General features: G+C 46.2%; 1 protein-coding gene, 1 long non-coding RNA gene and 1 other non-coding gene across 5 annotated transcripts; all 3 read left to right on the top strand.

Annotated features, from left to right (window-relative positions):
* Positions 1-8855: 8855 nt before the first annotated feature.
* LOC108352696 (uncharacterized) lies at positions 8856-19924 on the top strand. 2 transcript variants are annotated; one of them, XR_010057427.1, is made up of 3 exons: positions 8856-8897; positions 18815-19020; positions 19321-19924. It is a non-coding gene; the product is annotated as an uncharacterized LOC108352696 (long non-coding RNA). The 2 variants fall into 2 exon arrangements; XR_010057426.1 differs by lacking the exon at positions 8856-8897 and having other exon boundaries at positions 16450-19020.
* Positions 19925-27423: 7499 nt separating this feature from the next.
* On the top strand, positions 27424-119962 carry Lrrc8c (leucine rich repeat containing 8 VRAC subunit C). Of its 2 annotated transcripts, NM_001037179.1 has the most exons (4): positions 28669-28869; positions 53663-53733; positions 87614-87755; positions 113586-116026. In NM_001037179.1, the coding sequence occupies exons 3-4, from the start codon at positions 87618-87620 to the stop codon at positions 115857-115859; spliced, it is 2412 nt and encodes an 803-aa protein (NP_001032256.1). In that variant the 5' UTR covers positions 28669-28869; positions 53663-53733; positions 87614-87617; the 3' UTR covers positions 115860-116026. The 2 variants fall into 2 exon arrangements, with proteins under 2 accessions (XP_006250604.1, NP_001032256.1); XM_006250542.5 differs by lacking the exon at positions 53663-53733 and having other exon boundaries at positions 27424-28869; positions 113586-119962.
* Positions 31824-31955, top strand: LOC120096783 (small nucleolar RNA SNORA36 family). Its single transcript, XR_005493621.1, has one exon. It is a non-coding gene; the product is annotated as a small nucleolar RNA SNORA36 family (small nucleolar RNA).
* Positions 119963-144179: the final 24217 nt, after the last annotated feature.

Genomic DNA, 144179 nt, shown 5'->3' with positions numbered 1-144179 from the left:
AATAACATCCTGTTGCCTTGGGTTTAAAACCCTCTCTACGATAACTCCTTTGATTTGGCTCTTATTGGAACAATCTGCCCGATGCCATTTCTGTGCAACCTTCAGAACAAGATACGATCTTTTCTGAGTCAGCCAAGTGGAGTGGACCTTTCCAAGCGTCAAGAAACATCTGGCCTCTGTCTCCAGGGCCTGAAAAACAACAGGACTCTAACTTGAGTGCTGTGTAGGATACTAACTCTTGTAAAGGGCATGAAATCTTTTTTGAGGAATTAGAAGGTGGCTAAAATCCTGATAAATGTCAAACAGGATCTCCCCATCCTGCGTATCATTTTCCAAAGAGCACCCCCAAAGGCTGAGTTAGCTGAGCGGTTTAATGAGAACATAAACTGTTCCAAACACTGGTCAGATTGAATACACCTTGTACCATCTGTGTAGTCAGGTAGTTATTTAACCGTGATAATTCTTGGATATATAAAATAGAGGCGATACCAGCATCTTCCCTGACAATCATATTCCCTTGAAGGCCAGCACCGAGGACTCATGCTCATCTTTTGATGTTTCTGCTGCTAATAAGAGAGGTGGAACCACAAGAACACCGGGTTGGGGACCAGAAGCCCAGAGTGTGCATCCCAGAGTTGTCACTTAGTGTGGGATGCTAGGAGAGTCGTACGCTTCCCCGCTCAGCTGGAAACTAAAAGAGCTATCTCACAGATAACACCATGGGACTCAAGGAAGAAGATTGCCTAAATTTCCTTGGCCAGTGCTAAACTCTGCGAAAGATGGTTATTGGCCATCTTTCTGTGTTTGCGATCTCTGGAAATTTCCACGTTACAATTCTGACTCAAGTGTGAATGTTTGTGCTGGGAGGCAGGGCTTTGAAAGAGGTGAGTTAAGCTTGGGGGAGTCATAAGGAGGGGTCTGTGGCTTGAAACTAGCATCCCCAATAAACAATGACAGCCCTCACTAGCGGGAATCCAGGAGACAGGAGGAACTGAACTTGCTGGCACCTTGAACTTGTACTAGCTTCCCAGCCTCTGGAGTGGTCAGAGACAAATGTCAAGAGTACCACTTTCTATCACGGATGATGATGATGATGAAGAAGAAGGAGGAGGAGGAGGAGGAGGAGGAGGAGGAGGAGGAGGAGGAGGAGGAGGAGGAGGAGGAGGAGGAGGAGAGGAGGAGGAGAAGAGGAGGAGGAGAAGAGGAGAGAAGAGGAGAAGGAGGAGGAGGAAGAGGAGGAAAAAGAAGAGGAGGAGAGGAGGAGGAGGAAGAAGAGGAAGAGGAGGAGGAGGAAGATTTGGATGTATACATACTTTTTTTTTTTTGAGACAAAGCCTCACTATGTAGCCCTAGCCAGCTTAGAACCCAATTGTAGACCAGGCTGACCTCAACCTCAAAGAGACCCACTGCCTCGACTTTTTAAGAGCTGGGATTGAAGCTGTGCCCACCATGCCCAGCTTGCTCTTTATGTTGTAATCCAGTACTGAGCCTCTCCTTTATCTTTAAATGTGCGATGCTTATGAAGCCCTTTAACTACCAGACCTTGCATCAGGCAAGCCACAGCACAACTAAAGTGGTCAGAGTCGGAGCTGCCCCTCCCCTGCTCACCTCTCCCAGAGTCTGGTGTCAGCAGCCATTGTTCTTATTGTCTTGGAGACAAGGCCTCAGTTTTGTCCCTGATGGTCGCAGTTGATGACACAAAGGATAAAGCTGTGACCCTGAAAAGGATCCCCACCAAGTGAAGGACTCCTATGCAAACTTCTGTGCCCTTCTCCTGGTGTCCTTCTTCCTCCTCCCTTGCTCTCCCCAGCACAGGTTCCAAACACTACAACCCAGTTAGCAATGTCAGGAGGGTCAAAGCCAGGAGCCTGGTTCTGGGGAATGGCTTAGCCACCTATGCTCCCAGGGAAGAAAGAGACACATTCATTTCGGCCATTCACGCTGGAAAAAGGAAGAAGGGGTTCTTCCCTTTCGTTTAGTTTGAGACCCTTGCCTGTGGGATGATACTGACCGAGTTCAGATGACTCTCAGACACTCCCTCAACTAACTGATCATAACGGGGAATAACTCCCACACCCCTACAGGGAAAGAGAATCTTTTTTCCTTCACTACACTACAGCTCTGATGTGCCACAGTGAGTCTCAGGATTACATTCTATGAATCTCAGAAGAGACTTTGACCTTGGACTTTTAAATAAGCCCAGAGGGAGTGGCACTATTAAAAGGTGTGACTTTGTTGGAGTGGGTGTGGCCATGTTTGAGGAAATTAGGGGACAGGCTTTGAGGTTTCAAGAAACTCAAGCTAGGCCTGGAGACTCACTGTCCCTTCCTGCTGCCTGCAGATCCAGATGTAGAACTCTCGGCAACCTCTCCAGCACCGTGTCTGCCTGTGTCCTGCCATGCTTCCTGCTGTGATGATAATGGACTAAATTTTTGAGCTGTAGGCCAACCCCCAGCTAAAATGCTTTCCTTTGTAAGAGTTGTCATGGTCATGGTGTCTCTTCACAGCAGAAGGAACCCTTAGACAAGTTCCCATTTGGATTCGGACAACCCCTGGCTGCTAATGGTTGGTGTCTGATTTTACTAGTTTTGAGGCTTCAAGAAACTCTGGGCCACAGCTTGGGGGCCTACAGAGGGGGTGACAGTATCTCTTCCGGGAGGCTCTGAGGATCAGGTGAGTGATCACGAGTGAGAGCATTGGCCCTGTGCTCGGTGGTTAATGGAAGCTCAATATCGTGTCATGGTCACTGCCTGCTGCCTGCCTGCCTGCCGCCTGCCTGCCTGCCTGCCTGCCTGCCTGCCTGCCTGCCTGCCTGCCTGCCTGCCTGCCTGCCTGCCTGCCTGCCTGCCTGCCTGCTGCCTGCCTGCCTGCTGCCTGCCTGCCTGCCTGCCTGCCTGCTGCCTGCCTGCCTGCTGCCTGCCTGCCTGCCTGCCTGCCTGCCTGCCTGCCTGCCTGCCTGCCTGCCTGCCTGCCTGCCTGCTGCCTGCCTGCCTGCTGCCTGCCTGCCTGCCTGCCTGCCTGCCTGCCTGCCTGCCTGCTGCCTGCCTGCCTGCCTGCCTCCCTGCTGCCTGCCTGCCTGCCTGCCTGCCTGCCTGCCTGCCTGCTGCCTGCCTGCCTATCATCTATGTACCTGTCTATTTATCTGTCTGTGTATCTGCCTGCCTATCATCTATGTACCTATCTGCCTGCCTGCCTGCCTGCCTGCCTGCCTGCCTGCCTGCCTGCTGCCTGCCTGCCTGCCTGCCTGCCTGCCTGCCTGCTGCCTGCTGCCTGCCTGCCTGCCTGCCTGCCTGCCTGCCTGCCTGCCTGCCTGCCTGCCTGCCTGCTGCCTGCCTGCTGCCTGCTGCCTGCCTGCCTGCTGCCTGCCTGCCTGCCTGCCTGCCTGCCTGCCTGCCTGCCTGCCTGCTGCCTGCCTGCCTGCCTGCCTGCCTGCCTGCTGCCTGCCTGCCTGCCTGCCTGCCTGCCTGCCTGCCTGCCTGCTGCCTGCCTGCCTGCCTATCATCTATGTACCTATCTGCCTGCCTGCCTGCCTGCTGCCTGCCTGCTGCCTGCCTGCCTGCCTGCCTGCTGCCTGCCTGCCTGCCTGCTGCCTGCCTGCCTGCCTGCCTGCCTGCCTGCCTGCCTGCCTGCCTGCCTGCTGCCTGCCTGTGCCTGCTGCCTGCCTGCCTGCCTGCCTGCCTGCCTGCCTGCCTGCCTGCCTGCCTGCCTATCATCTATGTACCTATCTATTTATCTGTCTGTGTATCTGCCTGCCTATCTATCTACCTACCTATTTATCTGTCTGTCCATCTGTCTGTCTGTCTGTCTACCAATCTATGTACCTATCTATTTATCTGTCTATCTGCTTGCCTATCTATCTACCTACCTATTTGTCTGTCCATCTGTCCGTCCGTCCGTCTGTCTAAGTGTGTGTATGTGTGTGTGTGTTTTAGTACCCAGATGAGAAACACTCTAGTGTGTAAAAAAAATGAATACCACCCTTGCACTTGCACTTTACACACACACACACACACACACACACACACCCCTCATGACTGCCCGTGTTGATAACGTAGTTTTTCCTCACAATAACTATCAAGAATGCAAGCAGAGCCTGCACACCCAAGTCCCCACAGGGCGTGCCTGCCTCTTTACCAGGAAGCCACCAGCCACCTTGCTTGTCTGTCCTAGGGAGAACGTTCATCGAGACGGAGTGACAAAGGACACCGCCTCAGTCTCCTGCCAGAATAAAGCGTGGACGTCGAGTCCCCGGCAAATCAGAACATTGATTACATGCATCTCACCAATCGCAGTGCTGTGCCCCGGGCTGGCCAAAACACTGTGATTCCTCTTGTCTGCAAATGACGCATGGCCAGGATTTCCTCCCAGGAGGCCATGTAAGAGGGCCGTGCATGTGTGTGAGAGGAAGCAGCAGCAGCTTGAGGTCCTGGGGAGGCCAGTGGTGCTCAGGTTCCATTGTTTATTGCGGCTGTGTCATACGGCATCAAAGTCTGTGACAGTCTGATTCTGTGGATCCCAGTAATGGCTGCTTAGCATTGCTTTTGTTCTGTTTCCAGTTTGACTCAGATGTTTAGCAGCCCCAAGTTGGCACAAACACCCCCAGGGATGAAAAGAAAATACCTCCATTAGACTGCCCTTGACTCCTGTGCAAACCATAGGAAGTCTCCTAAGGTCCTGGGCCACCCATACGTCTGCCTGGCTGAGCTCAGTGAGGTTACCGTGACCCTTTTATACTCAACAATTCACCAGGTGATTCCCTGAATCCGAAGTTTTGTTAGAAGACACACTTCAAGAAGAACCAAGCAGACATAGAAAGCAAGAGGGCGCTGTGTTCCACAGCCTCGCCCGGTGGTCTTGGGGAGAAAACCCTCCTGGTGATAAGAATTCAGTCCATGCCAACTCTGAGCAGTTTGTGTCTGAATAGACTTGGGGTGGACACAAGACACTGGTAACGCCAGTTAGTAGTCATACTAGCTGGTAGGTACTAGAATCTATCGATCAGGTTGCCAGAGCAACAGAAAGCCCGTTTGCTAAAGGACCCCCCTGTCAGCAGTTGTCTGGCCCGCCCTTTCATTCTATTCAGATAGGAATCATGAATAGATCAGGAGAGGCTCCCCAACACTGTCCTGGGTAGCTTTGCAACCCTCACCCTCCGCTTATGACGAAAAGAACAGTGGCGGACAAATCCAAGCAGCAGACGGTCCCCTCTAGTCTGAGTGTGGCACTGCTGGTGGCATTGGCTACCAGGGCCTTCCTTCACTCCCACACTTACAAGAGCCCCAGCCTTGTGCAGGCACAGAAAGTGAGACTCCTTCGGCTCTCCTGGCTCTCCTTGGGGCTGGTGTTAGATGTCACCTCAGGCTAAGCTTCAGGTGCCCCAGGGCCTTGGCCTGAAGGGCTGGTAGCTCTCTGGAACTCTTCTGACCTAGGAGTGCAGTTTTTCTTCTCTGCCTCTTTGTGGCCCTCTATTCTTCTTCATCCCTGGCTTCCCTCTTTTGCCTACTCTTTACCTTTGCCATTGCTCCTTGCTTTTCTATGCACGGCCCCCCCTCACCCCGGAGCTTTTCATCTACTTCTGCTTGCTACCCAAGCTGTCACCGCTGCCAACATTTGCCACTGCTGCCTCTCCTGCAGCGGCTGTTCCGATTGTCAGAACTTCTGCCTGCATGATTGTGGCTCCCAGGATTACCACCGTTACCGCTACTGCTTTCTTGATCCCAGACCTCCCACTCTACAGCAACAGAGACGGGTAAGAGCACTGGAGAGAAGCTTTCCTACTGCCGATGCCACAACACCACAAGACGGGGTTTCCCAGCAGACCTCCGCGCAAGTGAAGGATTGCGTCTGTTCTGGACATGGCATTGCTTCCTTCCCACGGGTTATAATTCCTCTGCTAGACAAACAGGGCAGTGCCCCGCTCTGGGCCAGGTAAAATTGATGCCTGGCTTATGTCTGGAACATGCCGGAACAAGCCGGGGCTGCACTTCAGGAACTGTGCCTGAGCCGCCGCTGCGGTGGTCACGTGACCTCCTCAGAGCATCCGTGGGGTGCTTGAAACAGCCAGAGCTGGGAGCCAAGCAGACGGGCTTAACTGACAGTCCACTCAAGGTCTCCTGGGCTTCAAAGAGGGGTTTGGTAGCTCTGAATTAGTGAGTCCTAGCACCCCATCTCCAACATCGTTGCTAATTTACAGGGGGAAAATGATCGTAAAAGAGATTGCTTGAAATAATGACTTATCACAAACATTAACAAAGATTAAATAGCATTGGCCGTTGCTTTAACTGCACTTCCTGTACCCCAGGAAGGACAGATTATTCTAATTTGGCTCATCCTCAGGACCCCAGAGTCTGAGTTCATCAGCCACAGATCTTCACTGGCCCTCAATAAAGAGGGCTTTTAATTGGGATTTTTCTTAGCATATAGGTTATGGGTTAAATCATTGGCCACATTAAAAATCTCAGCCGGCTTCTTCTGCTGTTAGTTTATACTTTGGTCAGTTTGAGCAAGAGTTCTAACACTTTAATCCCTGGTCTTCATCCTAATCACACCTTGTTCTAAAGTATCTCAGAATTAACTGATCAACGTAAGTAGCAAGGATTCTCTTATCAGAAAAGCCCAAAGGTCTTAGCCACTAAGAACAATACCAAACATAATCTTTATAATAACATGCTTCCCCGCGAAGACTTAAAACCCACCAGGATTTTCCACTTCGGCTTTCTCCTTTAGTTGTGGGGAGTTGTCTTAACCAAGGAGGGTTGTTGATTGAGCAGCTACTGAGAACCAACGCTTTGGGTTATACACGCCGAGATAGTACTTTGGGAGGTAAGCCAGGCCATTGCATGGAGGGTAGGCAGAAGGAAGCTCAGCCGGGAGACCGCAGAGAAGGTACGAGATATGAACCGAGCAGCATGCAGCCCCGTGACCTAGATAAGGGAGCAGATGTGGGACCTGAAGGGGAGAGCTTGGGTAACAACAAATTCTAGCTGAGTTAGCTTTTCGTTTTTTCTGCTCTGGTTTAAAGATGAAGTGTCCCCCCCATGGGCTCATAGAGCCTTGATGGAAAACACACCCCTGGGGACAGACATTGATGCTTTATTGTCCCACTCTGTGGGTCTGCCTCACTGCCTCTGGGGTGTGTGAATGCTGCTCGCTCAGGCAGATGAAGCGCAGGACTGTATTTCATCCTCCAGGTGCCTGGTTCTCAGAACTCCAGCACCTGCTGGGGGCGGGAGAAAGCAGAATAAGATGGGGGGCCCAGCCCAGGTGAGCAGTAGAGCAGGCTGAGACTGAGGCTGGGGTTCCCAAACTCCCAGATACCCAGACTCCACTGGGAACTGCACCGAGTTGAGAAGGGGCAAGCGTCCGTCCGTGGGAGGGCGTGGGCGGGCAATGAGCCTCAGCGGAGGGGAAGGAGAATCTGGCTTAGTTTAGGGTGAGTGAGGTTAAGTGTCAGGTGTCCAGAGGCATCTTCTTCGGAAGACACACGGTGATTGAGAGAGTCCTTGCTTATCCAAACTGTTTATTCGTAGTGGAAAATGGATGCATACCAGGTACTCAGGGTGGTCCAGAGGTTAAATACCTTTTGCAGGAGGGAAAGTCCAGGAAGGGAAGATAATTGGTCAAACCCCTGGCCCATCAAGATACCTCATTAGCATGGAAACCTCTGGGCTGTACACTACGTGACCAGTTGCCATGGTCTTCTTAGTTGGGTGCCGTGGTCACGTACTCCAGGACCGGAAGAGAGCAGATCCAAATGCCTACCGTTCTCAATTATGAGATTTTCTGGAGTTTCTTAATCTGTGCGACCTGTCCGGTTCTCCTGTCTGGAGACACAGTTCCACTTGCCCCACACCCACTTCATGTGCGCGCTTTACTTCCTGAGTGTGGAGATAATGTGACAAGCCATCTTCTTCCTTATCCTGCCCTCCATACTGCCGTGCCTTCCTACCATGATGGACTGTATCCCTCAGAGCCATAGAGCAAAATAAATCCTCTCTCTTCCGCTGCTTTCGTCAGAGTATTTAATTATATTAGTCGGGGTTAGGATGGATAAAATCTATCACCACGATTCCACCCCCAAAGTTGGCCTCAAGTCCCCTCTAACCATGAGCCAAAAGTGAAACCCTTCATTAAACTGCTTTTGTCAGCTTTTCTGCTGCAATGACGAGGATTAACATGGCGGGAAGGTGATTCTCCTAAGCCCACAGAGTTTGGGAAGTCACTTACCTTAAAAACACACCACATGGGTTAAAACAAGGATAAATCCAAACACCATTAGGGAATGCCAATACCTTTCAACTGTTCAGCACCCACTAAGGTCAGAACACATTCGCAGTGGCTTCTCAAGACCCTCCAGGCTTTTCCCAGATTACAGAGAAAGTTCTGGCTCTATTCAGGAGGATGAAGTATCCACCAGGCTCTGTCAAAGCTGTTCAGCAAAGACCAGATAATCTCATGGTTTGCTGTGAAGGGATAGCAGGGGTTGTTCCCAGGATACCTGGTCCTCCTGTGTGAAATCTCTGGGTGCTATTTATCCTCTGTAGCCAGCATTACTAGACTAACAACATTGCCTGGAACTTTTTGTTTCACTTTGATTTTAGAAGTCATTTTAGGGTTTTACGGGTGGAGTAGCATGAAACCAGTGCTGCATACTGAACCATTTCCCTTGTCATCTCGAGCATTAGTCATCCAAGGTTTGTAACGCCCTTTCATTTTGAAGCACTCAGAAGTCCCCTAGTGTGACACACCTCCACCTTCACCTCTGTGCAAGAGATGGACAAGCAGCATTGTGATGTGAGCATTAAGCACTGTCACAATGCGCCCATCTGAGGGCTATGCAAATCTGGGCCATTTGAGAGCTGACAGCAACGCAGTCTTGGTGATGAAACCTTCCCCAGGTAAAAAAAAATTAACTGCCATGAAATGGGGGTGATTCCACCCATATTGAGATGGACTTCTAGGTGTCCCCTGTCTGTTTTAGTTGCCCATCAGGTGGCTAAAGCCTTCAGGACTAAGTATTGGTCTATTAAGAGCTATTTGTTTGGCTCCTGCTTGTAGACCTGCTGCCCGACCCCCCTGTCTGTGTGTTTGAGCCGAGCATCACAGTAGCAGAAGGCACTTGGCGGGGGCACTTTTATGTCTTAGAGAACAGGAAACAAGGAAAGAGGTAATGCCAGAAGCATTTAGCATAGGATCTAGCAACAGGCTCTAGTGACTGACTGACTTCTTCCATGAAGGCCCCAACTCCTACCTCTCATCACATCTTAAAAATTACGCCTTCATATTATAAATCCACATTGATTAGTGTCTTAGTTAGGGTTTTATTGCTGTGAACAGACACCATGACTAATGCAAGTTTATAAAGGACATGCCATTGGGGCTGGCTTACAGGTTCGGAGGTTCAGTCCAGTATCATTAAGGCAGGATCATGGCAGCATCCAGGCAGGCATGGTGCAGGAGGAGCTGAGAGATCTACATCTTCATCTGAAGGAAGCCAGGAACAGACTGAGCATCCTCAGGCAGCTAGGAGGAGGGTCTCCAAGCCCACCCCCACAGTGACACACTTCCTTCAACAAGGCCACACCTTCTAATAGTCCCACTCCCTGGGCTGAGCATACGAAACGATCACAATTAGGTCCCAGACCTTATGGTCAAATTATCTCTTGAAATAACACCGCTGACATATCTTAGATGTGCCTCCCAGTCTTCTAGGCCTTTCTTAATCCATCCAAAGTGACAGTCACAACCATCACAGATCCACCATGTGTCACCTGGCACCCAAACACATCACTTTTACCCCTAAAATCCCCCCCCCCGGGACCTCAAATAGGGACACAACCATGCCACACAGCATTCAGTGCATATACACAAGTCTACCAAAGTCTTAACATCCCAACACGGTTCACAAGCCCAAGCCCAAAGTCTTCTCTAGGACCTGAGGCAAGCTCTTAGTTATGAGCTACTAAAATAAGAAAATAAATAAAACCAAGGGCTGGAGAGATGGCTCTGTAGTTTAGAGCTGAGCTGCCCTCCTGGAGGACCTGGGATCAGTTCCAAGCATCCCCATGTCAACTCACAGCCATGTGTACCTCCAGCTAGGTAATCTGACTCTCTGTCCTGGCTCCTGAGAGTGTTTAGATGCACAAGTGCTGCACAGACATACAGGCAGACAAAACACTAAACAACAACAATGACCTCCAACACACAGCGGCAGAGTAAGACATTAGCATTTCTGAAGGGAGAGACGGTCTGTGCTGATGGCTGTCAGTACAGAGCTTGCTGTACAAGCATAAAGGCCTGAGTCTGAATGCAGCACCCAAATAGGGAAGGAAGGAAGGAAGGAAGGAAGGAAGGAAGGAAGGAAGGAAGGAAGCAGAGTGCAGAGTCACATCCTTATAACTCCAGCACTGAGAGATAGACAGGAGATCCCTCAGGCTTGTTGGCCAGATGGCCTTGCCAAATTTGTGAGTTCCAAGTTCAGTGAGAAACCCTGTCTTGAAAAAAAATAAGGTGGAGAGCTATGGAGGAAGATATTTGACATTAACTTCTGGTTTGCACACACACACACAAACACTCACACACTCACATACACACATTCACACACACACACTCACACTATCACAAACACACACACAAACACTCACATGCACACATTCACACACACACTCACACTATCACAAACACACACACACACTCACACACTCACATACACACATTCACACACACACTCACACTATCACAAACACACACACACAAACACTCACATGCACACATTCACACACACACTCACACTATCACAAACACACACACACTCACATACACACATTCACACACACACACTCACACTATCACAAACATACACACACACCTCACACACACACTCACAAACACACACATACTCACACACATACACACACCTCACACACACACTCACAAACACATACACACACATACACACTCACATACACAAATACACACACACTCACGCTCTCATACTCACACACACATTCGCACACACATACTCACACACACGCCCCACACACGCCCCACACACACTCACGCACACTCATACACACTCACACACACACACTCATACACACTCACACACACACACACACACAACTGGATCAAACTGAGGCAAGCATTGAACCCTGCACTCTGTCTTATATTTGGGGCGTGTGGTATCACCATGTGTTTCAGGGTGTGTGGTATTACCACGTATGCGAGTGGCACTGGCATCGGGCAGCCCCATCTCTGTGGTGCTTCCAGTAACATCCACACAGCTGCTTTCCTGAGTGTCTCAGGGTTTCCGCTGCTGTGAGGAGACACCATGACCAAGGCAACTCTTACAAAGGCTTGCTATTTCACATCCTGGCATCTCTACATACTGGAGTCTTCATTTCAGCTTAGGCCTCACCCCAGTGGCTTCACATCTTGCCCTTTTAGGGACTCCATGCAGGAAGCCAACACTCCTATACCGCCTAGCCTCGCAACACTCCCTTTAAAATGTTAGTGGAATCCCACATGATCCTGTAACTACAACATTCTGCATTCCTGCAAAGCTTGCATCACACGAACAATGCCATAGTCAGCTGCCAGTTTAGACAGTAACTACCCCTAATCCTTAGATGACAGCAGCCTCTGAGGGCCTGGAAAACACTTCATTGGACAGGCTTGTAGTAGCAAGGAGCCTCGAAGGTACTCTCTTCTCAAAGTCAAGGTGATGCACAATTTAATGTCATGAATACTGCAATGGTTCGATTCAGATCAGTGCTGAAGCTCCAGTCTACAGCTGTACAACACGTTGCACCTGATCTGCTCTGAAATGCTTCAAAATAACTTTCCCATTGTCCCACTACACACAAACGTTTGGGACTTATCTCTCTTTAACAGCAGTAAACACTTCCTCGGGCACATCCTCCTGTCTCTCTTTCAAAACAATGCCTTCTCAAGCCAGACTGTACATTTTTTAAAAATTCTTTTCTGCCTCTTGGTGGTCCTGATTATAAAAGAAGTAGCATTAGAAATTCCAAAGCCGGGAGCTGGAGAGATGGCTCAGCGGTTAAGAGCACTGATTACTTTTCCAGAGGTCCAGAGTTCAATTCCCAGCAACCGCATGGTGGCTCACAGCCATCTGTAATGAGATCCGATGCCCTCTTCTGGTGTGTCTGAAGACAGTGACAGTGTACTTATATGGAATAAATAAATACATCTTTTTAAAAAAGAAAGAAATCCAAAGCCTGAGTACTTGCTGCCTTGAAAGTTCCTCTTTTAGGACTGGAAATGTAGCTCAGCTGATAAGAGTGCTTGCCCAGCACACAGGAAGCCCTGGGCTTGATCCCCAGCATAACATACATAAGCATGGTGACTCTTGCCTGTAATCTTAGCACTTGAAAGTTATGGATAGGAGGATTAGAAGTTCAGGGTCCTCTTCAGCTCAGTTCAAGGGCAGCCTGAGATACACAAAACTCTGTCTCAAAACTAAAAAGAAAGCACTCTTTTATGCCAGCCCTTGGGAGGCAGAGGCAGGCAAATCTCTGTAAGTCCAAGGCCAGCCTGGTCTATACAAAGAAAACATCGAGATCGAGAGAGAGAGAGAGAGAGAGAGAGAGAGAGAGAGAGAGAGAGAGAGAGGAAAATGAAAATGAAGGAAAAGAAAATTCCTCTATCTAATTTTTGAGCCCATCAACTTTAAACTGGGACCCATTCAAAGTCTCAGGACTTGAGACATAGATACAATATAACCAGACTCTTTGCCAGAAACATAACATGAGCAGGCTCTAGTCCATTCCCCAATGGAATCCTCCTCAATAGAACCCCAGAATAGCTTTTGTCTTTTTTTTAACTTTAAAGATTAAACTGAAGGCCAGCTCTCTGCCATTGATCTATCTCCCCAGCCCTCGTTTTACTTTGTATCGGGAGACATGGTCTCACTGAGATGCCCGGGCTACTCTTGAACCCACTCTAAAGCCCATTGTCCCAGCTAGTTTTAGGTCAATTGGACACAAGCTTTAGTCATCTGAAAGACGGGAACCTCAGCTGAGTAAATGCCTCCATAAAATCCAGTTATAGGGCATTTAATCTTAATTAGTGATTGATGGGGGAGAGCCCAGCCCATCGTGGGTGGTACCATTCCTGGAATGGTGATCCTGGGTTCTATAAGAAAGCAAGCTGAGCAAGCCAGTGGAAGCAACCCAGTTAATAGCATTCCCACATTGCTTCTGCATCAGTTCCTGCCTGCAGGTTCCTGTCCTGCTTGAGTTCCTGTCCTGGCTTCCTTCAGTGATGGACTACAGTGTTGACATGTAAGCCAAATAAACCCTTTCCTCCCCAGCTTGCTTTCTGGTCATGCAACATGTTTCACTGCAACAATAGAAACTCTAAGAATCAACCGGGATTGATTCCAGGTGTTGCTGTCACAGACTTGACCATGTTTTGGGGAGGATCATGAAAGGACCTTGGAACTTTGGGCTAGAAGAGCCATTGGTTGTTGAGAGCTCAGCGAGCTGTTCTGTGGGAGCTCAGAAGATAAGAATGTTGAGAGCTCTGCAGACAACGGAGGTCTGGCTTGTGAAGTTTCAAAAGGAAGCAAGGACTCTACCAGGCTATTTGTGTGAAGAATCTGTGTCGTCTGGTCAGCTGGGGCTGAAAAAAATCAGCTGTGATTGAGAAGAAATCAGCATCACTGAGGTGAAATCTTCTGGGAAGTGTTTTTTGTTTTTTTTTTTTCATCTGTGTTCCAGAGATGGCCAATGTTGTACCAAACTTCGTAGTATAAAAGTCACCCAAGTGGACTGGTTTTGAAGGCATGAAATCATAGAAAGCAGCTAAGGCTTGACACTGTGAGAGGCCAAGAAAGAACATTGGTGAAGGTGCAGTTTTAGTAGAGTTGAAATCCAAGAATTAAAGGGGCCATGCAGAGAAGTTGAGGCTCTGTACCATGAAGAGAGCCAGGACAGGCTCCTGTTAAAACTACAGCCCATGGGGCTGGGGATTTAGCTCAGTGGTAGAGCGCTTACCTAAGAAGCGCAAGGCCCTGGGTTCGGTCCCCAGCTCCGAAAAAAAGAACCAAAAAAAAAAAAAAAAAAAAAAAAAAAAAACTACAGCCCAGTTGCAGCGAAAGGCCCCAGTATTTTGGAAATGCCAATACCGTGGGACCACCACCCAGTCAGAGTCTAGAAGACAAGCTGTGTATGAAGATGGTGGGGCCAGAGGAGTGACTCAAGCCTGCTGGTGGAGCCCATCTGATCCTAAGTGAATCCCAGATAATTACCCAGTTTGGTTTGGTTTTATGCAGATTTTGACCATGCCCTGGTTCTTCCCTCTTGAAGTAAAAAAAAAGTATTTAATGTATTTTTTGATTTTACAGGACCCCACAATTGAGAGAGGAATTGGAGAGACTGAATTTTAAAAAAAGATTTTACGTTAAAAAATACTTTGGATTTTTTAAAAAAAACTGGTTTTAAATTGCTTGAATTTGTAAAGACTTTTAAAGTTCATAAAATGTTTTATAATGTGTTGTTGATGCTCATGTGTGATCTCCAGGATGAACAAAAAAGGAAAAACTGTGGCTTAACAGTGTTACGCTAGTGTGTCAAGTTGACAAGGGGCCAGTTGTCCGGCTAGATTTATGTCAACTTGACACAAGCTACAGTCATCTGAGAGGAGAGAACCTCAATTAAGAAAATGTTCCCATAAGATCCAGCTACAGGGCGTTTTGTTATTTAATGATTGATTGGGAGGACCCAGCCCATCGGGGGTGGTGCCATCCCTGGGCTGTGGTCCTGGTTCTATAAGAAAGCAGGCAAAAAAAAGTCTGGGGAGCAAAGCAGTAAGCAGCACCTTCCATGGCTTCTGCGTCAGCTCCTGACTCCAGGTTCCTGCCCTGTGTGAGTTCCAGTCCTGGCTTCCTTTGGTGATGAACAGCAGTGTGGAAGTGTGAGCTGGATAAACCCTTTCCTCCCCAGCTTGCTCTTGACCACGGCATTGTACTGCAGCAGTAGAAACCCTAAGAAACCCAGGTAGGGTTTGAACCTTGTGTCATTCCCGTCTCGGCTTCCTGAGTAGTTGGGATTCCAGATGGAGCTATCAGGCTAAGAGGAAAGTCATTACTTTCCATGGTCTATCAGCTTTCTGGCCTTCTGAGCACCCAGGTAAGATCGCCTACAGCCTTCTGAGGTCACCCATTTCTCCAAACTCTTCTGAATTCCTCCCACAACCCCAATGCCCAAGGATTGTGCGGACAGGCTCACTCAGCAGCGACCACACTTCTCCGGCCCTGGTTTTATTAGTCAGATGTTTTCACCACGGTGACCAAAACATTTGTGAAAACAGAGTCAAAGAATTCTTTCTCTCCCAGTTTCAGGGCAAGCCTCAGTCTGCCATGATGAGGGCATGAGAGAGGAGAGCAGTTCATAGCAGCCTTGAAGCAAGACAAGTGGGTTACACAGTAAGAGGTCAGGGCAAAACACAATTGCCAGGAACATTGCCCTACTCACCGCCTTTCTCCACATCCATCAAGGGAGAGACCTGTTCCTTCCTCATGCTGGAGCCCTCAAGACCTATCATTTGTGAAAACACACTCAACAGACACACTTGGGGACCTGGGTTGCTAATCTGCCTTATCAATCTCCTTAATCCAATCATTTGACAATCAAAATTAGCCACCATACAACCGTACTATGTTTATTGGAGGTTATTCAAAGATTATTTGGGTGTATCTTATGCTGAGAGTTTTGGAATGCAGACGTAGCTCGGTTTGTGGAGTACTTGTCTAGTGTGTGCAAAGTCCTGGGTGCTGTTCTCAGTACTGCACAAGTCTGGGGTGCTGGTGAACGACTGTCTGCAAGCCCAGCCCTGGAAGGGTGGAGGGGGAAGGACCAGAAGATCATCAGTTGCTGTGGTGAAACACTGACAGAAACATCCAGTTAGTCGAGGAAAGGGTTTCTATGGCTTATCAATCCAGGCACAGTTCATCATTAGGGAAACCAGCGCAGGAACCCAGAGGCTACAACTGTTTAGGGCCACTGCTCTCACTCATTCTCTGACTCACTTGCTTGATCCTGCGTTCCTGCCGTGCTCCACGCCCTCCCCCGGCACATGACGAGATTCGTCTTATTTGGACTCTGGTCTTTTTCTTTTTAAGTATTTCTTTTGGAAACAACCCCAACACAGAAACAAACACACACACACACCGCCGCCGCCAGTCTAATGTTAACTGTACTTTCTCTTTATTAGAATTAACTTTTAAAATTGTTGTTCTGCCACCGATTACTGTATTACTATATTATTAATAACCATCTCTAATGTCTGGATTCCAGTGCAGTGACACAGGCTGCCACACATTCCCTGCCACAGCTGAGAGCCACCCTCACTTACCTCCCACAACGGACCACTGACACCTCTAAGCCAAACAAAGCCTTAATGAAGCCCCTGGCACCTCCGATGGGTGGAGGTGAAAGTCTCACCAGGTAAACTGTAGGCTTGGCCCCAGCTGGACGCCAGTCTGCATAGGTGTGGCTCTCAACAGAAGGCCAAGTGTCCTTGAAAAGGGCTTGTTATAAGTCACAGAAGATGCCCTGTGCCTTCAGGAACTGAGGACAAAGCCCATAATCTAAAGAACCTGCCATATCCCTAATCACTTGTAATGAGCGGTTTGGGAGTTACAAGGCAGGAAACATAAATGAACATCAAAATGTGTATTTCTTAGACCATGGTGTGGTGGTTGTATCATGTGATAGCTGCTTACCTATCACTGGCTCACCTGAACAATGATTCTAGTCTCTCTCCCAGAGCCCTACCTTAGGATCCCTCATTAAGAAGTTTGCCTCCGGGGCTGGGGATTTAGCTCAGTGGTAGAGCGCTTACCTAGGAAGCGCAAGGCCCTGGGTCCCCAGCTCCGGAAAAAAAAGAACCAAAAAAAAAAAAAAAAAAAAAGAAGTTTGCCTCCAAGGGTTGGGGATTTAGCTCAGCGGTAGAGCGCTTGCCTAGCACACACACACACATGCACACATACACGCAAGCACACACAAGCACACTCGCACACACATACATGCACATGCACACACACACATGTAAGCACACACACATGTACAGACACACACGCACTGTGTTTTAAAAAGAAAATAAAACTTAAAAGAACTACTGAAAAGTCACACCACTAATAGTCAACGGGTTCGCTTCTAAAACACCTATTTTCTTTCTTACAGGATTGAGAGGTTGCATCTAACCTTGAAGTCAGAGGTGTCTTGGTTCACATCTAGCTCCCTCCGGGCTGTGAGACCTTTGGTTAGCTAGAAGAGTTTAATGGGGTTTGACTCTGTCACTCAGAGACGCTAACACTATTTCATGGGTGGCCATGGTGGTTTTAAATAAGCCAATGCACGTGAAGCCTCTATTGAGTCCGCAGTATGTATCCCGCACATACTAGTGCAAAATCATTTCCAAGGAAAGTTCACAACATGGACTGGCTGAACAATTCTCTTGTAAAAGGATTTGATCTAGAAGTGGTTTTCTTCATTCTTATCCCCCACCCCGCATGTCTGTGTGTGTATGTGTGCGTGTGTGTGTGTGTGTGTGTGTGTGTGTCTATATGTGTGTGGTGTGTGTGCATGTGGTATGTGTGCTCATGGTAGTGTGCTCTATATGTTGTAGTGTATGTATGTGTGTATGCTCTGTGTGTATGTATTATGTGTGCTGTTTGTGTCTATATGTGTGTGTGCTGTGTGTGTTCATGGTGTGTGCACTCTATATGTATGTAGTGTGTGTGTATATATGCTATATAAGTATTATGTGCATGTATGTATGTAGTATGTGTGCTGTGTGTGTACGTATCTGTGTGTGTATGTAATGTGTGAGTGTCTGTGTGTGTGGTGTGTGTGTCTGAGTGTGTGCATGTGGTATATGTGCTCTATAAGTATGTAGTATGTACATGTATATGTGCATGTATGCATGTAGTATGTTGCTGTGCATGTCTGAATGTGTGTATACTGTAAGTGTATGTATGTATGGTGTGTGTAGGTGTGTGTAGGTGTGTGTGTGTGTGTGTGTGTGTGTGTGTGTGTGTGTGTGTGTGTAGGTACTCCTTCCACTGTGGGCTTCAGGAATCCAGCTCAGGCTTACGCAGCACTTTTACCAGCTGAGCTGTCTCCTGCCCTGGATCTAAAGTTTTAAAGTCTCTTATTTTTAGGTCATTGGGCCCATTGCTTTTAGGTCACTTGTCTGGTGCACATTCAGCTGCCATTACCACGTGACCTCCCAGGGAACTTCCTGTCCTTCCTGCTGTTTTAGTGGTTTGCTGGTGCAAAGTCAGGGATTTCAAAGCTGTAGCTCAAGGTGGAGTTTTATCATGCAGCCGGAATTCGCTTTCCTGGTTGCAACAATGTTAACAACTGAAATTCAAAATAGGATGTTTTCTATTCAGTTCCTTCTCAGACTCTTTCTCTACACAGAAAAAACGTGGGTAGCAGATACATTGAGTGGAGAGAAGATTCTGAGTAAAACCCTACTGGTGGTTTTGACTGAGAACTTAAAACTTTACTTTCGTTATTACCAGACAGGATCAACTGTCATTGAAAGCAAGACAAAACAAGAATAGCGGTTCACCCTGAAGAGTAATTCCAGCATTGAAGAAAATCAGATGTTATAGCCATACATGTACAAAATAATTTTAGTGTAACTTTTAAAGTAAGATTAAGATTTCTGAAAGTTATTAAGTTAATATACCAAGTATCAGGTGTCATCGTGTCTCTTTCATACTTAGTTATTATATTATAACTATATTATATTATATTAATAACTATAAATTATTTGCTAGCTCCAGGATTCTGACTTCAGAGCCTACGCTGGAGTTATACTGAAGGACTTGGAATAAACTGAAGTTGGAAATCACATTAGGATTTCATAGAAGGTCCTAGGCTAAGTATTGATAACAGACATGAAGATAAGGATACAGTCCCTGCACAGGACAGCCCTAGACTTGATGGTGTGAGAAGACAAAGAAGACGTATATTTTCCAGGAAGGTGAGGCACCTGCCAGAAAGTGATTAATTATGCCTTGGAAGAACAATAACAGTTTAGGGAATCTTTTTTCCTGTAGCCAACAATAAAATGATACAACATTACCGTTCCCTCACCATCTACAAGATACACCCTAACCTCACCTTATCCCTCAAGAGTGGTCTGGGAAAGGGCTGAAGTTCAAAGGTGAAGAAGCTAAGGACCACATACCTAGTCACACGGGATTTGAGGCCAGATGTGCATAGTTCCTTAGCCTTGTCCAGTCCAGAAACACCCATTCTGCTTCTCTATTACAATCTGCAGGTAAGATAAAAAGACAAGACAGAATCCCAGGCCTACCTACCAACCAGCAGCCTCTTCTCTCGCTGAGCTGGAATCCCAGTTTGAAGACGGGGACTTCCAATTTCATGTGTTTGCCAGATTCCCTCATCCGTGACTTGTGAACACCCGAGAGTCAAAGAAAGAGTCCTCATGCTTTTTCTGAGACCTTCTGGACCCAGCACTCACATGCTGACTGGCTGATCGCTGACCTGCCCCGTGTTTTTATGAGGAGCTTGATAAGTATGTGGTTGTGAGTTAAGGTAACTGGAGTGAAAAGGCTAGACTTGGTGTCTGTAAGCTAGCCAAAGGGGAGTTATGACCATAGCAGTATGGTGTTATGGCTTTTAGACTAGTAACTCCCCATGTTTAACGTGCATCATCAACCCTCTGCATACAGTTGCAGAATCGTCCTGTCCACCCTGTTGGATCATCACAGAGGAGCTCAGATAGCAGCTCTGGAGCCATTTGATGGAGACATACACAGCTCATTTCCCAACTTCAACACAGTGGCTATTTTGCTTCTCAGAGTAGCAAAGAGTAATAATTTCAACAATTGACCTCATGCTTCGAGTGCTAACAAACTAAAGTGCTTGGTTCCTCTCCTTGACGCTTCACACACTTACAGAACTCTCCCAGCACCCTGCAGGACTGTAGCTAGATGACTGATGGGGATGTGTAAGAAGGAGAGCAGTCCACCCTTGAACCTACAGAGGGAGGGCAGAGACATAAGCCCATGGCACCTTCACCAACTATCTAGGGTTTGCTGTATGCTTGGTAGTGGGCCGATCTATCTCAGCTTACAGTCAGGATGCTAATGAGAGCAGAGAATGCCGAAGCACCCTGGGGAGATGTTTGGAGGACTGGACACTGGGTGGGAGGTTTTCAACCTTAGGAGTTGCTTTTCTGAGATGTGTGCCTACCTTTTTGCTGTTCTGGTGATCCAAACCCAAGGCCTTGAGACACGAGCGAGCCCTGAGCTATACCCACACCCCAGTCGCTGAGGTAGAACATTTGAGTTTAGACCTAACTCGAGTTACAAGTATTTTTTTTTTATTAACTTGAGTATTTCTTATATACATTTCAAGTGTTATTCCCTTTCCCGGTTTCCGGGCAAACATCCCCCTCCCCCCTCCCCTTCCTTATGGGTGTTCCCCTCCCAACCCTCCCCCCATTGCCGCCCTCCCCCCATAGTCTAGTTCACTGGGGGTTCAGTCTTAGCAGGACCCAGGGCTTCCCCTTCCACTGGTGCTCTTACTAGGATATTCATTGCTACCTATGGGGTCAGAGTCCAGGGTCAGTCCATGTATAGTATTTAGGTAGTGGCTTAGTCCCTGGAAGCTCTGGTTGCTTGACATTGTTGTACTTTTGGGGTCTCGAGCCCCTTCAAGCTCTACCAGTTCTTTCTCTGATCCCTTCAACGGGGGACCTATTCTCAGTTCAGAGGTTTGCTACTGGCATTCGCCTCTGTATTTGCTGTATTCTGGCTGTGTCTCTCAGGAGCGATCTACATCCGGCTCCTGTCGGTCTGCACTTCTTTGCTTCATCCATCTTGTCTAATTGGGTGGCTGTATATGTATGGGCCACATGTGGGGCAGGCTCCGAATGGGTGTTCCTTCAGTCTCTGTTTTAATCTTTGCCTCTCCCTTCCCTGCCAAGGGTATTCTTTTTCCTCATTTAAAGAAGGAGTGAAGCATTCATTTTGATCATCCGTCTTGAGTTTCGTTTGTTCTAGGGATCTAGGGTAATTCAAGCATTTGGGCTAAAAGCCACTTATCAATGAGTGCATACCATGTATGTCTTTCTGTGATTGGGTTAGCTCACTCAGGATGATATTTTCCAGTTCCAACCATTTGCCTACGAATTTCATAAACTCGTTGTTTTTGATAGCTGAGTAATATTCCATTGTGTAGATGTACCACATTTTCTGTATCCATTCCTCTGTTGAAGGGCATCTGGGTTCTTTCCATTTTCTGGCTATTATAAATAAGGCTGCGATGAACATAGTGGAGCACGTGTCTCTTTTATATGTTGAGGCATCTTTTGGATATATGCCCAAGAGAGGTATAGCTGGATCCTCAGGCAGTTCAATGTCCAATTTTCTGAGGAACCTCCAGACTGATTTCCAGAATGGTTTTACCAGTCTGCAATCCCACCAACAATGGAGGAGTGTTCCTCTTTCTCCACATCCTCGCCAGCATCTGCTGTCACCTGAGTTTTTGATCTTAGCCATTCTCACTGGTGTGAGGTGAAATCTCAGGGTTGTTTTGATTTGCATTTCCCTTATGACTAAAGATGTTGAACATTTCTTTAGGTGTTTCTCAGCCATTCGGCATTCCTCAGCTGTGAATTCTTTGTTTAGCTCTGAACCCCATTTTTTAATAGGGTTATTTGTTTCCCTGCGGTCTAACTTCTTGAGTTCTTTGTATATTTTGGATATAAGGCCTCTATCTGTTGTAGGATTGGTAAAGATCTTTTCCCAATCTGTTGGTTGCCGTTTTGTCCTAACTACCGTGTCCTTTGCCTTACAGAAGCTTTGCAGTTTTATGAGATCCCATGTGTCGATTCTTGATCTTAGAGCATAAGCCATTGGTGTTTTGTTCAGGAAATTTTTTCCAGTGCCCATGTGTTCCAGATGCTTCCCTAGTTTTTCTTCTATTAGTTTGAGTGTGTCTGGTTTGATGTGGAGGTCCTTGATCCACTTGGACTTAAGCTTTGTACAGGGTGATAAGGATGGATCGATCTGCATTCTTCTACATGTTGCCCTCCAGTTGAACCAGCACCATTTGCTGAAAATGCTATCTTTTTTCCATTGGATGGTTTTGGCTCCTTTGTCAAAAATCAAGTGACCATAGGTGTGTGGGTTCATTTCTGGGTCTTCAATTCTATTCCATTGGTCTATCTGTCTGTCTCTGTACCAATACCATGCAGTTTTTATCACTATTGCTCTGTAATACTGCTTGAGTTCAGGGATAGTGATTCCCCCTGAAGTCCTTTTATTGTTGCTTTAGCTATCCTGGGTTTTTTGTTATTCCAGATGAATTTGCAAATTGTTCTGTCTAACTCTTTGAAGAATTGGATTGGTATTTTGATGGGGATTGCATTGAATCTGTAGATTGCTTTTGGTAAAATGGCCATTTTTACTATATTAATCCTGCCAATCCATGAGCATGGGAGATCTTTCCATCTTCTGAGGTCTTCTTCAATTTCTTTCCTCAGTGTCTTGAAGTTCTTATTGTACAGATCTTTTACTTGCTTGGTTAAAGTCACACCGAGGTACTTTATATTATTTGGGTCTATTATGAAGGGTGTCGTTTCTCTAATTTCTTTCTCGGCTTGTTTCTCTTTTGTATAGAGGAAGGCAACTGATTTATTTGAGTTAATTTTATACCCAGCCACTTTGCTGAAGTTGTTTATCAGCTTTAGTAGTTCTCTGGTGGAACTTTTGGGATCACTTAAATATACTATCATGTCATCTGCAAATAGTGATATTTTGACTTCTTCTTTTCCGATCTGTATCCCCTTGATCTCCTTTTGTTGTCTGATTGCTCTGGCTAGAACTTCAAGAACTATATTGAATAAGTAGGGAGAGAGTGGGCAGCCTTGTCTAGTCCCTGATTTTAGTGGGATTGCTTCAAGTTTCTCTCCATTTAGTTTAATGTTAGCAACTGGTTTGCTGTATATGGCTTTTAATATGTTTAGGTATGGGCCTTGAATTCCTATTCTTTCCAGGACTTTTATCATGAAGGGGTGTTGAATTTTGTCAAATGCTTTCTCAGCATCTAATGAAATGATCATGTGGTTCTGTTCTTTCAGTTTGTTTATATAATGGATCACGTTGATGGTTTTCCGTATATTAAACCATCCCTGCATGCCTGGGATGAAGCCTACTTGATCATGGTGGATGATTGTTTTGATGTGCTCTTGGATTCGGTTTGCCAGAATTTTATTGAGTATTTTTGCGTCGATATTCATAAGGGAAATTGGTCTGAAGTTCTCTTTCTTTGTTGTGTCTTTGTGTGGTTTAGGTATAAGAGTAATTGTGGCTTCGTAGAAGGAATTCGGTAGGGCTCCATCTGTTTCAATTTTGTGGAATAGTTTGGATAATATTGGTATGAGGTCTTCTATGAAGGTTTGATAGAATTCTGCACTAAACCCGTCTGGACTTGGGCTCTTTTTTGTTGGGAGACCTTTAATGACTGCTTCTATTTCCTTAGGAGTTATGGGGTTGTTTAACTGGTTTATCTGTTCCTGATTTAACTTCGATACCTGGTATCTGTCTAGGAAATTGTCCATTTCCTGAAGATTTTCAAGTTTTGTTGAATATAGGTTTTTATAGTAAGATCTGATGATTTTTTGAATTTCCTCTGAATCTGTTGTTATGTCTCCCTTTTCATTTCTGATTTTGTTAATTTGGACGCACTCTCTGTGTCCTCTCGTTAGTCTGGCTAAGGGTTTATCTATCTTGTTGATTTTCTCAAAGAACCAACTTTTGGTTCTGTTGATTCTTTCTATGGTCCTTTTTGTTTCTACTTGGTTGATTTCAGCTCTGAGTTTCATTATTTCCTGCCTTCTACTCCTCCTGGGTGTATTTGCTTCTTTTTGTTCTAGAGCTTTTAGGTGTGCTGTCAAGCTGCTGACATATGCTCTTTCCTGTTTCTTTCTGCAGGCACTCAGCGCTATGAGTTTTCCTCTTAGCACAGCTTTCATTGTGTCCCATAAGTTTGGGTATGTTGTATCTTCATTTTCATTAAATTCTAAAAAGTTTTTAATTTCTTTCTTTATTTCTTCCTTGACCAGGTTATCATTGAGTAGAGCATTGTTCAATTTCCACGTATATGTGGGCATTCTTCCCTTATTGTTATTGAAGACCAGTTTTAGGCCGTGTTGGTCCGATAGCACGCATGGGATTATTTCTATCTTTCTGTACCTGTTGAGGCCCGTTTTTTGACCAATTATATGGTCAATTTTGGAGAAAGTACCATGAGGAGCTGAGAAGAAGGTATATCCTTTTGCTTTAGGATAGAATGTTCTATAAATATCCGTTAAGTCCATTTGGCTCATGACTTCTCTTAGTCTGTCGACATCACTGTTTAATTTCTGTTTCCATGATCTGTCCATTGATGAGAGTGGGGTGTTGAAATCTCCCACTATTATTGTGTGAGGTGCAATGTGTGTTTTGAGCTTTAGTAAGGTTTCTTTTACGTATATAGGTGCCCTTGTATTTGGGGCATAGATATTTAGGATTGAGAGTTCATCTTGGTGGATTTTTCCTTTGATGAATATGAAGTATCCTTCCTTATCTTTTTTGATGACTTTTAGTTGGAAATTGATTTTATTTGATATTAGAATGGCTACTCCAGCTTGCTTCTTCTGACCATTTGCTTGGAAAGTTGTTTTCCAGCCTTTCACTCTGAGGTAGTGTCTGTCTTTGTCTCTGAGGTGTGTTTCCTGTAGGCAGCAGAATGCAGGGTCCTCGTTGCGTATCCAGATTGTTAATCTATTTCTTTTTATTGGGGAGTTGAGGCCATTGATATTGAGAGATATTAAGGAATAGTGATTATTGCTTCCCGTTATATTCATATTTGGATGTGAGGTTATGTTTGTGTGCTTTCATTCTCTTTGTTTTGTTGCCAAGACGATTAGTTTCTTGCTTCTTCTAGGGTATGGCTTGCCTCCTTATGTTGGGCTTTACCATTTATTATCCTTTGTAGTGCCTGGATTTGTAGAAAGATATTGTGTAAATTTGGTTTTGTCATGGAATATCTTGGTTTCTCCATCTATGTTAATTGAGAGTTTTGCTGGATACAGTAACCTGGGCTGGCATTTGTGTTCTCTTAGGGTCTGTATGACATCAGTCCAGGATCTTCTGGCCTTCATAGTTTCTGGCGAGAAGTCTGGTGTGATTCTGATAGGTCTCCCTTTATATGTTACTTGACCTTTTTCCCTTACTGCTTTTAATATTCTTTCTTTATTTTGTGCGTTTGGTGTTTTGACAATTATGTGACGGGAGGTGTTTCTTTTCTGGTCCAATCTATTTGGAGTTCTGTAGGCTTCTTGTATGTCTATGGGTATCTCTTTTTTTAGGTTAGGGAAGTTTTCTTCTATGATTTTGTTGAAGATATTTACTGGTCCTTTGAGCTGGGAGTCTTCACTCTCTTCTATACCTATTATCCTTAGGTTTGATCTTCTCATTGAGTCCTGGATTTCCTGTATGTTTTGGACCAGTAGCTTTTTCCGCTTTACATTATCTTTGACAGTTGAGTCAATGATTTCTATGGAATCTTCTGCTCCTGAGATTCTCTCTTCCATCTCTTGTATTCTGTTGGTGAAGCTTGTATCTACAGCTCCTTGTCTCTTCTTTTGGTTTTCTTTTTTTTTTTTTTTTTTTTTTTTTTTTTTGGTTCTTTTTTTCGGAGCTGGGGACCGAACCCAGGGCCTTGCGCTTCCTAGGTAAGCGCTCTACCACTGAGCTAAATCCCCAGCCCCTTCTTTTGGTTTTCTATATCCAGGGTTGTTTCCATGTGTTCTTTCTTGATTGCTTCTATTTCCATTTTTAATTCCTTCAACTGTTTGATTGTGTTTTCCTGGAATTCCTTCAGGGATTTTTGTGTCTCCTCTCTATGGGCTTCTACTTGTTTATTTATGTTTTCCTGGAATTCTTTCAGGGATTTTTGTGTCTCCTCTCTATGGGCTTCTACTTGTTTATTTATGTTTTCCTGGAATTCTTTCAGGGATTTTTGCGATTCTTTCAGGCATTTTTGCGATTCCTCTCTGTAGGCTTCTACTTGTTCTCTAAGGGAGTTCTTCACGTCTTTCTTGAAGTCCTCCAGCATCATGATCAAAAATGATTTTGGAACTAGATCTTGCTTTTCTGGTGTGTTTGGATATTCCATGTTTGTTTTGATGGGAGAATTGGGCTCCGATGGTGCCATGTAGTCTTGGTTTCTGTTGCTTGGGTTCCTGCGCTTGCCTCTCGCCATCAGATTATCTCTAGTGTTACTTTGTTCTGCTATTTCTGACAGTGGCTAGACTGTCCTATAAGCCTGTGTGTCAGGAGTGCTGTAGACCTGTTTTCCTCTCTTTCAGTCAGTTATGGGCACAGAGTGTTCTGCTTTCCGGCGTGTGGTTTTTCCTCTCTACAGGTCTTCAGCTGTTCCTGTGGGCCTGTGTCTTGAGTTCACCAGGCAGCTTTCTTGCAGCAGAAAAGTTGGTCTTACCTGTGGTCCCAAGGCTCAAGTTCGCTCGTGGGGTGCTGCCCACGGGCTCTCTGCAGCGGCAGCAACCAGGAAGACCTGTGCCGCCGTTTCCGGGAGCTTCAGTGCACCAGGGTTCCAGATGGTCTTTGGCTTTTTCCTCTGGCGTCCTAGATGTGTGTGCAGAGAGCAGTCTCTTCTGGTTTCCCAGGCTTGTCTGCCTCTCTGAAGGTTCAGCTCTCCCTCCCACGGGATTTGGGTGCAGAGAACTGTTTATCCGGTCTGTTTCCTTCTGGTTCTGGTGGTGTCTCAGGCACAGGGGTCCTGCCGCTCCTGGGCCCTCCCCCACGGGAGCCCAGAGGCCTTATACAGTTTCCTCTTGGGCCAGGGATGTGGGCAGGGGTGAGCAGTGTTGGTGGTCTCTTCCGCTCTGCAGCCTCAGGAGTGCCCACCTGACCAGGCGGTTGGGTCTCTCTCTCACAGGGTCTGGGGGCAGAGAGCTGCTGCAGGCCGGGATCCGCGGGTGTGGGACTTCGAGTTACAAGTATTTTTGCATCTATCTGCTGCCTTACAAGTACTTGGATCTCTCCCACCCCTCTCCCTTTCTTAAAGCAAACTACTAAAGCCACTCTCTGCCTTTCCCCCAGAGACACAAACCTCTTCTGCTTCTTCAGTAGAACACCCCACCCTAGGTTGTTGGCTTGTCTAGGTTAATGAGGCTAGTACACTAGTGATTCCCCTAAGGCCCCAAGGGCTTTAAGGTTGCCAACAACTGCTTTGGGAGTAGAGACAGTATAGTATTTTATTCTGTAAGCAGGAAAGAACAGTTAGGAGCCTAAGGGCGGGGGATAGGCATTTCCCCCCCCTCAAGGCCCCCCCTGCTTTTTTTCTTTTTCTTTTCTTTTTTTTAATCGTGGCTTGGGAAATGATTGCCTTCTCTAAACTCATCATACAGGGGCACACAAATTTAGTTAATGGCTGCTGGCTGCCTGTTTCTGTCCGCTGCTCTTCTGTATCTCTCAGACTGCCAGGACAGAGTAATTCTCTATCCACCAAGTGCTCTGAGGACAGCCAGCTGGTTACTGACACTCACTCTCTGATGACTGCTACAGTTATGTTGTCTGCACTCCCCCCCACCCCGCCTCCAATAGGCAAATTTTCTTTTTAGGGAGCCACCAGCTTTCAAGATGCCAGTTTGTGCTTTCGAACTGTAATTGGGCAGAGGGATAGGAGGAGAAACCCACAGCTCAGATCAATGGGTAGGAGAGAACCCCTCCCCTACATCGTCTAAACAACAGGTGGTTTGGGGCACAGGGTTAACTCTTTTGCACAACACACACACACACACACACACACACACACACACACACACACACCATCCCCACCTCTGCCCACACAAAATCGTAGCGGAGTTTTCAGACTGAATGGCACCTGCTGCTCAGAGCCCAGAAGCCCATCTTGCAGGGTCCCTCCTGCTTGCGGGACACCAGGGTTGTCCAGGGGCTTGGGGCTTTGTAAACTATGGACATCGGATAATTTTTTGTTCTCCTCTGTTCCCTTCAGTATATCCCACCGTCCCCTCTCCACCCGCTTCCAGGACCTTTCACTCTCTGGGGAGGGGTGATCTCCATCCTGACCCTCTGGGAGGTCCCAGGAGGGCTATTTTTAGCAGCGGCCGCTCTGCTTCAACTTAGCCCGGGGAGGAGCTGCGGTGTAAGAGCGGATGACCGGCTCACAGAAGCCACCGGCTTTTTGGCATTGTTAGGGTTGCACACAGGAGGCAGAGGACCGCTCTTCCCTGCTGTGCCAGCCAGGTGGGCGGCTCCGAGCAGCGCGACCATCCAGCCGCGTAGAGGCTTGATTTCCCGGTGCGGAACGTGGGGCTCCGCGGCCCGCCCAGCGCAGGCCCGCCAGCCCTAGACGCCTGGTGGTCTCCGCAGAGGAGGAAGTTCCCGGGCACTGCTGCCTGCGTCACAGCGGGGCTGGCACCGCGGCGGCGACTCGGCAGCTGGCGGCGACCCCGGGGCTGGGCGCTGGGCGGCGCTGGCTGCCGCGGGCCAGGCGGCGCGCGGGGCGGCGCTGGAGGCGGCTCCGCTCGCAGGCGGGGAGGCACCGGGGAGGAGGAACAGGGCTGCGGAGCTGGGGCGTTAGCTGCGTCCCGGCTCAGAGCCCGCGAAGAGGACGAGGACCGAGGCGCCGCCGCGTCCCTGGCCGTAGCACTCTGGTCGCGACAAGCCATGAGCAGCGACGCCGCGGTCGCTGGCCGTCGCTGAGCCCAACCCGGACACAGCTCGCCGCGCCCTGGCATCCTGTTTTGCGGACACCCTCGCCCCCAGAGGTAAGGACTGGGGACCCACGGAGGGATGGAGAGGGACAGTCAGCACCCTGCCACTAGGTTCGGTTCTCTGGGCGCGCCCCAGCCTGGACCCTGCCTCATTCGCGTCTCTGCCTCCCCAGAGCTCTGGGACAGGCACAATGTGGTCGCCTGCCCGGCATGTGGTCGGGGTATCCGGCTAACACCAACCCCACCCAGCCCACGCGGGCCCTGGTGTACGCGCCAGGGAGCCCCCAGCCCGGCGACCTGTACAGCCTGGCCGCCGCAGGTTCTGGGTACTGGGGGAGGGGCGCACTAGGAGAAAACGCGGTCGCCGCAGGGATGGCCCGGGCGATTCTCCTTCCCTACCTTCAAAACCCGGGAGATGCTGGGGCCTGGTTTTCCTGCTCTTCTCCCCAACCCCCCTCGCCTCCCTGGAAGAAGCCTGAAGTTACACTTTTTGAGGAAGGAGGGGGAAAAATCGAAGGTCTCCATAGGGATCCAGAGAACAGCAGTCCGCTCACCTGCAGGTCCAGAGGGGCGGGAGGGGGCTGCTCCGCATCCCAGGACCCTGGAGGCTAGGTGTCTAAGCCAGCTCTGCGGCCAGGACCTCTGCCTTCAGCCCAAACGGAGCCTAGCAGGCTCTTGGTTTTCTCTGGTTCCCAGCATAGAGGTGTTTGGGATGGAGTTAGCCCCTAGGGAGCCTTAGGGTGTGCTCTGTAGACGCCAAAGCCTTTCTTTTTCCAGCAGCTAATGCATCCCTCCCCCCACACTTGGCTGTGTACCTCAGATTTCAGTTATTTAAAAACCCTTCGAGTTACCTTTCCTTGCAACGTCTCAGCCCACACCTAGTTTCCCATCCTTATGCGGATGTTTTATTAGAGGGTGAGGGCAAAACTTCACTGAGTTTCCAATTCCTTAAGCATTTTAAACTCACAACAAATTAGTTAGGGAACATTTTTGGGATCCCATCCTCCTTAAAGTGAAAAATAAGACTAATTGATCTTTGTGGGAGTGCCCGGGTTTGGCTGGGAGAGCCTTATTGCCCGTTAGAGGTGCTGTTTCACTTCTTCAGACTGCAGTAGCGAAAGAAGTGTGGCCTTAGCTAACGGTCACATTTCTGCCGAGTATGCAGTGCTTTACTGAAGCCGGGACGAGGATTTAGAGTGGACCAGCATTAAGATGCCACCTTGGTGACAGGGGAAATAAAAGTGATTTTTTTTTAAACCGCTTGTTTCATGGAGTTCTGCAACACTGCCAGCACCAAAGCTTTATACACACTTCTCCTTATTTTCTGATGATTTGTAGAAAGCCACCAAGCCTGGTTTTAACCTGAATTTAATAGACTTTTACTCAGATTTGCATCCCACGAGAGATAGGTAGATAGAGCTATCAGATTAGGTCTACATGTCTCTAGTCTATGATACCTGAATGTCTAAGGATTTAAGACCAACTGGGAGATGTGGGGGAGGGTGATTTGCAAGTACAAACATTTTCTTCTTTTATATTCTAGACAGCAGGTGGGGGCCACCACCTCAGTGTCTGTAAAAGGTGGTACGCATAATTAACCATTTCTCATAAGTAAAGCTAGGGATTGAGTCTGAGGCTTTGTCCGTGCTAGACAGTCTATCAAGTGAGTTACATACTGAAGAAGTGTATTTTTTTTTTTTAAAAAAAGAGGAGGCTTTTTAGTAAAGATAATGTTATACGAACTCTAAGAGAAACGAACAGTTTGATGCTTGGGTAGAGTTTCTCCTTTTAAAAACAATTCAGAGTCAGAAATATTTTAACTCCGAATGCCCAGTTTTTATCAAATTATTATGTTTGATTGGCTGACTGAGACAAGGTTTTTTTGCATAACACTGGCTGTCTTGGAACTCGATCTCTGTAAGACCAGGCTAGCCCAAACCCAGAAATCTGCTTGCTTCTGCCTCTGGAGTTCTGGGACTAAAGGCACTGCTTGCCTATGATGTTTAAATCTTCTGTAGTATTTTAATCTGTAGTCATTGGCACCTCCGTCATAAAGCCCAAGCTTAAAGAGAAATGAGATAAAAGTTATACTTCTTTAGCAAGGCTTGTCTTAATGATTTGATGACATTACTGCTTTGTAAACTGACTGACTGGCCTGGTATCTCTCCCATCCTAAGAGAGATGGTGCCGCCCGTACCCATTTTATAGAATGGAATTCAGAGTTTATGACTTGGCAAATGCCTTGCAGCTAGAATATGCTAAGTGAATGCAGACAGCACCTTAGTGCTTGCCTTTGTTTGTTTTAAGGCACTGCCTTGCTTTGCTGCCCAGCCTTGCCTCAGTCCTGGCAATCCTCCTGCCTCAGCCTCCTGAGTGATAGAATTACACTGCCTCTGGTTCTCTTTAGTTCTCAATGTTAACTTTTCTCCACATTATCCAAAGGCTTCCTACTTTCCCCCCCTCTGACCTAAATATGTTTTTAACTAACCATAACACCTGCACAAGAAAACAGAAATTAAAAGTAACCTCTCCAGAGTTTGCTATGCCCAGGTTGATGTGCAACAGAGTTTGGATTTTGAGTAAGGACACTCTATTTCCGAAGCCCATGTTCTTTGGACTGATTGCAACTAAATGAATAATTTGAAACGAACCAGTGGGCCATTCTGTCCTCTCCCATCAGCTGCTCTTGGCAACAGTGTCTCAAGGACCTCACATTCCCAGGATTTGGCCACGTCTCTAACCTTGGTTCATCTGTGAACACATTTGCCGTTACTTTGCAGGTGCCATGGAGGTGTCTTTGACCCCTCTTCTTTTAAATATAATGGTAGCCAAGCATGGTGAGACACCCCTGAAATCCCAGCACTCAGGAGGCAGAGGCAGGAAGATTGTTACCAGTGTGAGGTGGGCTTGGTCTTGGCATTGTGAGTTCCAAAGTGGTCTGGGCTCTACAGTGAAGGCCTTGCTCAAAAATAAACAAGTAAATAAAATATAAAGATATATCATAGTAACCCCAGAGTGTTGAGTTCAGTTCAGGGCCGCTTCCCTGTTCTGTTAATTAAACTTTGGGACATTGAAAGTGACTAAGAGAAATGATTGAATAGAGAATATTGCTCTATTCATAGACTTCTTAGCCTACACACACACACACACAAACACACACACACAAACACACACACATACACACACACAAACACACACACACACACACACACACACACACACACACACACACAAAGATATATCATAGTAGAAGATATACATTGTTTTAAATTGGCAGGCCATACAGAGTGTAGCCCCAGGTTAGAGTAGTTGCCCTGGAGTTCTGGCTGCACTGAAAGATAGGTGTTCAAAGGCTCTCAAATAAATGACTGAAGTACACTGAGCCCTGGTTTCCTTGTGTAACGGAGTTTTAGAGCCTACCTCACTGCGTGCATTAGATGAAGCTGGGCGTGTAGAGACAGCTCCCTTCTCCTAGCGGATGAACAGTAAGGATTCCATCACTGCAGGCGGTCTGGAGCTGACTGAGATCTCTGCCTTCGGTTTTGGTGTCATTTACTGGAAGATCACAGGCTCAGTCCTCCCATGGCTACCGTTGGGTTAAATGTGGGTTTTTTTTTTTTTTTTTGGTTTTTCTGTTGTTGTTTTGTTTTTAACATATCTAACTTTTGAATCACATCCTTTCTCAAAGGCTTGCGTTAGAAACATGCACTCACCTTTTTTAGTATGTTTCTTTGTTCTGAGCCGCACATTTTAGAGAACTTACCGGAGCTGTTTCAGTGGCTTGGAATGTGTGTGCTTTGGCAGACAGACTTTCCTGTGTCTGCCGCTCCAGGTCTCTCAACCTTGCTTATCTCTCAAGGCCTGTGACAGTGCCTTTATCTCCCGGGCACACACCCCGCCCTCAACAGTAGACAACACTATGCTAAATGCCCCCTCCCCTCTGGCCCCCGAACCTCCCTCCAACCCTTCTGACGGTCCCGTTATACTTCAGACAAGCACGGTAATGCTTTAATCTTTTCATGTTCATAGTATGTTTCCAGGAAATGTACGACGGAAAGCAGTAAGTTGTTTGAGGTAGTAGACATTTTTCTATTTTGTTTTTCTTTGCTCAGTTAGGACAGCACCTCGATGGTTCTTATATCCTAAATGAAAGGCAAGTCATGTATTTGTAAGTGGTCCTCCCAGCAGCTAAGAAAATACCACAGCGTTGGTTTACCATAGAGTTGGTGGCACCTTTGTCTTGAGATTCATCTCAAGCATCTCACATGTGTGTGTGTGTGTGTGTGTGTGTGTGTGTGTGTGTGTTTCATGTGTGGGGGCTTATGTATATGAAGCTACCTGCACACCCACATGTCTGTGTTCCTGGGGAGACCTGTGGCTGATGTTAGAAGCCTTCCTTGAACACTCTGCCTTTTATTCACTGAAGTGGAGTCTCTTACTTGAACCAGGAGCTCATTCCCAGTCCAGCTAGCTAGTTCGCTTCTGGGATTCTCTTTCTCTACTTCTGAGCCCTGGCAGGCAGGTTATGGAATCCACCTGACACCCACATAAGGTCTGAGGATCTGACTCAGTTCCTGCCATACAGGGCAATCTCACCCCTACCCAGCACCTTCCTTCACTCATTTAACTAGTCTTACATCTACTAGAAGGTCACAGTTCTTAAACAAAGCCTGACCTTTCGATGCCAGATAAGAAAAGTGCACTTCATTAATAAATTGCTCCCAGGACAAATAAACATCATTGGATGATAACCCCATTGAGTACATTAGTATTAGACAGCCCAGGGGTCTGTTAGCATCAGAGAGCCCAGGGGGCTATTAGCATCAGATAGTCCAGGGGACTGTTAGCATCAGATAGATAGTTCAGGGGAGTGTTAGCATCAGATAGTCAAGAGGGCTGTCTTTATTTAGGAATGTTGTTTTTTTTTTTTTTTACCACAGAACAAGGTATGCCAACCTCAGGAGATTTTTGAGGTTGTGAGCAAGGAAGAGTTCAGACCTCCATTGTGGGAAATGGTACTGCAGTCAGAAGCCACTTTTAGGATAGAATTAGCCCAGGTGAAAGCCTGGGCCATCCCACCTCTGATACAAGGGACTGAAAAAGGGAGGCCCAGACACAATGCTGTGTGCTAGAGGCCGCCTGCCTATGGATTGTAAGAATGGGGAAAAGATGCTGGGATCAAGTGAAGGAAGACGCAGAGAAGCTTACGTGGCCTTAAACAGCTATCGTGGAAGTGAAAGTACCCCTCCCTGCCCACTGGATCCAGTGGCTAGTGACGAAGGCAAGAGGGGTTCCTTAGTTTGTTGAGACTCTGTGGACAGAGCCCAAGGTCAAGAGGTGGAGAGTGACTAAGCCCTTCTAGTTATCAGACATGGAAAATGCTGAACCATTTACTTAGAAGAGCTGCTACTCATCATAAACTTTACAAGGAAATCAAGGAACATTCTCTGATGTGGGAATGTTGTTTTTTTTTGGGGGGGGGGTGCGTGCATGCAAACGTAAGCACGGGATTAAATTCGTGGCCTTTTACAAGCTAAGTGCATCTCGTGCTCCTACCGAGCCACACCCCCCACTCGCTTTCCTGGTGCCAGCTCTTGGATTTAAAAGATACATGTGGATGATTCTATAGCCTGTGATATCTTACCAAAGAGCTGGTGGTAGAAAAAAATATGTAGTGCGGGCTCAGAAAAGTTTAGCAAAATTCAGAAATCAGCTGTCAGAAAGATTGGGGAGGGGAGCAGTTGAGACAGAGTTTCTATGTGTAGCTGTGGCTGGCCTTGAACTCAGCCACGAGCCCAGATTTTACACACACACACACACACACACACACACACACACACACACACACACACAAATAGCTTAAGAAAGTCATTGAAAACGTTTCAGATGCTGGAAGTTTGAGTTAGAGCGATCCAGGATTGCTGTGTGTTCCTTAAGGAATCTTTCTGAAGACCCAGGAAAGGAAAGTTATTACCAAACCAGAGAAAGCAGCAAGGTAGAGCATGGGGAGAGTTAACCTGGCTAAGCTGAGACACCCAGAAGCCTTAGACCAGCAAATGTGAGGAAGCTTAATACACCAGGTCTATTATGTTTCTGTGGACTGTGGCCCTTGGTCAAGTTGTTTGTCTTCCTACCCCCTCCCCCTTCTTTCTACCCAACCAGTTTTTGCTGGGGCAAGATGACCCCTGTCTTGATTCTTTGTTACATTCGGAAGTCATGGAAGAGCCATTTGAAACTAGAAGGCATACAGAATAGACAATGTATTAATATGTTTTTATAAATGTATATGATGTCTTAATTTAAAAACCCTCTACAATTATACTGTTATTTTGTAGTTATGAGAAGCATGTTTGGTGTATGCTAGACATGGTGGCACATACTTTTAATGCCTGCGTTCAGGAGGCAGAGGAAGGTGGTTCTCTGAGTTAGAAGTCAGTTTGGTCTACACAGTGAGTAAACAGCCAAAGTGCATAGAGACCCTGTTTTAACAAACAAACCCAAGACAAAACGAGAAAGAAGCATACTTTATTCACTCTGTATGGAGCACAGTAGCGTGTGTATGTGTGTGCATGGGTCTGTGTGGAAGGCAGAGGTCAGCCGGGGGTCATTCGCCTAGAACCATCCACCTTGGTTTTGAGATAAGGTGTCTTACTAGGATGGTTCTCTGATACAGAGAGGCTGGCTCACCAGCCATCTCCAGAGCTCTGCCTCCTCCTGCCTCTCCACTGCTAAGAATACAAGCTCATGACACAGTGACTGGCTTTTAAAAAGAAAACTTGGGGTTGGGGATTTAGCTCAGTGGTAGAGCGCTTGCCTAGGAAGCGCAAGGCCCTGGGTTCGATCCCCAGCTCCGAAAAAAAAGAACCAAAAAAAAAAAAAAAAAAAAAAAGAAAGAAAGAAAGAAAAAAAAGAAAACTTGGGTGCCAGTTATCTGGGTAATAATTCAAATCACACTCAAGACTGACAGCTATTTCTCCAGCCCATTGTTTCAAACTGAAGTTTACTTGTAAAGAATTAAGATGATTACCTAAAGTTTACACTGGCAAAATTAATACACCCCTAAAGTCATCTCCCAAACCCTCCTCTACTGGACATTCTTTTGCTTTCTGATGAGAAGTCCCCCTTAGTCATCACACAGTTAACACCTTTCAACCGTTCTCATGCTACCGACGTTCCGATACCAGCCGTTTCTTCTTGGGACCTGGGCCAGTTTATTGAGGATAAGGTAAAGTTTGTGTGTATCAAAGAATTCACACTTGCTCATAATTACAACACACTGTTCCTTATTAAAAAGATTTTAGCGTGCTGATACTTGGGGAGGGTGGGGTTTCCAGGGTTGCTCTTGGCTTCCTGGTTTCTTGTACAAGTCCCCTGGGGGGCAATAGCCTGGCCTTCTGGTGCATTCTCTGGAGCAGTGAGGAGGCTGTGTTTTCCCTGCAGTTTCCCGAATCTGGTGGCTGGCATCTCTGGCACACATCATCTCCACAAACAACACACCTCTCTTCTCCCCCAGCTTTGTGACAAGACCTCACACATCCAAAAACGTGTTTGGTGACAAGAAAACATCCAGGGTAGCCAAAGCCTTGTCTGTTCTTTTTGGTCAGTCAGAGGCTCAGGGACATGGGTGCTCGGGACTATTGATGGTGACCTGTTTGTGGTGAGACTTCTCACCTCCTAGCTGGGAGCTTGTCCACTTCCTTCTGATGTTTTTGCTTCGTTTTCAGACAGGGTCTCACTGTGCAGCCCTGGCTGACCTGGGTCTTGCTAGGCAGATCAAGCTGGGTTCTGCTGGTTCACAGAGTTCTGCTGGGATTAAAGGCACGTGCCACCACACCCACTAACACCCTTCTGCTTCAATTCCGGCAATGTGTCATTAAGTGTCATTAAGAAATCGTCTTTCCTCTTTCCAGGGTTGGGGATTTAGCTCAGTGGTAGAGCGCTTGCCTAGCAAGCGCAAGGCCCTGGGTTCTGTCCCCAGCTCTGAAAAAAAGAAAAAAAAAAAAAAAAAAAAAAGAAATCATCTTTCCTAATGGAGGTGAATACGTGCGTGAAAATATATCTCTGAATGGAGTGGAAAATTAGGAAGAAATGGTTGAACTAACTATAACTAGCAGCGAGTATGTAAACACAAAGTGAAGACATCAAAGAGAACACTAGGTGAAGGCCGCCTGGTCAGACAAATATCTGGAAGTTTGTGAGCCCCAGAGTTCTGTGTGTGCGTTTTCATGTGTTCATTAGCGTGTGTAATTATTCAATGTATTGCTTTATGACATTTTCTACATGTATATCATACATTATCATCACCCTCTTTTCCCCTGCCCTTCCCTTTCCTCCCCTTCCCCTCCTCCTCCTCCTCTCTCTCTGTCCCCTCCCCCAGTCCCCTTCCTTTTCCCAATTACTCTCCATTCTGCTTTCTTGCCCTTTATCCCCCATGTGTCTTAACCACTTGGTCAGAAATCAATAAGAATTACTTTGGTAGTCACGTTCCAACATCTCAGAGGTTTACGAACATCAGAACATGTCTTGGTAAATGGGAAAGCTACAGCTTGGCACCCAACTTCCGGAACAATGGGTTGGAGACCACTTAGTCATTCATTTCTGTTTTGGAGCCTTGAAGAATGACTTCATTGGGAAAACATTGTAAAGATAAATGACTCTGCCTCCCTGAGCATTAGCGAGGCCGGTACAGTGTGTATGTCGGTGATGTTAGGAGACACTGTCCAGGTCACACTCAGCTTTCTGGCTAACGCCCAGCTGCACAGATCATTCCGGAAGTGACCCCAGGAGCATTGGATGCGATCTGGACATGTTAGCGGTTTCGGGTGTTTTATGAAGTGTCTGGACGGCGTGTTTGAAAGCGTCACCTGCCGCTTATGGGAGACCATGATGACAGAGCCTTTGCTGAGGATTTGGAATGGTCTGTAATTAACTGGGGGAAAGCGCACGGTGGTAGCGTGAGGAAAATGAGCTGAGTCAGTACTCATGGTGTTCGCTTGGATGTGGGTGTTGTCAGCGCAGGTGAACTGAAAGAGCAACAAATGCCTGAGAACAAATAAATGAAAGAAACGCAAGACAGAGAAAGGCAGTGTGCCGTCAGCATAAAAGGCGAGGGCGCCGGCCGGCTTAGCGGACCGCTGGAAATGCTTGCTGGAAGAGTGACTTGAGAAGTGTACACACCCCCAACTCTCATGTGTAAAGAGGTTTGGGGAGATCCATCTAGAAGTGTACTCCCCTTGGGACACCTGATAGGAGAGACCGATGGAAGACTTGGTTTTAAAGTGTGGTTTCAAGATTATTACCAGACTTTTGGGTTGAGACAGGGTCTCACGGGGTAGCCCTGACTTGCCTGGAACTCATGTAGATCAGGCATTCTAAGATCCATGGACTTCTGCCCCAGGAGTGCTGAGATAGAGGCATTCTTCACTACGCCCTGTGTTACTAGACCCTTGACTGACAGTGTTAAATGGGTAGCCAGGAAACATTTGCAAGAACAGTCCTGCTCTCCACTGAGAGCACTTACGTTTTCTCATGCGTTTTGTCAGGCAAGGAGTCTTAATTTCTTCCCAGAGACTGTGAATAATACCTCACAAATAGATTCTGCCCTGGGTCTGAAACTCTCTTGATCGGTTTTGTTTCATCAAGTGGGAATACAAAGGTTCTGGGTGCATTATGGCATGCGCGACTGCATGCGTTCAAGGACAAAGTATAATGAAGCCTATTGCTACAGACACTCTTTACACATTGTATTGCCCAAAGAAATTTCACCTCCATCCTATTTTTGTGTTAAGATGTTTGAACTTCTTACCTGCTCACTCACTTTTTAGATTTCTTCATTTATATTGTACCGTTCGAATTAGGATGACCAGCACTCACAATACACTTTTATTTAATATCAGGAAATATATTCAAAGCATAATCTAAATGAACACCGTTTTTGCTATTACTGTTTAGCACGGTGTGTTTACCTAGACTCTGTGTTTTGTATGTCTCATCTCGAACATTCTTTCCTTTAGAAAAGTTCAGTGAGAGGTGCTTAGTGAGCATAGCTCTGTGTATTTTGTTTTCTTAAGGGACCCCTAAAATCTATATTCTTTCTTTTAAAAATGTGTTTGAATCTTTCAAAACAAATCAAACTTTTTTTTTTTTGGATCACTATGACTTCCTAGAACTCCCATTGTAGACCAGGCTGATTTTGAACACACAATAACCCACCTGCCTTTGCCTCCCAGTGCTGGACTTAATGACATATATCACCAAGCCCAAAAGAAATATTCTTTCCTAGAATTTCAACATTCTGGGACTTGGGGAACTTGGTCAGTTGATAAAGTGCCTGCTGTATGCACATGAGAACCCAAATTCAGATCCACAGTTCCCACAAAAAGGCCAGGCTGAGCAGTGTACATCTGTGACCCCAATACTTGGAGAAGCAGAACAAGGCTTCTCCTGGCGCTCCTTGGCCAGCCAGCCTGCCTAGCCAAGTTGATGAACTCTCGGCTCAGTGAGAGACCCTGTCTCAAATAATAATGTGGAGAGCGACTGAGGAAGACACTGTTGATCTTTGGCCTCCAAATGCATGTGCACCCGCATAAACACATGAACGTGCCCAAACAAACACAAGCACACACAGCTGTGTGATTCTAAGGATCGTGCAGTAGTGTTCAGGGAGTTTATTATAGGTCCTGTTCCACTTATAAAGAGTATAGCCCTAGAACCTTCCTAGTAGGATTGTCAGGCTAAACAAATTATCTTCCAAATGTGGCATTTTCAGCACAGCCTGTTACAAAGTAGCTTTGCTCAGCCACTAACTATTAGGAAGCAGAGATGTGTAACAAACATTTGATATTGATACATTACCAGGAGCGGTGAAGAGTCTCTGCACACAGTAATGAATTCATAGCTTTATGAATGGCATAAACATACATCTTACTTTCTGGGGGGACGTAGATAGATCTGTAATACTGAACTTATCTACAATTAAGCTTTTGTTGCTTAGAATAATGTTCACACAAGTGATCCTTTACGAAAACTAGTTGTGCTTTTGGGAGTTTACTTTCAAAGCGTTCCGTTTTAAGGAGGATTCTCGCTGTGCTCTGCTCAGCCTTCACGGGGTGCCGCTCACAGCTCTCTTTCCTGTTGTCGTTTCTCACGAGATGTTTTCTTCCATGGTGTTAGGATGCTGGAAGCTGGATGCGTTCCAGAACTCTAGAGTGTGCTTATGTTGGGTAGCCGTCTGAGGAATGTAACCCTTCAACCCCTAAAGCTGGGCTTCTGACTTTTTTGGCATTCTTTGGCAATGTACCAGCAACATAGAGATTTGGATTATGATGTAACCACCTGGCATAGCCAGCTATCATAGATGCTTGGGTGGAACTCTTCTGGGTTTTGTTTGATTTTGTTGTTTTGCTTATTAAAGGTACTCCACACTGAAATAACATGTTAAATTAAGGATTAGAAATCATTCTTTGAAGGAGGGGTGTGCTTTAGAAGATATCTTTCAGGAAATAAGTTAGACAAGGAGGGTCTGAAAGAACAGGAAGCAAGGAGTAGTGGGGGACTCCCTAAGAGACGGAACTGCCCCAGCCGAGGTCAAAGGAGAGCTTTCTCGTGGAATCAATCGCTGGGTGCTTCCTACCTTTGGAAGCTGCGAAGTCCTAAAGCAAATGTTGCAGTCCTGCGGCAGACTTAGGAACACAGAGGGTCAAGTGGGAGACTTCCAGTGGCTGCACAGTAAAGGGAAAGTCCCCAGATCTGCATCCAAACTCCTTCCAAGTATTTGCCTGATCTCAGAAGTACTGAGGGGCATTGGTGGCTGAGCAGATGGATGGCCCAGGTCCATGCTCGAGCCACTGCCACTGTGCGGCCGCACACCGAGTTCAAAAGTTTGACTAGGACCACACTATTGAGCGGCTGCAACTAAAGCCAGCGCTTTCCAGAGGCAGAGGAGAGCTATAATGATCTTCAGGATATCCAGTGTCAAAATCAGTTATTGGGTGTGAAAATTCACAGGGCAGTGTTACCCATAATAAGACAAGGAGTGGTCAGCAGAAATGGGCTTAAGATGGGCCAAATGCTGGGATTAGGCAATAACAGGTTACAACTGCTGTTGCCAGCGTGCAGTGTAAAAACTCCACAGACTGACAGGGACTCAGCAAAGAAATGGGAACTGTAAATGGACAACAAAATGCAAATCTAAAACGAAACACCTCTCGGGGAGCTCAAGAACTCAATGGAAAGAACATGTGAAAACACACACAAATGCGTGTGCACGCACACACACACACACACACACACACACACACACACACACACATTTTGTAAAGAGAAAAGAGGAAAAGGTCTGAAGAAACGGACACACAATGGCATGTGGAACAGCATCAACACTACAGCTGTCTCTTCCCGTGAGCCTCCTGCGGTGACTTATAAAAGTGGTTTGCTACTCTTAACCCAGAAAACCACACAAAATTACGCCAAACATCCGATTATTTTGCTTGTTTTGTTTGTTTGTTTTGTTTTGTTTTTGAGACAGATTTTATCTGTGTAACAGCTCTGGCTATCCTGGAACTCACTCTGTAGACCAGGCTGGCCTTGAACTCGAAAAGATCCAACTGCCTCTGCCTCCTGCATGCTGGGATTAAAGGCATGCACCACCACTATCTGGCTAGAGATCCCAATCTTTGTGTTTACTTTAATAGCCTCTGCGAAACTGCCCCAACTCTCAAAGCACAAACATCCCCAGAGTCCAGAATCTGACACATGTTGACTGAAAGGCACAGCATGCACCATTCTGGAGTTATGATGGTGCAGTGGGTAGGGCAGGCTGATGGTGGTAGGGCAGGTAGGGTAGGTTGGTCTGTGGTGCTGAAATGCTGCTGACTTTTTGCAGTGTTCCAGTGCAGCTTCTCTGGCCGCTGATCACATCAGTGTGAGGAAAGCACCCGAGGTGTGTCAGGACAAGGATCAAACTCCTGGTCAGATGAGACATGCCTGAGCTCCCGACACACCAAGCAGGAACATAGACTAGATCACACAGAAGAATACCCCAGAAGCAAGTGAATAAAGAAAAACTTACAGCATAGGACTACATTTAGCACAAAATGAAAATAATGTAATGATAAAAGAAAAGCGGATGTTCAAGGAAGAGAAGACTAGGAAAAAGGACAAACTGTCAGATAATGGCTGTCAGGCGCCCATACTAGATAAAAATGGAACATAAACTGACTGATCCCGAGAGCACATCAAGTGGGTTCTGCTGCAAGTGGGTTGAGCACAGCAAAACCATCCCAAGACTGTCACCATGGTCTGGTGACTAGAAAGTAAATACAAGAGAAACCGATACAGGTGTGCAGAGAAAATGAAATACATCTGCTTGACCATGACAGCAGTCGGAAGTAAGAGTGTGCTTTCCTTCAGAAAAAGAAAACTAGGGACTGGCAACAATCATAACTCCAGCCCTTTCTGGTCTCTTTGGGTAGCAGCTAACACACACACACACAAACACACAAACACACTCACACACACAGACACACACATAGACACACACACACACAGACAGATACATATACACACTCACACACACACACACACACAAACACACTCACACACACAGACACACACAGACAGATACATATACACACTCACACACACAGACACATACACAGACACACCCGCACACACAGACACACGCACACAGACACAGATACACATACACACACAGACATACACACAGAAACACACAGACAGACACACACACACACACACAGACACATACACACACACAGACATACACAGACAGACACACGCACACACAGAAACACACACACACACACATACATTGGGAATTTTGTTTGCTGAGCCATCTCTCCAGTATGAGCACTTAAATATTTGTTTAAAAACATTTAGAAAAAGGCCAGTGACATTTATAAGTCACATGAGTAACTTTAGTGTACCTTTAGAGCCAAAAACAACAAATTCAAGAAAATGCTAAAGTATTTCCAGCTGAACGATAAAAACACACCATCAAAATGAATAGGAAAAATGGTGAGACAGAGCTAAGATGGTGGTGTGTGTGTGTGTGTGTGTGTGTGTGTGTGTGTGTGTGTGGTGTGGTGTGTATGTATGGTATATGCGTGTGTGTATGTATCATGTATGTGTGTATGCATGCAAGCATAGGCCGATGGGTAAACGGTAAGAGAAAGGTAAATGTGTGGGGTAAAGGAGCTTCACAGAGCTTGATGTGTGAAAAAACATACAGGGCTGGTGTGTATCTTAGTGGCAGAGGTCTTGCCTAGTGTGCACAAAGCTCTGGGTTTATTCTGTCACTGCCAAAAGGCGACAACCAAAATAAAAGCAATAGAAAACAACACAAAAAGCTTCCTGTCAATCATATCACTTATACACTTATATACGAGAAAGTAAATCAAACCCCAGAATATAGAGGGAAATAACAGAAATGATGACAAAATCGGGGGCTTGGAAAACAGTTTCAAAATTAAGTTTAAAATTAAAAAATGTAAATGTACTTAAAACTTAAATGAAAATGGCTTTAGATCGGGTAGGTCAGATGTTTGTTCTTTGAGTCAGTGCTGAAGTACTAGTCATGTTGATGGGATTGTACGAAAATAATTAATCCTGATCAGCTATTCCTTATCGGGAATATCAACTGAACTTCAAGGTTTTGTTAATGAATTTTGTCCTTTGGCAGATTCATACCTGACCTAGTCCTTTCCTAGATTCGTGACCCCTTGTTTTGTTTTTGTGGCTTTTAGTTTAATCGGGGCCATCTGTGTGGCCACTGTGCTGGTTGGAGGCAATAATGTCTTCTCTGTCCCTGAATCTAGTGAATCAGCCCCTTCTTTATCTGAGCCTGACTGTTGATGGCCTCATTTTTATGCTATAGCAGAAGCACAGCTCTCTGCTGAGTTTCTGATTATAAATGGCTGCGTCTGGCCCAAAAGATGGCGTTGGCAGCTGTCTTCTGACTCTTGCAGTCTTTCTATGCACCATTTCATGATGTCCCCTGAGCAAATGTTTGAAGGGATGGTATGCAAGTCTTGTCTATACCTGGGCATCCGTTCTCTCAATTCTCCGCATCCGACACTGGTGGGAAAGAACTCCCTGAGAATAAAAATGTGTCTTTGTTAGGCTTTCCAATGCTGCGAGGAGACACCATGACCAAGGCGGCTCTTATAAAGGACAACGTTTAAATGGGCTGGCTTACAGGTTCAGAGGGTCAGCCCATAATCATCATGGCGGGAAGCATGGCAGCGTGCAGGTAGACTTGGTGCAGGATATCCAGGCAGGGATGGTGCTGGAGGAACTGAGAGGTCTATATCTTGATCCAACTGCAGCCAGGAGAAACAGATTCTTCTGCTTCAACACCCACTCCTACAGCGGCGCACTTCCTCCAATAAGGCCACACCTCCTCCAGTAAGACCACACCTCCTTAAAGTACCCCTTCCCATGGCACAAACATATTCAAACCATCACATTCCACTCCCTGGCTCCACAGGCTTTTTCAAACACAGGAGTCTATGGGGGCCATACCTAAACATAGCATAATAAAAAATACGTTTAGTCCAATTTTAAAAGTACCCACAGTCTATAACCACCTCAACCATGTTAAAAGTCCAGTGTTTGAAGTCTCTTCTGAGATTCATCCAATCGCTTACCTGTAATCCCCTATAAGATCAAAAGGCAGATCACACACTTCCAACAACACAGGATATGCATTACCATTCCAAAACGTCATAGTGAGGAGATACTGGACCAAAGCAAGACCAAACTAATCATCTGGACACATGGCAAACTCTGCATCTGCACGTCTAATGTCAAAGCGGTCTTCAGATCTCTCCAGCTCCGTTCATCTTGGTTAACTGCAGCACAATTTTTTTTTCCTGGGCTGGTTCCACTCCCTGTTATTAGCTTTCCAACAGGTATCCCATGGCTCTCGAATCTAGAACATCTTGGGGCCTCCAAGGCAACTTGAATGTTACAGCTTCTTGTTCCAATGTCTGGGATCCACACATGATCTTCTGGGCTCCTCCAAAAGGCTTCGGTCACTTCTCCAGCTCTGCCCTCTGCACCACTCTAGGCTCGGTCGACACCATTCCACGGCTGTTTCTTAGTGCTATTCCCATGGTGCTGGCATTTCTAATACACTGAGGTCTTTCACTGCAACTGGGACTCACCAATAGCCTTTCACAGGCTCCCTGTATGGTACCAAGCCTTACGTTCTTTGCATGGCCCCTTCAGTCCTGACTCATCAGCTGCAACTGAGGCTGCACCTTCCCCCTCTGTTCTTGACCTTAAAGCCAGAGTCACATGGCTGAAGCTGTGAGTTCTGCCGCTTGCTGGGGCTGGAACATGGCCGTCTTTTCTATTACATCACCAGCTTTCTGTTTGTTTTCTATCTCCGCCACTGCCTAAGTCTGGCTGTCCAGGACTTTGCTCTGTAGACAGACCTTGAACTCAGAGATCGGAGTGTGTGTACCTAAGCTTTTATTTACCTGGAACTTGCTCTGTTCCAGGCTGGCCTTGAACTCAGAGATCTGTTTGCCTCCGTCTCCTGGGATTAAAGACGTGTACCACCATGCCTGAGCCTAAGTTTTTCATGGACACCATGCCTCAGTATCCAGATCAAAAAAGCCTGTATCTTCCATTTCTGGGTCATAGTTCATTCCAGCTTAAAAGTCCAAACGAAAACAACCAATTACTAATAACACCTACCACGATATAACTATTCCTTGTTCAATGGCAAACACATAAAAAAATGAGCTTAGCTTTCGTGCGCCAAACTCACCACTCCCTCAATCTGCTCATCTTCTCGAACACAGGATTCAGCTCTACTGCACTTCCTGCTGCCCTTTTATTACTCGAACCATACAGTTTGTATGTGTCCTTTCCAAGCTTTCTGTGCTTGATCAAAATGCGCCTCATGAGGGTAAACCAGAAGACAAAGTCTATGCTGGGCTTTTCTGAAACTTCCTGTGTCAATGCAATTAGTCAACATCTCAGGTAGACTTTTTAAACATGGACTAAAAGCGGCCACACTCTTCACCAAAATATTTCAAGAACATTCGTCTCTAGGTCATACACTAAAATTCTTCCTCTCTGAAACCTCTTGAGCTAGGGCCCCACAGTTCAAATCACCCTCAGCAACAATGTCTTCCATTTCTACTAGGATGGTCCATTAAGCCACAACTAAAGCATTTCCAAATCCAAAGTCCCAAAATCCACATTCCAAAGCATGGTCAGGCTATCACGGCAATACCCCCAGTCCCTGGTACCCACTTCTATCTTAGTTAGGGTTTTACTGCTGTGAAGAGACACCATGACCAAGGCAACTCTTACAAAGGCCAACATTTAATTGGGGCTGGCGTACAAGTTCAGAGGTTCAGTCCATTATCATCATGGCAGTAAGCATGGCAACATGCAGGCAGACCTGGCGACGGGGGAACTGAGAGTTCTACATCTTGATCTGACTGAGGCTAAGAGAAACTGACACTGGGTGGAGCGTCAAAGCCCACACCCATAGCGATGCACTTCCTCCAACAAGGCTACACCTACTCCAACAGGACCACACCTCCTACACTTCCTACCAGCCAAGCATAGTCAGACCACCACCATGTGCATTAACATGGGTTTTGATGCTGTGTCAGCAGATTTGGACAATAGCATTCAGTTATCCAGGACTTCAGATCTCACAAGCCACGGGGTTTTGGCCAGACTTTTATAGTAGCAGGTATGGATTCTTTCCTGTGGAGCAGGCCTCAGATCCAACCGTAACAGTCGTGCTATTACACAAGTAGGCACAATATTCTTAGAAGGTTGGTTCAAAGCTGGATAAACCACTTACTCCCCCAGCAGCCACAGAGCACCTTCCTGGACTATGAAAGTCCCAGCATGGAGCAAGTGCCAGCCTAAGAGCATAAAAGCTTTCATATTTCAGTCATGGTGGTTTGCAAAGTATTGCTAAAGAGACATTTTAGGTGCAAGTTTTGACTAAAAAGTGGAGGAGGAGGAGGGACTGGGATTTGGAGGCCACCTCCGTTTTTCAGCGAGACACCCCATTTGCACAGCAAGACCCCGTCTCACAAACCTGAGGCCAGAGAGTAGAGTGCTGGTCTCACATGCACCATGGGTTGCATCTCCAGCGCCATAGGCAGAGAGGAGGGGTCTGAAAAATCACCAGGTGGACGCCTGCAGATGTCTGGTTCCTCGTCCTTAGCAATGTGCGCACAATCCACCAGCTCCTCCATTCAGTTTGCTTTCCATAACTTGCACTGCTTTTCCTCGGCGTCACATATTGAGAAAGGGGGAGTTTTCAAACCCCATGCTCCAAATGTATGAAGTGCTTGTTGGCAACTAGGAAAAGTGATGTCATATTTCAGTTTCTCTCTGGAAGGAGGAAACAGTCCATGAAAGGCGAAACCTCTCCTCAGCTGCTGTGCGTTTGGGGCTGGAGGCTTTCTGTGCTGGAATTCATCCGTCCGGGTCTGCTGGGAGGTGCTGTTTCATTTCACGGCCAGCTGCACACATTTCCTTTTACCCTTTGTCTTCTTGCCTGTGAAATCACCTATCATAGCTTCCCTGACTCTGCGAATGTTAACATAGCTGATGTGTACAAGGTAGGTGCTCTCCTTAGACACAAACTCATATGGCTGTGGAGCCTTCCCTCCTTGTGTTCCAGACCAATGGGAAGGTGCTGATCTGCTAAATACATCAGGAGTCCATTGTCAAAACAGATGGGACACTGAACATAGCCTCTGGCTGACAGGCGGATGACCTCTGAGCTACAGCTTTAACTGTTCGACAGATGCAAATCCACACAAAATGCACCGGGGGCAAACCACAGCAGGACAAACACCAACATTTTCTGAATGTTGTCAAAGGATAATTTTTCAAAAATTGAAACCTGACTTTGTTATAGAGTCAAACACGCGAAAAGTTTGCCAAACTCAGAATGGCCAAAACTGTTTCCCAGATTCTCAGGGGCTACTTTTCGAAGGGATTCCTTTTCTTTTTTTTTTTTTTTTCCAGAGCTGGGGACCGAACCCAGGGCCTTGCGCTTGCTAGGCAAGCGCTCTACCACTGAGCTAAATCCCCAACCCCTTTCGAAGGGATTCTTAGGATGGGGAGATGCCTCAGCTGTGACGAGTTGCTCTTCAGAGGACCAGACTTTGGTTCCCAGCACCTACATGGTGGCCCCCAACCCTGTAACTGCAGCTACAGGGGATCTGACACTCTCATGTCTCCCCTTTGAGGGTAGCTTACTCATGTGACACACGTAAAATAAACAAATCTTTTTTAAAAAAATGTTACAGTATCATTGCCCAGTTACATCTACAACTAGGAAATGTGCTTTAAAGAAACAAATGCCATTAGGTGTTTTCTTCTGGACCCAAGTACAACTCTGGAGTGTAGCCAAAACTAGTCAGAAAATCAAAACAAGACGTACTCCCTTAATCACTGAGGAGGCCACTTAAATTGCCCTTTGGTAGCTCAGAAAAAGCTCCTGTCCTGTTCATTTTTTATTTCGGGGTTTTAGACAGCACATCCTTATCCATCCTAAGCTTTATTTAAAGGATTTTGTCTCTAATATAATAGACATGCATTGTTGGTCAGAATAAAAGACTGGCAATGGGCGTCCTCAAACTTAAAACATGGGAGAGACATTAAGGCTTATCACCTCATTTCTAGACTTACATCACTCATGAGGCACAACTCTCTTCGAATCGTGCCCTGAGGAGGAGCTCCCACTCAGCCCAGTTCTCAAGCCTGCTCCCAGTTTAGATGGTATGTCATCTTAAGCCCCATAGACCGACTCTTTTCAAATGGCCTTTACACTTCCACACTGAACTGTTCCAACTGTCGTGTCTCAGCCTCGAAGCCAATAACTGCAGCTCTATGCCTCTCAGAGTGAGCCTTGTCTGGGACTTCTCAGAACCCTGAACAGGCATGACGACGTAGGGTTCATGCGACCTGGATCCTCAGCCTGCTTTTATGCCATCCACTTCTGACATAGATTTTACATGCTTTAAAGGCAGTATATAAAAATAGAGCACATGACCTGTAAAACCTGAGCATTGTACGATCCCTCTCTGCCTTAAGGGAAAAAGCTCCCATTCCCTGAAATTAAGAGGGTAAGTGGACGACTTATTTTTCAAAAATGTTGTAACTAGTTTGCTATAAAGAGAAAGCTCTTTTAGAATTCAAAGATTGGCTTGCTCATCTATCTGTGTGTTTGTCTATCTATCCAACTATCCATCCACCCACTTGTCCATCCATCCATCCATCCACCCACCCACCCATCATCCATCCATCCATCCATCCACCCACCCATCCGTCCATCCATCCATCCACCTGTCCACTTGTCCATCTGTTTGTCTGTCCATCCATCCATCCATCCATCTATCCATCTATCATCTATCTATTTATCTATCTATCTATCTATCTATCTATCTATCTATCTATCTATCTATCTATCACTTTGGAGAATTGAACCACTGACTGAGCTACATCTCAACCCCAAAGACTTGCTTTGGGTAAGAGTATTTTATAGCAAAGACCATGGCAAAAAATCATTAGATTTGACATTGAAATATCAGAAAGATCACTAACTTGGTTGTCAGATGGTCAGCTCTGGGTGGTAATTGCTTGCCCAGAGTATGTCTTTTGTCACTGACACTCATAAGCATCAAGTAACTAAGCATTTTTCTCCAGGAAATATTGATTTCTTCTGGGAGGAGGTTGTAAGTAGCATCAGGCACATAGGTTTGGACAGTTTTTCTACAGTGGGCAATATAGTAGTATATTTATGCACCATCATCATCATCATCACATGAATCTTGAAGCAGAGTTTTATTCTGTAGCTTGATCACATTGACCTTGAACTTGCATTGACCTTTGTGTTAAACCGACCAAAACCATCTTGGGAAGGAGAGGACTTAATCACAACTTATATTCACTGAGGGAAGCCAGGGCAGGAGTTTAAGGCAGGAACCTGGAGTCAGAAGGTGAAGCAGAGTCCATAAGGAGTGCTGTGTGCTGGCTTGCTTCCCGTGACTTGGACAGCCACCCTTCTTATAGAACCTAGGATCACCACCCACAGTGCTTGGAGCCCTCCTCCATCTATTATTAATCAAGAAAATGCCCCACAGCCCAGTCTGATGAAGACAATTCCTCAACTGAGGCACCTTTTTCCCCAGGAAACTTTGGTTTGTGTCTTCTTGCCTCTGCCTCTCAGGTGCTGGGATCTGAGGCATACGTCACCACATCTAGCTTATGCAGTCCTGGGGTTTGAACCCAGACCTTGGTGCATGCTAAGCAGACACACTCCCAACTGAGCTCCATCCTAGCCCTGATCTCCTCTCCACTTTCGTTTCCCTAACATTTCATTTTCCTATGTATTTGTTACTATGATGGTTGTGGGGTTTTGGGGTTTTTTTCTGCTCATGCCCAAATGCTTTGTATTTCATTTTTGTGCAGTTGTAACAAATTATCAGAGTCTGGGACACTTACAGTGAACAGAAATTTCTTGGCCCACGGTGTGGATTGGGAAGTCCGATATCAAGGGACCAGCATCTGCAGGCCTTCCTGGTACATGCGTGTCTTAGTTTGGTGAGCAGACACCATGACCAAGGCAATTCTTATAAGGACAACATTTAACTGGGGCTGGCTTACAGGTTCCCAAGCTCAGTCCATTATCATCAAGGTGGGAACGTGGCAGCATCCAGGCAGGCATGGTGCAGGCAGATTTGAGAGATCTACATCTTCATCTGAAGGCTGCTAGCAGACTACTGACTCCCAGGCAGGTAGGAGGAGAGTATTAAAGCCCACACCTACAGTGACACACCTACTCCAACAAGACCACACCTACTCCAACAGGGCCATGCTCTCTAATAGAGCCACTCCTTAGGCACTATTAGAAATCACTACATGTCATACTATTGGAAATAAAGCATATACGGATCACCACAATGTGTATGCCACAACAGCCTCTCTCTGTTATGACCTCCAATTTGACATCATTGCTGGGGCGGGGGTGTGTGTGTGTGTGAACTACTCCTTGAATCTCAATACCTTCCAAAATTGCGCCTAAGTCATCTTTATCCTGACACAGCTCAAAAATGTGAGTGAGGAGAGAGAAATCAAGAATACTGACGCTGTGTTTCCATATGTGGCTCTGTTTATCGCTGCGATGGGTTTGGACCTTGGGCTTCTTGTCGAGTGTTCTCCACATAGTACGCTCATGTTTCCGTCCATGGGTGCCCCACTCGTTGCAGAAAAGATTCTCTTCCTACTTCAGAAATCTGAGAGCAGAGATAAAAGCCTTCAGCTTAAAGGACCAAATCTCACTTACTATCGTATATCTTAACTCCTAAAAGCTTAGACACGGTCAGGTGGGCTCAGTGGGGAATGGTGCTTGCCACCATGCCTTACGACTTGAGTTGAATCCTTAGAACACACATGGTGGAAGGAGAAAAATGAATATTTGGAAATCGTCCTCTGACCACCACGTGTGCAACAAAGCAAATATAGTAAAAGCGTGGGACTTTATGGCTGAGTCTACATCCTTTCTACAAGACATTTTCAACAGAATATTTCTTACAAAGCCAAAAGTCATCGGGAATAAATGACCATGAGAACTGGCCCTGCGGATCTGCCCCTCATCCTTCTTTTGACCTTGGCACCACAACCACCACCCACACACACACATAGTTGTGGTATAAACACCAAGGACATTGCTTTTCCTCCCTTATAATACTCTAGACATGGTCATAGGACATTTAGGGGTTGCCTTGCTTATTTCTTGATGTCCTCCCATGGCTAACATGTATCCATAGCTGGTCAAATTTAGATAGTTACTACAAGGCCTGAAATCCCATGTAAGAAACAGGGAGAAAGGTTGGCAGTAGGCGAATTCCTTAGGCGGTTAAGCAAGTCACCTCCATTGGCATTTAATTGGCTAATATTGAGTCACATGCCCATACCCACCGGCAGGGCACTGGAACGCCAGCCTCCCTGAGCTGGAGGGAGGAGAACTGGACACTGGAACCGATCCGTATAGTAAGAGTAGCGGCATCGACCATTCCTGGGGAGCACAGGATTTAGCTCCCAGGAAATCCGTCTTCAGGGGACATTCAACCCTATAAACCATAGCTGAATTCCTTAGGCTCGGTTTGATGACACCTAGTAGACCCCCATAGGTGCAGCTGTGTTTCTCAGAATGACTTACGGTCACACCAGCAGGTCTAACTGTGTGGATTGGCCCTTGCTGCTGTTGTGCGCCTGACAGATTCAGATGTGCATGCAAAGCGTTAGAATTAACCCACCGCTAGCCCCCTTCCTTTGCCTGTGAACATCTTCATCTTGCTTATCCCCTACTGGTCTCACTACTAGAGAAAATGATACTTCTGCCTCCAGCAGCTGTCACCAGTCATTAGCTCCTTGGGAAGGGATGGGGCATCTATACCTCCTCCATCCAAGATGGGTTAAAAGGGATGGGCTTGTGCAGGTGTTCTTAGCTGCCGCGCGCAGGTGTTCTTAGCTGCCGTGCGTGTGTGTGTGTGTGTGTGTGTGTGTGCGCCTGTGCCTGTGTGGTATGTGGTGTATGTCTGTGTGGTGTGTGTCTGTGGTGCATGTGTGTCTGTATGGTATGTGTGTATATATATATATCTCTGTGGTCTGTGTCTGTGTCTGTGGTGTGTGTGTCTGTGTCTGTAGTGTGTGTGTCTGTGTCTCTGTGGTGTCTCTGTAGTACATGTCTGTGGTGCGTGCATGTGTGTATGTATGTCTGTGTGGTGCATGTATGTGTGTCTGTATGTGTGGTGCGTGCATGTGTGTATGTATGTCTGTGTGGTGTGTGTGTCTGTATGTGCGAGCACGCGCCTACGTGCACACAAGCATGTGTGTTTGCAATGGCGATGTGATATCTGGATGGCAGTATTTCATGACACTGCCATATCCTCCAGCATTTACATTCTTTCTGTCCCATCCTCTGCCATGTTCCTTGGGCCTTGAGGGGGTGATGATGCAGATTTAGGATCCATATCGTTTAGGATTTAGGATGAAGCGTTCATCAGTCACGTATTCTCAGCACCTTGACCAGATAGGAGTCAGCATTAACTGCCGCCCTGTTAAATGGAGCAAGAGAGCAGCACATGTCTGGGTATAAGCATAAGTCATTGGGAGGCAGTCTAACAGCAGATTCTTCTAGGGAAACAGTGGTAATGTATTCTCCACCCATGAACCCTTGTTCTTAGGGAACCCCTCAGTAGATATCATTGTTGGTTTGGGCTATAGAAGCTTCCTGAAAACTTTTAGTCATGCTCCAGAGGTACCCAGTGCCAAGTAGGCACTGAAACACTGAACCTGGAGAACCTAGATTGCTCATCTGGGGCCTCTTGGGTAGAGAGGACTGATGTTCGTGGGGTTTTGACTGGCACCTATGGATTAAAGATGGGTGATCTGAAGACTCATGTCAAGGCATGGGAGAAATTACACAATGCAAATGTTTTAAGAAGGCACCACACTTTGAGAGCTCTTACGGGCATTTTCCATGAACTTCCCATGCAGGTAAAGGCGCACGTAGGCAATACCAGAAGATCCCAAGACAGAAGCTGAGCTTTTCTATTTGGCCTTTTAAAATAATCATAATTGTTACATTTATTGCCAGGACTTTTTTTCTAATTGTGCATAATTTAAAGAGGTTAAAAGCCATCCAGTAGAGTCCTGTTGCGAGCCTAGACCTTGCTGCCAGTAAAGCTTACACTGTGGATGCTATACCGAACAGAACGCGCTGTGCAAGATGGAGTCAAGATGACCTATATTTATTTTTATTTTTTAGATTAATGTGGCTGCTTATGACTAAGAATTCTGGGACCACAGATGTTCAGAGAAGTAACATATACATATAAGGTAATAACAGGAGTGTTTCTAATTAATTTCACTGCTAACATAGATTGTTCTAAGGGCTTTTTAACCAGTCTTCACATACAAAGCAATGTGTTCAGCTCATAAAGAGTAGAATTTGCACAAATCACCTTTGAGTTCTGGATTAAATGCTATGGATGTAATGTTGTTACTGCAAGCATGTGATGTCTTTGTTATAGTGTGTCTAGCTGTGACAGTGACTTCAGTAATCAAGGGCCACTGTCGTTTGAAAGGTACTTACCATGATCACAGTTTGCTTCTGCAGAAATTGGGGATGGGCTCCTTTTTAACACCAGAGAGAAAAAAATTCGACTCAAACGAAACAATGCATACTATCCTATATTATATGAGTATCTGTACGTTATATTATTAGCTCTTTGGTTTGGGTTGGGTTTGGGTTTTGTTTGTTTTGTTTTCTCGAGTCCTGTGTATCCCAGGCTGGCAGAGAACACTGTAGCTAAAGATGACCTTGAACTTCTGATCTTCCTGCCTCCCCCGACCTAGTGCTAGGATTACTGGTTTGGGGAACCACACCCAGTTTAGGCAGTGCTGGGATGGACTCCAGGGCTTCATGCATACCAGGCAAGCACTCTACCAACTGAGATTCACCCTGAAGAGTATTTTAGAAGTCAAAGCAAAATTATTTGGAAGGGGGGACAATAATGTCACTCATACGAGGAGCAGGCATGTTCCTAGAAGCCCCTCGGGAATGGGGTGTGCCTGGGGTGTCTCTATATTCCCTCAACTGCAATTTTTTTGTTGAAGCTTATGATGCTTCCCAAAAGTCCCCTCGGACCACACCCAGATGCATAATCGATGTCTCACAGGAGGAGAGCATCAAGCCCGAGAACAGAGGCTTTCCCTGATGGCCTCGGCCCCTCAGCTGTTTGGTTTAACCAGCCTCTCTGGTAAGAGACTCATTCGTTTGCTCTGAGGCTTTCTGTTTCCGTGAGACCTCTTCTGGTTGACATTCTCATTGAATGAGAATCATTTGCGTGACATCATACTCAACTTTAAGTATGGCATCTGAGGACAGCCGGAGACTGATTAATTAATCTGTTTGAGTGTGTTTGCTTGGAAACGTGGAAAGAAGCCGTTTGAGATACATTGTGTTTGTAGAACGTTATCTGAGAGGACGAGAGAATTCTTCACCTCGCGAACATTTTCAGATAGTCCTTTCTGCTTATCTCAAACATTTCGCTCTCTGTGGCATTTTACTCAGAAGTGGCGAGGGAGGCAGGATGGCTATGATTTAAAAATATACATCCATGTCCTCAGTCTAAGAAAGATTCTCCTGGGTGCTGTCTCTGGTTTAATATTAGGCTCACGTATGGGCAAGACTGAGCAAGCCCTCATTTTTTTTCTCCCTAAAATGAATCAATAGATTTAAAAATTGAACCTGTGGGTTGTTATTTCTTGAAGGGAGTGATAATGACACGTATTTAATATAAATATGCTATGAACTGTCTGCAGACCAGAGAACGGACTCATCCAAGCCCTGAGTGAAGCAGAGGCTGCTTTTAAATTCTGTGATGTTATTAAGGACCGAAGGCTAGAGAGCTCAAAATTGACAAACAGAGCTAGAAACCAGGGAGAGAACAAACAAAACACATCTGTGTTGTCCACTCTAGGAAATGAGAGGTAGTGAGAGCCCCTGGGTTTCACATAGTCCTGCAGAGGACAATGCCTAGAATGCCAATAGCGGACAATGGTGGTCAATAGGATCCAATCATGGCCTGTGCTTATATAAATGTCACAGGGAGCTCATGTGGTACAATTCCTATTAGTTCAGGTAAGAGCCCCTTTGATGTTGGTCTGAATAAACAGTGGGAGAAGAGAAAGCAGCCTCCTGGCTGATGAGTTCTTCTGAGAAAGACCAGGAAGAAGTGCAGTGTTGTCTATAGAATGTCACTTTCACAGCACTGTGAACTGGCTCCCCTGGGCGACATTCAGGACTTCCCCTGTAAAACCCCAGACAAAATAGTTAACTGAAACCTCAACTTCTCCCACACACGTAGGCTTGTAGGACCTTGAGTCTTGGGATATGGAGGAGTTAAATAATGCAGCTCACGTGAGGTGTCTGTGCCTTCTTGGTAACACTTTAAGCCTTAGTTTGTGTTCTAGGGTTCTCCTTTATACATAGTGGGGCACCTTGGTCAAATAAGGTCAATATTATTATCTTCCATTTATCAAACACAGACCCCATCTTAACTTTTCTGCTCAAATGTTCAGAAACTATGTGGTGGAGCTAAACCATAGGCATGTACAGTTCCGTGTGGTGTGAACCGTTACTGCCCAGGCAACTAGGTCAGGAGCTGGGAGTGCCTGAATAAGGCTCTTAGACTCTGCCCTTACACTTTGCCGTGTGGGAGGAGAGATAGATGAGACAGTATATAAATAGCCCAAGCACTGAAGGAGTGTCCACAGCAGGTAGGAAGTGTTGGCCTTGGATTATGTATGGAAACACTCAGCCACAGGCTCTCAAAATAGGGCTCTGTAGCTATGGCCCGAGCACCCTTCAGTAGTATTCAAGCAGGCTGCTTTTCTCCAAAGTTGAGTTCATGGGGCATCTGTCAGTCCTCCTGTTGTGTGAAGGAAAATATAAGCTAAAGATGTGATCTTAAAATGGGCCCAGCCAGGCCTGGTGGCATTTGCCTTTAATCCCAGCAACTTGAGAGGCCGACTTAAGGGATCTTTATGAGTTCAAAGCCAGCCCCATCTACATAACAAGTCCCAAGTCAGCCAGAGCTACACAGTAATACCCTGTGTCAAACATTAATAAATACAGGGCTGAGGGTGTCGCTCAGTGGTACGGCATATGTGCAGCATGTTCAAGGATCTGTTCAATCCCTAGCTGTAATCGATCAATCAATCATTTAATCGATCATGGCGTACTGAAACCATTCTATGTAAGCAAACTCTTCATTCATTAGAGTTGCGCATAGTTCTGGTCTTCCCGTAAGGCCTTCCGATGTGTTACTTTACTTTTATTTAAGATGTTTCTTGGAAAACAGATCCAAACCCAGGGTCCTGCTCCTGTGTTTGCTTGATAAACAGAAGCTAAAAATATCGATCTTGCTTTAACAAAACCCCCTCTATCTAGAAAGGAAAACCCTGGTGCACAAACTAAAATAAAACACCTCATGGCTGGGTACTACGCCAGAGACTCTAGTCTAACTCACTCAGGAATGGATGGCTCTGCCCTGTGGCCAACATTGAGAGACCTCTCACACCTTGCATGGGTCCCCTGCCCCCCCGAATCCCAGGATTTCCAGTAAATCCTGCAATCCTAGCTCAGCCAGGGTTCTAGCAGTAGATTCTTCACTGGGTGGTTCCTGGTGCATACTTACACAGATGTACTCAAACACGAAACGCTGCCCAGGTTTCAAAAGTAGCTCCCAAAGGGTCACGAGGACTCCTAGCCGGACCCCAGGGACCTTTCTACACAGTACCCATTTTTCATGTTGTCGTGGGCTAACCGACCTATAGGCTTGTTCTAGACCCCCTTGGGGGTTTTGTTTTATTTTTGTCTTGAGAACATGTCTCACTATATATAGCCCTGCCCTCGTGGTCACAAAGCACTCTCTCTGTACTGCATATTGGAATGTGGACTTGCTTGCCCTCAGCCTCCTGAGGGTTGGGATTGAAGGCACGGAGTGCCTTACCTGGTTCATTTCCTTAAGGACTGCCATTCTAATGGGGGTAAGACAGAGCCTCAGTGCAGCATTAAAGCGCGTTTAGTCCCTTGTGGAACTGGACATTTTTCACAGTTATTGTTTCTGGTCCATCTCTGGGGAACTGTTCGTCTCATTAGTCCAGGTACTGACCTGGTTATTTCATTTCTTGTTAAGCTTCTTGTGTTCTTTGTATATTCTAGCTACTAATCCTCCGTCAGGCGCACAAGCAAAGATCTTTTTTTCCTCCTTCTGTAGACTTCTTTGCTGGATTAGCTGTTTGTTTGGTCGGATGAGGCCCCCTTTGTCGATCATTGGCCTTGTTTCTCAGCACCTGAAGTTCTGTTGTGAAGTTCTTGCCTGTGCCTCTAACTTGACATATTTTCCCCATGTTTTTCCTCTAACAGTGTTTGGATCTTGTTTAAAATCTGTTATGGAGGTCTTTTAACAACCAGTCCTTCCTAAACTTTCTATTCGACAAATGGAATCCCGGCACAGTGCAGTGCACCGAAGCGTTTTGCGTTTGCACACGCTGGAGTGTGCACGCTCACTACCAGGCCCTTGACATCTGTTCGCCGCCCGTATTCCTTTGCTTCTCTTCACTCCCGTGCCATTTCTTTGTGCACCCTCTTTCTACTTCTTTATTCCTTCTTTATCCAGTTCTCTGCATCCAGTAAGGAACACAGGCCACGGGCAGATGCTATCCTAAACAGTTGGGACAAAAATAACTCCCAAATTAAGCAAAAGAAATTCCTGCTTTGGTGGGACTCCAAACGGACGAAGACAGGAAAGGAAACACACATGCAGTTGAAATCTGCAGCATATTTAACTGGGATGGCTGGTGTGGAAGAGTAAAGGAAGTGTGCGCTGTGGGGTCTAACGTTAAATTGGCTTTGCGGTGTCACTGTCCAGATAAGAGGTGGTGATGACGTACACCACCGTGCGGTGAGAGAGAGAGGGTCAAAAGTGGTTGAGATCTGAGTCAGATTCAAGAAGCCCCAAAAGAAGGTGAGAGGTGCTAGTGTGCTATTACCAGGAAGGGGAGAATTCTGAGCAGAGGAGTTGAACTTATGAAGGTCCTGAATTGGGGGGGTAGATGTGGAATGTTCTAATGCTGTCTAGAAGGGTCATCGTGGCCACAGCAGATAGAATGAGCAGGACAGAGCTGACTAGCTAAAGGCAGGAGCGAAGGAGCTTTTCCCTGAATGAGACGGAGAGCTGTTGGGAGAGTTGGCTCACAGGAGAAGGCCAGAATTTTAAGGCTTTCCTTCTAGCTGCTCAGTGGAGACCAATCTATGATAGAAGAATGGAAATCAATTAAGAGGCTCCTGTGGCCATCCAGTTGTGCTATGATCATGATGTGGATCAAGGTAATGGTATAGATTGGTCAGAAATAGAGGCTGCAGGCGTAGACCAGCGGTAAAGGGCATATCTGGAATATTCAGGGTCCTGGCATTTATTTCCAAAGGTGGAGGTGGGGGAGGTGGTAAATAAATGGCTGGAATATATAGTTTTTTCCACCTTCTTCTTTAAAATAAGAGCCTTCGACACTCTGATGAGGAAGCCAACCATAGCTGCTTACAGCATTCGCTCCCTTTATGTTACTTGAGTAGGACTCAGGCAGTATCTCCTTGAAAGAGGATCATCAGTGTGAACCTGTTCCCGCGTCACCTACACGATCCTGAAGCCGTCACACTGTTCTGTGCCTGTTCATTACCGGCCACGTACCCTTAGGGATTGTGACCTAAACTGTCACCGAGAAAGAACCATTGCTTGGTGAAGGCCTGCACTTCCGCTCGTGGAGTGGGCGGGTCTTAGAACCATGGAGTGAACATACCACTGCTAGGTACACTGTAAGGGAACCCATGCTTCAGGAGAGCCCAGTACAAGAGTGCCTCTTGTCTGCTCCCTCTTCTCAAAACTAAGTCCACCCACTCTAAATTCTGAGAGTCAACGGATATTTCTTACATTCATTTTTCATAAAGATTTATTTATTTCTATGTCATGCGCGAATGCCTGGTCCAGAGTCAAGAAGAGGCCATCAGAGCCTCTGTCTGGAACTAGAGTTTCGTACAGGTGGTTGGGAGACCGTGTGTGGGACTGGGAGGCAAACTTGGCTCCTCTACAAGTAAAGCAAGTGCTCGTAGTGACTGAGCCGTCCCTGCAGCCCTTCTGTTGTGCATTTCTGACAACCACAACAGAGGGGATTTCCAGTCGTGCTTACACTGATTTTCACTCATTGCTTCATCAGTTATCTAGTGAGTGCATGTACGTGCCTGGGCATTCAAAGGAAGGAAGGAGTGAAGGCCAAACTGGAGGTTCTTAAGGAGTTTACCTTGCATAAAGGAGGCAGACCAAACACAAGTGAAGAACACAGATACACAGCACAGGGAGCGAAGATAACACCAGGAAGAGGGCATGGTAGTGAAAGGGTTCAGAGTGTTGGGACAGTATAATGCTGTGCAAGTGTGTGTGTGTTAGTGTAGTGCTGTGTGAGAGTTAGTGTGTATATATGTGATAGTGTACTGTGCAAGAGTTAGTATGTTTGTGGGTGGGGTAGTATACTGCTGTGCAAGAGTTTGTGTATGTGTGATAATGTAGTGGTGTTTAGTAGTTAGTGTGTGTGTGCATGCACATGTGTGTTAATGTAGTGCTGTGCAAGAGTGTGTGTGTGTGTGTGTGTGTGTGTGTGTGATAGTGTAGTTCTGTGCAAGAGTTATTATGGGGGGTACGTGGTATAGTGTACTGATGTGCAAGAATTGGTGTGGGGTGCATGTCCATGCATGTATATGGCATATATACATGTTCTTGTGGTTTGTACTTATATATGTACATGTGGGAACCAGATGCTGATGTTGTCTCTCTTCTATGTTGGCTCTTTATTCTTTGAGACGGGTCTCTCACTGAGCATGGAACTCACTGACTCAGCTCCACTGGCCAACAAACCCCAGAGAGTCCACCTATTCTCAACTCCCCCGTGTATAGCATGCCTGGCTCTCACGTGGATGCTTAGAGTTGAAACTCAGGTACTCGTGTTTGTGCAGCAAGAACTTTACCCACTGACTCATCCCCCAGCCGCTAGTATTAATATTCTCAAAGGGCGACCCAAGCAAACATCTCCAGAAGTGGTATTCCTGAAAAGGAAGGACGCACCATATCTGGAGCAAAATGTTCTTTGTTTCAGGAAGTCCTTAGACAGCGTTCCTCTCTGTATGTGCTCCAAGTGGTTTTATCCTGTTCCCTGGTAACACTTCTATGTCCTAAACACCCCTGAGTTGGTTCCCCTAGCTGAGAGTTTCTGATTCCAGTCTAGCATATCCAGCTGCTTATGAAATCCATCTTCTTGGACACCTAGCATTGTCCATGCTTCTCTAGAGAAGCCCCCGAGGTGCTCTGCAAACTCGCTTTCCCTACAGTCTAAGGCTTCTGTTGGTCAGAAATGACTCCACTCCTCTCAGTTTTACAGAAATAAGTACGAATCTTGGACTTGTCTTGACTTCTCTAAACTCCATAACAAGTCCATCAGCTAAAGCATGGGTTATGTATATTGGGGATTTTTTAAGAGGTAAATTTGGAGCATGTAGGTTTTAAAAAGGAAAAAAAAGACGTAAAATAGAAATCTGAGTGATGCTGACAGAGGGGCCTGCATGGAATATTTGGTAGAACAATTAAGCCAGAGCTAAGGGTATGTGAGCATCCTGGTAGTGTGACATCTGCTAAAGGAGCTATGGCTCCAGAGAGCTCCTCTCTGTGTCTGTATTAGTCAGGGTTCTCTACAGTCACAGAACGTATGGCATGTCCTTCTATATTGAGGGAACTTATTATGATAACCTACAGCATTTAGTCCATCTCCCTAAGAGTGGTCAGCTGTGAATGGAAGCCCAAGAATCTAGTAGTCACTTAGTTCCACAAGGCTGGTTGTTCCAGCTGGTCTTCTGTAGAATTGAGTTCCAACTCAATTGCACTGGCAAGTAAGTACAAGCAGGTGAAGAAGAACGAACCTTCCATGTTCCAATGTCCTTATGTAGGTCTCCAACAGAAGGTGTGGCCCACATTAAAGGTCTGTACAACCACGCCTGGATCTATGACTTGTTTTGTCCCAGGCTGACCTTGAGCTCAGAGATCTTCTTGCCTCAGTCTCCTGGGATTAAAGGTATGCGCTACCTTGCCTGGGCCTAAGCTTTTCATGGCCACTATGCCTCAAGATCTTCATGCCAAGATCCAGGTCAGAAGCCTGTATCTTCCAGCCTAAAGATCTGGATCACAGGTGAGCCCTCCAATTCTGGATTGTAGCTCATTCCAGATATAGTCAAGTTGACAACCAGGAACAGCCACCATCGTGCCCGAGGGTCTTGCCATCAGAGCTTGTTGCAGGATGAAGGCTGTGGTCCATGCTTTGGGAGGAGTTACCCGCACTGTGGATTAGCATACATAAAATATACCTCAAAAACCTCCAGCCCTAGAAATATTCTGAGCTGAACAGGGGAGCCAGAATTCGTTATCCAGTTTTACTTTTAAATCAGACATCGAAACCAGTCATAGAAAGCCAGCCCTTTCTGTGAATGTATCTGCCATGAGAGAAAGTCCACCTTTTCAGGAGTGACAACTGTCAGCATTATAATTAATACACAGGATTGCCATATAAATTAGCCGGTTTAGAAATCCGTCTTGTGTGTATGTGTATTTTATGTGTTCTGTAATTACACAGAACACTTGACTGACAGAGGCGGGAAGGGAGATCCTGGTAATCTTCTTGGGGCAAGAGATGGTTAATGAGTAGCCTAACCTAATTAATCTGAACAAGAACAATGAGGGGGGAAGTATGTAGTCAGTGTCCTTGTATTTTAATTTGGTGTAAGTTTCCCAGTATTCAATTCTCGGTACAGAAGGTACTTGCTGTTTGGCCACTGAGTTCCTGGAATTACACCCAGATACCCCTAAATTAGGAGACTGGAACAGGACAGGATTTGGGAACTGTGCTCTCCGCCCAAAGGTTTAGCCACAAATAGAAGCGAGTATAACTAAGAGGGCAATGCGTTGATAGAAGCGTTTTGTTTTGTAAGGCAAAACTCTAATTATTAACATTAACCTTCTTACAATAGCCACAATAACTTCTCAACAGATGAATATGTAAATACTTTTTAGTGAACCAAGTAGTTTAATACCCTGTAAAACTCCATTTTTCCGGCTGTGAATGAGTGGTGAGCAGGTTCCGAGTTAGCGACTCCGTGGAAGAAGCTGAGTCCTCTGAGCCACCTGGAAGCCCTTTTCTTAGACTGGGTCTTCCTTTGCCAGAGCCGTGGGCTGTGTGTTCAACTCACAAACACAACTGCCATGAATACCGTCCAGAGACAGCGAGCTTCCCAAGCAGGTGCCTTTGTCCCATGAAGGAGATAGTGAAGTGGGGTGAGCACGGGTGATGGAGTCGGACAGATAGAAGTTGGAGGTTTCGCTCTGTCTTCACGGACTTTGTAACTTGTTTAACTTGTATGTAGGTTTCATCTTCTATGAAGCAAGGCAGGGCCTACCTGGTTGACTTACTGCAGAGTAAAAAGATAATGCCATGCTTGACGCCCGGCAGTCGGCAGGCACAGGAGCACTGTCAGTTGTTAGACCTGCGATTCTCACTTAGCAAAATGAGAAATCTGATTCAAGGTTTTTGTTTTGTTTCCTAAGGCATTTTTTTCCTTAATGTGAAGCCTCTTATTATTAATATTAACTTCCTTATAATAGCTTCTCAACAGATGAATATATCAATTTCATTAGCGAACCTGCTAGTTTAATTAGGGCTGCTGACAAGGCTCAGGGGCAGGGACAGCTGAGCAGTGGCCACACCACTGAAGAAAATGTCTCTCCTCTAGAAACAATCATCTGCCTATAGCTCCTCAGGGAGGGGTGGGGCTCTGGCGTCTCCCCTCTAGTGTGTCAGTTAAAATACTTGCCATGGAATACTTTTTTGCCTCGAAAAAGAAGTGAGTCCTTCATTGCGTGATGGCGCCAGTAAATCCTGAAAAGATGATGTGAAGAGAAATGGGCCAGTCACACAGTGATAAATACTGCATGACCCCAGTTCTGTGGTGCGTGTACGGTAGTCAGAGTCCCTGCGTCAGAGAGCGTGCTGGCGGTTTTGAGAAGGAGATGGGACCAGTGGAAGTCACTGCTCTTGGTGTCTTAGTTATTGCTGTGGTAAGACACCGTGACCAAGACAACTTACAAAAGAGTTTATTTGGGGCTTATGGTTTCGGGGGGTGAGTCTGTGGCAGGCAGTAGACAAGGTGCTCGAACCACAGTTGAGGCCTCGGATCCATAAACAGGAAGAGGCAAAGAGAGTGTGGGAGTGGCTGAGTCTTTTAAAATCTCAAATCCCCCCCTCCCCGCCCCTCAGTGGCACACCTCTTCAAACAAGGCCACACCTGATCCTTCCCAAACAGTCCCATCAACTGAGGTCCAAGTGTTCAAACACAGGAGCCTTATAGGGGCCATTCTCAACCAGACCACAAGTGGGTAGAGCGTTTCAGTTGTCAAGATAAACAAATCCTCGGCGCCTGCTGTAGAACTTGGCAGCTGCGTTCAGCAAAATCACGCTGCGCAGCTAAAACACTCGCTGAGAAGGTAGACCTTATATGACGTTTTCTTACCACAATGACAGGTTTTTTTTTTTTCCAATTGTGAGCTCCCTAGCCTACTTACCAAAGCTAATTGTCTTCTCTCCTGCCACTTACCGCTTAGCACGTACTGTAACTCTCTCTCACATGCTTCCTAACACTTATGGAGGAGAATAACCGTTCTCTTCCACCTCTTAAGGATGAAGAAGCAAATGGATTAACTAACCCAGTCACCTGGCAGAGGAAGAGGCAGGATTCTGGCCCCGGTATTTCCACTTGAGGGTCTTCCTGTCACCCAGTTTGATTCCAGGGTCTTTCCTGACTAACCCTGGAGCTGAGAGTGTTGTTTTATCATAGAGTAAATTCTTAGCATGTTTAAGTCCATGGGTTCTTTTGCCAGAATCAAATAATAATAACAATAATTATTATTAATTATATAAATTATATAATTATTTAATTGTATTAATATAATATAATTGATTATATTAATTTTAATAATAATATTAATTATTATTAATAACAACAACCAGAATCAAATAATAATAGCAATACTGTGGAACTATAATAGTGTGATTATCAGTGAGGTCTACCGACTGCCTTCCTAACTGGGGGGGGAGGGCATTATTTCCCCTACAAAGGCACACATCAGACCTGGAACATATAACCTCAGATGGTGTTTGCATTGGTTACCTTTATGTCACTGTAATAAAGCACCACAGCCAGGGCTACTCAGGGCAAAGGGAGTTCACTTGGGCCCCTGGTTCCAGAGGGGTGAGTCCGTGATGGCAGCAAGTGTGGCAGGAAGCAGCATACTGAGAGCAGGAAGCAGAGAGAGCAAACTGCAAGTGGGATGATGAGCTCAAAGCCCAGCCCTAGGGACATAGGTCCTCCAGCAAGGCCACATCCCGTGAGCCTTCCCAAACAGTGCTACCAACCAGAGGCCAAATGTTCAAATACCTGAGAGGCTGAGGGACATTTCTTATTTAAACCACCACAAGGTTTCTGGCCTTTGTGTTTGTTTTCCTATATTTTTCTCTCCTGAATAAAACCAATGCTCTAGAATGAGTGGAGATTTGGAGAAACGTGAGTGGAAGAGTTAATACCTGACACCTCACTTTGAAAACTGGCTAAGATTTTAAAGGACGTCTCGCTCGATCCCAGCAAGCCTTTGTGAGGTACCAGGTTGGCAGTGTGTCAGTATGATCTGCATTGCCAGGCTTCCAGCCCTTGGGTATTCTCTGCTGGAGCAGTGTATGTGGGGTTTTTACATGTTGCCATGGTAAAGCTCATTCTGTGATGTGAGAGACCTTCCTGCTGGGGAAGGGTTTGTGAACGTTAGAGCCTGCAACTCCTGTTTCCACATTTCATCTCGGTGTTACCAGGGCAACCCAAATAATTTCATTTTCTCTTTGAAGTTGGAGCCTGGAAGGCTGGTCCACCTCAAACTGACTCATTTATTCTCCGACAGGGTTTTTGTCTGGTTCAATCAGCCTCTTTCCCTATGCAGATGCTCTCTGCTCTCCTTCTACAACCACGGGGCTGGTCACTGTTGGTGTCGTGGTTAAATGTTGGAAGAGATTACGCATCTCATTGCTGGTTACAAAAGAGCTATGGGCCTTCTCACCGGGTTAAGCCGTGGTGGAAAGAAGTATTGAATCTCTAGCGTACTGAGGCATCCTCCGTCCAGATCTATTTGGTTCTGGGGACTTGGATTGCAAGTTGCAGGACTTTCCATCGGGGTTGGGCTGCAGCTCAGTGGATGCAGCGAGCAGCCTCGTATGTGCTGACTGCTGGGATCACAGCCCGACAAAAAGCTGTAAACAGTGGCACCTACCTGCAGTATTGGTGCCACGCACAGGCGGGCACAGGAAGATCAGAGGGTCAGGTCATCCTCAACTACATAGCTAGAGGCCAGCCTGTGCTACGTGAGACCCTCAAAACCGAAATCACTTAAGAAGTGTGGCGAGAAATTTGGCGAGGGATCTGAATCTGAGTCTATTCCAGTTCTAAGCCCCAGCTGTGAAAACCCCCAGCTGTGAAAGCCCCCAATTGTGAAACCCTGACACATGCTTGTTTCTAACTCATTTCCTCATTCCCAGGCAATCACATGCCTGGTTTTATTTTTTCGATTGTTGGGTTTTCATTTTGGTTTTGAGACAAACTCACATAACCCAAGCTGCGCTCAAACTCTGTATGGAGCTGAGTCTGCACTTGAACTCCCAACCCCGTTCCTTCCACCGCGCTCCCTCCAGGGCCAGGATTCCAGGGGTCCATCACACCCGCCTCACGGCTGCAGATCCCATCCTTCTGGAGGAAGCTGAAGACTCGTTGCCACACCTCTCATGAGAGCTGGTCTGGCTCAGTAAACCTTTGAGTTTGAATTGGTATGAAGAGCTGAAACAAAACAAAGGCTCTTAAGCCTCCTCTCTTGGATGTGTGGGCCACATTTCTGCCCTGACTTCTTGTTTAGCTTTGATTCTCAGTGATGAACAATATCAGGCGGTCTTAAGATGCTGAAAAGGGGGAGTGAGGAAGGAAAAGAGAAAAGGAGAAGTGACCAGCAACATGGATAAATCTGCAAAACTTCCCAATAAAGAGAAGCAAGCCAAGCAACATGAAACGTGCTTCACGCCCTCACACACGTGAACCTCAAAAGCCTGGTCTCATGGAGGAAGGGAGCTAGCACAGTCCCTGCAGTCTAGCACGGTAGGGAGGATGGGAGATCTGGAGAAGTTAGGTAACAGAACTAGTCTAGTAAAACAGAACTAGTCTAGTAAAAGAATTTGCCCTTGACTTCTATAGCATGTTAGGATAACTAGTCTACAACAATTTACATGTCTCAGTAACTAATGGAAAAAAGCGAAGAGGTTGGCCCTGTCATAAAATTTGCCTATGCTAGGCCAGCAGTGTAGCACAGTAGTAAAGCACTTGCTTAACATGCCCAATGTCTTGGGTTCGAGCCCAAGTACCACCAAAAGTCAAAAGTCTGAGGACCTGGAGCCCACGAGTATATACCTACCGATTAACGTTGTCTCTAAACAGGTCTAAGGGCTCATCCCCTGGCCAGAGAGCAGACCTCCACGCACTGAGTTCCTAGATAGACATGGACAGACGGAGTGAGGAGATTAGGACAGATGAGTGCATCTGCACAGAGGCAGGAGGCAGAGGTGGCTTTCGACCCCTTCATTGCCACTGCTCGAGAAGATGCTGGCTGACTCCTAAGAGGCCAAGGCATGTTTGCTGGTTGGGATGAACTCAGTACCTTGCATGAGCAATGGAGGTGTTGGGCGGAAGATGGCCCAGTATAAAGTCAATGACATTGGCACATCTGAGGACAGTTGGGCTCATTCAACAGACAGTTGGAAGGTGAAGAAACAGCTCAGTTTCTGCTGGGTCACTGATGTTTGGTGATTGGGTCTTAGTGACTTTTTTTGGTCAGTTTAGTCTGACGAATTGTCGTTTGTTGTCCTCCGCTGGGACATCTCAACTAGCTCAGTCCTGTTCTTGTCTCTGAAGTAGACATTGCTAGATTTATCTTATTCTACAGAAACAGAAACAAAATTCATACCGGCTCCATGGAGAGCAATGTGGACCACCCGTAGAAGGCAGCTCTTCACCCCTCAGTGGTTCAGGCACCTGTGTGCGTAGGAAGCATCGTCGATGTGCCCGGCCCGTTGTGCTTCCCACAGCTGTAGTTAGATGTGCGTGACTGTCCAGTCTGTCTTTGTATCCCAGTGCAAGGTGCACAAGGAGGACAGGAGTTGTGTTTCTCGATCACTGCCTTCTCCACAGAATGGGTTCAATGTGCGACTGACAGAAGCTAGGCTAGTACCTGTGAAGAGCTGCCTGCCAGGTCGAGGGTCAAGGTCATTGTTGGGCATGGAGATGTCATCGATCTGCCCTGGAGAACCTTCTCGTTCATTACTGGGAACGAGCTTATTATTGTCCGTTGATAAGCTGAGCCCCGGAACCTCCAGGGAGGGGAGATGAAGTCAGTGAGACCCTGGGCCCTAGGAATCCAGGAAATTCTCAGTCTCTCTGGAATCATAGGATACAAGCTCATGTCCAACGCCTGTGATACAAAGGAACTGACCTATCTTTCAACAGACTGCCATTCCACATTGTTATTTACTTCGCTGTAACTTTTGCATCCATGTAATCCTGTCTAGGCCATCGGAACAGTGATCTCTGTTAACTTTTGGGGATGGGTCATCGGAACGGAGGGAACAGAACAAATAAAAACAAATGCGTCCAGTTGTCCCATCGACTGCCCTTTCTCTTGGCGCTGGGCCTGTTTTCCACCACCCAGATCATCCGTTAAATTCCCCACTTCCTCTTCAGAGCTCCAAAAAGTCTCTCGTCTTTGCAGTAATCTTTTGCTCTTAGAAGTAATCTCTTTTTCTTGTTTATGCCTTTTTTATTTTTCTATGAAGTTTTAGATTTTAACTGAATTACTCAGGTTTCTCAATGCTTTTTTTTTTCTTTTTCTTTTTCTTTTTCTTTTCCGGAGCTGAGGACTGAACCCAGGGCCTTGTGCTTGCTAGGCAAGCGCTCTACCACTGAACTAAATCCCCAACCCCAATTGTTTAGTATGACAGGGCCTCCCTCTATCCCTGGCTGGTCTCAAACTCACTATATAGACATGATTGGGTTTGAGCTCGCAGATCTGCCCACCTTTCTCCTGAATACCAGAATTAAAGGTGAGTACCACACGCCCCCTAGGTTTAATATTTTAACCATCTCCGTTTAACAACTCTTTGTGATTGTTTTGAGACAGAGTCTCATGGAGCCCAGGCTGAGTTCAAAGTAGCTATGTATCCCAGGATAACCTTGAACTCCCATACTCTTGTCTCTGCCTCAGGAGTTGCTGGTTTCACAGACACACCTCATAGGCTAGTCCAGGGTAACAAGCCTTGAGCCAGTCTTGTCCCCTCCCAACACACTTCCCATCCAGCTGATGGCATTCACTGTAGAAAATCAGATCCGAAGCCACCTTTAGATGCCACCAGTCAAGCCGAGACAGCACTGGGCTTATCTCTCTTGTTTTCTAGATCTTTCAACTACTTTTTAAAATACGTCTGGCAAGGCAGCTCTGAAATGGGTTTTTCAAAGGAAAGCCTCTTTTAGTTCCAACCCAAGATTTTTTTTACTAATAATAGCACCTGGCAAATAACTCCTTTCAAAATAGTATGCAGATTTTTTTATGAAGATGGCAGGATGCCAGGAGTGGTCAGAGTGGCCTGGAGCCCCAGCGACTTGGTAGGCTAGGCAGGGTGATTATAAGGCCAAGCCCCGACTGAGCTAAAGAGTGCATTCAAGGTCAGCGTGGGCAGCACGTGGATGGCCTAAAACGTTTAGAAATTAAAGTGGGGCTGTGGCTGTGGATGTAACTCAGCGATAAAATATCAGAAGACTGTGTGAGAGAGGCCTTGTGTTCAGCGCCCAACACCACAAAAGTAAAAAGCAAAAGGCCCGTGTCTTAGCCACTGTTCTAATGCTGTGAGGAAACACTACTGTCAAGGCAACTTTTACAAAAGCATTTAATTGTCCGCTTGCCGACAGTCGCAGGAAGCGAGCCCATGATCATTCGTGGCTGCAGGCAGACAGGCGTGGTGCTGCAGCAGGAGCCGAGAGTAGACATCCCGAGCTGTAAGTGGGAAGGAAGGAGAGACTAAGAGAGACCGAGAGAGACACTGGGCCTGCCTTGGGTTCTGAAGCCTTAAAGCCCACCCCTCAGTTTCACACCTCCTCCAGCAAGACCACACCTCCTAATCCTACTAACACCAAATGAGGATGAAACATTCAAATATGTAGCTGTCTTAGTCAGGGTTTCTATTCCTGCACAAACATCGTGACCAAGAAGCAAGCTGGGGAGGAAAGGGTTTATTCAGCTTACACTTCCACATTGCTGTCCATCACCAAAGGAAGTCAGGACAGGAACTCAAGCAGGTCAGGAAGCAGGAGCTGATGCAGAGGCCATGGAGGGATGTTACTTACTGGCTTGCTTCCTCTGGCTTGCTCAGCTTGCTTTCTTATAGAACCCAAGACCACCATCCCAGGGATGGCACCACTCACAATGGGCTGGGTCCTCCCACCTTGATCACTAATTGAGAAAATGCCTTACAGCTGGGTCTCATGGAGGCATTTCCTCAAGGGAGGCTCCTTTCTCTGTAATAACTCCAGCTTGTATCAAGTTGACACACAAAACCAGCCTGTAATGTACACACATACATGCAGGCAAAACACTCATACCATATTATATAAATAAAATCTAAAAAAAAAAAATTTTTAGATGAAGTGGAATTATGTTGGGTCTCATTCAGAATTGTCCGAGGATGTTTAATTCTTTTCCTTCTGTTTTATTTTCATTGACAAAGGATTCAAATTTAAAAAAAAAAAAACCTACCACCTCCTGCTTGTACTGACTGTGGTTGTTTGAATGAGAATGGCCCCCCTAGGCTCTTATACTTGAATGCTTAGTCACCGAGGAGTGGAACCCTTTGGGAAGGATTAGGAGGTGTGGCCTAGTTGGAGTAGTTCTGAGAGGAAATGTATTGCTGGGAGTGGATGTTGAGATTTCAAAAGCCCAGCCAGGTCGGGTCTCCCTCCCTGTGTTTGCTGCCTGTGAATCAGGATGTAGCTCTCAGCCCCATGCTTGACTGTCTGTCTGCTTCTATGCTTCCTGCCATGAAGATAATGGATTAATTCTCTGAAACTGTGCACCAGCCCTCAGTTAAATGCTTTATTTTTTAAGAGTGGCCTTGGCCATGGTGTTTCTTCCCAGCAACAAGAACACTAAGACGCTGACCTCGAAGTTTTGATTTAATTTATCAGCCACTCATTCCGCGTGTGCACACGTGTGTACTCATTTGTTCACACACACACATAATATATATTGGACACGTGTGGTTAATAGTGATATATGTTAAACCTCTATTATGTGGCGGACACTGGTGTAAGATAGAGTAATGAGCAGACGGAACTTACTCCTACTTTTGTGACACCCGCATTCTATACCTGGGACGTGATATTAATTTAAGAAACAAGGAGATGATTGAGTGACAGATGGTGCCCGTGGTGGAGCGACGCCCACGGCGCTGTGAGGGACTGAGGTACTAGCTGACGTATGCCTGAACCAAGTTTCGCACTCGTAGGGCTGGTACCACGACGACCCTACTACGCACACCTTTTCTCCCTAGTGACTTTCCAGGCTCCGTGTGAATTATTCAGCATTTGCCGTCATGTACTCTATCCCGCCTACTTCACAATGTCGAGGAGGGCGAGGGGTCCCGTTTATTGCAGCCCTTCCTCAGCTCCCAGGGCTCTGGTGTCGGAACTGTGATGCCGGAATTCAGAACTGCGATGCGTTTACTTGTGTGCCTGCCTTCCTCTCCCTTTCTGTTTTATCTTTTAAAAATATTTTTGCTAGTTCTGTGCACATCTCATACATCCCATTTTGCTCATATTAACCCGCAACTCCTTCCCTTAATCCCTCCTGCCCCCCCCCCCCCGCTCTAAGTTTATACCCTTTTTGTTTTGGGCATAATTATCCGGTGACTCAATTCGCACCGTTCACATATTTTTGGATGCGAGGACCCACAGTGCAGTGTAGTCAACCCACCCGAACCCTTGAAGAAACCTCACTCTCCCTCCCCTAGAAGCCATCAAGTGCCTACAGCGCATCAGTCAGGGGCGGCCGCTCCCGAGCCCCTTTCCATTCCGTGTCAGAATATAGACTGGTTTGGTCGTATGTGGGTCTGATGAGCGCAGCCTCTGAGCCCATAAGTGCAGAATTCTGTCACGTCCGAAGGGATCCATTTCACTCTGACCCTCCCCCAATTCTGAGTACATCTTCCCACCCCCTCTTCCAGGACTGGCCCTGAGCCTTGGGGAGAGCCTTGTGATATTCACGTCCCATTCATGGTAGAGCACAGGGCCTGTTAACTTTTTGTACTTTCTCCAGCTTGGAGTTTTCTGCACTAACCTCTGTCCACTCACTGCAAAACGGAACTACTCTGAGGTCTGAGAGCCACACTGACCCTGGTTTGGGAATGATTGGTTATCTCTTCTTAATTGAAAAATGCATGCATCTATAGAACATTTTAATTAGATAACGTCTTTCTTTATAGATCTTTGATACGATCTGGCTATGGGAGACCAGTGGCCTTGGCCACAGCCATCAGTCTAGACCCTTCATTGAAACCGTCTTTGACGGTCTCTCCCAGGAGTTGGAGTTGATAACCCTAAGAGTGGTAAATGCCTTCACATTTGATTGCTTTTAGCTTCACTGTGTGGGAGGAAAACTCAGGAGCAGGAGCTCTTGTGGTGTTAAATTCAGAAGAGATGTTCCACCCTAACCTGACTGTTACTTGTCCTGTACTACAAAGTTTTATCTTTCGTGTGTGTGTGTGTGTGTGTGTGTGTGTGTGTGTGTGTACATACATACATACACAGCCAGATACTTAACGTTCTACCTTTCTGTCCCATTCATACTTGAGTATTCTGGTGAGTTCCACACTTGGTCTCCTGAGCTGTGCCTTTCTGTAGAGATAAGAGAGCCTGGGCCCCTCCCTTCACACGTGGACTTGACTGAGCGTGTCCAACAGAAGAAACTCATCAAGGGCTGGCGTGAGATAAAAGCAGGCTCGCTGTGCACTCAGGGGGCAGCGATTCCCAGGAACCCTGGGCAGAGAAGAGAATTTCAGATAGGAGATTCTCATTAAGATTAGTGTATTAAGGGTCTGGAGAGATGGCTCAACAGTTAAGACCACTAGCTGCCCCTCCATAAGGACCCAGGTTCAATTCCCACCATGCCAGCAGCTCACAACTCTCTGTAACTCCATTGCTTTCTCCCTGCTTCTGTGAGCTCCAAGCATGCGCGTGGTACACGAACATTTGTGCAGATAAACACCCATGCACACAAAATAAAAATTTTAAAATAATTACTTAAAGGGATATTACTGTGAATCCACTGGCCTGTCAATCAACCTCCTGTCTCCCCACCGGCCTCTTGTGCCCTGAGTAATATCACTTTGTTGGGAAAGTTTGAGTTTCATTTTTATTTTTTGAGATCCTTACTTGTATGCACAAGGCCTTTCATTGGATCCCCTGCCAAATAAGTAAATGCAGGTTGGAGGGAGGGGGAATGGAAAAGTTTGGGCCAGGAATTGCCTTAGCCTCCCCGCTCCACCTTAACCTCACCATTCTCCATGAACGGTTGTGAGAAAGTTGTCTGGTAAACAAGGTAAAGTTCCCCTTGGAAAGGAAGTGGCAACGGTCCCCATAGAATCATTCACAGTGTAGTCCAGCCTCATTTCTTGCTCCCATTCAGCGTTCTGCATGAGGCCTGCACACGGAGAGTCCTGCCTTCCTGGACTTCTCTAAACTACAGAAGTTAAGAAACAGGAAAGCAGGAAGTGTGAGTTTTAATACTCTGGAAGACAGCAGCTCTGGGCTTCTCCAGTTTCCTCTGCCTTGAATGATTGGGCCCTTCTAAAGGGACAGCCTGGCTGGTTTGTCCTGGACTTTCCTGCACTGTGTGGCCCTGTGTGACTGCTTAGAACTGACAATGTGCATCAGGCACCCGTCAGCCTTGAAGGAACACTTGTGTCTGTTGAGGGAGGTAAGTCTTCAGAACAAGCACTTAGTGACTTAAGTCTGAATTGTACACTTGGTTTTTATATGTTGAGCTGGATAAGGTACCCCGAGATGTCGTCAAAACCACATAGGGAGTGTTTGAAGCACAGTGTGCTGTCAGGGTGGGATCACTATTGGTCAGGACACGGGTGCACACTGACCTCCTGAAACATGGCTCTAGTTTGAATGATAGAATTAGAAAATGAATGCAGAAGCCATTGTGAGGAGTAGAATGTAGCTGGGTTTGTTGGGTACTCATCTGCCATGCACACAGCCCTAGATTTGGTCCCCAGCGTTGACTAAACAGGAGATGCTAAAGCACTAGGGAGGTGAGGCAAGAAGGTAAAAAGCTCAAGGTTAACCTGTTGCTACTTAGTGGGTTCAAGGCTACAGGAGACCCTCTCTCAAACAAACAAACAAGTGGAATAGAGGCCAGTCGCTGTGGTACAGTCGGCCCGTAGGTAAGTCAGACCCAGAGCCCAGGAATCTGTGTTTTCCATGTTTGAATAGTCATGCAGAATCAACATGTGTCTGGGTGACATCACAGGCAGACGGTCCCTCTGTGCAGGGCTGAGCACAATGTTGGTCGGTATGAAGGAGGCACACAAGAAGGCACACACTATTTTACACTCACAAGCTCTTCCCATGTGTCCCAAAGGGTACACACGTCAAAGGAGGTCATCAGTGTTCTCTCAAAGTATCAGCCATAAACAAGCTGCTTTCCTTCAGCAACGTGAAGAGGATGAACAAGGCCCATTTTCTCAATCGCGTAAATGATGTGTCTTTCTTCCTCGGGAGGGCATGACCCTGGAGAGAGTTTACTGTGCGGTACACGTGACAACATAGTCTAGAGAAATCCACCGAGAAAGTTAGGATGGTGCAATGCTATAGAAACAAACTTAATTAAAAGGGCATTAGCCGCCCACTTAGCCTCACTCTGCTAGGGTTTTCTGAGTGCAAGTGGACTTGAAGTGTGCGGAGTGAGCATTGTGTGGTTGGTGCCATGGTGACCTCCCTTAAAGCTATTTAACAAAATCCCCAGGAAACGGGGATTTCTCAAACCCCAGCAGGATGTAGAAATGTCGAAATCCAGGCTCAGTGCCGGTTCTGTCCTGTCTTTATAACGTCCAGACAGGCAAGGCACACTGGCCCTTTCCTTGGCTCCAGGCAGAGCTGGGAGAAAGCATTCAGTCAGCACCAGCGACAAGCACTACACGTCACTGGTCTTCGGCTTTGGCTTCATACACAGCCCCTGACTCCTTTGCTCTTCTTAGGCACTCTCTTAATACAGGTGTGTTTTTGATTAATCACTTTTTACAGTGCGCGTCTGTGAGTTAACACTTCCCATTTTCTTCATTGCAGTTTCGATTTTTTTTTAAAGACAGTAACGTAATAGAAAGATTTGGCTTTAATTACAAATTGCTTAGTTAGATGTGTATAGTATCTGTGTGTTTTCAACATAACGAGTATGCATTGATAACGTCTAAGCCCCCTGCTGTTTTCTAGAAGATTCTGAGATAAGCAAGCTATAAATTTTGTCTCATTTGAAATAAAAGAATCTCTCTGGCATCAGTACAGACACACAGCGAGTCAACACTACCTAGAAAGAAGAGTGTTGTAGCACCAGCCTTCATGGGCACCCCCTTCCCTGAGATGATCCGTGGGCAGGAACTGGTACCTGGTCTGCTGTGTTCTCTCTGAGCCCCTTGTACAATGCCAAACATAATCTGTTCTCAAAGTTAATTTATAGCAAGCTGGTTAATGAAAGGGAACCAAGCTATTGACAGGGATCCAAAACAGCTCCTGACCAAGTCTGTGACATATTCTCAGTAGCCCCAGGCCTGAGCTACCATAGAGACATAGAGTCTCTTTCTTTCTAATCAGAAACATTCACCAAAGGATTGTAGTTAAATATTTGAAGGAAATAGCCAGAAAGGAAAAAAAAAAAAAAAAAAAGCAATCACCTCCCTGGATAAGACAAAACCAACATTGCTGACTGGGAGTAATTTTTATCTCTTGCCATCACCACCCTTGGAGATCATGGGAAACTCAAATTGAAGACTTTTCAAATGAGATAATTGGGCTGTCAGCTGAACACAGGGAGGCTAGAGGAGACTAGTACAGACAAACCTTTTGGGTCACGAGGTCAACTTTGCCCTAAAGCTTCCTCTGAGTCAAATGCTTTCATTTTAGGCTGGCTTGAGGGCGCAGTGTAATGATTCTCTAAAAATCACTGAAATTTTAATAGCACCTTATGATCTTTATTGCTTACAGTCAAACGAAGGCCATGACGACAGACTGAACCCAGGAGAAGTTCTCCTGCAACTCTTTATTTAGAACTCTCTAGGTTCTTTGAACACCTGTTAACATCCTGTGACTTCATCAAAGAGCCCTAAAGCAGGGTGAAAACTTGAACTGGAAGTTCTGGTCTCCACAAGCTACAGTCCTTAGTCAAGCATCTGGTTTCCCTTGACTCAGATTTCTCAGCCCTAAAATGACGGAACGAACAGGATAGCCAACCTCCTGGTCCACCTCAGTTCTAAATTTAGTAATGCACTTTGCAACTTTTCTCTTTTAATAAAGTTCCTTCCTAGCATTCCATCATCCTAACTTCTTTGGTGGATTTTTTCTAGACTATGTTGTCATGTGTACCGCACAGTAAACTCTCTCCAGGGTCATGCCCTCCCGAGGAAGAAAGACACATCATTTATGCGACTGAGAAAATGGGCCTTGTTCATCCTCTTCACGATGCTGAAGAAAAGCATTTTGTTTATGGCTGATACTTTGAGAGAACACTGATGACCTCCTTTGACGTGTGCACCCTTTGGGACACATGGGAAGGGTCTGTGAGTGTAAAATAGTGTGTGCCTTCTTGTGTGCCTCCTTCCTACCGACCAACATTGTGCTCATGGCCCTGCACAGAGGGACCGTCTGCCTGTGATGTCACCCAGACACATGTTGATTCTGCACGACTGTTCTAACATGGAAAACACTTCCTCCTTACTAAAATTACGAATTACTCATTATTTTATGTGTGTATGTGGGCTGTTTGTGCAGTGTACGCACACGCATGTGTGGTTGAGTGCACCTGCACATGCGCGTAGAGTCAAGAGGAGAAGAATATCAGGTACCCTGTCCTGTGTCTCTCTACCCCATTTCCCTCTCACTGAACCCAGTGCTAGGCAAACTTGGACGCTCCCTCGTTCATGCAAAGCAGGAAGCACTCAAACCCACAGAGCAGATGAAATTAACAGATTTGTTAATTTCATCGAGTTCTGTCTCATTTACTAAGCACCATTTTCCACATCTTTGTAATACACCTATGAACAAGGTAGAACCCAGGAGAAAAGAGCTGCACGCTATGACAGCCCTCCATGAAAGGCTTGTCTGCTGGTGCAACCACAGCATGACGGTGCCAGGGGTAACCAGGTGTGTTCTGACTGGATCTGAGCTGCTAAGATTTTCATGGAAGGAAAGCAGCAAACAGCAAAGTAAAAAAGAATAGCGTCAAGTTTTTATTTCGAGAGATCAGCTATGGAAATGAGAGACAAGCGAGCGGAGAGAAGCGTGACTCAGATTTGGGTCCTTGGTAACTGGGAGGATAGAATCGTCATCATGAGCTAGGAGAGTTACATATGCAGCAGGGCTTTGCCGTGAGGGGCAGGAGAAAGGGGTGGAGATGGATGGATTTTGGAAAACCAGGTTTGGTGACCAAGATGTCATCGGGAAGCTGGATATCTGAATCCAGACGGAGGTGCAGTGCTGTGGTAGATTTGACGGGGATGAGACTGAACACCGTGATGTAGCCATTCATCCAAGGAGTAAAGGAGTTAAGGAAGACTTCACAGTGGTCCCTCAGATAAAAGGACGGAGAGAAGGAGAAGATGAAAAAGAGCAGGAGAGACAGCCTGGGAAGTCAGAAGCAAACTGAAGCCAGAAGAAGAATAAATGGCCCCAGGGTGCCAGATGCCACTGAGGTATAAGAAGAACGCTAATCCCGCCCCACTGCAACACAAGCAAACAAAAGTAACCACATCGACAACAAAAACTCTGACCAAGGTTGAGAGCAGCACAGATCCGTGGATAGGAAAATAAATAATTAGAAGGCAGTTTGACGGGAGAACCATTTAGCAAATCTACTACAGTAGGTTGCCGTGGGGTCAGAAATCCATGGATCCCCCATCCATGAGATTTTGGTAAGTTTACAGTATCAGGCATAAATCCCTCCTGTGCAGAAGATCTCAGATCCAGTCAGAACATACTTGGTTACCCCTGGGACCGTCATGCCGCTGTTGCACCAGCAGACAAGTCTTTCATGACAGATTGTCATAGCATGCAGGACCCAGTACTGGGTAGGACCGTGGGTGCCTTTTCTCACCCAGCAGCCTGTATAGCGTCTTCCTGCAGTTTGAAAGCTAGCTAGCTGGAGAATTTCCTGAACAACTGAAGCTGACTTCTCTCTGTCCTGAAACCAAGTGTGTGGTGTCTTCAGTAACAGGGTCTTACAATAATGAGCAACCACAAGCAATAACAGTAGCTGGTGTCGTTTTAAGTGCCTCTAGGGTGTCACTGACTGGTAGCTAGGAAGGAGAGATAGCCCAAACCTGGCACTAAGATCTCCATTTAATAATTTATGGGGCTCAAAAGATGGTTTTGTACATCAGGAGCCTCATAGCTTCAGCTCCCAAGGGTCTGATGGCATTATCAAGTCTGATGGCGTCGTCAGGTCTGATGGCGTCATAAAGTCTGTTGGTGTCACCGACCACTGCAGGCACCTGCACTTGTGTGCAGATACTCATGCACACACATACACATAACTTTTAAAAAAGAACAACTCATCTTCTGAGAGCAGCACTGCCCACACACTCAGGGTATTTCTGTTCAAACTTCTTTGGCAGGGGGAGTATTTTTAATAAGCTTACAAACTAGTGGATTCTTATAAAAACCTCTTCATATTTTTAGTTTTGATTAGTTACCTACACACACACATAATTCCTTTTTCCCATCCTCCTGCTCCCACAGTAAATCCAGAGAATATGTGACTGAGTACCAAGCCATAGTTGAGACATCTATAGCATCATACTGGTGTGCACATGCGCACGCACGTGCACACGCACATACACGCACACACTCACACACACAACACGGGTGCCAACATAGGTACACACAAAGGTGCACACAGTCATACATGCACACATACAGGCACACGCAAACACATACATGCAGACACACAGGTGCACACACACAAGTGCACACATACAGGAGCACACAGACATACACAGCTCACACACACATACAGGTACACACATGGATGCACACAGACTCACAGAGGCGCACACAGGAGCACACACAGGGGCACACACAGGAGCACACACACAGGAGCACACACATATAAGTACACACCCACACACGGAGGCACACACAGGTACACACACACACACACACACACACAGACACGTGCATGCACACATGTGCGCATGCCTAAAAGTTCTGGCAAAATCATTGAAGATAATGCAGAAAGAATGTAAGAGCTGGGAAATGAAGTACACTGTGAATTCTTTCAGACATGGCACAGTACATATAGCCTCCCAAACAGTTGTCACTTATGTACAACATGCATGAGATCAAGCCAGTTAAAATCCCAGCATGGATGGGGGTGAGGGAGCGTGCTCATGGGGTGCCCCCCCTTGGCCAGAAAGCTATTGGAAGTGCTGGTGGCTGAGAGGAAGATGTTGCCACTGGTGGGTTGTCCAGGCCCCAGGGGATGGCCCATTCCGTCCACACGGAGGCATCAATAATCAGACTCAGTTGAGTGGGTTATATTGAGAGAGAACCAACATATTTTGCACACATGAATGAAACTTTCAAAGGGTAATGTTTTAAACTGAAAATAGTTTAAGAGACAAGAGGTACACGTTACGTTTCTTTCCTGCCATATTTGTGTGTCTTGGACTTGGGAACATTTGCCTGCTTCTCATTTATTCTGCTAAGGAGCCATATGTTGTCCAGAGCCGACCCGTGTTTCCCTGAATGGTATGACTGTGCTCGTTCAGTACACATTTCATTACCATTATCATCCGTGCTGAGAAAACATAAAACAAACGTGAGGCTCGCCCACCCTAACTGGCAGTGTTAGCAGTCAGGTTGGGATCCAAATTCTAGACCAAGTTTGGTATTCTTTGAGTCATGGTTAATAAAGAATGTGTTCTGCTTAATTAACCCTAGATAAGAAAGTGTTAACGTTCTCCTGGAGGCAGTTCTGTGCTGGTGAGGATGTACTGCATTAGGAAAAGCCACAGAAGAGGCTACATTCGCATTTCCTAGTGCCAGTATTTTTTATGTGTGTATGTCTCTGTGTGTATATGTCTTTGTGTGTATATGCCTCTGTATGTATATGTCTGTATGTATATGTCTCTGTGTGTATATGTCTGTGTATATGTCTTTGGGTGTATATGCCTCTGTATGTATATGTCTGTATGTATATGTCTCTGTGTGTATATGTCTCTGTGTGTATGTCTGTGTGTATATGTCTATGTGTATATGTCTGTGTGTATATGTCTATATGTATGTCTATGTGTATATGTCTATGCGTGTATATGTCTGTGCGTGTATATGTCTTGCGTGTATGTCTGTGTGTATATGTCTGTATGTATATGTCTATATGTATATGTCTGTGTGTATATGTGTGTATATGTCTGTGTGTATGTCTCTGTGTATATATTTCTCTGTTTGTATATGTCTGTGTATATGTCTCTGTGTATATATTTCTCTGTTTGTATATGTCTGTATGTATATGTGTGTACATGTCCTGTGTGTATATGTCTCTGTGTGTACATGGCTGTGTGTATATGTTTGTGTGTATATGTCTATGTGTATATGTCTGTGTGTATGTCTGTGTGTATATGTCTATATGTATATGTCTGTGTGTATATGTGTGTATATGTCTCTGTGTGTACATGTCTGTGTGTATATGTCTTGCGTGTATGTCTGTGTGTATATGTCTGTATGTATATGTGTGTACATGTCCTGTGTGTATATGTCTCTGTGTGTACATGGCTGTGTGTATATGTTTGTGTATATGTCTGTGTGTATGTCTCTGTGTATATATTTCTCTGTTTGTATATGTCTGTATGTATATGTGTGTACATGTCCTGTGTGTATATGTCTCTGTGTGTACATGGCTGTGTGTATATGTTTGTGTATATGTCTGTGTATATGTCTGTGTATTGTACGTGCTCACATGTGTGCAGGTGTAACATGGCCAAACTCAGATTTTATATTTGAGGCATTGTCTACCTTGATTTTCAAATTAGATCTCACTGGCCTGGAGCTCTTTGAGGAGGCTTGGTTAATTGGCCGGTTAAGTTAGCCCCAGGGTTCTGTCTGTTTCCAGTTGCCTAAAACTGGGAGTCACAGTGCACCTCAGCACAAGGGCTTCCCACAGGGCTTCTGGGGGTGGAATGCAGGTCCTTACGCTTGCAAAGCCAACACCGAAAGCAAAGGATTGAATGGCATCCTCAAGAGGTGAACACTGAGTGCGATACAGAATGAGCAAAGCGGCGTTTAAAACCTCCTGCAGGCTAAGCACTTCCTCCAGCACCGCACAGCACCCACATTGTTCCGAATCGTGAAAGGGAACAAGCACAGGCGTCTGTGAAGGAGAGGCAGACGTGTGTCTAAAATTAGCGTATCCGACTCCTATGAATCATTTAAAAATCTTCCTTTGGAGAGAAGGAGATGGCCCAGCAAGGAAGGCACTTGCCTCACAGTACGTTTTGGCTCTTTAGTTCACCTTCAGTTCTTTGGTTGTTTTATTCCCTAGAGTAAAGCATGATGTCCAAGAGACAGCTCAGCAGGCCCAGGGAATCCCACCTGCTGGGGGTTCCAGACCCTTGCCTTTTTAAGGAAACCAGTGATAAGGACCATCGAGCTTGGTGGCCCATGGAACTCCACTAGCTCAAACCTTTGTAAGTGACCCCCACAAGGTTAACACTTTGTAATGCTAACGTGTCTTTTTCTTTTCCCTTTGTCACCCATAATAAAATCAGTGATGTGTAGGGTGCCTTTCATAAAGCAAGATCAAGGCCTCAGACTGGCAGTTGTACAGTCTTCATAAGTACACTCTAACAAACTTAGTGTTTTTGCTTTGCTTTTGTAAGAAGCTTCATACACTCCTTTTGACTGAGTAGAAGTTACTGTCCGTCTCTGACTGCTGTATCAATGACAGTGTCATGACATGGAAGGATGCAGGACTCTGAGCTTTGGAGCTGGAACCTGACCTAGTGACTGTAATCTCAGTTTCCACCCCTCTCCTCCATGACAGTCCCTGAGCCTTGGAGGGATGACACAGATCTATTCTCCAACTCTGGTTGGATACCCAACCGCCCTGCCCTGTGTCTCCCATCTCCAGATCGAGGCTGGTAGTAAATCTCAAAGGAAGTCCTTCCCCTACGGAACATAGGAAGGCGGGGAAATGAGAAATGGAAACGGGGGTTGGGGATTTGGCTCAGTGGTAGAGCGCTTGCCTAGCAAGCGCAAGGCCCTGGGTTCGGTCCCCAGCTCCGAAAAAAAGAAAAGAAAAAAAAAGAAAAAAAAGAAATGGAAACGGACACAGGAAATAACCCACGAGCATAAACAAAAGTGTTTGCGAAGTACCTTAGGCAGTACATCATATCCTTCTAACAAGACAACCATGACTTCCTCAGAGCTCGCAGTACCAGGTGTGAATTTCCCCCTGTAGAATGGGGATTAAGTCCAATGTTATGACATCCGTAGCACCTGAGACGGTTGCACTAACCATGGCTCCTGGGCCCTGCACCCTTTCACTGTCTCAGGTGACTTCCCAACTTTGCTCCTTTGGGTGGGTACGTGTGTGTGCCTCTCAGGCAGCTTTCAATGTCTCTAAGCATCCAGTTGACTAGTGCTTTGGGCTATTATGTCCCCAGACACCTAAATAGCACATCCTGGCACGATAAAAGCTAACCTCAAGGGAGGGTTCAGTCCCAGCTGGATTTCTCCAAGCTTGCAACTGAAGCACGTGATGTCTTTAGCAAGAGGGTCCAGTCATGGCATGTGACTAACGGCGCCATTGGCAGTGCCGGTGGACGTTATCATTTGAGAGTCTCTATGGTCTCATTGGCCAACAACTCTTAGGAAAATAACCCAGTTCTAGCACTGGGACCCTCAATCAACAACCCTGTGGCATAAGGGAGAATCCTTTCCCGCCCACACAGAAAATGTTTGCTCAGTCTTTAATATTGACAGTCACAGGCTGTCACAGGATTTTCCAATCACCTTGGTGGGTTTCATCTGGGCCTTACCCACTATAAGGTTCCCAAGAACTTCACTTCACAGCTGTATTTAGTCCTCCCTGCTTTGTGAGGTGTCTTCTCAACTTTTCTCCTTTGGGTACACATGCATATCCCTCAAGGAACTTCTAGACCTCTAAAACACTCGGAAATTAGCATTGTGCCCTCTATATAACAACCATTTCTTGCTTATTGTGTGGTATGGGGTTTTCAACCTGCAAGTGTGTATATGCACCACATGTGTGCAGTGCCCTGGGTGGCCAGAAGGTGGCATCAGATTCCTTTAGAATTGGAGTTAACAGTTGGGAACTACCCTGTGAGTATTGGAAACTGTCCTCTGGAAGATCAGCTCTGCTCCTGACCTCCGAGCCATTCTCTCCAGCCTCTCAATGAGACCTTTTATGTAAGATTGGCAGAATAACAAAGCAAGGTCCTGGGTCACTGTTCCGTGAAACACAGTGCAGTTGTAAAGATAATGCCAATGGAATTCCCAACAGTCCATCGCTGTTTATGCCAGTCAAGCGTCAGTGGGTCTCAGAGGTCTGTAACTAAGAAGATACTAAAGTCAAACATTACCTAGGTTTAACTGAACATGAAAACACTCCATAAGTTCCTGTTGATAGCCAGCTTCCTCATCATGAGCACCCAGGCAGCCTCTGCGTTTCCTCACCGCTGAGGAGATCAGTGGAGCTGGCTTGACTTAAAGCGAGGGAAGGATGCTGTCTGCCTCCTTGGCAACACCAGCTTATCAGTCAGGGCTGCTGCCTACCTGGCAATCATGCCTGGTGATCTGGGTGGCTGCAGATCATCTGATGTCTCTCCACTGGCCACATCTGGCTGCTGAAAGGGCCTGCACCTAGGTGAACTCCAGGAGAGACAGCAGCTCACCCATAGTCAAGCTTAAGCCTTTCTGTCTACTGTGCTAGCCCCCTATCCACCAGCTCATAGCCATTGCCTTAGATATGCTTGGGAAGCCCCAGAGAAGCGTTCACAGTGAGGCTCATTGCTACCTCTGTATTGATTGTCCACACTGTAACTAACTAGTCAGGGTCTCAGAAATAAACACCCACATGACATGAAGGCCCGTTCACAGTCTTTGCATTTCTTACCTCATACCTTTGTGAATCTTGTTCAGTCTCATGTACCCTAATCCAAACAGCATGTCACAGCCCTGAGTTCAGAACCGGACCTGAGAATCCAGACGTCGGCTCTATTTCGATATTGGGGAGATCTGCAGAAGTGTAAAATAGTGCCTTCTCTTTGTGTTTTGAAGGTCTGATTTTTTTTTTCATCATCTATGTTAAAGTGTAATCGTTTTATTTCAATTTTGAGTTTATGGCCTTTTGATTTTTGTGAGAAACATTTGTTTATGTGCCACCAACATTTTTATATCATGGGTTTACTCGTTTTCATAAACGGATGGACTTTTTAAAAAATTCTTTTCCATTTTTTTTCCACTTTTTTTCTCCATCTTTATTAACTTGGGTATTTCTTATTTACATTTCAATTGTTATTCCCTTTCCCGGTTTCCGGGCCAACATCCCCCTAATCCCTTCCCCTCCCCTTCTGTATGGGTGTTCCCCTCCCCATCCTAACCCCCATTACCGCCCTCCCCCCAACAATCACATTCACTGGAGGTTCAGTCTTGGCAGGACCAAGTGCTTCCCCTTCCACTGGTGCTCTTGTTTTCCATTTCTAAGGTTAGATATTTGAGAGCATGACACACACTTTGGGACACCCCCCCCCATTGTTCTGAGGGAGAACATGAGGACTGAGAGCCACAGTCCCGTTTCTTTTCTAACTGAAATTGCCTGCTGCTGAGTGAGCGAGCCCAGCTCTTTGAGTAACTTGTGAGACAACCAAACTCATGAAAGAACAGTGGCCTCTCACAGCACAGTGAGCCCTGTCCACGAAGCTGACAGCGCTACCCCAGGTGAACGAGCATCCGAATCTGTTCATCTCTCCAGCAATGCCTCAGAGCTCCTCGGTGTGCAGGAATGATGCCGCTCGCAGGAGTGCCGCACAGAACTAGCCACCTCTGAACCAGAACCTGGAAATCACAGCCTGTCGGCAGCTGTGTCCAACAGCTGATGGCATATTGAGGGCGGTTGAGACTGTCATGCTTCGTTGAGGAAAAGGCCAAAAGGTGTGAGCTAGCCCTGTGTTCTAGAATGACTGACGTGATCGGGTGAGCTTGAGGGATCTGCCTGGAACATGGGCACTGAGGCTTAGTTTCTGTCCACGGGATACAATCTAGAGTCATGGAAGAGGAGAGACTATCAGCTGAGGGGCTGCCCCCATCAGCCTGCCCCATAGGCTGGTTTGTGGTGCATCTTCTTGATTAATGATTAGTGGGGAAGGCAACACACTAGGGTTGTCATCACCCTTGGGCTGGTGGTCAAGGGTTGTCTAAAGGAGCAAGCTAGGCAAACCATGAGAAGCAAACCTGCAACCAGGCTTCCTCCATGGGCTTTGCCAGTTGTTTCCTCCAGGGCCTTGCCCTGCTTCAGTTTCTGCCTTGGCTTCCTTCAAAGATGAACTGTGATCAGGCCATGTCAGACAAATAAGTCCTTTCCTACCCAAGTCACCTTTGCTTCTGATGTTTCTCAGAGCTGTAGAAGGCAGGCTAGGACAGACAGACATGCATGACATAATAGGCTTGGCTCTCAAGAGGATGCTGCTGGGGGCAGCCCAAGCATGGGATTGTTTTGGTAAGATGGAAAAAACGCACCAAATGCTGCCCGCTTGTAAGGAGACAGACCGTAAGAGCCGAGGGCTGAAACGTCCAACGCTCTTAAAGAATAAATTCAATAGTGAAGCCCAAATTATTGTTAAGAAACAGTTGTAGCTGGCTGTGGTGGTGGAGACATCTTTAGTCTCAGGTCTGAGAAGGCAAAGGCAGGTAAATCTCTGTGAGTATAGGGCCAGCCTGGTCTATATAGTGAATTCCAGGACAGCCGGGGCTATGTAGAGAGACCCTGTCTCAAAAAAGAAAATAAATAAAAACAACAAAAACAAAAACAAAAACCACTTAAATAAAACAAGAGTTGCAAAGCAGCAAAACAGAGCAGTCGCCAAGCCAGAGCATAAGGATACTTTCCAAAGCTATGACCACCAACCAATTCACAGGCATCCCGGGTCACACTGAATATACCTCTCTGTGAGAACATGTCTCTTCCCCAGAGCCTCAGCTGTGCCCTGTGCATCCAGCTGCTGTCATCTATGTAGCCGTAGCTTTTGAAATACCTGGGGGAGTCACTGGAGAGCTGTCTTGGCACTCAAGCGCACTTGCTTTTCTTACGGAGGACCTTGGTTTAGTGTCCCTCTCCAGCAATCACTACCTCCTAAAGCTCCCCAGGGAGACGTGGGCCTCAGAAGCCAGACCCAATACATAGTCGAATGCTGTAGGGCCCAGTCTTGTGCAACTCATGTGCGGGTATCCATGTGTTCATGGTTGTAAACTCTATTTCCTATCAAGAAAGCAGCATTTGACAGCACTCCTCCCATTTTTCCGCCTCCTCTCCCACAGTCCCTGGGCTTTGGGAGGGGCAGAATAATGTCCCATTCAGTGCTGGGTGCTCAGCTGTGACTTTTATAGCTAGGTCTTTCACGTTCATTCTGTGTCACTGTAACAAACACCCGGGGTGAACCAACATCAAAAGCCCAAGGTTTCTTTTGGCTCATGGTCTTCAACACTTGGACCCACTGTGTGTTCGCCTGCACCTTTGGGGTCTTCGCATGGAATTACATCTAGGCAAGAATACATGGCCTGCAATACCCACTCGTCGCGTCACAGCTGAAGAGCTGAGAGAGAAGTAAGCACTGATCTCCAGGTGTTTCCTTCAAGGGATGCTCCCAGTGACCTAATTTCCTTCTCCTGGGCCCGACCTCCTAAAGGTCTTCCTTCTCTCAGAAGCACCGCACCCAGGTGGCTGTACCTGCCTTAACGCTGGCCTCTGGGGAACACTTATCCAAACTGTAGCAACTTTGTAGCAAATTGACTTCTCAGAAGAGAAAATCTGGATATGTTAGAGATTCACGTGGCATTTGAAAAAGGAATTGAACAAATGCATTTAGACAAAAAGGGATAAAATCACACACACACACACACACACACACACACACACACACACACACACGCACACCATCTACTAAAAAAACAGTAGCCATGTAGCCACATGCTTTCTCTTCTCAAAGGAGTAAGTGAAGAACCCATGAATAGGTTTCAATAAAACAGTGACTACAAAGACTACAGAAATAGCATGTACACTAAAGCCCAGCCTGGGAAGGCGAGAAATGGCAAAGACGTTTCAAAAGATGGACCCGGTCTCCGTGGCATCTTCATGCTCTACTGGAGGGAACTGAGGATCCAGGAAATACCTGGGTGGGACTAAGTCCAAGGAGCACAGAGGGAGCCTGGGTACCAGTCACCCAATTATATGTGGTTCACTTCATTTCCCGACTGCTGGTCCATCACCAGTGGGGAACACTGTATCTTGGGAGCCCTCTGGCTTCGGAAGATCTTCTCCTGAGGGTTCACAAAAGCTTCTCAAGTGTTGCTTTAAAAAGGAGAAGGGAAAAAAAAAAAGCCCTATGTGATAGCCAAAAAAGAGTTAATTCACAGCGTTCTGTCCTTTCTCAGAAACATGATTCCAGTGACCGAGTTCCGGCAGTTCTCCGAGCAGCAGCCTGCCTTCCGGGTGCTGAAGCCGTGGTGGGATGTGTTCACGGACTACCTCTCGGTGGCCATGCTGATGATCGGGGTGTTTGGATGTACTTTACAAGTAAGTGCTCTACCCACGCAGGACTGAAGTCTGAGCAGTGCGGCTTAAGGTCTGGCTCTTCCGGGCTAAGCATGCATCTTGTTGGTGGGACGTGCCTAGAACACGTGAGACCCTGGGTTTAATCCCCAGCGTTCTGTAGAGTAGCGGTGGGCGGGGCGCCGAAGAGGGAGGAGACAAGAGAGCTGATTGGATGGTGGGGGGGGATTGCATTGAGTGGTCTTCTCCATCTCTGTGTGTGGTATTGGTAATCATGACAGGAAGCCTGAAAACTCATTTACTCAAGTTGCCTGTCAAGATGGTGCCGTGCTTCGAAGAATTCAGGGAAGCCACTTGCTCAAGTGATAGTTGAGGCCGTTAGCATCAAGACGGGCTCCTCGTCTTTCGTTACCTTCACGTCGAAGTATGCGACAGCGTGCATTCACAGCGCCGCCTCCGTTGTCCAATACGCTTTTTGCTTTTCTCTGCCTCTCATGCCTGAGCCAAAGTTTTTCTGGGAGAATTAATATTTTGGTGAGATGCCAAGATGTACTCAGTGTTTAGTACTGAATTAAAATGTAACTCGATCACAGGCGCATTCTGTATAGAAGCTGTGTGTACATATATCAAATCCAGACAGATCTTCATACCTATTACTGGGCCAGGCACCACACTTGAAGGGCCTCGAGGACTGTCTGTAGCTAATTGCTGAGGGAAGCTAAGCTGTCAGGCAGGCAGACAAGACTTGGCATGATGCTGGCTCCACGGGTCAGAAGTGCAGAAGAACTCAGCTTAGCCTAGAAGCGAGAAGGTATTCGTTGCACTAAAAACCAGGGCTGGAGCAGAGAGAGAAGGTCCTGGGAGAGGAGAGGAGTCTAATCTATGAGAAAGAACAGAGCATTGCTGGGAAAGTCTCAAATCGGGCATCATTGGGGTGGATGTTCTGGTGAGCGCTATCACCCAGGGAGAAGGCCCTGAGGGAAAGAAGATGGGTACTGTAAGGCCATGTGGAGAACAGGAGGGGCCCAAGCTCAGGGAAGCTGTGAATAGCAACAGCGGGCAGCTCTCCACTAACTCGCTGACTAAGGAGATAGTAACATCTGGAGTCTTAGAAATCTTAGTTTCAGGGCTGGAGAGATGGCTCAGCAGATAAGAGCACTGGCTGCTCTTCCAGAGTTCCTGAGTTCAATTCCCAACAACTGCTTGGGGATGCACAGCCATCTGCAATGGGGATCTGATGCTTTCTTCAGGCATTCAGGTGTACGTGCAAATGGAGCACTCGGATACATAAGATAAATAAATCTTTAAAGAAAAAAAAGAAATCTCAGTTTCAGTGGTCGGATAAGTGGATGGAAGTTAGAGGCTGTGGGTGGCTGGGACCCTCAGGGAAAACACCTGGAGGGAGCGGGAAGAAAGAAAAATCTCCAACGGTACAGTGTAAAAATAAAGGCTTTCTTTATGAGGATTGGTATCGCCCATCACTAACGTGTGTCCTGTGTGCCGGCCATCCCTCTGAACACTTCACTCCTGGGATGAGCTCAATCCTTCCTCCTGACAACTCTAAGATGGGAGCTGGTTTCCCAGTGGGTAGCATAGCCCTTGTTTTAACCCAAACTATTTGGATCCAGTGTTCTTGCTCCTGGTCCCTGACACCACGCTTGTGCTTTACTGGAGCAAAAAACAAAAACAAAAACAAAAACAAAAACAAACAAACAAAAAAAAAAACAACAAACCACACACATTTTTGCTACCTAGCCTGGTGGAGTCCAGCACTTGGAAATTGGAACCAGGAGGAGCAGAGTCAAGGTTCTCCTCAGCAACAAAATGAGTTCCAGGCTAGCCTGATCTACATGAAACCCTGTCTCAGAACAAAACATGCTTCCCTCCTCCTCACCCACTCAGAAAAGAATACCATCAAGAGCGAAAGTGTAAAACCAGAGGGAGGAAATATAGGTGTATTCATAAATAAAATGACTCATATTCATAAATAAAATAAACCTTGAAGAACACAACACCGTGTACCAGGCTCCGCTCTACTAAGAATTACCAATGAAGGAAGTAAAAATAAAAGACCAAAAAACCCAGACAGCTCAGCACACAAAGGCACTTGCTATCAAGTCAGACCACCTGAGCTGGATCCTAAGAAGCCACATGGCGAGGAAGAGTAGTGATTTCAGAAGACTGCCCCGTGCCTGCAGCGCATGCCAGAGCACACAAGCTTAAGAAAAAAAGTTACAATGTGAAACAATACAGGGAAAGGAAGGAACAAAACAAGTAAAATCAGTGAGTATTGTACAGAGAAGGGGACAGAACCACCCCCAAGACTTCCAGTGTTCGGAAAGGATGCTTACCAATGCCGATGCTTCTCTGTCTATTCTTACATTACGCCGCAGAGCTCTTCTTCTTTCCCTGTTAAATCGGGGCTTATCTTGGGGCTGTCAGTCTGTCCAAATCACCACTCTTGGTGCTTGGAGGCCACCGTTAAAATACAGGTTGCGGGAAGGCAAGTGCCGAGATGCCCCCACAGCCACCTTGCAAACCAAGACAATTACTAAGTGACGAATATCACACCACTCAGCACGAAAAGCAATTTAAAAATGTATGAATCACATATTACTAGAAACTTTCCACTTAATACTTTAGGACCATAATCGACTGTGGACAACCAAAACCGCAAGCAATGAAATAAATGACGGATAAAAGGGAACTCTTAAAAAAGTTAGAATGCAAAAAAGACAATAGAAAAAGGAAAACTGAAATGCTCAGGTGGGAGGAGACGCCAGGGGAAGTCAGGAAGTGTGGCTGTGGGCCAAGGGGTTGGGCAGGAACAGGCTGGAAGGAGCACTCCAGGCTAAAAGCTAGAACAAGGGTGTAGGGATGTGGGTTGCTAGGCCCTTCACTTCCGGCAGTTTTACACACTTCTTTTCATTCTTGCCTTCCCCTGGAGACCAGGTACAGGGAGGGCTTTAATGGTTACCGGGGAACATGGCTTATTACTTAAATGAGCACTGATTGGCCAGCTTTGTCTGAGCTGAGTCAGCAATAATTGCCTGGTCACGAGCCATATAGATGGACTTGTGTGATTTGGGGAAGCGTTTGTGTGTAAGCTTGGCCTTGTGTCTGCTGTCTTCCAAGAGGTGCAGCTTTCATTCTGTCATGTACACCTGACAAGATGGCGGGGAGAAGTGCGCAGAAAGCAGAGTGGACGACTCCGCCTGCAGCGACGAAGATTCTCCCACCAGGGCAAAGCTCAGTGCAGCTGTGCGTGCACACGGCCCTCTAGCACTGTGTCAAGGCTTCCGGTACCGTGTGAGGTTTATGTCTTATGAGTTTGGATACGAGGTGAACTGAGGAAGACCCCTGATAGTGACCCAAGCAAACAAGGGTTTCCCTGGCAGGCTAAAGGTAAAACTGGCGCCTGAGCGGAGGCAGCAGATAGCCCATGTAGAGCTTTGTTAATCTCTGGAAGGTGACTTTGCTCAAATGAGACATGACCCACGTGGACCATTCTGAGCAGAGGGATTTCATGAAGGGGCATATACTTTATTTTTATTTATTTATTTTGGTCCTTTCAAGACAGGGTTTCACTATATAACTCTAGCTGCCCTGGAACTTGCCCTTTAGACCAGGCTGGCCTTGAACTCATAGAGATCCACCTGCCTCTACCTCCTAAGTGCTAGGATTAAAGGCATGCACCGCCACGCCTGGCATGAGGTGGTATTTTAACCAGACTACTCCAGCTTGGAAAATCAGAGTAAGGCCAGGCAAGGTGGTGTGCTTACAATCCCAGCACCCAGGAGGCAGAAGGACCTTGCCCAAGTAGCAAGTTCGAGACCAGCCTGAGCTACATGGTGAGAGTCTGTCTCAGAAATTTGGTACTGCCTGTACAGGTTCCATTGGTCTAGATATAGCTCCCAGGGGAGACAGAAGGAATGTACAGTACACGTGTAAAGGACAGGAACGCCTATGGCTTGATTATTGGGAAAGCCAGCAGTCTTGAGATTAATCTGGTGCCTTGGACCTGCTTGGAAACAGCAGCCCTGGATGTATTTAGGGAAGAGTACCAAGAACCTCTGGATGATTGAATGCTAAATGTGAGAGAAAAGGCAATGGCCTTGTCTCTGAGGATTTTAGACCTGGGCAACTGAAGAGGTTTCTTTTGAGCAAGTTAGGCTTGAGATAAATGTTAACCACCCAGATTATGATATTGAGTGCTTAGGAAGTAGGGAGCACTGATCTCCAGATGGAAGGACATAGTAGTAGAAAGAGGCCCCTTGACTGACTGGGGAAGGACCCCCTTGACTGACTGGAGGAGGAAACCCCTCCTTGACCGGAGGAGAAACTCCTTTGACAGGGGGAGGAACTCCCTTGACTGAATGGGAGAGGGCCACCCCTTGACTGAGGCAGGACTCCCCTTGACTGACTGGAGGAGGAACCCCCACCTTTGACTGGAGGAGAAACTCCCTTGACTGACTGGGACAGAACCCCTCTCAGCTGGCAGCGATAAAGCTTTTGTTTGGAAGGGACACTAAAATGTGAACCTTTGTAGCTTAGTTTCCCCATGGTATAGAAGGAGATGTGTCTTCAGAGAGACATGTTTGTGGACAACAGGAAATGGTACCAAAGGAAGTAGTGTCATGAGGGCTTTAAGGAAGGGGACAGATTAACAATGGCCGTCAGATGAAGGTGCCTGGGTCAGCAGGAAGACTGCATGTCTCCTCTTGAGTGTGCAGAGCTCTGACACTGGGCAGGAACTCCCCAACAATCCCATATTCCAGGGCTGGACAGACTGCCGAAAGGAGAGCAAGGAGGGTCTGGGAAGCCAGGGGAAGTAGATTCAACTTACGTCCACCCAGGTGTCTGCAGTGCAGCTGCAGATTAGCTCATTTGGTGGTATGCTAGTCTAGCCCCACAAAGCTGTGGCTTGCATCCCCAGCACCCCATAAACCAGGCGTGCAGGAACACAGTTTTCACCCAAGCACCTGGAAGATGGAGGCAGAAGGATCAGAAGTTCAGGATCACCCACTGCTATGGAACAAGTACAAGGCCAGCCTGAGCTGTAGGAAAACCTTTCTCAATAAAGAAAATAAAAGTAGTTGTCTAGTGGACGTGAATCAGGAGAGGTGTCTGAAGTGACGGAGGTGGGGGAGGGGGCAGGATGTCAAGCACACTTTATGCCTCCTCCTTCTCACACAATTAGTCATGCCTGTAGCACACCCTGTCTCTGTGGAAGCCGTCGGAGGACCCCCGGGACCACCCACCCTGCACCCCACAATCACGTACTCTGCTTTCATGATTCACATCAGACAGCCTGACTACCCTGGATCTTTCCTACATGCTGCTCCACCTTTACAGCCCTTGAGAAGGAATCAGATGCCAGTGGTCTAGATACAGAAATGTAGTCCGAGATGCTACAATTCCGAGAAGTGAGAGAGAACATTGTATCAAGTCACCAAGCCTGCAGGGCTCTGAACTCATACTCGACAGGGTGTCCAATTCACCGGTGTCTGCATAACAGCAATGGTCAGGCACCCTGTGGGGCTCTAGACACGGAATGGAAAGTACAGCACAGTCTGAGGAGCTTGAGCATCAAATGCTGCTTTGGGGTGTGACCCTGGCTGACTCAGGAGAATATTCACGGTGGTGCTGGCATCTCAGTCACTGGAAGTTAGGAACCCGGAGAGAAGATGATCATGTGGATTCTCAGACAATGGGGATGGAAATAAATATCAGCATAAGCAGAAGATGGTCCGAACATTTAACAAGCCTCCCGGGACCCACCATGACAGAGGCTTGGAGGGCGGAGTCGGGAAGAGCCTGAATCCTGCTTGTGGCACCCAGTAGAAGAGTCCCTTTAGTCAGAATTCGAACTGCAGTGCCGTTGAGTATCACGTAAGGAGACAACCTGTGTTGGAACCGATACGGGCTTTCATTACTTCCCAGAACGAGCCTGTGGCAAGATAAATCCTGATTTCCAGATAAGGACTTGGAAAGATAGGAGTTGGGGTAGCTTGTCCTAAAGCTAAGGGGTGAGTGCAGGCAGCAGCAGACCAGCTACCCCCCTGTCTCTAGCCCAGTGTTCTCAACCTCCCTCGTGCTGTGACCCTGTGATACAGTTCCTCGTGTTGTGGGACCCGTGAAATCCCCAACCGTGAAATTATTTCATTGCTACTTCATAGCTGTAATTTTGCTACTGTTGTAAATCATAATGTCAATATCTGATATGCGACCCCTCAAAGGGATCCCAGCCAACAGCTTGAGAACGATGCTCTAGCCTCTGCCTCTCACGCCACAGACACTGTTGTAGACCATGGGGGAGAGGGTGCACGCGTCCAGACGTTAGTGTATAAAACTGTATTAAAAACAAGTGCGGAGCGATAGTGGGGGGATTTATGGACAGTGGGGGGATATGAAGTCACAGAGCGTCAACCATACAGATTCGGTTTTTCTAAAGCTGCCCACTGCGACAAGATAACAGCTTCTCTGTTGAAGGAACGAGGGGAAGGGGAGGATCTGCTGTAAATTATTAAAGAACAATTTAAACACACCCAGTTGCTACACTACAGTGAGCATACCGTTCCTTGAGAGAGGAGTTTAAGCTCCTATTCTGCTCTGCTACAGGAGTCCTCTGAAGCTGGCCTGGTGGCTGACAACTTCTGAGCTACAAAGAGCCCTCTGTAAAGCTCGCATTCCTTTCCCATCTCCGCAGCGACATTAAAATGGCTAAAATATGCTTCCTGCCGTGATATTCCACTTGTAAAGGGAAGTGCAGTCGTTCTTTGACCTTAGTTACCAAGCAAGTTCATTCCTAGGTTTGAAAACACAGCAGGGAAAATGACAGTGGCCAGGCCATTGGTCGGCGATGGAACGCTAACCCAGAGGCCTGAGTACCTTGAAAACTGCCTCCCCTGTGGGTGGCCAGTCACGCTTGCTTATCTGTCTATCCTACAATGTACCGTTCATAGAGTGTAAAGCAGTGCAGCTTTGAAGGCACTGGGGGGGAAGTCGTTATAAAATGGGTATTGGTTAGCCTCTTTCTTGGCCCCAAAGTGCAAAAGTTAGAATCAACTTTCTTGTCTCATTCATCCGACAAATATTTATTCATTTCTAAGCAAGTGACTATTTCAAAACTACCATGGCAGGAAAAAACACACGTAAAGAGCATTCCTTACGTGACACCAGGCCACAAAAGAAACAAGTATCAATTCTTCGTAAGCCCCAAGAGCCCAGGAGTGTGTGTATCCTATTCCCGTACGGTTACGCACCCTCAAGGACCCACAGAGTAAACACCCAAGCCTTGTGCTATAAACAGCACTATTCAAAAACTCAACATACTCTGTAAAACAGACCGAATCCTGAAAGGTCAACATGCCGCTTCCTGGAAAAAAAATCAGATTGTTTCAGATTTCTGCTCAGTGACTCCAGGTTATCTTATAACCAAATCCACAACAGCCTACGGGCAGACTGCTATAAATATAGAGGGGCAGTCAAGAACCAGAAACAGGAACTGGGGGATGCAAGGTCCCTGGAAGCCCTGGGGACCTGCCCTGTGATTGTTACAAGGGGAAAATATTTCCTGCTCTCTGAGTGGGGTGGGAGCCACAAGAGAATCATTTCAATGACTTGAGGTGACTTACCAAAAGAAAAAAAAAATGTCTTGGTGGGTTTAGCCCAAGCGCCAGGGCAAACTGGCCGACAGGTTCATGTATTATTAGCTTGCATGGCTGAGCTTGCTGGAGGACGCTTTGGTTTCTGCTGCACATGGAAACTCGTCTCTACTTCTCTGTAGAGCCATGGCAGACAGCCTATAGGCAGCTCACAGAGAGTCTAGGCAGGAAAAAGCGCAAACTTCAGAGTGATTTCAGAGGGCTTCATTGGCATGGTATACTCTGGATCTCCCTTCTACTATAGGTGAGGCCAGAAGTCCTTAGGCCGCCTTAGTTTAAGCTGAAATTCAATATCCTGGGGGAACAGTGAAGGCACCAGTGAGCAGGTTGAAAAGAAGATCTCAGTTGGTCTTGGCTCAATGGTGGCTCAGGCTGCGATCATGCTTTAGAAGCTAAGGCAGGCGGGATATCATAAACTTGACACTAGCCTAGACTACATCCATAGCAGCCTGGGCTGCTGAGACCCTCTCGCCAAGAGAAAACAAAGACTTCATCTAAGATAGAAAGTTTCTCTTTTACCCACATCTGTGTTACCATCCTACTGGGGCCTTGGGGAGTGTCAATTATACATTGTTTCAGCTGTGAAAATATAGTACGGCGGGCTGGTCTCCTCTGCAGCGGCAATGGGGAACTCTGAGAGGGACATGATTTCAGAGTCCCGCTCTCCCTCGATAGAGACCTTTCTGAGGTCTGTCATCTTTCATGAGCCTTCTGTCATCAGGTGTTTTCAAGTGTGCTCTTACCTGGGACTCTGCTTCTCGTGTTCTGACAATTTAAAGTGCAGTGCATCCCTGGCACCGAGAATAATGTGAGTCACCTTTTGCCCCTCTCTCCCGAGTTTGGGCAGGAATTGGGGCTATCGCAATCCTCTGACATCCATTGCTGATCAGTGAGTGGGGACACCTCCTTTTCCCTCACTTTTAGGGATTGAATACTGCTTTGTCACCCGTTTCTTCCCAACTTTTCCCTCAGATCACAACATGCTGGCGGAACACTGCTTTTTTTTTCCTCCATGTGAGACCAAGGAGATTCATCACATGTTTAGTCCCAGCTGCTGTTTATGTGTGTGTAAACCCTTCAAAACTAATATTTAAAGGTCTCGATCAGCCGGCGTGATGGTGCATGCCGGTCAGCCCAGCACTTGGAAGGCAGAAATGGGAGGACTTGTACAAGCTACAAGCTAGCCTGGGCTACATAGTGAGTTTCAGGCCAGCCAGGGACGAATAGCAAACAAAAGGAAGATTGGAGGAGAGGGAGTTGGTTACTTTAGCATGGGAGGAGGTGGCCTTCTATTTATTTCTCCTCAAGGTGGTGACTGAGATCCCGGTCTTCTCACATCAGATCCACTGTTCCTTGTCACCGTGACTGTGTTCCTCCATGTTTCCCGACCCCCCAACCTGCCCACCCCAAAACTCTAGTGACTCTTGTATCTCCCTCAGGAGTCAGAGGTCCTACAGTGCTGAGGCTAAAGTTAAACCTCACTTTAGTTGACAGCCTGGATTTTTCTAGCTTGTGTCTGCAGCATGTCAGCTCCTACAGTTCATGTGGCTGCGGCTGCTTCCTCTTTAGCTTTCTTTGGTGAAACCATAAAATTTATTATATGTGTTTTGTAATTCCTATCCTTTTGGAATATCTAGCATTCATATGTGATGTGATACATGGCATTGCATGGTCCCAGACAGGCTAAGAATAGCACCAGGGCTCCTGTTCTCTGTCAAACCCTGAAGAGGGGTAAAGGCAATTCCCATCATCCTTAGGGCCAGGGTCTCACAGCACATCATACATATATAGGAGTCAGGCATGTCTATAATTCCAGCGCTGAGAAAGCTGAGACAAGGGATGAGGATTTCAGGAGCAGCCTTGCCTCCTGAGACTGTCAGGGCCAACCTGGACTATGTGGGAACCTTTCTCAGAAATGAGATAAATGAATGCATTGGTTATTTGCTTACTTTTAATTAATTAAGCACTACCAGCTGGAAAGATATATACAAACTAAAAAGCTTAAAGCTATTGAAAAGCACAGGAGAAAGTTTCTCCTAGGAATAAGCCAACCAGCAACAGACACAGCCCTCACAGGACACACTTAACTAAAATGTAAATAATACAAATGGTAATTTGAAAAAAAATGGAAAGATGTTACACATTTTAGGTAACCTGGAAGTGTTGTGTTTGGTCTATAACTATGGATTTATTTTGTTCATGGGGAAAAAATGGTATGAGGAATGAAAAGACCAAAGGAGGAGGCAGTGGAAGAGAAGACGGGTCACATGATGCGGTGGCGTGCACACTTTTGTCCGGGAACATGCACAATTAGCCCCCTTCGCTAAGGTTCTTGATACATGTCAGCCAATCACAAATGCACCTGCACATACACACACGTGCACTCAAAGTGACCCCCTTTAGAAAGGATTCTTCTGCTTTCCTTAAACTGTATCACTCGCTCTTCCAAATCTTATCTGTCTCTTCAGATGTGGTCTTGGAAATGACCTTATAAGCGTTTTCCCTTGGTCTCCGCAAATAGAGAATTCATTAGCACGGACTTTCTCAAGAGGGAAGATAAATCATCCCTTGATAGAAGTGGGAGTCCAGTTGTAAGAATTTGTATCACGTGTCTAAGATTGTGAGCTTCATAAAGCCGGTCCTCATCCGTAGGGTTCATCCCTGTGCCCTCAGAAAGGAAATCGGTAGCAAGCACATGTAACTGCTCAAAAGAGTGGGTTTCAGGAAGCAGAGAGCTACAAATGGCACGTTGGCCATCTACTGACAGGAAGCATATGATAGCTGGGAAAGGGGCAGAATGCTGTTACACGAGTGCCCTCGTGACCTCTACTTGCTCTAACAGACTTACTCAGGTTTCCTGTGCCCCCATAGCCTATTAACCCAACACTTGATTACAATGTTGATGAGCTTTAGAGCCCTAATGACCCAGTCCCTCTCAAACACCCTGCCTCTGAACACTGCTGCACTGGGGACCAAGCCCTCCACACATGGGACCAGGGGCGGGGCTATTTAAAGCCCAAACTGTAACAGACTTCCATGAGGAAAATATCACTGGCTTAAGTTTCTCTCAGGCTTCCTAGAATGGGGATTTTAGGGAGGAGTGTTGTAGCTTGAGTCAAGACCCTTCTGAAATGCTGTTAGGTCAAGATTGTATTGGTGTTCCCTTTCAGGAGGGTGGGGGAGGAGTGTAGAGAGAGCTGTAAGAAGAATCCACGTGTTGTGAGACCTCTGTTCGTGGCATATAGTTATTATGTAAGTGGAGTTCTGTAGTAGCAAACACGTCTAATTCTAGGCTGGGGAAATGGGGAGATGGCTCAGTGGGTAGAACACTTGCTATACATGTGTGAAGACCTGAGACTAAAGAATCCAAGCAAAGCCTGGCACGGCTGCATGTGTCTCAAGTCCCGTGCTCCCATAGTCACATAGGTGGTGGAGACAGGGCAGGCTCCAGAAGCTCAAGGGCCACCCAGCCTGGCTTCAGGGACAAGAAAGATCCTGTTTCAATGTGGAATAACACCAGAGATGGCCCTCTCACCTCAGCATGAGCACCATAGCAACCGCGTGTACGCCTACACACAACACATACACTTGCATACACACATAACGCATATACATGCACACAAATACACACAACACATAAACACATTACACACATACACACATACATGCATACTCACAAAAACACATACTACACACATGCACACATACATGCACACATGTATGCACATTCACATATACTCATGCATTCAAACCGCACATGTACATATTTACATACACAATATATACACATACACACTCCCATATGCAGTTACACTCATACACATATATACAAGACACACACATATACACGGGCATATGCACATGATCACACACATATGTAGATACACAATATACTCTCATTCATACACACACGTGTTTACCCGCTCATGCACACGCATGCTCAAACACATACACAGACACACTCATACACACATACACAAAGATTTTTTTAAAATATCCAGTTCACAGGGTGAAAGCAGCAGATTCATTTGAAATAGAACTTCTGACCTAAGTTCCTTGAAACAAATGAAGCCATGTAAGTGGAGAATGCAGGACACGCAGAGCGGTAGCACAGAACAAAGGGCCTGAGGAGGTTTGTAGGTGTCCACCAAGGGGAACACTCCAAAGAGAGATGGCGGGGAACAGGAGTATGCAGCAGAGCGGCCCCTGTCTGTTTCTCAAGAGTGGGTCACTACAGAGAGCCTGGGACAAGCACTGACCCACACTGGGCTTTCACAGTCTAGTGTCCCCAAGTGCTAGGGTTCTGATGAATGCCACCTTTACATCGGACTTCTGGGAATCACGACCAAGAGTTGCCGCCCATGGTCAGAAGCTTGGACCACACAGATAACCAAGAGCAGTTATCATCCTCTTCTGTAACTCTTGGCCAACCACAGTTCGGAACAAGAGCAAGGTTACATTGTTTCTAGAGGAGCCATGTTGCCTACAGGCAAGACTCAGGTGTGTTTCATTTTGTGCCCACCTGGTGCCTTAGATCCCTGCTTCTCAAACAGTGGCTGTGACCCATATGGGATCATAGTATCGAATGTAGGGGGTCATACAAACTTGGCAGCAGTAGAAGGTTTCTTTAAAGATTTTCTTATTTTATTGGGAATTTCATGTGTGTGTAATGACTTCCCAATCCTTGCCTTCCACCCCATCCTCCTAACTTCATGTCTTTTTTTAAATCCACTGAGTCCATTTAGTACTCCCAGTATGTGATGAGTGTAAGGGTCGTCAGTTTGAGCATGGTCATCCTTGAGAGGCCACTGTCACGCATTCCTGGAAAAACTGACTTTTTCCCTTCCCCTGGCAGCCATCATTTAACAGTAGCTCCTCAAATGAGGAGAGACCTGGTGATCCTTTTCCCAATCCGTGCAAGGATTTTTTTCCAGGTTGATCTAGTGCAGGTCTTGTGCATACAGATATAGCCATGTGTGCAACAGCCACATCCTGTCTGGAAAATGCTTCTTTTCTTGCCTCAAGTTTATTTGTAAAAACAGCATAGGACACTGGTCATCTGCAAATAGTGTGTAGGTAGGTGTGTCACAGTGGTCTCTCTCTCTTCACACTGGCAGGATCCTTTTCTATGGGGCCCTCACAGGGGTCTGGGCACCCTTGGGAGCCTGAGCTGGAGCTGAAGCCTGGGCCTCAGCTGGAGCTTTGGCCTCTGCCTGGGTTTGAGCCTCGGGTTTTGGTTGGCAGAGCCTATGACCCTTGACCATGTAGCTTTGAATCCACTTCCCAAGTTTGGGGTGAGCGATGAAAGCCAGACAGCTGAGTTTGCAGCTGGGGCCCTTTGGCATCTTGTGCTCAATGGCCTGAGGCTTCACAGGGGCCTCTGCTCGAGTACTAACTGCCTTCACATTGTTGGCTTGCACCTTCTTCAGTCCTTTCTTGTTGTGCTTCTTGGCAAAGCACATGCTTCCCAGGAACTCGAGGCCAACCCCCTTAAGAGATTCGTACCTTTGTGACCGGGGTTTCTTCATGTCATTTCTGTGCCATTTGTGGGACTGGTTGTGTGTGGTGTGGTTCTTGGGAAAATACTCTTATGCTGCGATCATCTTCTGCTTCTGACTCTGACACCTCTTCCACTATGATCCTTGAGCCTGGGGGGCGCAGGGGTGATGTAGACATCACAGGTCAGGCTGAGCACTCCCCAGGCCCTTATTCTCTGCACAATGACCGACTGTGAGTTTCTGTATTAATCACTGTCTACTGCCAGAACGAGCTTCCATGACGATAGTTATACGATGTACTAACCTATGGGTATAAAGTACACAGTGGGCAGTTTAATACTATGTTTAGCAGAATAGAAATGGTGGCTTCTCCCCCGAGTCTCTGACTGTCTCAGGCATGAGTTCTATCAGATGACAAGAGCCAATCAGAAACCGGCTGGTTACTCCCGTGCACAGTGCACAGCCAAGCCACTGTTGCCCTGGTGAAACATAGCACGCCAACCCAGTCATGACTATGGCTTGCAGGGTAGGAGCTAGGTGTCGCCGTTGACGGCTTTTCTCCCTGATAGTATGCATAGCGTCCTCCCGCTCTGCCCAAGTTAACAAGAGATTGGTGCTATCTTGAATCTCCACGTCTTGTGACATAAGTGTGTGTCATCTCAGTGGGCTGTTTTTACAACTATAGATTTGTTTTACTTTAGTTATCTGTGACAATTTACTAAAACATCTTAGCTGTCAGAATGAAACCAGATTTTTATCTAGTGTCCGTATTCCTTTTTTTTAAATAAAATTATTTTATTTTATTTGAAATTCCTTGCACGAGTACCTTTTTAAACATCAGTTTGTTATTTCCAAAGGTTCTTAAATTTTTTAAGGTTAGTATAATTACATTTCTCCCCCTCCTTTTCCTCCCTCCAAGATCTCCCATACAACCCTCCCACCCTCCTTTAAATTCGTGACCTGTTTTCATTTACTGCGTGCAAATATAGCTTGCTCTGTCCCTACAAGGACGGTGCGTATATCGTTTCTACCCACCCTCTCTATGGTCCAGCTCTTCCCGTGTCCTTCCCACTTCTCAAATCCCTTCCTGTACTTGGTTGTTGCACACACGAGTGCACACACATATAACTAGAACCTGATGAATGAGTTTAGTGTTGCTTGTGTGTATGTATGTATTATGTATGTATGTATGTGCTCTCAAATGTGTGGATCCAGCTCTGAATTTTAGTATGTGAGTATATGACCTGCAGTAACCATAGCAACTAGGAAAGTAAAACAGGACGACCATGGAGTTAGCTCTAGAGAGGGAATACAAGGACATTGGTTGGCCCGATGCTATCCTTACCCAGATGTTATGTGACATTATCTCCAGGTAGATGTTATCTATATCAGTCTAGTTAACTTAGCCTTGTCTCCTTGGTTTAGATGTTACGAGCTGACCTGAGTCTTAAAACTTTCATCTCTTTCCACAGAAAAACATTCTTTTTATTCTAAACCAGTTTTTAAAAGAATTTTACTTTTATGTATGTGTTCGTATGAGCGGGTGCCACAAATGGGCATCTCCCTGAGGAGGCCACAGAAGGGATCAGATTCTCTGGGGCTGTAGCTATGGTGGTTGTGAGCTGCCTGAGAGGAGTGCTGAGGACCAAGTCAGGTCGTCTGGAGGAGCAGCCAGCACTCTTAGCTCCCAGCACCGTCCAGTCCCTCTTCTAACTCGGGCCTTAAATGAACGTCCAGGGCTTGCTTCTATTCGCTTTGGACGATACTCTGTCTATCACGGCTTGAATGATAATTCATGTAACGGTCTGCTAGTCTTCAGTAATGCTGGTATCTTCACAACACTGGGTTACTGTTACCCGCGAAGGTCGTCGTCATGAACTAGTTGCATTTTTCATTTCTTCCTACAGAGTAACTTTATCAGAACTGGAAGAGAGTTTAAAAGATGTCTAGTAGAAGTTCAACAGAGATCATTTATCCTTGACACGTGGATACTTTTCCTCGAGACGGTCTGGGGGCAGGAGAGCCCTGTGAAACTTGCACTCTGAAAGCACAGATAAATTAGTGTACATTTATGGAATGTTGACTGAGTTCCCAGGACTGTGTTAGGAATTATGGGGAATACAGAATAATTTAAGACTCCATCTCTGCCCCAAAAGGTTGTATGTAACAGCTAGACACGGAGCAGCACACTGTCCATTCATCATGTCAGTTTAGTCTGTAGCTACAGGAACCGTGCTAAGTTCTGACAACCCCAAGCTTGATTTGGACCCTAAAGTTATTTAAACTGCTTCAAAGTAAGAATTCATGTGTGCACTCATAAAACTATATAATTTCTACAGTGGATATCTATAAATAAATTTCAGTGACTACATCCAGAGACAGAAGAGTAATTCTGCCTTGGAAAAGCAGTGCCCTTAATGTTTCATGCAAGATTGGAAGAAAAGAGGAATAAATTCTATTTCTGAAGTAGAGTTACGAGATGTTATAAAAGGCAGGATTTGTAAGGCATAAATGTTCATGTCGGGGATTCTTGTAAATAAGGACATTGGAGGGAAAGGGATGGATGGATGGATGGATGGATGGATGGATGGATGGATGGACAGACGGACAGATGGAGGCAGACAGACACACACAGTTAGGCACTTCCTGATTGAAAGAATAAGGCATGAAGACTTAAGAGATCCTTCTTTCCATGTGACACAAGCTGAGGACATTTGCTCTCTAGGGAGTGCGGAATGTTGGCACTATGAAGGACCTCTATTTTAAAGCAGAGGTGACATCTTCCTGCTCAGGTCACCTCAAAAGCTAGGGAGGTTCTGTAGGGAAACCCAGACCTGGAGCCGTGAATGTTGCGGTCAGACGTGGTGTCTAGTGCTGTAACGTTGGTGGTATTATGTGCTATTCTCAGAATATATTGCCTACCACAGTATGAGGCTGAGCAGTGGTTTCTTTTCTGAAACTCACTGGACACTAAGCTAGATATCCATATTTTTAGAGTTTCTGCAAGCCCAACCCCAAATCCTTCACCCCCACCCCAAGCAGATCATCAGCCATGTCAGCATTTCGTTTTGTAGGAAACTGCAAGTGTTCGCGAGAAATACACAATGTGAGCATGTGTGTGACGTCAGTTAGGTCAGTTTCTTTTTTTATTATTATTATTCTTTTTTTTTTTTTGGAGCTGGGGACTTAACCCAGGGCCTTGCACTTGCTAGGCAAGTACTCTACCACTGAGCTAAATCCCCAACCCCAGTTAGGTCAGTTTTAAGGGAAAAAAAAAAAATCTTTCCTTAAAACTTTCAACAGAAAATGTAGGCTGGACATGCTTCTGACCATCTCTATGACCCTGGTCCTCCCAAGACAGAACCAAAAAGAGTCTTGGCTCTGCTCATCGACCGCTGCCCAACACTTGCAGCAGCTCCCACTTAAGGGTGGGCCTTGTGACGTCACAATGGACAGCAGCTAAACTCCTTAGGAATACTGTGCTCTGTTCTTCCAACAGACTGGGCCTGGCAGTTAGCATCGTCACACTCCCTGAGAGCTACAGAGTGCTGTTCTTGGGTTATTACGGCAAATTTCTAGAATAATCTGCAGTTTTGAAAAAAAAAATCCAATCCTCTTAGAGTGGTTTTCTTATTTATTTGTATGTTCCTGACATTGAGTTCTTGGTGCTGCTGATACATTGTTGCTAAGCCAGAAGATTTGTGGGTTTTTTTTTCCTTTAAACCATTTCCAGTTTCTCTGGTTGTTTTCCTACTCATTGATGTATCAGCAACCCCTAGATGTTGAATAAGAAGTCAGCGGGCGCTTGCCCTTGCACATCACATCAGAAATAGCTTTTCCTGTATAATTTCAAGGGCATAGTTATAAAGATCTCAGGTTTATCAAGGACATAAACCAAATAAACTGTTAGACAGCATGTATCCCTAATGTATATCCAGAGGTTTTCATATTCACTTCATTTTCTCATGTGTTTTTAACATTGAAATAGACGCTTCCCACTAAAATCTTACTTTTTCATAGACCTGATAACCCACTGATCTGCTTGGAAAATACCTTCAGTCCCTCAAATTCCTGTACTGTACCCACCCTCAGTTTTCAGTCCCTCTAATTCTTGCTTGCTGTGGAGCCCTGTTCTTTAGCAGAAGGAAACGGACTGTATCAGTGTAACGAAAATAAAGGAAACAAACCGTCCCAGGTGTCTGGGAAGTGCCAGGTCAACCAGGAGCTAACAGCATCAGACGATAATGGTGGACACATCGTCATCCTGTTGTCTCTCTCAGAAGCATCACCTGTGGTGGTGGTGGTGGAAGAAATGTGTTTATGGATCCAAATATCAAAACAGACAGGTCTAATGTAACTGTAATGGCCTCCCCACTCCAGCAATCCCAGGGTCTGCAACAGCCAGCACTGAGCTCTGTCGATTCGGAGAATGCGCATAAGAAATCATTTCATCTTGGAAGAAGGTAGCCATGGGCCAGATGCTCCCAGATGTTAATGGCAGCTGATTGTAGGCATGCATGTACTTCTGGGACTTGTCATCCTTGGAGAGAGACAGTGTCTATCTGATCTGATGTTCACTGTCCCTAATGTGTGCCACCTTGAGATCAGGCCGTGGTGCCTGTGTCTGAGGACTTGTTACAGCATTTAGGCATTCACTTGGTCTGTATAATAATGACGCCAGTGGTGTCTCATAATTCCTCAAGCCACAAAAAAAAAAAAAAGAAAGAAAGAAAGAAAGAAAGAAAGAAAGAAAGAAAGAAAGAAAGAAAGAAAAAGAAAGAAAGAAAAAGACTTTCTGTTGACTTACGTTCACAAAATGTGCCTGGTGTCTGGTTCCTGCAGAACATATAGAATATGTACAACCGTTGTCTTCTACCGTTGAGGGGGTTCACACGTGTACAGTATGTATGTTATCTTCCTCACACTGAGAAATATCCCGGTTTCTGTACAGTCCTTCCTGGAGCTCTCTCCATCCTTAAGGACTCAAATTCCTTGACCCGATCGGTGTGGGTTGCGGGTCCATCATTTGTAAGCAACGCACCACCCTGTGATGCTGATAACTCGGGGGAGGGGGCATGCTCGATGTTAAGTTGGTAACCCCGAGTCTTTGGTTTTCCTTTCTTTTGATTTCTCTACACATGAAACTTCATCCCTGCTCATTACTTACTGACCATCTTGTAAGTTTTGAGCGTCCTCACCCAAAAGACACAACCCAGACAACAGAGTGTTTATTGTCCGGTGCCCGGGGCAGGGGTGTGTTTTGCCTTGTTCCTTCTTACAACTCATGAAGACAAACCTTTTGCTCAGTTCTTGTGGGTGTGTGCATGTGTGTTCCAAAATACCACAGCCATGAGCTCGTGCGTGCTGATAAATAGGGGCTCTGACAGTGTGCTTCAGCCCTGGCTGGTGTGTACACTTATTAAGTAACCAGTTAAACTCTCATGATTTGCATGAGACTTTTTCCCCCTCGTTGGATGCTAGGGGCCTAAGTTTTCTCCATGTATTTTTGTGCTGTTTCCTGACCATTCCATGAGTTTTAAACGCCATCGTCAAGAGGGAATCCAGAGAACTGGTTATTATGCAGTGCGGTCAGGGAGAGACTGAGCAAACTGAGGAAACGTGCAAGAGGTACCTGAAGAAAGTACTAAGTCAGATTGTCTTAGGGTTTCACTGCTGTGAGCAGACACCGTGACCAAGGCAACTCTTATAACAACAACATGTGATTGGGGCTGGCTTACAGGTTCAGAGGTTTAGTCCATTATCATCAAGGCGGGAACATGGAAGCATCCAGACAGGCATGGTGAGGAGCCAAGAGTTCTTCATCTTCCACTGACTTCCACATCTTGGACTGACTTCCACACAGCTAGGATAAGTCTTAAAGCCCGCGCCCACAGTGACACACCTACTCCAACAAGGCCACACCTTCCAACAGTGCCACTCCCTGGGCTAAACGTATTCAAACCATGACAGGGATTGAGGGCAAAATTCTGGAAAGGCCAGGAACGGATAGGCTAAGCACAGCAGGCTTAGAGGGCAGCGAGACAGCCCTGCAGGATATCATAGTGATGAATATGTTGTAGAGTTTGGCCAGACCAGTAGATTCTAAAGACCAAGTGAGCCCTCTAAGGTGACTGTGGACTTTGGATAATAACGTGTGTCAATATATGTCATCTTGTACATTGTTACAATGTTACCACCGTTAGAGGTGCTAGTAAAGGAGTCTGTGTACCTGTGTGTGCCTATGGGACATCTCTGAACCTTCCTCTCCATCCTGCTATCAATCTAAAACTTCTCTTTTAAGGAATCAAGTCATTTAAATAACAGAGGGGATACACGTGCACACAGGCAGGAAGCAATGTCGCCACACAGTTTTGCTTTCCTATTTCCCCTGGAGACAAAGACCTTGTTTGTCCTGGCGACTGTGATGCAGTGTGCGGTTCTCACGGATGTCTATTTTTGCACTCTGGGGTAATTGTCCCCAGACACACAGGGCTGGACTTGAAGGATAGCAGGCTCGTGAATGGGATGTTTGAAAAGCCCCAGAGCATTCGTTTCTTCAGCACTGTCTCATTCCCTGAAAGATTTTATGGTACTTAACATTTCTGGTAACCTCGAAACAAAGGTTTCTGGATTAATCCTTCCATCACAAAAACCAAACAGGTGCCTGTTGGCCATGGTTCTTCATCCTCCGGGGTCTGGCTTCAGGGAAACCGAACCCAAGTTTGTCCATTGGCTGATGCCTCAGTGGCTTGAGAGTTACTTCCTTCCTGGTTTTTCCCTCTGCCCAGGAGAAGTGAGAAAAGTCAGACAGTCTGTCTCCCTGGTGGTTCTCACTCTCACGGTGCCGCCTTTAGTTCCTGTCTCTGGAACCTGTGTGTAGGTTCCCACCGTCTGTTCCCCAATGCCCTATCCAAGGCTAGAGGCTTCAAGACCCAATCAGCATAGCTGTACCTCCTCCTGGAGCCTCCTCTGCCTCCTCCATGCCCAGGAGCTTACTGCGCCTCCTGTGCCCGCTCGTGGAGGGCATGCTGCCTCGTTTGTATCCTTACTGACTCCATATGGCCTTTTACATCTCTAGCGAGGCTGCAGCAACCATCTCTCCCGCCTCTTTGCTTCTGCTACATTGTATCATAGAGCAGATACTTGGTAGCCTTTAGATAATGAAGGCGCTTCCTCAGTGTCTCTGAATGACCCGTGGAGAATACAGCTTGGGGAAATAGTTCACTCTGCATCTTACCACAGCATAAATAACTTGATTTGCTCTGTCTGATTTAGGGCACCTCTGGCTATAAATACCTTAGGGTATATAGCATGTAGTACCAGCTAATGCATCTCTGTGAAGCAAGTGGAGGATGAAGAGACAGTTAAAGCATGGGTGTGTGTTTAAAATCAAGGTTTGTGAAGACACTCACATTATAATGAATCTGTGTTGCTTGGCTCTCACCAAAATTGAGCTTGCACTGCCAAGTCACCTCTTCCCATAAAAGGCGGAGTATCTTCAGCTACTTTGCCTGCTTTTTTTATTGGTCTGTTCCACCAGTTTGAATCGAGCCTGCCACAGCTGCACTGGATTGTAGCTCAGTTGGTAGAGTCCTTACCCAGCAAGCACAAAGCCCAAGGTTCAGTCCTTAGCTTTGGCCAAACCAAGTACGGTGGCACATGCCTCAGCACTTGGAAGAGATAGGAGGGTCGTGAGTTCAAGGTCACCGTCAGCTACTTTGCAAGTCAAACGCCATGTATCTGGGACACAATGTGACCCTTTCTCAAAAGAAATATCTACTCAGTGGCAACAGTCGGTAACTTGTTTCATAACTTGAGACTCATAACTTGCTCCGGGGCTGAGAGTAAGTGACTGAATGTTCAGTCCTAAATGGGGCCTCCTGACCAACAGCTTGGAGATTACAAAATGAGAAGGGGTAGGAAGAATCGAAGAGCTAGAGGATAGGGAGGGGACCTGGAGATTCTGTCTGCCAACCATGGCGTGGCCAACCATGCCATGGCCGTGGCATTCATAAACGAATAGCAGCTGCATGGGAAGAGCTCCAGTGTGAAAGGCAGGTGGGCTCATGCAGACCCACTCCTCTCTGAGAAGCTGTTGGTAATTGGTGTCTACTCAAGGGAGGAAGATATTTTTCTTCAGGGATGTGCCCGACCAGTCAGTTGTCATGCTCCAGGGGGTATCCCACACCTAAGGGCATTCGGGCATCTCTAATTGGGCCCAGAGTGTTATTTTAAATAAAAAGAGACATAATAGTGGGGAAGGGAGGAGAATTGGGAGGGGTCCAGGGGAGTGAGAGAGAGGATTGTGTTGGACGCGATTAAGATACATTGTGTATGTATGTGTATGACATTAGCAAAGAATGAATTTAAAAAATATTCTTTTTTAATCTGCCTTAGGGTGATAGCGGCACAGAACTCAGGAGGCAAAAGTAGGTGGGTCTCTGAGTTTGAGACTATCTTGGTCTGCAGAGGGAGTTCTGGGACAGTCAGTGCTATTATACAGAGAAACTGTCTTGAAAAAAGGAAAGAAAGAAAACCTACCTTAACCAAATGGAGCAGCAACATTGTAGCCAATGTTACCCTGCCTTTTCAGGCCAGAAGCCACAGACTAAAGAATACATTCCAATTGAGAGTGAATGCTATATCTTGTCTAACTTTGTTAGTAATATACACACATGGTTGTGGAAAACCTTGTAAAAATGCTGGACTTCAAAACACCCCATTTATGTGCAGAGTCATGATGGATAAGATAGCAAAACCCACAGGTGGGCTGCAAACCCAGACAAGCCTGTCCTTGGAGCAGGATCAGAACACTGAGTGGGCTAAATCAACCACCAGGCTTTCTTCCAAAACTGAACACACCAGACAGGACCTTGACTCCTGCCAGGAAAGGGAACTAGAAAGGCTCCAAGTGAGATAAGAGCCTGGAGTCTGGTCACTCTTTGAAGCCAAAGCCCCTATTTCCAGAAGGATCTGGAAAGAACAGTAACTGACCAGATGCTAAAGCTGGTGCCTCAAGGGACCGACCGCCCTAGGGTTCCTCCCGGCCAGCTCCAGTCAGCCTGTTCTCCTCTCCAGCACAGCCCTGGCAGCTGACAACACCCCCTGAACCACCAACCCTCTGTGAGAAAGCCCAGGGATGGCCCTAGGGCTGGGTAGATGCAGAAATCACAAGAGCACAGTCATACATGGAAACCCACCTCCCAATGCAAATGCACCTTCCCCAGAATGGGTGAAGAAAACCACAAAAACAAACAAACAAAAATGCTGAGATTAAGCTGGGTTGGTTACACACGTGATCCCAGATGGCCAAGGCAGGAGGATTACCATGAGTTTGAGATCAGCTTGCACTGAATAGTGACACCTCGCCTCAAAATGAAATGGGAAGAAAAATTTTAAGGAAAGCTAACATTAAAATTAACAGAACACTGATGCTGTCAAGGTCAGATCGTGATCTGAAACAATGGACTGTGGATTTTTAAATGATTCTATTCAGAATGGTCAAAAAGACAGTGTTACAAAGGCAATGGCAACAAAAGCTATTGTGTAGCTGTGACGGGAGTGGATAGATAGGAGACTAGTAGAAATCTTGGGAACAGAGAGTTGGTGGAGAATGGGAGGTGAGATGGTGGGCAGGCTGCCTTCAACCCACAGCCCCCAGACCAACACCTACAAATGTGATCTGCGAAACATTAGCTGAAGGCTGGAGTCATGGCTCAGTAGTTTTGAGAGCACGTTCAAAGGGCCAGGGTTCAATCCCTGGCACCCACAGGGTGGCTCACAACTGTCTGTTCCAGGCAATCCAGTGCCACCTTCTGGCTTCCTTAGACACCAGACACAAACAGTGCACAAACATGCAGGCAGGCAAAACACACATACCCATAAAATAAAAATTAATTAAAAAAAACTAATAAAGCATGCGTCCTGCACCCAACTGCCCAGACAAACGGTTCGTTAGCAGTGAGTTAGTTCTGTGTTCCCCCAGATCTCGAAAGGGAGAGGGGAGGATTTCAGCATGCAGCCTCGAAAGGGAAGAGGTTACTAAAAGACAGGAGCATGTGTCCCTGGGAAGAAGAAAATGGAGCTGTGTGGTGTAGCTTTGGAAGATATTTTCTAAAAAGTCCTTTGAGCCAAATTCAGAGCAGGGATAATTTGCATGGATCCAAAATTTTAAAATCAAGAGAAAACCCAGGAAGTCTTAACAGCTTCTAGAAGGGGAGGGGGAAAGAGAGAGAGAGAGGTTGCCCAATAAACAACTCAATTAATTGGCAGCAGGCATCTTGCCCACAAATAAGCAGGAGAAAATGGAATCGTGTTTTCAAATGTGAAGGGGAAATTACTTTCTACCCAGAATTGTAAAACTCACCAACGTACTCTGCTGTTCCTCAGGAAAGAGCGCTGTGCTCCAGCTACCACACACAAAAGACTTTAAATTGGGGTCAGCGTTTGTTGGGAAAAAGAAAGTTTTCAGCAGGAAGGGGGGGATCACAGCGGATAGCACGAGGTGAAAATGTATAAAATTCACTGGGAAAGAATAAAAACAATTTTTTAGTTAAAAAAAAAAAAGGTTGCTGAATAGATGATTCTGCAGCTAAGAGCACTTGTTGCTCTTCCAGAGAACCCAAATTTGTCTCCCAGCACCCACCTATAAGTAGCTCTAGGGATATGATACCTCCCTACATACACACGCACACACACACACACACACACACACACACACACACACACACACACACAGAGACACACACAGAGACACATACACACACACACACACAAATTTAAATATAGCTTTTAAAATGTTTTTTTTTAATGAACAAAATCAAGACAGACCTTTTCAGACATACCAGTTACATAAAGTAAGAAGAGAGGTCTTGAACTATGTGACATCAGTCTAGTCATTTGATTTAATGCCTCAGTCTCTAGAACTATAAAATGGGAATCATAAGCCCGCCACTGCCTTATCGGACCAAGGTGATGATTAAACCAGGCATGGCGACACACGCTGCCAACCCCAGCCCTTTCTCGGGGTAGAATCAAGAAGAGGAATTCAGGGTCATTCTTGGCTACATGGGGTGTTTGAAGCCAGCCTGGGTGACACGGCATCCCATCTAATAAAATAAAAATTTAAAGGTGACAATTCAGAATTAATACTGATTCCAAAATAAGGACAGATGTGTGTTGAGCACATTAGCCGTGTGCTGCTGAAGCCATTACCATCTTCCCTACCACCACCACCATTGTCGTCATCCTCACCGCTAGAAGAGGTGGAAGAGGCGTTCTTCATGCCCACACCGATAGCACCAGACGTAGGAGGACAGGCGGTGGCCCTGAGTGTGTCTCAGCCAGTAAACACGTGGGCAGCGTGCGCTTCATGAAGCCTTGGTTGCTTCAGCTGGATTTCGGCGTTGAGTGTCTGTCTCGTGGGCTGTCCGTGTCACCTGCTCATAGTCACACATTGTGCTGCAGGGGCCACTTTGCAGTGTGTTTAGTTTCTACCCCTGTAATCAGTGCAAAGACCTTGGCTGTCACAGGGCCTGTTCTTGCGGAACCGCCAGACACCGGGCTCCTAGAGATACAAACTGATTTGCTCTGTTCTCTCCTTTTTACATGTATTTATTTATGTGCACACATGAAGGTCGGTTCTCTCCTCCCACCATGTGGGTCTCTGGGCTCAAGCTCCAGACACCGGGCTTACCAGCAAGGGCCTTTGTCCCCATCACACAGCCCCCAAAAAACTTTGCCTCATTATTAATTTAATTCATCAAAATGTATCATTGATTTCATTCATCAAAACATATTCATTTCATTCACTAGTACTCATTAATTTCATCCATGATACTCTGTGCCTTTTGGTTGCTATTTGTCCTCTGGGCGATTGCTTGTTTTCCATATTTTTCCAGGTTTCTGACCTTCTTTGTGAGCGTGACTTGTCTAATTTAATTCAAGCAGTATCCTGCCTCGTCCCAGACAGGTCGCACCCTGCCTCTTCCTTATCGCACTCCTCAGAGCTGCGTGATGCTTTCACTTGATAGTCTCCCCAGCAGAGCCTGGCAGGACAGCCGCAGGACTCAAGGTCTCCAAGGCAGAGAATGAACGCATGGATGCACTGCTGTCGGGCCTGGTTTGTGTTCTCTCATCTCTAAAGAACATGGGAATGCTTCCGTGAGAGCCCCGTTACATCAAAGCCAGTTATGTTAATCATGCGTGTAGTGCAGTGCACAACATGGGCGGAGGAGAGGGGTAAACAGGAGGACCAGGAATTACTTCCACATTTCTTCTTTCCAACCCTTACACGTCTCTCACAAGTGAAGACCACATCCAGAGCCAGCAGTTTCCTTTAAGGGCGTGTACTGATTCTCGCCACAGTGAAGAAATACAGAGATTAAAAAATGTTGAATGTTCCTTAAATACTCAACGTTGCTATGACCTGTTCCATGTCCTGGCTTTGCTGCTGCTGCTGCTGCTGCTGCTACTTTGTGCCGATTCTTGATGCAGTAAACAAAATCAGCTATTTCGTTCTCCCATAACATGAGCTAAGAATAAAGTCTTGGTCCTGGAGTCGGAGGTTATGTTCTCCAGGCAGAGGAAATGGACATTTATTGGATGTTATTGCTACTTTCTTGGCACTAATGACATTACTAAGAGCTCTTTGGGTAATATAATTTGAAACTATTATTTCTGTCTTTCAGGTCATGCAAGACAAGATCATCTGCCTCCCAAAAAGAGTGCAGCCTGCTCAGAACCACTCTTCCCTCTCCAACGTCTCCCAGACTGTGATCAATACCACCCCGCTGCCCCCACCTAAACCCTCTCCGACCAACCCGGCGACCGTGGAGATGAAGGGACTGAAGACAGACCTGGACCTCCAGCAGTACAGTTTCATCAACCAGATGTGCTACGAGCGAGCCCTCCACTGGTATGCCAAGTACTTCCCGTACCTTGTGCTCATCCACACCCTGGTCTTCATGCTCTGCAGCAACTTCTGGTTCAAGTTCCCTGGATCTAGTTCCAAAATAGAACATTTCATCTCCATCCTGGGGAAGTGCTTCGACTCCCCGTGGACCACTCGGGCTCTCTCCGAGGTGTCTGGCGAGGACTCCGAAGAGAAGGACAATAGGAAGAACAACATGAACAGGTCCAACACCATCCAGTCCGGTCCGGAAGGCAGCCTGGTCAAGTCCCAGTCTCTCAAGTCAATTCCCGAGAAGTTCGTGGTTGACAAATCCACTGCGGGGGCTCTGGACAAGAAGGAAGGTGAACAGGCCAAGGCCTTGTTCGAGAAGGTTAAGAAGTTCAGACTGCACGTGGAGGAAGGTGACATCCTGTATGCCATGTATGTGCGGCAGACTGTGCTTAAGGTCATCAAGTTCCTGATCATCATCGCCTACAACAGTGCTCTGGTTTCCAAAGTCCAGTTCACCGTGGACTGCAATGTGGACATCCAGGACATGACGGGCTATAAGAACTTTTCCTGCAATCACACCATGGCTCATTTGTTCTCCAAACTCTCCTTTTGCTACCTGTGCTTTGTAAGCATCTACGGCCTGACGTGCCTTTATACCTTGTACTGGCTGTTCTACCGTTCTCTGAGGGAGTACTCTTTTGAGTATGTCCGGCAGGAGACTGGAATCGATGACATTCCGGACGTGAAAAATGACTTTGCCTTTATGCTCCATATGATAGACCAGTATGACCCTCTCTATTCCAAGAGGTTTGCGGTGTTCCTCTCTGAGGTCAGCGAGAACAAGTTAAAGCAGCTCAACTTAAATAACGAGTGGACCCCCGACAAGCTGCGGCAGAAGCTGCAGACGAATGCCCACAACCGCCTGGAGCTGCCTCTCATCATGCTGTCTGGCCTCCCAGACACCGTGTTCGAGATCACGGAGTTACAGTCCCTGAAGCTGGAGATCATTAAGAACGTCATGATACCCGCCACCATCGCCCAGCTAGACAACCTTCAGGAGCTCTCCCTCCACCAGTGCTCCGTCAAGATCCACAGTGCGGCACTCTCCTTCCTGAAGGAGAATCTCAAGGTCTTGAGCGTCAAGTTCGATGACATGAGGGAGCTGCCCCCCTGGATGTACGGCCTCCGGAATCTGGAAGAGCTCTATCTGGTTGGCTCTCTGAGTCACGACATCTCCAAAAACGTCACCCTGGAGTCCCTGCGGGACCTCAAAAGCCTTAAAATCCTTTCCATCAAGAGCAACGTCTCCAAGATCCCTCAGGCCGTGGTGGATGTGTCCAGCCACCTCCAGAAGATGTGCATTCACAACGACGGCACCAAGCTGGTAATGCTCAACAACCTGAAGAAGATGACCAACCTGACCGAGCTGGAACTGGTCCACTGCGACCTGGAACGCATTCCCCACGCCGTGTTCAGCCTGCTCAGTCTCCAGGAGCTGGACCTGAAGGAGAACAACCTGAAGTCCATAGAGGAGATCGTGAGTTTCCAGCACTTGAGAAAGCTAACCGTGCTCAAACTGTGGTATAACAGCATCGCTTACATCCCAGAGCACATCAAGAAACTGACCAGCCTGGAGCGACTGTTTTTCAGCCACAATAAGGTAGAAGTGCTTCCCTCCCACCTCTTCCTGTGCAACAAAATCAGATACCTGGACCTGTCCTATAACGACATTCGCTTCATCCCGCCCGAAATCGGGGTTCTGCAAAGTTTACAGTATTTCTCCATCACCTGTAACAAAGTGGAGAGCCTCCCGGATGAACTCTACTTCTGCAAGAAACTTAAAACATTGAAGATCGGGAAAAACAGCCTCTCTGTACTTTCACCAAAAATTGGAAACTTACTATTTCTTTCCTACTTAGACATCAAAGGCAATCACTTTGAAGTCCTCCCTCCCGAGCTGGGAGACTGCCGGGCTCTGAAACGAGCCGGGCTGGTTGTGGAAGACGCTCTGTTTGAGACTCTGCCCTCAGATGTCCGGGAGCAAATGAAAGCAGACTAACTTATTTTTCATCAAAATATGACTGAAACATGCTTCTACCAAATACAATATAAAGAATTAGGTAGTCCTAATGCCTTTCCTATATTATTTTTTTTCTTTTCCACACCAAGACATGTACACAAAGATCGAGTAAGGAGTATGTATTTTTTAATAAAAGTTTAATTGTATTTTTTCAATATTAATATTTTAAAGTTTTATTTATCCTGGAAGCTGACTCATCTGTTACTGCTTTCTGCCAGCAGGGATGGGTAGTTCCAACTGGCCTTGGGTTTTGCTTGAGAGCTTGAGCTCATTCTTGTAAGAGGAAAGGGATCGTAGGTCGCGTGCATTTTGGCATAGTCTGAATGGGTAGAGATATTCCGCCAACACCACCCTTAGTTCTTTCTACCCGTCAGAGCCCTTGGCGTGTTTCACCGTGTGCACTGAGGCGAGGAGTCTATGCCAGCTGTTTTACTGTGAGCCTCCGCCTTCACGGGTCAGGTGGTGCTACTCTGTAGGAAACCCTAGACTGTGAGCTCACACAAGTGCACTGTCACAGAGTATTACCCTGAGAAATCCCCTGCCTCTGACAGCGTTAATTGTATTATTTCCTAAACAGTTTCAGTTAACCTCGGCCCGGCTTTGTAAGTGGGTGAAGAAAGGAACCCCCTGTGGTTGCCGTCCTTGCGCGCATGCGTGCATTGTTTGCTGTCTAACTGATTCGTGTTTTTACCACCATCCTAAAATATGCCATCAAAAATTAAATACAACCACCGCCACCCCCATCCGCCTCAGTATTGCCATATGGTACTGTTGAACAACCTTGGGGAAATTAGATTTATTTCAATATTCTGGCAGATAATTAAATTTTAAATCATAGAATTAGAAGCCCTGTTTTGAGTAATTTAATCATTTTTGATGCCTTGATATGTGGATGCCTCCGATGGAAAACAATCTTGCTACTAAGGCACTCTGTTAGAAAGCTGATGTATTCCGCACAGACCCCATCCCATCCCCTCCCCGGACCCTGTGCCGAGATATCAGTTCACTTTCTGCCTGCTGAACAAAACAGCCCACTGTATACAGAAGCACAGCCATCAGTTTCCCGCAAGCCTGCCCTCGAGGCCGATGCCAGTGCGGCAAGCATGGGAACTCCTCGGCTGTCTGCTTAAGGATGCACCTCACTTAGAGCTGACTAACCTCTCGGTGTTCTCGCTTAGCAATAGTTCCTGCCTAGTGTCGGGTGAAGCTTTTGTGTGGAGACATGAGTGACACACTCCACCGACTGGCCTAGGGAAAAATTTAACACCGACAGTGGGAAGATGATTTGACTTCCAAAACCCTGTTTTGAAGATCGTTTTCTTGGCCCCCATGACCTTGCCTAGACCTGTTTTTTTGTGACACGTAGACATGGACAAGGCCTGGGAAACACATGGTCCTCCTCGTCTGAGTTAAGACAGAGAGCTGTGAGGGTGTAGCTCAGTGACGAAGCGCTTGTCCAGCGCTGTGCCCGGAGTCTGAGTTTAGTGACCTGGGGGACGGGATTCATGGCGGTGGGTGGAGGAAGAGCAGTGAACAATCGTGCGAGGGGCCAGCCATGTGCAAGCACTTCTGTCTTCTGCTTAAAGTTTCAGTCATGATTTCTTTAAACCTGGAATTAAGATAATAATATTTTGAAATACTATTATGGCTTATATGTCTTATATGAAGAAATATTCAGTTTCAGAATATTAAATCATATGAATCACGTGCCATGTTCAGAAAAGCTCTGTCTTAAAGAACTTACGGGCAGATTGTCTGTTATTGAGCATGGGTAGCCTGTTGTGGAAATGTAAATTGAACCAATGAATGCACTGTGTTGATTGTTAAGACTTGTGGTTATTTCTAACATCACCCTTCCAAGGGGACCTATTAGAGTTAAACACCATAGCTAAACTGAAGTCTTTCTCTGGCATTAACTGAAAATTAACCCATAGGGGTTCCTAACTGAAGCAAATCGCCAATAATTCAGTTTTATCAAGCTTCCAAATAATTTGATTTGTTTTCATAGTGATTGTTTTTTTGCAGGCTCACTCCCAACCTAGGTTGTAAATATCATTCAATAAACCAGAATAATCCCAAGACTAAAAGGGAAATGTTCATAGATCTTTCTATTAGATTTTTATAAAAAAACTTCCAAAGCCTCACAAACTCTGAAGAGTTTGGATTTTCTGACTCCCGTCCTTTTTAACACGGTAAGCTTTTGTTCGCGTTCTCGCTTTCAGTTACTGTCCAGCCTTCCAACAGGAAACTCAGGTACCTGAACTGCTGGCTTCTCTAATGTTCTCTGATCTAACTCAGCACAGAGAGGCTGTCTGCCTCCTCTCTCTGTGTTTTCCAAGTGCTCTTCCTGAGAAGGATCAGCTCTGTCCAACCTCCGACTCACAACAAACTGCTGTATAAATCACAAATGTGCCATCTGTACTCTCAACTCCGGGGCTCGCTTCAAGCTCAAGGTGGCCACGCTGCACAGTGAGGTTTACTAACAGAGTACAGAACAGCCGTCTGGTGGTGCTGTGGTTGGAAGGTCCTAATAGAACCCCACCTAAGGGACCAGCAAGATGGCTCTGTGGGGGAATGGCACTTGCCATCCACCTGAGGTCCTGAGCTTGCTCTCCAGGATCCACACAGTGGAACAGAGAACCAACTCCCATAAGTCGTCCTCTGACAGGTGCCACGCCACGAGCCCCTACACAAAACGTGCACAAACCAATTAATGAAAATTTTACACCCAAGAATGTAACACCTCAGAACAGAATTGTGTTTTCTTATTATGTGATTTGATCTCGTTTTGAATATCAGAACTCTCGATGGGATAAAATTTGTGATGTACATGAGGTCCTTTGCATGGCCCACCCAGTCCTTGCCTGGTGTTACAATGAGCTCCAACCGTCTCTGTGGCGTCCTAAATAGCAAGCAAGCCTGCCCTTTCAGGCTCTTTGGAAATGTCCCTGCCCCAAAGATGGTGTTCATTTTAATCATAGGCCCTGCTCTGAAAGGTCTGAAACATGGACTCTTCCTTGGGTTTCCTCAACAAAAGAAGCCCAGTTGTTTTGTTTTGTTTTGTTTTTCCAGTATGCTGGTTTCTGGCTTTAGTTTATCTCACTCTCTAATCCAATTTTCACACCAAATACCTGATCAACAGTATTGGCATTTCATCGATACAAAAAAATCTGTTAGCGCTACTCTTGTGAGTCTTGTTGATGTCATTTCGGTCTTTCAGAGTGTTAGTGAGGACTACATTAAAGAGTTCACACTGGGGCAGAGTCTCAAGAACAGGGCTTCATACCCAAGTGGATAAAAATTGCTACCACTGAGGAGACTTCTGGAAGAGTCTATGGGATGTTTGCACCTTTTCCATTTAGAGACATAGTAAGAAATCCCAGTCTTACCTAGAGCAGCCGTGAGTTTTCAGGTTTATCTCTCAGTCTTCAATGATAATTATTATATCAGCCTCCCACCCCCACCCCCAGCAAGTATCTGCTCCCATTCCCCTTCCCAAAGTCACCCACTAACAAAGATGACATTCTTAGGATTATCTGAGGGAGAGAGAAGAGAGTCTCTGCCCCCAAGGAATTTATATTTTAATCAGAGAGATATAGAACATTGGACAGCTTGACTTACTGACCAGATAGCAGCCACTATGTGTTCAGGGTTTGGTTTGTTTGTTTGTTTGTTTGTTTGTTTGTTTGTTTGAGCCAGGGTCTTGCTTTTTAACCCAGGCTGACCTTAAACTTGAGAGCCTCTTGCCTTGGCTTCCTGGACACTGGATTACAAGTGTTTACTGCACACCTGGCCCGAGTGGTTTCTAGTGCATTCGTTTTTGTGTCTTCATTCCCCTGCGACTCGGCTCTTTGGGGTTGACGCCCCACGCCTTACGTGCTTGCTCGTGTTCGGTTCGCGTCTGTTTGCTATGTTCATGTGCATTCAGATGGTCGAGGGCTGGCAAACTTCTTGGACTGCCGAGAGAAAGGACTGATGGTTGGTTTGTCAGAATACATGTTCATGAAAGGAAACCGTCTTAATGTTACTTCGCTATGTAGTGTACAGGAACAAAAATAAATAAAGTTGTTTTTGTAACGTAACTCGGGGATCCATCCTTTCTTACTTATGCTTAGAAATCATGCATCTTTTTTTTTTTTTTTTTTTGCTAAGCCATTACCAAGGTTCTCTGGGCTGCGGGAAATAGGTTCAGTCACCCTTTACCATTGGAGTTAGTTTTTATCATTGTAACGAATTGTTTCCTTCCTGGATTCACTGCCCCGCATCTCCCTGAGGTGTCCCTGGAGTCCATTTGTGTAATTACTGAGTTAATGTATAATCCCAAGGACAGTTTTTGTACCTTTGCCAAATCACATTGTACAATGGCCGTCCAACTCAACCTTCGTTACATATCCTTATGACAATAGCGGGAATTAAAGGACTAAGAACTATTCTCTGCAGGCAGGGAGGGGTCCTCTAACTCAGCAGTTCTCAGCCCGTGGGTCTCCGATCTTTTGGCAACCTCTATCTCCAAAACTATTTACGTTACAGTTCACAACAGCAGCAGAATTGCCGTTATGACGTAGCAATGAAATTAATTCTATGGTCGGGGGTCACCACAACATGAGGGACTGTACTAAAGGGTCACAGCATTAGCAAGGTTGAGAAACACTGCCCCAAGTAAACATACCCCACAGAACACACTACTAGACAATCTTACGTACTGTTGCATGGGCGTAAAAATACTGTGACTAGTATTACGGTCAAAGCTAAGCTGTCACCACACGTACTTTCTACGTAGAATTATGTTGCTGGTAATCACGTTTGGGAAAGGATGATTGTGATGAGGAAGGACAGGGTGTGTGGGAGCTGAAAGAGTTATGTTTCAGAAACAGACGTAACTCTGAGACCACTTTAGGAGGCAAAACGGAAGAGTGTAGATTGAATATGGTATGGCTTTTTCAGCCGTGCACTCGTGAAAAAGATGGCCAGCGTCTGCCCTCCTCTGTTCCATCATCTTCCAGAACTTTCTTTCACATGGAATATCCAGATAAGCTGAGGCTAAGCAAATAACATGGTTTGTCACAATTGTAGAGTAATCTTAAAACGTTTATGTCGGCGGGGCCTCTCTGTGAAAGTTTGTAGCAGAAAACCGATTTGTTCGGAAGCAGAAGGCTGTTTTGATCAGCTTTCTCCAGGGCCCCTACTCTGAGGTGTGACTCAGAACTTTTCCGGGTAGTAGCACTGGGACCCTCAACAACAGAGGCAGCCTGGCAATGGGCCTCATTGTTTACACATCAAGGAACAGCAGGATGTTGGTGGCCCTTGAATCTGTGCATCCACACCAAAAATGAAAGTTAGATTTTTCAACTTCGGTCACAACTCCATCGGCACACCTGCCTGCATGAATGTTTCAGTCTAAGAAAGGTTGAGGAAACAATAGTATCAAATGGTATAGTAAACGCTACCAGAGGAGTTAAATAGCTAATTTAACTAAATAAGCGTTGGGCGTGGGTTGAGGGAACTGCGGCTGCCACTTGCTACTAGGTGATCTCCTGATACTTAGATGAAAACGAGTCTCCAGCACAGTAAACCAGCTAGAGAAGATCACATAATCTGAGAAACTTCTACTCACCACTCCAGTTTTAGATCTGATCAAGATTCTATATCAAAAATGAAAGTCCAATAAACAAGTAAGATAAAGCTATAAAATTAAAAAGCTGGGCATGACGGTTCATACCTCTAAACTCAGCAGTCAGAAAAGAGAGGCAGGAGGATGTCAAGTTTGAAACCAGCCTGAGCTATATAGCAAAACCTTGTCTCAAAAAAAAAAAAAAAAAAAAACAAAATCACCTAAAAGGAACTCTAAAAGCTTTGTGATGTCAGTTACGATTTTCAGCAGCACTGGCTACACTGCCCGGGACAGTTACCGGACTCACCTCAAAGTGGTTTTACACTCTTTGAAGTCCACATATTTCCGGTGTACAGAGAGAGAAAGAAAAAGTACAAAAATGTATCCAATACTCTGTAACTGCTTGGGTGACCAGGAATGGATACAAATGAACTGGCCGGAGCCTATGGAACCTGAGATACATTTTTAAGGGGTTTAAGACTTATTTAAATTTCTTTCTAACAATTTAAATCTGCACAGTCAATTGGGCCGCTCTTGGCTTACTGAGGTGATTTCCACACTGGAGGTCCAGGGGGTGCAGAAACCAAACCTAAAGCTACCTGAGGCGGCTGCTGGTGGTCACCATCACAACTCCTACCTGGTGGGCTCCTTGACAAATCCATCAGTTCTGCTCCCTCAGCCAAGAGGCCTGAATGGTCCTCTATCTAAAATGGCCACCCGTCCTGCTCAAGCTCCCTCTCCAGTGAGGTTCTTAAAGCTGCCACAGAAAAGGAACACAAACTAGGAAGCAGAAATAGAGAGAGCCTAAATCGGGGGTTTCCATCCGGTCCCTTCACTCGGAGATTGGGGAACCCCTCGGAAGAAGGGGTGGAAAGATTGTAGGAGTCAGAGGGGATGGAGGACACCAGGAGAACTCAACCCACTGAACCAAACTAAGCAGGGCTCCGGTGGGCTCCCAGAGATTGAAAGTCTGCCTGTATCGCCCCACACCTACACCCACCCCACCCCACCCCCAGCCTTAAGCTCAGCTTTAAACTCCTGACTTAGCTTTCTAACTTCAGGGGCTATGGGGAAGAGCACTACCACTCCCAGCTTTTCAGTTCTGCATGGGAGCATTGGCAACCCGGATGTGTTTCTGAGGGTTGTGAGGGTGTGGTGCTTTGCAAGAAGCCCTTGGTGACCCTTGACCCATAAATGTGTCATTCTGGGGTCTCTACTTCCTCTTTCCTATGGCTTCTGTAGGCATCAACATCCATGTCCAAATATTCCCTTTCTGCAAGGATATATTGTACTAATGTCCTTTCTGTGAAATATGCCCAACAAAAGCATCCCAGGGGCCAGGCATGCTGAAAATTCTAGCACTCTGGAAGCAGTGCTTTATGTAGTCTACACAGAGAGTTCCAGACCTACTAGGGTTACATAATGAGATGCTAGATTAAAAAGATAGATTAATTAATTTTTTAAAATAGACTAAGAGGAAAAGTGTTTATCTTAGCTCATGACTCCAGGTAGGCAGTAGGAACCTAAAACAGTCATGTCACATCCATGCTCAAGAACAGAGAGAAGTCACTCCACAGATGATGCCCAACAGCTTGCTTTGTTCTCTTACACAGTTCCTGACCTTCTGCCTAGGGAATTGTGCTTCACATAGTGGACTGAGTCTCCCCACATTAACTAAGGTAATCAAGACAATCCCCTACAGGCATACCCACAGGCCAATCTGATATAAGCCATCCCTCACTGGGAATTACTTCGCCAGTGACTCTCTATGAAGTCTGCTTGACAATAAAATTAAGCGTCACACATGATGGTATAAGATTTCTGCAAACACTGTTCTCATATAGGATCTTAGACTAGATCTCCACCCTTTCTGGTAAGGAAAGCCTAGGCTTCAACACCTGGGAGATGCACAGACGAAAACTGAATCTATGAAACCGGGTAAGATACTTTTCTATATAGACAAATCTATCCTGATCTGGGCTTATTAGGAACAGAAGTTAGATCCTTGAAGATTGGCTGATCCAAATGTTTTCAAGCAGTGTTATGGCTCTACAAAGTATATACCACTTTCGGTTCTGGCATCAGACCCAGAAGCTCACAACAGCCTGTAACACCAATTCAAAGGGATCTGACTCTCTCTTCTGGCCTTCTTAGGCAACTGTGCTAATGTGCACATATTCCTACACAGTTACACACAGTTAAAAGATAAAAATAGGGACTAGAAAGATAGCGCAGTGGTTAAGAGCATTGGCTGCTCTTCTAGAGGACCCAGGTTCAATTCTTAGTACCCACAGGGTGGTTCACAACTGTCTAGTAACTCGAGTTCCAGGGGAATCAGACACCCTCAAACGGGCATGCATGTAGGCAAAACACCAATGCATATAAAATACAAATATATAGAGAAATAAGAATAAGTAATAAATCTTATTTTAAGTATAAGGGTCTACCTTTCCACAGAAGTATTTTGGGGTGACTCAGGAGCATCCTGGTTTTATAGCTGTCATAATTAATAGATACTAATGTGTATCTGTTTCCTGACAGTAAGCCAGTCCAAAACTTCACAGCATAAAGAAACTATTTTATGACCCTCATACTCAGTCAGTAAGAACTTTGGACAAAATTTAAAGCTCTCAGTGATAGCTCCTTGGCTGGTGGCACTCAGAATCACACAGAGGTATCTTTATCCTGTGTCTGGCATTTGCCTCTATTTCCAAGCTGAAACCCTGCCTTGGACAACCAGCCAGAACAAGCCTCTTCACGCAGCCTGGGCATCTTCCCAGCATGGCAGCGTCAGTGTGTGAAACATCTTCTGATAGTGTAGGGCTCCAAAGTGATGTCTGAGCACAGGAGGGAAGCCAGACTGCCTTTTATGGAAGGTCTTGAAAATCACTCACGTCACTCCCGCTGTGCTGTGTAGGTGGAATCACCCGGGACCTTGTTCAGCTTTGGACAGCTGCACAGAAAACGTAGACCCCCCCCCCACCTTTCTGTTAAGTGTCAGAGGGGGAAAGAGAGAGAGAACTGAAAACATATATGACTATAAGTACACTGTCCTAGTCTCATCTCCTAGGGCCATAATCAAATACTCTAATGAAAAGAAATTTAGAAAGGAAGTGAATTTATTTCAGCTCACAATTTCCTGTTACAGACCATCAGTGGGCAGAGCTTGGGGGAGCTAATCGCACAGTCAAACCCAGGGGGGGTGGAGAGAGAGAGACAGAGAGAGAGAGAGAGAGAGAGAGAGAGAGAGAGAGAGAGAGAGAGAGAGAATGCATGCCTACTTGTGTTTAGTCTGGTCTTTATATGCACAGATACAATGTAGGATTCTCCCTGCCCCTGGACTGATGCCACCCACAGTGGCTTGGACTTCCCACCCCAGTGTCTGAAATTAAGGCCACCTAACATACCCATAGGCCAACCTAGTAGAGACAGTTCCTCTTTGGGACCTTCTTCTCAGGTAATTCCATATTACATCAAGTTGACAATCGATACTAACCATCACAAATACACATATATACATACAGAAGACATGGTGGCCGACTGTGAAATACAAATTCTGTCACTGTCACAGTCTCACCTCAACCTTTCCTATCATAGATGGAGCAACACTTCTACAATGTTCCATGTGTGAAGGCCCTACCCTGATGTTACTATCATTTACAAATGAGAGGTCTGATACAATGTTCCATGTGTGAAGACCCTACCTTGATGTTACTCTCATTTATAGATGACAGGTATGATACAGTGTTTCATGCATGAGGCCCCTACCTTAATGTTACTATCATTTACAGATGAGAGGTCTGAGGTCCACAGAGGACGAGTTCCGTTCATTACACTGATTATTATAGAAAACAAGAAAATTGAGGAAGCCATTTTTTTCTATACCCTTTTTCTTTTTTCAAGGTAGGATATCTTGAAAAGTGTACATTGGAGAAAACTGTTGTTCTTTTTTCATTAAATCTCATTTTTAAGGATTTTTATTTTTAAAGTGTGTGTGTGTGTGTGTGTGTGTGTGTGTGTGTGTGTGTGTGTATTACATATGAGTGTAGTGCCCCGAGCGGCTAGCAGAGGAAGTTGGACCCCCTGAAGCTTCAGCTATAGGATTTTGTAGGGCACTTGACATGAGTGCTGGGAACCAAACTCAGGCCTTCTTACAAAAGCAGCAGTATGTTCTCTTGACCACTGAGCCATCTCTCCAGTCCCTTACATTATTTTTTCCTTTTTGGTTTTTCGAGACAAGGGTTTCTCTGAGTAACTCTGGCTTCCTGAAGCTCAATCTGTACACAAGGCTCACCTCAGAGATCCCCCTGTCTCTGCCTCCTGAGTGCTGGAACTGAAGGTGTGTGCCACCACCACCTGCCTCAGCCCCTCACATTTTTAAAATCTTCTTTATGAAGGGTTCCAGCTAGCACTTTCACAAATTTCATGTAAGCCCAAAATATCCAGTATCATTCAGAATTGTATACATTGTACATACATGCACATATCCCTGGAACTTACACAAATTACTAAGAGAAAAGTCAGCATTGGTTTCCATGGTTAGAAGAAGAGGAGAGACTGGGTAACAGTGACGAAGCCCGTTAGCTTCTTTCTATCCTAATCCAATGCAAGAGGCTGTACAGAGCCCTCGCCCCCTGCCCCCTCCCTGGCCTGACTTCAGTGAAGCTGACAACCCTCCACAGTGACTGAGACAGGCAGTGCAAGCCTTGAAGGCACGGATCCCATCCACTGGCCTTTCCAGTGGGCCCACACCCTTCCAGCTCAGTAGGAACATTTGAGGCTTGTAAACGTTTTCTAGGAAACAATTACTCATGAGCAAAGGGACCAGAAAAAGTCCCAGAGATGATCTCCAGCACGAAATTTAAAGATGACTCGCAGCAGGCAGCCTGCCGAATTATGGCTGACAGAAACTAGGATTACGTAATGCCACTGGAAGAGCTGCCTAATGCCTCCAGCCTACAAATCTTCAAAGCAGCTCTCTCAGGGTTCCCCTCAGTCATGTTCACGCTTGTAAAAGTTCACCAACATATCCGGCTCAAACTTTAGTCAACAGCATGTCATCTAGTGTAAGGTGGCATGGACTGTGTCAGCTGGTCTACAGGTCCCTTAAGATTCAGAGGAAATTAAATTCTTCCTACCCCCATACCACACACACCCTTAATGCTCCTCCCCTTCCTCGAGATGTGGAAATTCCCGGTATGCTCCTCTTTTCAGGCCACTAACTATGCCCATTTCCACAGAGATCTCGAGTTCATTGGCTCCTTATTCTGCAGGCTCCAGCCCTGGTCTAACGTTTTGATCTCTTTCTAGCCCAACGAAGGCAAGTCATTGCACCTCAGGCTACTGTACATTTCAGGGACTGGTGACCGTTTGGATGGATGTCAGGGTGGGCACGAGAGGAATGCAAACCCTTTAGTACCACATGTTGTGATGGAAGTCCTGTCCCTCCCACCTTCTTGTTTCCCTCTCCCTCAGATCCACATCTCCTGCTCTTCTTCACTTCCATGGGCAGAGTTAACGTTCTCCCTTTCCTGACCTCTCACTAGTCAGGTCCCCACTCTCTCTTACTCTTGTCACGTTAGCAGCTTATCAAACATTTTTTGTTTAGTCTTCTCAAGCAGAGTCTAGCTAAGTTACTCAAGCTGGTCTTGAACTTGTGGATGTCGTCGGGCAACTATAAGAAAAGACTGCTCGGACATGGGCTTAAGCCAATAGAAAGTCTTGATTAGCTGGCTGGCTGTCACACTGGGTGCTCAGGATCTCCATCCAGCACCGAACCTTCCCCAGTGTGAGCTTTTAAGCATAAAAACCTTGTTCTGGGTTGACGTATTTCTGTTAACAAGAATAGTTAGCCAGAAGCAGAACTACAAAAGACAAAACAAAACAAAACAAAACAAAACCAAGGTTAGTACATTTACTGTGTTTGTTTGTTTGTTTGTTTGTCTGTTTGTTTGTTTGTTTGTTGTTGATCGGGCAGTGCTCAGTCTGTGTGCTGAGTTTATAGCCTGGATGGCACGCCCATCATGGAGTCGGTTGTGCTAAGATCTGGTGCCCTGTTACTTGGGCTTGTGAGATCTTGCCTCCTGGGAGCTGAACTTCAAAAGCTTATCATTATGTCGACCTTCGTAGATACTTCCTCCTCCCAAGGGGATCTGGTATCTGCTTTGTGACTGGCCCTCCGTATCCCTGCCTGACCTGCACCTCCTCCTTCTCTCCTGTCTTCTCAGAGCTCCCCTTCCTTTCCTGTCGTCCAAAGTCAAGAGCTTAGATTTCCCACTCCATCTCCAGTGCCCCTTTGTCCTCCCCAGTCTCAGTGCCCTGGCTGCCCAGCATGGCTGTTAGCGTGCAGGCCTTCCTAGGGTGACTTGCAGGTTTCTGCCCCTGCTGCCACCTCTTTCCTCCCTCCTACTCTTCCTGTTCTTCTGGACATTTCTATGAATCCTGTCACCTCAAGCTTAAGGAGCGGAAAACAAATATCATAAACACACGTGTTGTCAGTGCAACGGCATCAGAACCACCTCGCTACACACAGTTCAAGCTCCCTCCCTGTCAGGCCTCTCTCTCTCTTCTCCCCTCTCCAGACTAGGTTCACAAACACATCGCTGCTCTTCCTTCTCTGATCCAAACACTTGTCTGTCCCAGAGGGCCAGCTTCCTGGCTTTCCAGATCCTCCATGAAGTAGGCCTGATCTGTGTTTCCTGGGATCCAAATAAATTCAATGTTCACGATGCCATTCCCTGACTGTGACTTTGAACAGATGGACCTAACTCTCTATCCTTTGTTTATAGGAAGGATATCCCTATTTCGGCCTGTGCTGGCTAGTTTATGTCAACTTGACACAAGCTAGAGTCTTCTGAGGGATGGGTGTGCTCAATTTAGAAGATGCCTCCATAAGATCCGGCTGCAGGCAAGCCTGTAGGGCATTTTCTTAATTAGTGATTAGTGGTGGAGGGCCCAGCCCATTGTAGGTGATGCTACCCCAGGTAGGTGGTCCTAAAGCGGTTAAGCAAGCCATGAGGAGCAAGCCTGTAAGCAGCACCCCTCCGTGGCCTCCGTATCAGCTCCTGCCTCAGGGTTCCTGCCAAGTTTAAGTCCTGTCCTGACTTCCTTCACTGATAGGCTGATATGGAAGTGTAAGCCAAATAAACCCTTTCCTCCCCAACTTGCTTTTGGTCATGACATTTCACCACAGCAGTAGGAACTAAGACATGGCTCTTCCTCGGCAACACTAAGATACTTTGTATCCTAGTGATGAGAACACTGCCAATTCTGTCCTAAGTTATAAATTTCTCCTCACTCTTTATTACCAGTCCTGTTTCCACTCTAAATGAAAGCTCTCTGCCCACGGTCATCTCCCTGCTTCTTCCCAGTGATGTAACTAAGTTTTGACGGCAGGAATGTGTGATGAAGTGGTGATGTAACCGCATATGTAAATCAGCCAGGTGGAAGTCAGCTGTGTCCAGATGCAGTTAGAGTGTTGGGCTGAGCACACGAGAAATGGGAAAAGGACTCCTCCTCTCCTTACAGCTCAAGAGTGTTGGGTTGCTGTATGGCTGGAGATACAGATGATAAAGGGTAAGGCCAAAATGTCTGGCCTTACCATCTAAGCCTGGAGTGGTGTGTTACTGTCCTACACTCTGGCCAGTTTACATCCTGCTGCTTTCTGAATGCATGTGCTGAGGAAAGCCCGGGGTTTCCTGCCCACAGCCTGTTCATCTGGGAATCAGAGACGCATCGTGAAAGCTGCTGTGACACTCAGGGTCAGGTGTGTGACTTACACACTTAAGCAGCCACTACTTCAGTGCTTACTCTCAGGAAGTGTAAGGGCTGGGGAAATAAGCTTAGTCAATAGCCTGCCTGCCCAGCAAGTCAAGGACCTGAGCTCAATCCCAGGACAGACATAAAAGCACTCTTCAGCACCTGGGTAATGGAGACAGGAAGATCCTTGGAACTCACTGGCCAGCCAGTTTAGTGTAATCTGCAAGGCTCAGCTCCCAGTTTGACTCTGTCTCAAAAACATAAGGTGACTGGTTCCTGAGGACTCATCTTTGACTCCTGACCTCTGCATGAACTTGTACACACACACACACACACACACACACACACACACCTCACAAACATATGCACACCCATGAAATTTGCTAGTTTTATGATTATATAAAATTGAAAATATTAAAAGGAAAGGATGAAAATCATCCTAAAAAAAAAAATAAGTTGTTCTCAAACTTTCCATAAACAGAAAAAGACCATTGCATAGTCAAATAGCTACAGTGTGTCATAAGAGCCAGCCCAAAAGCCTGTTCACACAGGATCACAGGATGGTGGGACCCTCACCACAACCCCAGACTCTAAACCAGAGGAAAGACCCCAGTAGGGAACCTTGGCCGAACCTCAATGCAGGGGACACCCCCTATAGACATGAGAAGGACTGGATTTCTAGATGGGGACAGAAGCCTGAAATGTGGTGTCACTGGAGAGCATGGGACAGGGAAGAAAAGGTTCCTGAGTCACTAGAACAGAGAGCAGAAAGGGGAATGTTAGGGTCAAGCGGAGGGCACCGTGTAAATGATATGCTAGAATAGCGTTCTTTATCTTAGTTTTCCAGTATCAGGAAGCGGGGAAGGTACAATCCTTAGTCATAGTCAAAGCCAGGAGAGCGCCCAGGGCTGCAGCTGAGTTGGTGCAGTTGCTGCCTAGCATGCAGGGAGCCCCTGATCCCATTCCCAGGCCTGAGGATAAAAGCTGACATAATGGGGCAGCATGTCTGTGATCCCCAGCACTTGGGAAGCAGAAGCAGAAGAAGCACAAGTTCAAGACCATCTACTGGCTACACAGCAAGATAAAGGCCATCCCGGGCTACCTTGAGCCCTTTCTCAAAATGATGATGATGATGATGATGATAATGATAGTAATAATAATAATAATAATAATAATAATAATAATAATAATAATAAAAACAGTAACTAAAATAAAAATTAAAAGGGAGGGTTGCTGGAGAGATGGCTCAGAACTTGCCTTGGAAGTCTGATGGTTCGGGTTCAAATCCCCAATACTCATAAAAGCTGGGTGGGCACAGTGGCCTACCTGTAATTACAGAATTCAGGAGGCAGAAGCAGGGCATTCCCAAGCAAACTGACTAGCTGCTCTATGCTAGCTGACCTGGAGAGTTCTGGGTCCAGCAAGAGACCCTGCTTCCATAAATAGAGAATATCAAGAAAAGACATGCAACATCAACCTTTGACCCCCACTAAACACACACACACACACACACACACACACACACACACACACACACACACACACAGGTAACACATGCACATTACACAAAACACTTGAAAAAACAGAAACCTCAATTAACACTGAGATAAAAACAAAGCCAGGGTAGTCTTGCAGCGTCTGAGAACTTACTCTTTGTCCTCCAGGCCTAGGAAGAAGAAAGAGCTGCCATCTGGTCTCACACAGAGCCTAAGGCCACAGAGTAGCTGAGAGTCAGCTGACAACGCCCAGAGCAAGTTTCTCTGCAAAGAGAGACTCCTAAACACTAATGTGTCACATCAGCATTGTCACTGGACCCAGGGAAAGCATCCGGTGGATCCATCTCTGTGTCCCTCCTGTCCCCTTTCATATTATGCTTCCATTTCTTCCCTTGCTTGGTTGCCATTGTGTCTGCAGTCCTGCCGACTTGCTAGGTGTGGGAGGTGTGCCAGTGAGTAGAGTGCTTGTGTGAGAGCGCAAGAATCTGGGCTTAGATCCCCAACGCTCACATAAAAAGTCCAACTGCTGGGGCTGCCGAGCCTGGATGATCCCAGGGGCTGCCTGGCCTGCCACACTCAGGTCCTTTGTTCTCGGAACACAGGTGAGCTCCCCAGGTGCTGTCTGCACCTGGTCCCAGGCTGCCCACTTCTCAGGAGGTGGGTTCAGAGCTGAGGACAAACGGTACAGGAAGGTCCTGCTCTACTGAGCTGTGCATCCCCAGCTGACCTTCTGGTCTTTTTTTTGTTTTTTTCCCCTGTCCCCAAAGGAAAGGTGGCGGCTTCCTGCTCAAGAACTTAATTTCTTTTCCTGTTCTTCCCAATGCTGCATCCTTGTCCTGTTCCTGGAGAATGAACTCGGGTTTCCTCGGGGTCACCACTGCAGAGTCTTTGGGTCAGCTGAGAAGAACGCTAGAGGAAAACCTAGAGATGCCATGGCTCCTCTGCTGGTATCCTTTTCAAGTGCGTTTTGTAGCCTCTGCCTCGGCCTCTGTAAGACCTCAGAGAGCTCCAGGCAGGAAGGAGCCATGCCTGTCCATGACTCATTCTTCAGATGCAGACGCAGCATCCGGCTTAAGCTCGGCCTTAAGTGGCTGCCCAGAGGTAACAGGTACCGGAACAGGCAGTCATGGTGCACATGAGCCAATAGAGAGTAAACTCTGAACAAACTCTCCCTCCTAGAGCCCACTGTAGGCTCAGTGGCTTGGTTTCTTCTTCTAGAGATGCCCCCACGAGCCTAAGGAGTGGCTGTGTTTTCCCATGGGACTAAGACCAACTTAGTATCAACTATTCATTTACCACACCGACTTCCCTTTCTTCTCATGTAGCCACTCTGTCACCCTGTGAGCTTTGCCCCTGCCTATCTCCAGGGGATCCTCCAACTACTCGGGCCTAATTTTGGCTAATTTGTTCCAGGGTTGAGCTAGGCTGGTGTACAATTACCCCTAATGCCCCAGGAAAGGGTCATCCCCTTGTGTCTGCCATGGGAAAGAATTACTTCTGCTCTGAGTATTATGTCGGGAAAGCGTTGCAGCAATGTTGGGGGGAGAGGGGGCAGCCTGCACAAAAAGGAAATAACATTTTCAATGTTACATTTCTTGAATTCTTAAGCGTGCAGGACAAATAACAATGTGTCAGGGTTTTGTTTTTAAGTAAACTTTTATATTCTCTATTTAAGATACGTGTGTGTATATATATATGTATAAAAAACATGAGAAAAGAGAAATATCTAAATGTAATCAGAAGTCGTCATTTTTAAAGGGAAGGTTATGAGCTGTGTGTGTCTGTCTGTCTGTCTGTCTGACTATTTAAAAGGGTTTTCCAGTTGGTTGTATAATCCTTGTCCTTACAAACCAGAGGCAAGAAGTTTATGAATCTGAAGACTGTGTAACCTACACAGTGAGATGCAAACTCAAAACAACAAAACTTCTTGCAAAGAATACATTTAGTGTTGTTTTGTTTTTAACTAAAAAGGAAAAAAAGCATCCTGGGCTTTGTAGTCAGAAGTCTAATTTTTCCCGTTTTGAGGATGTTTGGCTTTGCACAGGGGCAGTGGGTGGGTGGGTGGTGCCTGCAGAGTCAACCCACTCTGTCTGCTTCTCGGAAGGTAAGGGAGGTAGGGAGTCTTGAATGAAAGCATACGTGCTCTCTCTACACCAGGCAGGCTGGGACAAGCACTACTGAATGGCTGTCCTCAGTGGTGTCTAGTAAGTGTTGTGTGGCTAAGGTTCTAACAGACCCCCAAAGTCTGTGCAATCCAGTCAGGTGTTGGTAGGGAGCCGGGTGGGGAACACAGTCCAGAAAGGCTTTGGTGGAGTTGATAATATATGAGCTCTATGCTGAAGGACAGATGGGAATCAGCCAAAGAAATGTTAAAGTATATTCTAAGGAGGGTCTGAAAGGTAGAAGACAGAGGTCAATTTAATATCTGCTGACCCGTGCTGTCTATACCAGTGATGATTAACAAGTTCCGAGTCTTGGCTGCCCTAAATGGTAGCCACTGGGGTGTGTGGCCATAGGGCTAGCAAAGAAGGGAGTTTTAAATTGGGTTCCTTTTCTTTCTCTTTTTTTTAACATGTAGCCCAAACTGGCCTTGGATGTACTATGTAGTTGAGGAGGAACTTGAATTCATAGTCCTTCCGCCTCCGTCCGCCTCGGAGGAAGGTGAGGGGGTTATGGCTATATGCCAGCACACTTGGTTTATATGATGCAGTGGATCTGAGACAAGCATTCTACCTCCTGCACCACATCCTCAGCCCCGATTTCATTGTTGTTGTTTCATTTAACTGTATTAGCAGCAGGGCCTAGAGAGGTGGATCAGTGGTTAAGAGCATCAGTTGCTCTTAGCGATGGCCTGGGTTTGGTTTCCAGCAACCATATATAGTGGCTCACAGCCATCTGTAATTCCAGTTCCAGGGATCCAATGCCCTCACCTGGCCCTCTGTGGCCACTAGGCCTGCAGGTGATAGCGTGTGTGTATATGCAAGCAAAACCCTTATATACATAAAAATAAATAAATAAACAGCAGGGTAGACCCAGGAGCCCCTGTGTCAGACAGCGAAGTTCTGAGCCGCCATCTGTTTTGTGTAGTAAGGAGTTTTTCTGGTTAGTTTTGTTTTCATTCCAGGGGTGAAAAGGAGTCGCTACAAAGTTGCAAAACAGAGTAATTACATGGGTAGATTGAAGAGATTAGTTACAGATTTAGAAGCAAGATAGATTGGCTCGCTTTAACCTGTATTTGCTTTCCATGAACAACTCAGAGAAGGTGACAAATAGCCCATAAAACAAACATTTGCTGTAAAAGTTATCTTTAGAATGGATCTGACCATGAAAACTGCCTAACAATTAGGCCGCCCACAGCCCAAAGAGCACAGAAAATCATCCCACATTAGGCAGAATAGACAGCATCAAGCACCATTCCCCAGGGGGCCTGCATACAAATGGCCAATTAAAAGTCACATAATATAGTGCCTCTCTAGCAGTCTGAGAAATTTTAAGAAAAGTGAGATTCTCGGGGCTTTTTTTTCCCTGTCGTATTAGTAAAATTTTGCTTTGAAGGGTGGGTATTTAATGGATGGACAGCTGCCCTCTTAACCTGCTCTCAGAGGAGGAAGTGGGCACCTCCCTCCTGGAATTGGTTCTAGGAGAGCTGGTTCACCTGCAGCCTCTAGCATCCGGTTTCTGAGAAATCCCCTTAAGATATAGCAAGGAATCTTTGGGGAGGACTTTGTATAAGACGGTTCAGGTCTGTCTTACTTAGGTAAAATGCCTATGACTTAATTGTGCTTCTCCATAAGATTTCTAAACAGATACATTTGTATGATGAAACACTGGCCCTCGTCACTATTTAACAGTAATGCTGTACTTCATGGAGGAAATGCCTGGAATACACATTTTATTGGAAAAATAAGATATCTGTCATCATGTAGGAGGTTAGTAGTATAAATTAAGCCACACAAGTAGAAAAAAAAAAAGACAAGAATATTCACCAAAATGTCAATGTTGTTCCAACATAGCAGAAGGAAGGTTTACTGGGTGGGCTCACAGTTCCCAGGGCATAGTACCTATCGGCAGAGGAAAGATGGCCTCCGGAGCAAGAGGCAGCTGGTCACATGACATCCATAGTCAGGAATGGGAGAGAGATGAACGCTGGTTCTCAGCTCATTTTCTAGTTTCTATTCAGTTCAGGACACTCTACCCCTCGTGGATTGGTGCCACCTACATTTAAGGTGGGTTCTAATGCACCTAATTAGACAATGCAGAAGCTCATCTGGCAATTCTGAATCGTGTCGAGTTGGCGACACTAACTAAACATCCAAGAGCTGTTCGTCTGCACTGTGATTGCCCCAGACATTCTCCTTCCCGTTCCTACATCGTAAATCCGTGATACAGAAAAACAGAAAGCATTTCTAATTAAGGCTGTTGACTATGAAGGTAGTGTTAAACCATTACAAAGAAGTAATCCAAAGCCAGCGGTTGCCGCATTTCTGCCTTTCTAAGTGAAGTGGCAGCAGACATTTGCGAGACATTACAGTCTGGACAGCAGTGCTCTCTCAGGGGCTTAGTGGTTTCAGCATCCTTTCCAGAAACTCTTCCTGTGTTAGTAATTGCACAAGTGTTTTAATTAATCAAGATAAAATGTTGACAACCAGTGGTGATCACGAATGAAGATAATCTTGAAGCCAAATGTGTAAAAAGTTTGTAAAAGTAGAGCGAGTTGCTGTGAGAAGCTTTCCAGCTGCCGGAAAAGCACAAAGGAGAGTGCCCAGACGTTCTCATTGGAGAGCAGATCATCAGAAACTCAAGCTGGGCCCAGACGCTGCGGCTTTGCCTGCTAGAAGAAAGGGAGAGGGCAAACTCTGAAGAAAACAAGTTTAAGCAGAGATTTGTTCCTCCCTAAATCCCAGGTCAGTTCGAAGGCTTTATCAGCACAGACTAGAACCCAGGCTTCTGTGCTGTCGCTTGCCCTCTACATAGTGAAAATTATCCTAACAGGAAGGCTGATCGTTGAAGGATTTTTCAGAACCAACAGAACAGTTTAACTTAAACACATAGACTCATCTGAAGAGATAGCTCGTTGGTTAGAAACTTAACCATCCAAAAGAAAAGTATCACTAGTCCAGGTGGTGGTGGTGGTGGTGGTGGTGCACGTCTTTAATCCCAGCAGTCCAGGAGGCAGAGGCAGGTGAGTTGGAGGCCAGCCTGGTCTACAAAGCAAATTGCAAGATCACCAGGGCTGTTACACAGAAAAACCCTGTCTCAAAACAAAAACAATAACAAACTGAACCATGGAGACCTGAGTGTGGATCATGGAACTCACTTAACAAGAAAGATATAGCTGGTGCTTGCCCAAAACTCCAGTACTAGAGGAGGTAGGGACAGGAGGAACTCTGGTGCTGGCTGGCTGCCAGTCTAACCAAACATAAAAGAAGAACTCCAGGCTCGGGGAGAGACTCTGCCTCAAAGGAATAAGGTGGAGAGTGACAGATGGGAACACTCAATGCCCTCCTCCTGCATGCACACATAGGCTTACACACACACACACACACACACACACACACACACACACACTGCTTCCTATAGAGAAAGAAAGAAAGAGAGAGAGAGAGAGAGAGAGAGAGGAAGGAAGGAAGGAAGGAAGAAAGGAAGAAAGAAAGAAAGAAAGAAAGAAAGAAAGAAAGAAAGAAAGAAAGAAAGAAGGAAAGAAAGAAAGAAAGAAGGATAGAAAGAAAGAGTAGAAGGTAAGATAGTAGGAGTGACTCTAGTTAAGACTGATGCCAACCAAAGGCCCATGAGCCTCTGTGAGTCTGGTTAAAGACCCGGTATCATACTCTGTTTGGTTTCTTCAGAGTGAGAGATCTGCTGTCTCATGGCCTCTCCTCCCCTTGCCTGGCTGAGCCTTCTGGGATCCCATAACAATCCTACTCCATCCTCCCAACCAGCAGTCATTTCACCCACTGTACTGGCTGGTCTTGTGTGTCGACTTGACACAAGCTGGAGTTATTTGTGAGAAAGGAGCCTCCCTTGAGGAAACGCCTCCAAGAGACACAGCTGTAAGGAATTTTCTCAATAAGTGATCGAGAGTGAGAGGGCTCATTGTGGGTGGTGCCATTCCTGGGCTGGTGGTTCTGGGTTCTATAAGAAAGCAAGCTGAGCAAGCCAGGGGAAGCAAGCCAGTAAGTGACACCCCTCCATGGCCTCTGCATCAGCTCCTGCTTCCTGACCTGCTTGAGGTCTTGTCCTGACTTCCTTTGGTGACGAACAGCAGTGTGGAAGTGTAAGCTGAATAAACCCTTTCCTCCCCAACTTGCTTCTTGGTCACAGTATTTTGTGCAGGAATAGATACCCTGACTAAGACACCCGCCCTAGCATCCCAGCCTCCAGGTCTGCCGAACTCCCCTCAATCCACCATGGTGAGCTAAGACACTGAGCAGAACAGAAAAACCTGCTCAGAATGTCAGTCCACATTGAGTTCTGTCGTTGGAACTTTATGTCTCAGCATTTGGAACTTTCGTTAACAGCTTCCTTTCTCCTCCTGATCCTGACAGCTATTTAGTGGGGGAAGAATTAAAAGGAAGTCTTTGGCTTCTAAAGTAACTTGATGACTGACAGGTCTGAGTCTGAAGCAGAGAAATGCATTAGCAGCTAAGAGCCTCCGCAGATCATGGATGCCGAAATTAGCAAGCCTCCGTGGGACATAATTGGACCGTATGTGGATCTCGGGGAACGTGGGGAGCCAAGAGAAGCTGGAGGAATGCACACTTGCATGATTCTCAGGTGGATTTTATATTATTGATTATAAGCCTGACCTTTAAGAGCTGAGCCCTCTCAAAGTGGATTTTACATGTTTGCATTTTGTGGATGCTGTGGCAAAGGTGCTATGGAACTAGTGAATTCACATTTCAGAGAGGACAACACTGAAAACTCGCCCATGTACACACGTGCACTCACAAACACAAGCCCTAACTAATGTCCAAAACAAGTCAACATTACCATCCTCTCGCTCTAGAGCAGACACCAGGCCTTGCTGCATCCGGGCCTCCGTGCCGTGTATCTGACTCAGCTTCTGATTCCCTGCTGCATCCGGGTCTCAGTCGAGTGTATCTGACTCAGCCTGAATCCCCCCGTCCCATTCACACCTCTGCAGTATATCTGACTTGGTGTCCGAACCACAAAGGCCCACATCCATGACACCTGCCGGGAGGAGATGCAGCAAACTCCAAGTCTATCCCAGACGTCCAGGAGATATATATATATCATATATCATATATATATATGTATATATATATATATATATATATATATAATCCTGGTTGGATTTTCCCACTGAAACTTGGCTTCTGTTTGCAGTCCATGCTGTCCCTCTCTCAAGCACATCCCAAGAGCTTCAGTGGACTTCCGGAAGCACAGAGAAGACAACCCTGTGCACGCTACAAAGTAATTTCCCTCTTAATCCTTCACTCCTAAGACTGACCTCGGGCGTCTCAGGTGGCAGCATAGATGCAAATGCATCCATCAGTTGGGCATGCAGATATGTTCTGAGAAATGCACCCTTGGGTGATTTGATCACTATACAAAGATTGTAAAGTTACAGAAACTAGAACACGTATAATGCCACCAGGCCTTGTAAACATGGGTGGCCACCACCATATATCTATCTGGCCCATCCTTGGCAGAAATGCTGTCTAGAGGACAGGACCATGCCTGATGGACACATTCCACTCGCTATGTAAAAACCTGTGTGTTTCTCTCCTAAGCTAAATCTTTCCACCTGACCCCCTTGGTGGTTGGTCTTCCCCAGACTTCAGAGACCCTAAGTTCTCATTTCTTTCCCTCTAGCCCAGAAAGGCCAAGAGGACCTCATCCCAGCATAATTTCTTCCCATTCCTGCATGATTTAGCTTCATTTTCACGTAATTTACCTCACCGGTGCTAAAAGAGGGTGTGTCCAACTTGCACTGTAAACATACACTGAGAAATCTGTGAGAAAACTAAATTTCCCTCTAACATAAACTATCATTCATATAGCACGGTATATGGGACCAATAAGGTGGCTGTACTGGCTGGTTTTATGTGTCAACTTGACACAGGCTGGAGTCATCACAGAGTAAAGAACGTCAGTTGAGGAAATGCCTCCATGAGACCCAGCTGTAAGGCATTTTCTCAATTAGTGATCAAGAGTAGGAGGACCCAGCCCATTGTGGGTGGTGCCGTCCCTGGGCTGGTAGTCCTGATTCTATAAGTGAGCAAACTGAGCAAGCCAGGGGAAGCAAGCCAGTAAGTAACATCCCTCCATGGCCTCTGCATCAGCTCCTGCTTCCTGACCTGCTTGAGTTCCAGTCCTGACTTCCTTTGGTGATGGACAGCAATGTGGAAGTGTAAGCTGAATAAACCCTTTCCTCCCCAACTTGCTTCTTGGTCATGATGTTTGTGCAGGAATAGAAACCCTGACTAAGACAAATTGGTACCAGCATAATGGGGTATTCCTGTGACAACCTGACCATGTTTGGGGGAGGACTGTAGAAGAGTTGTGTGGGATGTCCTGTAGGAGCTCGGAAGATAATGTTGAGAACAGTGCAGAAGATGGAGGCCTGGTTTGTGAAATTTCAGGGAGAAGATTAAAGACTCTTATCAGGACTGTTGCTACTTTGGTTGTGAAGATTCTGTGGTTTTGGTTAGCTGGGGCTGAAGAATCAGCTGTGATTAACAAGATCCCAGAACTACTAAAGTGAAACCTTTGCATTCCTGGGACTATTGATGCTGGTCAGCTGGAGCTAAGAAATTAGTGGTGATTAAGAAGAGACCAGCATCAGGGTTGGGGATTTAGCTCAGAGGTAGAGCGCTTGCCTAGCAAGCTCGTGGCCCTGGGTTCAGTCCCCAGCTCTGAAAAAAAAGAAAAAAAAAGAGACCAGCATCACTGAGGTGAAATCTTCTCGGAAGTGGTTTTTGAGAGCTGTGTTCCAGAGATGCTAAGGTTATACCTCATGCTGCAGCTGGACTTGGTAATGTGTAAGAGTCACCCGGGTGGTACTGGTTTTGAAGGCATGAAGAGGTTATGAAGAGCAGCTGAGGCTGGGCACTGTGAGAGGCCATGAAAGGCCACTGGTGAAGGTGCAGCCTCAGCTGCAGTTGATGCCCAGGACTGAAGGGGTCATGCAAAGGAGTTGAGGCTTGGCACTGAGAAGCCATGCAAAGGAGTTGAGGCTTGGCACCATGAAGAGAGAGCCTGTGAGAGGCTATTGGTGAAGCCCAGTTGCAGTGGAAGACAGCAGTGTTTTGGAGATGGCAGTACCATGAGATGACTACCAAGGACAGCAGCAGCAGTGGAGAACGGGCATCTGGAGCCTGGAAGACAAGGTGTGTGCTACAAAGGGCAGAGCTGGAGAAGTGACCCAAGCCCTTGGAAGAGTCCAGAAGATTGTGAGTGGATCCCAGTCATTGGATGGTTAGTTTGACTTCACTTTTGATTGTGACTGTGCCCCGATATTTTTCCCTCTTGAAGGAAAAAAGTATTTTAGTGGAGTCTCCCAGTTAAGAAACTTTGATTTGTAAAAAGACTTTGAATTTTAAAAGAAATTCGATATTTTAGAGGGATTGAAATTTGAATATGTAAGAATTTGTAAAGACTGTGGGACTCAGTGTTATTTAGATCTTGGGGATGAGTTAGAAAGTAAGGGTTGAGGCTCAATAGTGATGTGTTTGTGTGTCAAGTTGACAAGGGGTCAATTGTACTGGCTGGTTTTGTGTGTCAACTTGACACAAGCTGAAGTTATCACAGAGAAAGGAACCTCCGTTGAGGGAATGCCTCCATGAGACCCCAGCTGTAAGGCATTTTCTCAATTAGTGATCAAGGCGGGGTAGGGCCCAGCCCATTGTGGGTGGTGCCATCCCTGGGCTGGTGGTCTTGGGTTCTATAAGAAAGCAGGCTGAGCAAGCCAGGGGAAGAAGCCAGTAAGTAACATCCCTCCGTGGCCTCTGCATCAGCTCCTGCTTCCTGACCTGCTTGAGTTCCTGTCCTGACTTCCTTTGGTGATAAAAAGCAATGTGAATGTGTGAGCTGAATAAACCCTTTCCTCCCCGACTTGCTCCTTGGTCCTGATGTTTGTGCAGAAGAAACCCTGACTGAGCAGGTAACACTGATGACTTCAGTTGGATCCTCAAGAGCATGTGGTAGAAGGAGATAGAACACTCTTACAAGCTGTCCTCCCACCTCTGCAGGGAACACAAGCAACTGGGAAGGTTAGGCTGACTCCATGACAGGCTTCAGATTAGCCGCTCAGGAAACAGGGCCTGAATCTCTGGTTCCAAGAACAGGGCAAGTTCAGGCAAGTCCAGGCCTCAGAGTCTGCCATGCCACCTGGCCTGAGACTAGGACAATGGGTCATTGGCATTTTCCAGACTTCCTCACCAACAGTTTCCAGCTCCTACCCCCTAATAAAGGAATGTCTGTAGAGATAGAGCAAGATAAATGTCACCTACCTCATAATCCCCTTACTGTGCTTTAAGTCAGGCCTGTGAGCGTACTTGGTTGTCTTTCTTGGTAATGGGAGACCCCAGCATGCTGGAGTTCTGCAGAATAAAACGCTCTTTGCTTTTACATACTATTTGAGTCCATTCTTCTGCAAATCATGGATCCTTATACAACCATAATGATAAGAATAAAAATTTAAAAGCAGGCTGGAGAGATGGCTCAGTGGTTAAGAGCACCGACTGCTCTTCCAGAGGTCCTGAGTTCAAATCCCAGCAACCACATGGTGGCTCACAACCATCTGTAATGGGGTCTGATGCCCTCTTCTGGCTTGCAGGTGTACATGCAGGCAGAAAGCTGTATGACGTATACATAGTAAATAAATAAATATTTTTTAAAAAAATTTAAAAGCATGGACTAATATAAACCAGTGAAGCAGAATGGCCAGGGGAAGGAAACCTTCCACCACTTCAGAACGAGGGTGAACCACCTCCCTTGTGAGTCACGTGGCCGTGAACCCACCTTGAACCTTCGTGTGCCCAAAGGTGACAGGCACCTCCCAGCACTGTTAACTATCATGGAGTTTAGTCACAGGACATACTTACTCTCTTCCCTATGGTTCTTAAAGTCTATGTCTGTACAATGGAAATGTGTGATATTTTAACAAGAATAGAGTTCAGAATTAAAGTTGTTAATTGTAGAGGTCGTGCTAACTCATAGCAGAGAAGGAACTTTAAGACGGCATGTGAAGGATCCTTGCAGGTCACATGACAGGTTCCCAATAGCTCAGTCTTGCCTTCCTCCTCACCTTAACTCCTCGGTGGTGATAAATAGGCACCTTACGAAGTCAAATGAGCAATGGGTAGGGGAAACTCAGCCTAAATGTGGGCAGTGCCATTCCGTGAGCTGTGGTCCCAGCCTGAATAAAAAGGAGGAAGCTTGCTGGAGAGCTGGCTTAGAGGTTACAAGCACTTGTCGCTCTTGCAGAGAACCAGGGCTCAGTTCCCAGCACCCATGTGGCGGCTCACTGTTTTGGTAAAATTAAAATAAAAATGCTTTCTTTATCCCACACTAGGTCTGGCACCGTAGTGCCCCATGACATCATCTCAGTCAGCAAAGCCTCTCACCCGCTCTGCTCCATCCCTTATCACACTGCCGATGGCTACTCTCTGAGCCTGGCAACAATCTCTCTACCCATCTAGTTCCCAAGGCAGGTTGTCACCATGCCAGACATACACAATCCAATTCCATGGCGGCCCAGTGTCTCCAGCCACCACATAGTCTTGAATTCAATTAAATCGCCACATGAAAGAACACACAACACAATAACCTCTGATCCAATTGATAAGATATAATTGTCCACCTAGACATACAAAGCCCTGTACACATCCATCCCTTAAGAACATTCATAACAACCTGTAAATGTGCAGAGAGGAATGTTAACATCTGCCTCTCAGCTGCTTCTCCCCCTCGCTCCAGTTTCCTCCTCCTCTCTAAAACTTTTCTCCCGCCCATCCTTCCTTCTCGTCCAATGACAGGCCTCATTCTATCTCGTACCCGCCTTCACCTGCATAATGACATCATCCTACAGCTCACAACCATCTTCTGGCTTCTGCAGGCTCCCGTCACGTATGTGATGTGCAAAACACATATGTAGGCAAAAAACTCGCACATACGTAATAAAACTTAAAAGGAAAAAGGAGAAGGCTATGAGACCAGCAGCCGCCTCTCTGTCTCTGCTTCCTGACTACAGATGCTGTGTGACTCTTGATGCTGTAACTGCCCTTCAGTGACGGACGGCACCCTCAGCCTGTGCTTCCTTTGGCTGACTGAGTTGTGTTCTGTTACAACAACAGGGAAAGTAGCTAATACAGAGTGGATGGATGCAGACAGCCCCCATGACCTCTTCCACCTTGGGTTGCTTCCTCAGCACTCACTCATCTGACACTGAATTTTCCAAACCTGCCTTGCATTCTGCCTGTGCCTGAACATGTGACCAGGGAGGGCCTTGCTTGTTGAATTCCTTAATTAGCCTCAGGCCCCTAACCTGAGCGTCCTCAGCAAGCATGCCTCTCCATAGCCCTCCAGCTTCCACACAGCCAAGGTGTCCTAGCACGAGGAAGGTCAGAGCATGGTGGAAATCTCTCACAGAACATCCAGATAAAGCAAGGGCAGAGGCCTGGCCTGTCTGCTACTGTTCTGCACATGAAGGAGACAGAATCATAAGTGGACCTCAAGTCAACATTGTCACTAAGTGGACAGGTGCAGAAGGCCTCTCCAGAAAGCTTCAGGGGACCATAAAAATGTTTCCCTCCCCACTCGATGTTGCTGGCATCAAACAAAATTTTGTTCCTTTTTTTTTTCCAAAACAACTTTGGAAAGGGCAGGGGGAAAGACTACAGAAGTGCATCACTTGACACAGAATTTGCTTAGCATGCACTCATCCCGGGTGTGATCACCACTGCTACGTAAACCATAACAGCACCCCAGGAATCCCAGCACTCTGGAGGTCTTAAGAGGCAGGACAATCAGGAGTTCAAGGTATATATATGATATATATATATATATATATATATATATCATATATATAAGGAGTCCAGGGTCAGACTGCACTACATAAAACACAGACAAGGAGGTTGGGGAGTGTTCAGGGACTAAGAGTGCTTGCTGACTGGACTGTGTATCCCTGCAACAAGCCAGGCCTGTCTCAAATACCTGCAGCCTCAGCTCCATGGGTGACAGAGTCTAGAGGATCACTCGGACCTTGCTGGTTTCCAGCTTACAGAAGAAAACACAAGGCCTCGGTTCAGGGAGAGAACCTGTCTGAAAGGAATAGGAGGAAAGTGATAGACAAAGACTCTACTCTCTTCTGACTTCCATCCGGTACACATGTATGCACACCCGCACGTGCGCGAACACACACACACACACACTCATAAACACAAACAAATAGTTTTTTTAAGACACCCC

Source organism: Rattus norvegicus, chromosome 14, assembly GCF_036323735.1.
Source record: "Rattus norvegicus strain BN/NHsdMcwi chromosome 14, GRCr8, whole genome shotgun sequence".
Classification (NCBI taxonomy): domain Eukaryota; kingdom Metazoa; phylum Chordata; class Mammalia; order Rodentia; family Muridae; genus Rattus; species Rattus norvegicus.
Note: the sequence above shows the minus strand (reverse complement) of the source record. Positions and strands in the feature narration are given on the sequence as shown.

Coding starts and splice junctions, on each gene's coding strand:
- Lrrc8c (XM_006250542.5), top strand. CDS start 87,618: ATGATTCCAGTGACCGAGTTCCGGCAGTTCTCCGAGCAGCAGCCTGCC. Junction 87,756..113,585: donor TGTTTGGATGTACTTTACAA/GTAAGTGCTCTA, acceptor TCTGTCTTTCAG/GTCATGCAAGACAAGATCAT.